Source organism: Ictalurus furcatus, chromosome 14 (genome assembly GCF_023375685.1).
Source record: "Ictalurus furcatus strain D&B chromosome 14, Billie_1.0, whole genome shotgun sequence".
In the NCBI taxonomy this organism is placed as follows: domain Eukaryota; kingdom Metazoa; phylum Chordata; class Actinopteri; order Siluriformes; family Ictaluridae; genus Ictalurus; species Ictalurus furcatus.
In genome coordinates this window covers 13383763-13519173 of record NC_071268.1, presented here as the reverse complement: position 1 = coordinate 13519173, position 135411 = coordinate 13383763, and the positions used below count along the sequence as shown (strand labels likewise).

The window sequence follows — 135411 nt, the reverse complement described above, 5'->3', positions numbered from 1 at the left end:
GTCTTTAAAATCGGTTAAGATTTTTTTAATCGTGTTGTGCACTCTAAAAACAAATGTTTTGGCTCAACAAAAATAATTAACGCGACAGTTTGCGTCAAATCTTTTTGAGTTGTGACAACTTCTAATGAAATTAAGTTCAACCAAGTTCAAACTATATTGAGTTAGACAAATGACCTTTTCCTCTACAATCAAATGTATTTTCAATTAACACTAAGTTAATATTTTGTAGAATAAACACACATCTTTAAGTTGATTACTCATAAAAATTAAGTTGATCCAACTAGTTTTTTTTCTTCACATTATTTAAAAGGAATTTAAGTGTTATGTACTTATTTACCATAATTATGAACACCATTTTTTTTAAGTTGACAGCCATTTAAAAATTAATTTGCTATTCTTCAATAGTTTATAGCTTTCATATTTTTGTTAATTTTATAGCGCTTATTAAATGAATTCATTCAACAACAATATTGTTAGACAATTAACTTTTTTTTATTTTGAACTGCAATATTTACATCTTGAAAACAAACAACAACAACAAATTAATTTTTCCCCACAAATTCCCTCTTTTTTTTACACTACCAGTTTTGGTGCCTCTTCAGTTGACTTAAAAATATAAAACTACAAAATCTGAATAAAATCTGATAAAATCTGGTGCTCTAAAACAAGTGGAATCTTCAGAAAATACTGTTCTTTAGACTCATTACTTCTGCACTGGCTTTCAGTTCATCAAGTTCAGGGAACAGCTTCTGAAACTCTTCAAATGTATATTTTAGTTCCTTGCAATAGCTCAAATTCAGAGCATATATTATGCCCATCAGCAAAGCACAGCACCTTGGGATATCCGTTCCTTGCAAGATTTTGGTTCCCTCGACCATGATGGTTGCTGTCTTGTGGTCAGATCCTGAGGTGGACCAGTCACTGATGATGGCAATTTTCATCATTTGCCCTATCAAATCCTGCCTCAGGCTTTTCTTTGTCCTTGTAAAGCAAAAGATAGATTGAAAGATAGATGAAAAGATAGATTAGCATGTTAGAGATAATGAATTGGATGATTACTGCTGACTTTTTAGACTGTCACTCTTACTGAATATAATGGAGCCATTATTTATTTTATTTTAACCCTTATACACACACATGCACATGCACCCAATTACTCAAATGGTCTAAATAGGTTGCATCAATAAGAAACACAAAAAATTTATTGCATCATAAAACACAATAATGGTAACATATGTCCATTTTTCTTTTATAACACAACTTAAATAGTATGTTCTATGACCAAATTGACCTGCTATAATAAATTAGATTTCTCAACAATTGCTCAACATGAGGTTAATCCAGGAAATTATCGAACATGGGTGTTGGGACAAGAACCAGTTAAGGCAAAGCAAAAGGTGTTTCTGTATATGGTGTGTATTGAGGGTTACATGCTTTACATCTTGATCCACATATACACAACAACATATAAGTCCTAAAAAGTGTTTTAAAAAAATGGAATGGCATTCCCCTGGAAGAGCAGCCCCAACCTGGACCTGGGTGCAAGGGCCTGTTCATCGCTGCTTGCAGCTTTATTTATATTTGAAATTAATTGACCATCAGTTTGTCAACATTTAGATATTTTTCCTCATCTTTTTTGAAGGTTTCATAGAATACTTGAACTCATTAAATTAGCCACAGCAGCCACTTGTCAAATTTTTCATGAGGCTTTTCCCATGCCATTGCTGTCAACATCTATTCATGCTGAATGGACCATTTTTATGATATCACTGACAGGGATTTGGCTATAATGTGGCGAGTGCAATATGCCTAAAACTTGTACTGACAGGAAGCAATGCAGGAGCAGGTTTCTGTCCTGTGTGTTTACTTTTCTTTTCAAGATGTTGAAATTACTTACAGCAAACTCCTTGAAAAGGTCCTCTTCCTTCTCTCCAAGGTACACGACAAAGCAGCGGATGGCTACTTCTCTGCGTACTTCAATTGTATTGTGCTAATTAAGAAAAAAAGGGGGAAAAAAATTATAAAGAGAAAGTACCTAAATGAATATAATATGAATGGGTGACTGTGAACAACTTGCATTTCTAACATAAGTCTAAATAATTATAATACCTCAAGGAGCATGTCTTTGATCTGCTTGAGTCTCACTCCTGTAGATCCTCCCCTTGCTGAGACTACATCCATCAGTTTCGGAGTACAAGGTCAAGTTTGGCCATAAAGGTAGATTCAAGGCCTACAGTGGTTATTCTCTTGAATTCTTAATTTATCTGTAGACCTCACAAACAGAATAATTAAATCTTGCAGACAATTAGCTATACCGCATTCATTTAAACTACAACATGTTTATATATATTAGGGATGTCACGAGAACCGATACTTCAGTACCAAGTTGGTACCGACATTCTTAAAACTTGACGGTATTTGTTTTTCTGCAGTAGAATAAGTACTGTTGGTAATGAAGGTACCGAGGCTGCACCTCTTCTGGAACTGATAGGGGCAGCAAATACACGTAAGTGTCGGTCCACAAGTGGTAAAGAAGAAGAATGCCTACAAGCACACGGGGAAAACTACTGAAGATGGTGGCAAGTTAAGCTCCGCCCCGACTCGTTGAGAGGAAAGGTGGTATGGAATGTGGAAATACTTAGCATTCAAGGTGGATGACAACAAACATATAATTGATGCTCTGAAGCCGGTGTGCAACCGATGCTATCATTCATTTCAAACAAAGCGAGGAAACACCTGGAATTTGGCAAAGCACCTGAAAGACGGTCCTATATTATGTCTGTTTGAGGCAGCTGGCATTGTGGCCGTGAAACCAGCTAACGTTACCATATATATATATATATATATATATATATACATATATATATATATATATATATATATATATATATACACACACACACACAAACATTAAGTTGTCTAACAATAGCAACCAAAATCCGGAATCATTAACAATACAAATATCATACCCAACATCTCTTTCTGCAGGTTTTATATACAGTATCTCACAAAAGTGAGTACACCCCTCACATTTTTGTAAATATTTGATAATATCTTTTAATGTGACAACACTGAAGGAATGGCACCTTGCTACAATGTAAAGTAGTGAGTGTATGGCTTGTGTAACAGTGTAAATTTGCTGTCCCCTCAAAATAACTTAACACACAGCCATTAATGTCTAAACCGCTGACAACAAAAGTGAGTACACCCCTAAGTGAAAATGTCCAAATTGGGCCCAAAGTGTCAATATTTTGTGTGGCCACCATTATTTTCCAGCGCTGCTTTAACCCTCTTGGGCATGGAGTTCACCAGAGCTTCACAGGTTGCCACTGGACTCCTCTTCCACTCCTCCATGATGACATCACGGTGCTGGTGGATGTTAGAGACCTTGTGCTCCTCCACCTTCCGTTTGAGGATGCCCCACAGATGCTCAATAGAGTTTAGGTCTGGAGACATGCTTGGACAGTCCATCACCTTCACCCTCAGCTTCTTTAGCAAGGCAGTGGTCATCTTGGAGGTGTGTTTGGGGTCGTTATCATGCTGGAATACTGCATACTGAACATGCTCTGCTTCAGTATGTCACAGTACATGTTGGCATTCATGGTTCCCTCAATGAACTGTAGCTCCCCAGTGCCGGCAGCACTCATGCAGCCCCAGACCATGACACTCCCACCACCATGCTTGACTGTAGGCAAGACACACTTGTCTTTGTACTCCTCACCTGGTTGCTGCCACACACACTTGACACCATCTGAACCAAATAAGTTTATCTTGGTATCATCAAACCACAGGACATGGTTCCAGTAATCCATGTCCTAAGTCTGCTTGTTTTCAGCAAACTGTTTGCGGGCTTTCTTGTGCATCATCTTTAGAAGAGGCTTCCTTCTGGGACGACAGCCATGCAGACCAATTTGATGCAGTGGTCTGAGCACTGACAGGCTGACCCCCCGACCCCTTCAACCTCTGCAATGCTGGCAGCACTCATACGTCTATTTCCCAAAGACAACCTCTGGATATGATGCTGAGCACGTGCACTCAACTTCTTTGGTCGACCATGGCGAGGCCTGTTCTGAGTGGAACCTGTCCTGTTAAACCGCTGTATGGTCTTGGCCACCATGCTGCAGCTCAGGGTCTTGGCAATCTTCTTATAGCCTAGACTATCTTTATGTAGAGCAACAATTCTTTTTTCAGATCCTCAGAGAGTTCTTTGCCATGAGGTGCATGTTGAACTTCCAGTGATTATGCTTGCACGTTACACAAACACTAATGCTAATTAATGCTAATGCTAACACTAATGCTTAATACAGGCATTACGCCTGGTTTATATTCGACGCATCCGCAATTGCGAGGGAGCGTGCAGCAAAAATGACGTCATCGCAGAGTGGTTGAGAGCGTTGAGTGCACAAGGCCTCAGTCCGCGTGCCGGTTTGAATGGCATTTTTTTGTAACTTGTCACGTGGTGCCGGATCCGGAAATAAATAACTTCGAGGCGACTCTTGTCGAAGGGTCCGATTGTACAGACATCTCTATGATCCATCTATGCGGGACCATAGAGATAGCCAGATGGCACAAGATTCATGGAAATGTTTTTAAAAATAGTGATTTCGATTTGCTTTGAACATACTGCTGAAAGAATAAAGCCAAAGCTGAAAGTTTTTTGGGGGTGAACCATGTTTTTATTCATCAGTATGTTCACAAATAAATACAGTCACTACACTACACCTTCAGACAGTGATTAAACCTCATTCTTTTGTCTTTATAGGCTACACAGAGACGTTTGCATTGATGGGTGAACATACAGAGTGATCATTCTGTAATAACTTTCTTTTGTCACTATACATAAAGAGACATTTACACTGATGGGTGAACATTGTCACCTGATTTTGTAAATGTGAGAAATGACATTTGCAGGAAGCTGCCACTTTTTGCTTACATCTACAGTAATTGCTAACATTTACAAAATGAGCCTACAATAAATAATAAGTCTATTTAATGAAAGTAAAGGTACATGTTTAATAAAAGTCTTAATGAAATGAATAAAATTAAAAAATTGAGATTGTTCAATTTAGTTTTATACATGTTCTCATTTTTATAGCTAGCCTATATTTTGTTGTAATGTGACAAGTCAAGGTTTACTGGGTTTTATATGATTCTTATATGACTCTTTGCTCTTTTTTCATGCTGTGGGTTTTAGTGAAGTTTACCGAAAACAAACAGTCAAAAACAAACACAACAATTCCTCCGCAGCATTCAGCAACTCCACGCAAGACGCCATGTTTGTAAGCGTTGCTATGGTTGTTCCGACAAACTACTTCTTCTCTCAGCTACTTCCTGTTGGTTTATAGGACGATTACTCAGAGTCGCCCCCTTTCGTTTCAAAGAATATTACAACAGTGAGCGTGTCAAGTATAAACGCCGAGCGCGTTTGAGGAGGTGCGCGCGCAGTCAGTGGAGGCTCGCGGTGCGGAGACAGACAGAAGCATAAACAAGGCTTTAGCTACATGAGGATGAAGTTGATGGTCCAGAAGCATCTGGAGCTTTTCTTTTAAGAAGTTTGTCCATATTATTTTGCACTACACACGCATCGTCACACGCTAATTATTAGGATAAAACACACGCATACGTTACGCAGACTGATGTTGACGTGCTGCTGACAGGTCAGCGAGGGGGGTCGAGGGGGAGGGAATGATTATTATTTTTATACATAATTTTTTATTATTATTGTTATGCATGTGTGTGTTTGTCTTATTATTTCCAGACATCAGATATTTTCATATATATATATATATATATATATATATATATATATATATATATATATATATATATATATATATATATATATATATATAAATGTTGTATACACATTTCAGCAATTTAGAAATGTTTGAAGGATTTTTACACAGCACCCCTGCTCTCATCAGATGGAATGGGAAACACTGCTTTAGACAGTGATGTACACATTTTAATTGCAGAAAGCTTTTAGCTTTCTTTAATAGTATTAATTTATTTTTAATAGTATATACCAAGTGGAATTTATTTAGGTGCACCTATGTAGCAAAATTGAATATCCTATAGGCCGTAAATTATCATTCACACAGACAACTGGCAACGATTTAGATTTAGATCAATTCAGTGACTGTAATAGAGTATTGTATTAATATATAACATGTCACTTTTTTTTCCAATAAAGATTTATTGAGAAGAAAAACAAACCAACTGACACACAGCAACAATCATTCACAGTTTTTTTCTTTTCATACTAACAAAGGAAAACAAAATTAAAAAGTACAAACACCGAAAACAAACCCACCCCCCGTATAACATGTCACTTTTTATCAACCTTCTTCATGGTTTTGATCAAAGGGCAGGATTTAGTTAAAGGCCCTACTTTGAGGCTTTAAGACTTGTAAGTTGCACACAGACTTTATCATTACAGAAGCAACCAATTCCTGCTGTCAGTCAAGACTGGCCGATTCGATGCTGCTACAACTGCTGATAAACTACGCCTGCAGTTTTCACTCTTAAACACTCTGCCTAACTGTACTGCAGCCTAAAATTTTAAGAATGTCAGATCATTGCTGGATTTAAAAAAAAATGCTGGATAAAAACTGAGCAAGCAATGCACTAGGCATCAGGACAACCTATTCATTTTCCCCCATAACAAAATATTTCTTTACAGTTTGAAAACAGAAAGGAAATAGTCAGTGTAAACAAACAGGCTTGTTTTCTGTTGTTGTGATGAGTGGTATGAGTGGCCAGACACTTCATATCTCATTCCTTCTATGAAATACTATATAGTCCAAAAAAACATGACTTTCTATGTAGGTAGAGTCATGATTTGTGATGTGTGAATGCTTGCATGTAAATAAATACACAATCAGATAAAAAAAAAAAAAATATATATATATATATATATATATATATATATATATATATATATATATATATATGCAACTGACAAACGGCAGTATACTGTATGGCAAGTTGGCATCAGTGAATTTACTTCTGCTTGCTGCAGTAGTAATGTTTAAAATGAGTAGAGGCCTACAACGTATTGTGAATATGTAATGTAAAAGCAGGTATCGGAGGTTAAGACATGTGTTCAATAAAAAAAAACACCTCTGGTTTGTTCTTAGGCTTAAAAGCTCAAATGCTTCATATAAGAGCTGTTTGTATAATAGGACTTTTTGGGGGATTCATGTTTTTTTTTTGTTTTTTTTTGTATCATGACAGGCACTTCCTGGGCAACAGCATTCAAAAAACTTCCTCTTCATTTTAATATGTCTGTAATACCAGTTCCCAATAACCAGTAATGCAAAACTACTTCAGACTGAAATACCTGCTTAATTAACAGATGTTTTTTTTACTAGTTTCAAAGTATTGCAGTAAAGTAACACAATAAAATGAACTGAAATTAAAAAGTAATAATTTTATAACAAACCAGCACATATTTTATTGATGAATGATTATTGCAGTTTATTATTAAGTATTTATTCTATGTACAGTAATGTATCATATGGAACCAGGGATCAGTACTAGCATTGCAGTTATGTTATTGGGTATTTATTTTACATAAAGTCACATGGAGACCATTTAAGTACTTTCATAATCAAATGTTGTAACCACAATGTTATTGTAATATGCAAATGTTTGATGTGGAAGTGGAAATGCAGGTTCTGGGAGAAGTTATTGAGATCTGAAAGCAGCCCTGTATTATTTTCATTTTTCAGAACAATTTTCATTATTTGTTCTGAATGACCAGTCCGATGACAGCGACATCTGGCAACAACTTAATTCCAAATTGTTTCTCTGAATCCATTGTATACGTCTCTGGGACTCAAAACTTAAAATAGTCTACCATCAAAACCATCATCTTCCCAAACGCAGCCAGTCAGAATCTCATTGATTATGAAAATTAAACTGCGATGGGTTTGCACCCCATCCTGGGTGTCCCCCGCCTTGTGCCCCAAGTTCCCTGGGATAGGCTCAAGGCTCCCCCGCAACCCTGTGTAGGATAAGCAGTAAGGAAAATGGATGGATGGAATTAAAAATTTTATATAAAAAATTGCACTCCGATATACTAAGTTATTTTATACCCAAACACTGGTGTGTGCCTGTGCTCAGCCTTTTTTGGTTATTTGCACAGTTTTGTGTAATCCAGCTGCTGGGATGGGTACATCTGAATGACACTGAAGACAGATGCAGGTGTGGCTGTCTCTCCTGCCCTCCTCCATCCCCAGCGGTAGAGTCACAGCAACCCAGCTGTTAAATTATCTCTGTCACTTATGCTACTATTTTCTGAATGAGCCGATAAGTAGTATTTACGCAACTCATTCTTACTGAGAGCAACACTCCAGATCCAGTACCAAAATAGGTTTTTTTTGGTTAACTAGAAATATATTTTTAGAAGAAGAAGAAGAAGCCTTTATTTGTCACATATACATTACAGCATAGTGAAATTATTTTTCTTCCCATATCCCAGCTTGTTAGGAAGTTGGGGTAAAAGCGCGGGGTCAGAGCACAGGGTCAGCCATGATACGGTACTCCGGAGCAGAGAGGGTTCCAACAGTGGCAGCTTGGCGGTGCTGGGGCTTGAACCCCTGACCTTCTGATCAGTAACCCAGAGCCTTAACTGTTGATTTCTTTATAGACAACAAATATTCTATATTCTATAACCTAGCTGTAACTATACAAATTGTTTGCAGAGATGGTTTTAGCTTAGCTAGGTACAGTATGCCTGCAAGTGTGCTAAAATGTAAAATTATCTCTGACCATGACAGAGCTAATAGGTTTGTTAGCTACCTTTAGCTTGCTAATGTTAAAAGTAAAGATTATAGATATACTACAGATGTACATGAATATATAGTATTGTAAATTATTTTAGAAACCCTGTGAGGTTATCTCATCTGTAGATAGCTGACTACATTAATGGAACATTATAATCATCTAACATGAGCAAACATGTCATGTAATCTCTGGAAACTACAGCTCCCAGAGTACAGCATGGCCTACAAACATGGCCACCGAGGACTACAATTCACAGCCATTACAGACACTCACAAGTTCACATTCACCCAACTAATAAGTGCACATACCTGGACTCTATTATGTACACACTCATATAAGCACCCTCATGGCACCTTTACTTTGTAAAGTATACGCTCTCTGTTGTCATACCAGTGGATACCAAACATTTGTTCATTGATTGTCTTTCTGGTTTCTGATCTCGTTTTTCCCGACTTTCTCTTGCCTGCCCTATTACAAGTTGATTGTTGATTGCCTGACCTTTGCCAGTGCTTTGACCTTTATTTTGGTTTATGTATTTGCCTTGATTGCTATTTTCATTAAAGCTCTGTATACCTGCACTTGTGTCCGTATCTGCAAACCTGACCGAATACATTGGTTACTCATGGATGCAGCAGGTAATTTCAATTGGCCCCAAGTGTTAATGGCACAGGGCCGGTCTGACTATGTTTACATGGACAGCAATAATCTAATTATTGACCTTATTAGAATAAGACAATATTGTGATTAAAGTGTTTACATGAGTTGCTTTTAGAATATTCCTTTCATGTTCCTGTTTTACATGTTATAGAACATAGTTCGATTAACGGCACACGTCATTACGTCCCCACGCCGTCCCATGTTCCCTCCAGAATTTCACATATCAACATACAGTTCGTCTTTGTTATGGTATCATATACTGTTTTGGGTGTTTCATTTATAATTTTACGAAAGCTTAAAGTGCAGTTAATTATTTGTCATGCTGCACGTGCAAATAAACAACTGCTTGAAGCCATGGGCTGCGTCAGAAACCGCATACTTATCTATATATTGTAGCTGATATACGTATATTTCTCCTACTATATAGCAGGTAAGTATGTGGTTTCGGACGCAGCCATGCTCTCTTGCTTGCCGTCAAATGGATGACCATTGCCGTGTGTGTACGTGTCCAGTCGAAAAATTGCAGTGAAAACTCCCACATGACGTTAATAGTGTGATTAAGGTGTGTACATGTCTGTAATACACGTCGATAATGAGACTAAAACAGGAATACTCCCCATGACTTAATTTGATTTGTGATTACTTCGAGTATGACTTCAGTCGGATTAAGATAAGCAATAATCGATGTTTACATGGTAGTTTCTTAATCAGAGTATTGTCTTAATTGGGTTAATATCGGATTATTGTTGTCCATGTAAATGTTCTGATTGTCAGCAGCAGAGTGACCTACTCACCACACAGATGGCACAGCTCCAAGCTGCCACATCAGTTCCACAAGCTCCATCAATGTCAACCCTTCTATCGGCTTCGTCGCTTATGACTCATACAGAAAAGTATTCTTGCAACCCAGCTGAGTTCAAAGGTTTCATGCTACAATGTTCACTCTACTTTGCAAGTCAAGAAGGGGTCCCAGAATGTACAAAGATTGCTCAATTAATCAATCTGATCAACAACAAAGTGCTATCCTGGGCCACGGCCATGTGGTTCCAAGGAGGCGAGCACATTACAGTTACCTCCTATGAACGCTTCCTGCAACTCTTCCAAACACTGTTTGACCATTCTCCTGAAGGCAAGGAGATTCCTCGCATGGAAGCGAGGGACCAAATGTGTTGATGATTTTGCACTCAGCTTTCGAACATTGGCAACAGGTAGCGGCTGGAATGAGCCAGAGCTTAAAGCTGCTTATCGCCAAAGGGCTCAACGCTGAGTTCCTCACTGAACTAGCATGCCGTGATGACCAACTATCCCTTGAGGCACTTATCAACATGTCCATTCTACTACAGTAGATACCCTACTTAGGAATAGAAGAATTGCAAAAATTTATGTCCATCCAGCTCCAGAGGTCCAGACCACAGAACCCATGCAGCTGGGCCAGATTGATGAACATTATGGAAGGCCAGAGGTGACGTCAAGAGAAATTATATTTCTAACGTGGCAGTCCCCAGCACCAAGTGGCACAGTGATAGGGTTAGCACCCACAAGTCCCACAGACCACCTGTGAGTGAGCATCTTTCATGTCTCACTCCAACAACATGAGTCCATCATGATTACTTTTCCACACAATTTTTGTACTGCCAGTTCATATGACACACTCAGGGAAGGTCTCTTATGTTACAGCATTAATCAACTCACGAGCAATTGGAAACTTCACTGACTGTACCCTTGCAGAAAAGCTCCAGCTGTCCTTGCAACCCCTGCAACTCTCCTTAAAGGTACAAGCTCTGGATGGAGGACCCATCAGAAGACGATCAGTCACCCACTGTATCGAGCCCATTACCCTCTGTGTCAGCACCAAGAGATCGTTTCTCTACTTGTTACCATCACCACCAAGTTGCCGGTGGTACTGGGCTTCCCATGGATGCAAACCCACAATCTACAGATTTCCTAGAATGAACAAGAAATTGTGCGCTGGTCAGCATACTGTCATGCCAAATGTCTCCATGTCCTCTCAGTCAATGTTGCCTCAACCACCATAGAAAGCCCATAACCCCAAGTCCATGTGGATATTTCTCCAGAGTACCAAAAAAGACAGCAAGGTGTTTAGTAAAACCAAGGCCACTGGACTCCCACCATATCGCACATCTGATTGTGCCATAGAACTGCTTGCATGAGCCACATCCCCTCGTCACCATATTTACTCATGATCTGCCAAATAAACCCAAGCTATGAAGGAATATATCAAAGAAGCCCTCAAACAGGGGTACTGTATATATGCCCCTCCACATCTCCAGCCTCTGCAGGTTTCTTCTTTGTGGAGAAAAAAGTACTGGCCTATGGCCATACATAGACTATCAAGGTTTAAATAAAGTCACCATTATGTATCATCATCCTCTGCCCTGGAAACAGCAGCCACACAACAGTTACAGGAGGCCAAAGTCCTACGCAGCGCATACAACCTGGTTTGTATCCATGAAGGGGATACGTCTATCTTCAGTGCCGGCAGTATTTCAATGCCTAATAAATGATGTCTTGTGGGACATGTTGGGAAAATTTGTCATTGCGTATATTGACAACATCCTGATATAGTCGACTGACCAAGCTACATACATCTAACACATAAAAAGGCTAGGCTCTTCAAACATCAACTTTATGTCAAGGGAGAAATGTATGAATTTCATGTGCACAAGGTGGCATTTCTGGGCTACAACGTTGGACCACAGGGGGTGCTCATGGCCTAGTACAAAGTTTCAACGATCACAAATTTGGCCAGCCCCCACCACAGTCAAAGAGCTGCAGTATTTTCTGGGCTTTGCCAACTTTTACCAAAAATTCATAAGAGGGTTTACCATCATAGCATATCCACTGACTGCCTTGCTGAAGGAGGGATGCAAACAGTTGCAGTGGACCCTGGCTGCTGAACAAGCCTTCACTAAACTCAAGGAAGTATTCACTTCAGCCCCAATACTGAAGCACCCAGATCCCTCCAAATCTTTTGTCGTGGAGGTAGATGCATCGGAAACGGGTGTCAGGGCAATTCTCTCACAGCAGTTTTGAGAAAGACCCAAGCTTGCTCCAGTGGCCTTCTTCTTGAAGAAGCTGACGAAATTATGACATAGGCAACAGAGAGCTCTTCACTGTTAAACTAGCCTTGGAGGAATGGTGGCATTGGTTAGAGGGAGCCATTTACCATCTACACAGATCATAACAACCGTACATCAAATCCAAGAGACTGAACTCATGTCAAGTGCGCTGGACCCTGTTCTTCACATTTTGACCCAAATATAATAATAATAATAATAATAATAATAATAATAATGCCCAACAAATAAGGTAAAATTGACCCAGTGTATGTTCTGGCTAATAGCCATTTTTAGAGTGTAATATTAAGCTGTGTCAGGATGTCGACACATCTAAAAATTAACTTCCCTTCACCACCAAACCACCAGTAAGATATAAAACAAAACTTATTCTTATGCTTCTTCCTTTTTCATGCTGTTGTGAGATTTTGCAAGGGCACTTTAAAACTCTCCAGATCATTTACTAGGCGAAATGTTAATGATCTAGAGTGTAGTGAGTTAATTATCTATCGAATGCCTGATACCCTGCAGCCTTGGGCACTGCTCTCTTTCATGATGAAAGTGATGTTGAATAGCAAGCTGTAAAGACAAGTAAAGAAAATGAAGTCACTAGTATCTGAGTTAAAAAGTGTTTGTTTTCCCAACAATAGCCCCTCTTAGATTATACATCAGGATCACCTTTTGAAAACTCACAGCTGGGTTTTGAAGCACTGACACAACATAGCCAGTAGTTTTAAAGTTAATATATGTACACGTCCTACTGGCACACTAATGTTGCCTTTGGCTTTTCACATATAGTACCCTGAGGCCTTTCAGCTAGTAATGTAAGTGAGAAAACCACAGGACCCAACAGAACTGATGTTTTCTAGTGCATTATGGTGATATACATTTTTATATCATTATTCAGATTTAGACTTTGGTTAATCTGAAAGTTAAGGATGTAGACAAGGAAAAAACTTATCCCTGATCAATTAAGATTTCAATTTCTAAGTCATACGTCCACTTCAAAACACAAACAAAAGGATTTTAATGAAAGTTCAACCAGTTTGGATTTTAACTGTGTGCTAGAACCACTGATTTGTTTGTGTTTTGGTATGGTGTTTGTGCCAGAGATCTCTGTTTATAGGAAACCCATTCAGCAGAGAGAGGAGAGGAACTGGTCTTTATTGGAGGCTAATGATCTCTCATGAGCATACCCACACCCTCACCCAGGAGGACCAGGCTAGTGACAGTATCACCACATACTATCACTCATATCTGTGGGGACAGTAAGGGGTCCAGTGCTGACTGAGAGGTGATAGTTGATAAGGCGCCGCTTCAACCATACCCTGCAAAGCAACATGGTGACATAAATACATGCTGTTTGTGTTTCTACATCCGCTGTTTGTGAGTAATTAGAACAATTTGCAGTCTCTGTAAATAGTTCAAATCACAGGGGACAGAAACTACAGCACAACGATTCTGCATCCCATGAGAAGAAGTAATTACGTTGAACATGGATGTTAAAGTTTAATAAAGAAGGCATTTCTGTATTTATACAGGAAGTATGGTTTTATATTGCAGTAAAGCAGTTGTAAGAGTTTGTTGTGAGGTCAGTATTAAATCTGACAATGTATGTTTGCTGGTTGGATGTATTTTGTATTACATAATATCATCCACAAGCCATGGGATTTTGGCATAATTATAGCAAGTATTAATTAAGTATTCATAGTCTGACAACCAGAATTAAATAATAATAACCATCGGGCCCTAGCTGCAATACTGAGTTTAGCTGGACTTTAGTTAGCAGTTAGCAGTTAATTCAACACCAGGGATTACAGTCTTGGATATTCCCCATGGTAAAGAATTGTTTCCTGCCGTCCTCCAGTACTGAATTCTGTTAGAAAAACAATAACATAATGAATATTAAGTAGTAATAATACTCGTTATTGTAATGAATTATTTTTCAGTGGCTTACAAACACAAACGTTCACATGCCAGTCATAGTTTAAGAACACTGTCGTGCAGTTTTCTCATATCAGAAGTTACAGAATGAGGAAATATGTGTGAGCCTCTGAAATCCTATACTTAAAAACTCCCTTCTCAGTCGACCAGTTTTGATGTTACAGAATTATCTTCATGTGATGCTTCCTTTGTTTACTACCATGTGCTTGTTGTTCTATTTGTTGTTCCAACGCTTTGCTCCTCTTGTTAAGTTGGGGCTCTATCTGATCTTTCTATAACTTTCTATATCTTACACTTATTGCTAATCTGTTGGCGAAAAATGAATCACAGCATTTTCACTGTCAGTTACATTCCATATCATGTTCATTAAGTATTCAACAATTTGAAGGTTAGACAATGAAGAGAATGTTCTCTTCTATTGAAAAAAACAGACAGATTGAACATTCTTGGAAGTTCCTATAACCATAGTTGTTATTTGGTAATAACAAAGATTTACAGATGAATGAAACCTGAAGAGAAGAACTGCATCAAAAAGTTAGTTAGCCTTTAATAAATGCATCATTATATTAGTGCTATCTGCAAAAAGACATAGATTCTTCATGGCTACTTAACAAGGACACAACTGTGATTTAACAGATAATTAATAGCTAAATATGCCAAAAGATGAAACATCACCTACTACATGATTGGGGTGGCGATATTGAAATTGTTCTCAGTTCTCTGATTCTGATGAAAATTTTAATAAATTTTAAGTGCAAGTCCTCATTGTTGGATTCTCTTCTAATGCTTAACTGTAGTAACAAAAGAGACACTGCCTTTTTTGTTTGTTTGTTTGTTTGTTTGTTTTACACAAAATAATTATTCTGTGATCTTTGAATATGAATAGCATTTGAGTGATCATGTCTGCTGAGTTGATGGGACTTTCTTGGAGTGTTTCCTGCAGTTATGTACAGTATGTGGGGTTATATAAGCAGTCAAAATGGGTCGTTTTGACCAGCAACAGTGGTAGTGGAACAGGAAGTGTTCTATGCTTCTAAACCACCGAAAAAAAAGCTGTGAACATAGCAGTGGTTTTCTGTCTTTGGGCTGCTATCTGCTCTGCAAAATCTAGATATAATCTGACTATGAAAAGGAGACCACAACAACTAACTGAACTCATTTTCGTGGTATACTACTCTCAGAAACTACCAGTAGATAAATCTGAAACATTCCAATAAACATTTAACATTGTTTAAAAACTCAGTCACTGAATTCCATTGTAAGTTCTTTTTGAAGAACCAGAAGTTATATAAAGAATGTGATTTGAAGGTAACTGTGATTTTAAAGTTAAAATCTGGATTTGATGTTATGTTAGCTCATCTGGATGAGAGGAAAGTTCAGGAATAATAATAATAAAAAGCATTAACAGCTCAGATAAATATGGTGGTACATAATTGCCCTGTTGATCATGTGCTGTGATCATAAGGGTGTTCTTGGTCATTCTTGTACCCTGGATGTTTGAGAACCCCATAGAGGAATGACAATTAATAACCCAGCTGACCACTTGACTTTACTAAAACATCAGATGCTATATGGATGAAATTACAAACACAGCACTGAAAAATAGGTCATTCCTGGTGCACTTTTAGGTGGTCTTTCAAAATAATGTGTTTTATTTTATTTTCTCAACATGCATATGGCCTAACTTCCGTTTTAGCTGTGAGAAAACCACAGACACTGTTCGGGGTAGAGTTGGAGTTAGAGAGAGAGAGAGTGTGTGAGAGAATGAGAGTGAGAGAGCGTGAGAGAGAAACAGAGAGAAAGAGAGCGAGAGAGAGAGTTGATTGTGGTGTGAGCTGTGTAGGCCTACTGAGGAGGCGGAACTAGTGTACTAGGCCATCAGAAGTGACTGCTGGTTCCCGATGGCTGCTCCTCCCAGTACCGTAAATTCAAAAACTTTATTCCTTTACCTCACTGTATATTACTGCCATCTCACAGTCTCCTAGACGGTCTGTGGCTGTGAGTTTTTGGTTTCCTTTTCTTTCTTGCTGTTTTAAATTGTTATTTTTTTTAGCGAACTTTTAAAACAGTATCAGGAACTCTGACTGTCTCGAGCTCGAGGCGGTGCGTCCTCACAGAAAGAGTTGTGCTCGCGCGAGGAAACTTTTTAACAGGACATATGAGGCTTCACCGCTCAGCTGGACTCAAACCGGCATCATGACACGGCATTCGTTAAGAATACTCCTCTCTGTGACTCTCATGAGATTGTGTCTTCTTAATCATGTAGGTATCTGTATTTATTTTTTAATAACGTTGGCGATATTTTTCGGGTAAAAGTTTGACCGTGTAGAACGATGGTTCAAGTCTCGAGCTGTGCACCTGTTCCGCCAGGTACAGCGCTAAATGAGTCTCGAGCTCCATCAGTGTTTATGGAAACCTTAAAGTTTCCAGACTTGTAAAAGTACTTGGGAAAGTATGCGCATTGCTATTTTTAAAGCACTAGTCTTTGATATTAAGGCTTTAAAACCACCAAATGTACATATTTTGTTCCTTTACTATGTATCTTTTGCATGTTGTCGTGCACATTTTCCCTTTTCTTGATACATTAAATGACGTTATAAAATGACAGACATCTGAATGGAAAGTGTGGTTTTAAAATAAACTTTTAAAAAAGGTCTGGATATGTTCACAATGAAAAGGCAAGGTCTATATCATGTACGACATAACAACATCTTGTAGCACATCATCTGGATGCATACATCAAAACCCTTATTGGATGGAACCAGAAGACAGTGTACGTAAAGTTCACAGAAGAGATATATTACCAGCATGTTAAAGATGTATGCTAGCCATTACCAAAAGACATTTTTCCAAATTCAGTATCCAACCCAAGGCTAAGACTGAAACTAAAGATGTCCTACCCCATACAGTGATAGGCTAAGCTAAAACGAGCTGTATAAAAGTGCTAGAGTGGATTATGTATTAGTATTGTTTATTATGTTGAACAGAAACATACACAATACATACTAAATCATAATAAACCAAAGAACTCATAGTGGTGTTAAAAGACAGTTTTCGTGTGAAGTAACCCAAATTCTGCAGTGCGCGTAAATGCAGCAGCTTCAGAAACCTAACTTATTAGCTTCTCTCCTAGCTGTAAGTTGATGACTCTAAAAGTTTTTTGGTCTTTGCTATGTATAGAACTTGTAAAACGCTGGGTTCGAGGCTTGTAAAGTGTTATGTGAAGTGGTCATGTCATTATAGGCCGCTGCTGAAGGTTACATAAATGCACTTCGAAATAAGGGAACTGAAACATTTTAATTCAGCGGTTGTGTTCCGATCCCTGACTTTGCAAACGACTGTATGATCATTTCACAGTAACACCAAATTGTTTTATAGAGGCCTTCCTGTTAAATGGTTGTTTTTAACCTAAATGTCTCTTTTGGTTGTTTAGACTCAGGCACTGAAGGGAATAGAGTTTGATAGAAAGTATTTTTTCTTAGGAAGAGCACACATAAAACTGTTTCCTATGGACAACAGGAAATGCTTTGAGATAAAAATAACTCGATCTTAAAGAAGCTAAAATTGTGATAAGATAAAATTGTTGATTGTATCGGGAACGTGTCTAACCGTTTTGTGGATCTGTGTGCAGATGATTGGTGTATGCTAGCAGTATTGTTTTGCAGGCCTGCTCAAAGTAAACCTTGAGTAATCATTGGATAACTTTATTCCAAAATTGTCAGCTAAAAGGATTTCATGTCATGTACTGTAGTTACTCTGAACAAGAATGTAATAAGAATGTTACTGAAGGAGAAGTTGGGAATAGGTCTCTCTCCTGACATTCATCATCAGAGCATTGATCTAACTAAGATACAGAAATTATATAGAACTGCACATATGTTTCTTTGCATTTTCTGTAAAATAGCAGTGGTCATACTTATGTCAAAAGTATGTATGTAAAGCAACGTAGTAAGTAGTACAAAGCAGTGGTAGCTTCAGCTATGGGTTCTGGGCTAGTGATCAGAACAGTTCAAATGTCAGGACGCTTAACTCTCATGCCTTCTTTTATTTTAGATAAAGGTGTCTTCTGAACGAAACATGTATTCTTGACTGAAGAGGTACACCTCAGCACTATTTTAAATTACAGGATGTCATTGCCTAAGGTTGAGGTTGCATTGCTTAATAGCAGTATTCAGGAAGAACAAACAGCAAAACTGTGACAATTCAGGAGAAAGAAGTGCCCTTCAGTGCACCTCTCTGAACAGGTGATTTGGGGTCACAGGGGTGTGTGATAAAATCTCAAGTCTCCTGCTTGATTGTTTGACATTTTGCTGGATAGAGACGCATGCACTGAGACTTGTAACCTAATAAATTTTTTATGTCAAAGTGTAAAAAGGCATTTGTGGGTGTAGTAAGTGGAAGTCTGCAAAACCTGTTGCCTTTGTTGGACTTTAATGGGTGACAGCTGAAGGGTGACAAATATCATTATGCTTTGTTTAATTGCTCTGTGAATATTCACTGAATTTGAACTCTGTTTTAATTGTAAACTATATATAATGAAAACACTTTTATTAATATAGCAAATGTAATATTGCTATTCCTTCCGCTGCAGGAAAATCATAATGTGGTATGTTGATTAATTTACATTTATGTTTATATTTTACATTAATTTACATGAGACAGTTCTCTGACTTTGGATATTGACCTGTCATCCTCATGAGGTCAAAGCAGATAACTTGAAAAAATGCTTCAAAGCAATATTTTGATGTAAAATGCCTCACATACACTAACTCTTATTTTTGCTAGAAAAATCAGATATACCCTCATAATTCCAAGCTCTCGCTTCACATTTACTTGGCAGACTTGCTATTTTGTTGGCTTGCTTGTCTACTTGGAATGCAAGTGCAAATCATCTTCAATCTTAAGAAGATACTGACAAGGCAATATTAGGAACAGGAGTGAGTACTGATACATCAGTAAACATGTAAGAAATAACTAATACAATAAGGTGTTTAAAAAGGATTACGTGCTTACTGGAACTGAGTGAATGACAGAATGAACAATACACTCTTACTGCTATTTCTAATTTAATAAAGTGTCAGTTCAGGTGCTAATTCAAAAGAAGGGGTCTAAAGTCTGTCTGGTGTGACCCGGCCTTCTGGATCAGATGCTAGGACTTAATAGCACATGCAGGAAGACCAGTCAGGGCCTAATTTCAGTTGTTAAGTCTTAATGCATTGTGAGTTTGATCTGTTACTGAAGGATGAAGTCAAAGCAGTCTTTCCATTTCCATATTGACATTTCCCTGGCCATAACAGTTACTCTGTAACCCATAATGTGGGCATTTGAAGCGTCAGTCAGAATGCTGCACTGCTTTGCATAATACCCTGTGAAAGGTTGTTTTACATGGAATCCGATGACAGTAATATAGGCAAATGAGTGCTTATGCTTATAGTTATCTTTAAATCAATGTGCATTCTCAGAAATGCATCAGGAGTAGATAGAGTCTTTGTATTATTATTTTTCATTGAAGCATACTGTAGTTACATTCACGGCTGGAGTCAGGGAACAGTCAGACAAGGTTATCACCGGCATATCAATAATCAGGGTCCAGATAGGAAAGAACAAGGAAATAAAGTACTAAATACCAGAGCTCAGCAATGCAGATTTACATATGCATGACGTCTCAAGGAACAGAGCAGAAGCATGAAGCGTAAAAAGGAGAGGTGAAACAAGGAACAGGCAAGGCTAACTTCAGATATGATTGTACAAGGCACAAAAGCAAGAAAAAAAAAGTCAAAAGATCAAGAAAAAAAATGTAACAGTTTAGACTTGATTTGGAATGTTTTTATTATGAATTATTATGAAGCTACACTTTTTCTCATTTGCATGATTATCTGATAGTATATCATTCCCACAGGGTTGTACCGACGAGTTTTCCACTTGTAACATGGAAATTTTCCCATTGGTAGAACAGCTGATGTGGTTAAAATGATGTGTTGCGCTTCCATTACAGATCATTATTGTTTTTAATGGATACAAGTTTGTTGCTTCTTGTTGATTCTTTGGGATTTGTATTAAAGGAAGTTTTTCACCCACAGTGCTGTGTTTTCAGTGCCAACACATTTCAGGTAGCTGGTTGAAACTTAGGACTCATTTCACTATTCACCTAATGTCTAATGTCTGGAAAATCAGTAACAATGCTGTTTACCGTAATTTGAGGAAGCTTATGAGTCGGGCCTCTTTATTTACATCTCTGTATGTGAATCCGACCATAGCTATTTTTATCCTATTTGCATATGCAAAAACATTTATGGCTATAGTAGTGCTTGTAGTGCTTAGTCTCTTTCTTTACTTACAGTTCCTGTATGTCTTATACATCTCCATGGGTTTGAGACCAAATCAGAATGACATTTTCACAGCTTTTGACAGCTGTCACACAATGCATGTCGTTATTTTAAAGGCAATACCATGATTTAAAAAATAAAAATAAAAAAAACTTTTAGATTAAAGAATCTGAATTCAAATTAATCTGATACATGTATTAGAAGCGACATTGCTTGGACAGAAAAGATAACGAGCAAAGAAAAATGCAAGAAAATCTTGCGAATCAGGAGTGACAAGTCTTGTGGTACAATGGTAGCAGATAGCATTTAATCCCTCATTGTCTGGGGCCCCAAAAATGTTCTTCTGAAAACATGTGAGCAGAGGACCATTGCAATATCTGTTAGAAGTTAAGTTCATTGATATAAAGAGGTTTTGGAGTTGTTTATACCCCAAACTTGATGGCTTTATACATCAATATACATAGTGACAAACAGCTCCAGAATGATCAGTGCTCTTTCATAAAGTTGATCAAAAAAGGATTATTAAAATTATGGTTAATTAGACAATTGCACACTGAAAGGATAAAATAAATATATCCTTTAATTAAAGTAAGTTTATTCTAAGAAAAGAAAATATAAAAAATATATGTTTTTCACAAATCCACATGTAACAGTTATTGGAATCCTTAGGAATTATAATGAACAAAATATGACTGAAGCATGTTTCCAGTTTTACTTGACACTTGTAGGTTCACCTGAGTGTCTCAAAAGTGGTCATCCATGGCTTCCTGTTTCACTGGAGTATAAATATAAGGTGAAGCAGTTAGTCCCTTTATCATCCGAAGAATAAATAAATGTAATATGGCAAAAGTATGACCTTCATAAACCAGGCAATGCCAAAAAATTAACTACTCATCTGAAAAATCTCACACCCACTGTTAGGACTTAAAATGTGCCTATAAGAGGATGTAAGTGTATTTTGCCCCACACACCATGATGAGAATGGTTAGAGAAAGAATGGTTAGAAAGGTGAAAATTACTCCAAGGATCACAGTTGGAGATTTGCAGAATATGGTAACATTTTGGGGTCACTACAGTAAGTCTCCAAATCTACAATTAGACAGCATAAACCCCATGCCAACAAACTTTCTGGAAGGTATGCGCATTTTCTTTCATCTAATCACAAGTGTTCCTGGAGTTTGCTGGACACTTCTGGAGTTTTGTAGTCAGATGAAACAAAAATTGAGTTTTTGACAACTTAGACTCAAGGTGGGTTTGGCATAAAAAAAGAAGGAAGGTTATACAACAAAGAATCTAATCCCCAGTGTTAAATTTGGTAGAGTATCTGTGAGGAACCTTGTTACGAATAACGGGCTGAAAGGCTGAGGTCATAGAAGAAGACATAGTTCCATGGAAGATCTGGAGAGATTCTGTATTGAGGAGTGATCTCAGATTGCTTGGTTTATTTTCCCTGATCTCATCATGTATTATATGACCAGACGCAATAGTTTTATTTTAGCAGACACAGGTTATCTAAAGTACTAAATACAGGCATGCCAATAATTGTGACATGTTTTGTTAAAATATACACTATTTAATTCATTTTAATTAAATTTAATTTTAACAGCTAGGTTTAATTTCTTCTTAAATGGAACAATAGATAATGTTACAAATGCACATTGAGATTATAGGGCTGCTAAGCCTTTATTGGGTGCTAGCTAAATGAAAGTTACAAAATGGAGCATCTGGGTATAGTTCAGGTACAGTTAATAATGTTATTCTAAGTACATTTATTAAACTGAATAAAAGTAATACAATTTTATAAATGTTCTGTGCTAGTTATAACTAGCTAGTATTATATAAGCCTAAAAAGACACGACAAAAACCGTTTTTTCTCCGTAGGAGATGAAACATTATATCGCAAAACGGTGTCACTGTAATCAAAAAAGGTTGCTAAAGTTACCACTCAAGCAAGAATTACAACAGCATATTTCTCTACATATGAAGCATTGGTGTACAAATGCCAGTCCGAGAAGACAGGTCCAGAATTCATCTAGCACTGTGTGTGTGCACTATATATACTGTACACTATATGGCCAAACGTTTGTGGACACCTGACTGTCACACCCATACAGTATGTGCTTGTTGAACATTCCAGATTTAGGTATGCATACGTATGCAAGGCATTGTGAATATGTTTTAGGTTTGGACTGGCTAAACAATGGTAACGAAAATGATATCAGTGTAAGTTTTCATTTATATTTGAGCCACCACTGTATTGAATGGTATACAGGTTTGACAGGTTCAGTATGTGCACTACTGGGAGTACTGCATGCTACTGAGAGACAAAAGCAGAGGAGTACATTCCTCCAGGAAGCTATTTGATTATCCATAAACAAAGTGGAGTAGAATGGCATGCCTTTGTTTTACCTGTATTGACTTCTTCCAGGAAGTTACACAGTAATGGGTGGTTTTGGGAATACTGTATGTGTCAGAGTCCTTGGTTGGAACCTGTTCCCTGTTTAGAATGTTTAACTTTGTGGAGATTAAAGACAGTTTAGCCATTGTTGACTAATTTTTAAGGAACTATATGATGTTCCCTCTCTCATCTTTCTGGTTGAGAATATTTGGCCAGACCACACAAAAATGCAGTGTGAGATTTACAGATGCATTTGTGTAGGCCAAACCATTCTGCTGTGGATTGAATGGTGAGACAGATTGGGAATGTGACTGTATTAATTACATCCACTTTACTAACAATTTAGTACCTTCCAAATTACTATTATTATTATTCCATCCATCCATCCATTTTCTGTACCGCTTATCCTTACTGGGTCGCAGGGAACCTGAGCCTATCCCAGGGAGCATAGGGCACAAGGCAGGGGACACCCTGGACGGGGTTATTATTATTATTATTAGTAGTAGTAGTAAAATGGCACTGTGTTACAGGTTAGTATTGCCACTTCTCAGCTCAAGGGTCAAAAGAGGAATCAACTATTATTATTTGCCACATTTAGGTTAAATTTGAACTGAAGGGTTCTTTGGTTGTCCCCCAGGGTAATCCCTAAATATTTTGTGTTTTTCTTAAAGAACCCTAAAGAACTGTTTCCATGTCAAAGAAGGCACAAAGAACACGTATCTATTTAAATAAGCCCTGAGGAACCTTTAAATGGAGTGTTGGCATAGGAATTAGTTAGCAGGTGCAAATCACCGTCATTCTACACATTTAGGCAGTTATTTTCTCATCTGACAGGACCAGCATTTGCAAAACAATGTAAGCGTTTACAACCTTGGTCAAGCAAATTTTAATATATGCTAGGATTCCATTTATGGTTATTATTTGTCCTTGTTGTGCATACCAAAATCCAATGATTGACAGATTTAATGATAAATAAGGAAATTGGCTTGAAACACAGTCAGAGTAATTTGCATTGATGCACACAAGTGACCACATGCCAAGAATTGAGGAAGTGGTTGTTCACTCACCTGGGTAATGTGTTATGCATTAACCATCCCAAATACAAAATCCTTCCCTTTTTTGTTATAACAGGTTAGAGGCAATATGGCAAAAAGTTCATACCAAGAAAGTAGTTTCACAATACACTAGTATTAATTTATATATAAAATGAATAACACAAGTGCTATTGGGATGAGCTGAAATGCTTGGGATGCTGTATACTTTTAATGTAACACCATGTTTTAACAAATATAAGTAGGGCTAACTTTTTTTTTGAAAAACAATGGTTTTAAAACTATTAGCAGTCTTAAGAGAATAACAGCACTGAGCCTCTGCCTTTACTGACATTACTAAGTTGATTAGTAATGTCAGTAGGTGGGGGTGTGTAAATAGAAGAGGAGGTTTGATCCTTCTTTGTGTAATAAATAGTCAATTAATTGCATGTAATTCATGTTCAACTACATATTTGTAATTTTGAAATTATACTGCTCTGGTGAAATGCAAAACAGTGTCTGTCTGAGCAATTAGATCCAGACCGCCAGCTATTTTTTAACCCGGCCCTCAATGTCAATTATACAGTAGACAATAGGCACATTTTTCTGATATTTTACTATTCCTACTATTAGATGGCACATGAATACAATACCAAGTGTATTGTCTGTAACATCACTGACAATGTACTATATGCGTAATCTCTAAGTAAAGTGTTTTAGTGTTCAAATAATATAATCTTTGTTGGTATTTTCCCCCTAACCATGCAAACTGTGCTAGCTAATCTGTCACGCAATCTGTCAGGCTAATAAAACTTCAAAAGGCCACATCGGGTTCCATTCCCATCGGCCAAGAACAGGACTCTGAGCCTACACTTGGTATAGGCTCACCCAAACTGGACAGTTGAAGGTTGGATAAACATACTGTAGCTGAACTCTCCAGTTTTAGTGAGACTGTGCCCACTGTAGCCTCAGATTCCTGTTTTTGGCTGACAGGAGTGGAACCTGAAGTGCCTTTCTGGTGTTGGAGCCCATTTATCTCAAGGTTTGCCATGTTGTGCCATACTGAGATGCTTTTCTGCTCATAATTTTTTACTGAAGCCTGTCAGCTGGAATCAGTCTGACCATTCTTCTCTGACCTATCTCATCAAAAAGATTTACTGGATGTTTTTCCACACTATTCTGTGTACTGTAAACTCAAGAGACTGTTATGTGTGCAAAATGTGTTACGTAACTGCTGATCACTTAGAGATGCAGAGATCACATGTATGCCTCATTCTGATGTTTGATGTAAACTGAAGCTCTTGACCTGTATCTGATTTTATGCACTGTGCTGCTGCCACATGATTGGCTCATTGGTTAATTGGATGAATGAGCAGGTTACAGGTGTTCCTATTAAAGTAGACAGTGAGTGTCCCAAGCAAGAACATTTCACAGTGTTAATTTAGCATACAGTTAATTAACAGCTAATTGTAATTTTAACAGCTAGTTTTAATTTCTTCTTAAATGGAACAATAGATAATTTTACAAATGTACATTCCCATTATGGGACTCCTAAGCCTTTCTATTCATTATTGTGTGCTAGCTAAATGAAAGTTACAAAATGGAGCATTTGGGTACGGTTCTGTTACAGTTAATAATGTTTCTCTAGTAACCACATTTATTATGCGGAATACAGTTAATAAAATTGTATAAATGTGCTGTGCTAGTTATAACTAGCTAGTATTATATAAGCATAAAAAGACAGTAGAAAAAAATCTTTTCCTAGAAGATGAAATGATATATCGCAAAACAGTGTCACTGTAATCAAAAGGTTGCTAAAGTTACCACTCAAGCAAGAAGTACGGCAGTATTTTTCTCCACATATGAAGCATTAGTGCACATATGTCGATCCGAGAACACAGGTCCAGAATTCATCTAGCATTTCATGTGTGCTTTCTTGCCTCAGTGTGCAACATGTCTTAAATAATTCTAAAGATAAACAAAGATGTTTCACTTTTGTGCAAATGACCACTTATGAAATTTTTGTCCATTGTCTATTTTATGTCTATTTTGACATTTTTATTTGTTAAAGAAATGTACATTTATCATATATTTTGAGCAGACCATCGAATTATTATTTTGTTATTGTTTAGTTTTTATCATGGAACAAACATTTTTCATCAACAAAATGAACACTGTAATTTTAAGCCTTGTGAGCTGATAAAAATCTAATAAATAGCTAACTCAAGCGAAGTACTGTGAGAACCAGTCCAGGGAACTAAACATAGGCCTACATAAAACAACACAGACATAGCATCATCAAAACAGAAAATCCAGTATATCTAGTATAGACTGAAATGCGATATCCCTCTAGCATGCCCTTCCTTGACTGCCTTTTAATACATGGCATTCTTTGGTAGAAACTGGAGGGTAATTTTTAACTTATAACCCTACATGGTTACTACATGTTATTAAAGAAATGTAAGATACACTCTGGACACTGATTGAAGTTCAATCTGTGTAGTTTGACAACATAGCGGTCACCCATGAGATTTTATTATCCATCTATCCATACATCCATCTATCCATTCATCCATTCATCCACCCATGTAATGTGTATGGATTTTATTTTTACAGCCAGTGCTGAAATTTGAGCCTCAGTAGAAAACTGTAAGCATTGTGTGCCCTTCTGCTGTCCCATCTCTTTCTCATAAGTTATAATTCTCAGAGAGGAAGGGTTTTTTAAAGCATATGAGATTAATCTTGTGTTTAATATTAAGTCTATAAGCAGAGAATGTTGTAACAATTGTAGGCATATGCCGTAGTCTTTATGAAAATGCTATATATAGACCAACATTATATGTGGTGAGTTCTGTGACCTTTATAAAGAATAGAGTACTGAGTTCGAGACAGGGCAGAGTAGTGGAAAAGGGTCAGGAGGGTTGGCAGCAATGCAAGGCTCTTTGAGAACAGTCGTTGTGGAAGTGGCAAGTGTGGTATTAATATGGTGCTCTTCCTGCTCTGTGTAGGCCAAGGCGACGCTACACATCCATTGTGTAGAGTCTGGACTCAATCTAATATTCAGTAAAAAAATCTTTAGTCTGATTGTTCTAATTTAAAAAAAAAAAAAAAAAAAAGACTAACCGAAGTGAGTGTGATAGTGGAATTTGTTTAATATTTACCAGTCTAGTAAATAGACCACTCATTGAGTGACTGTTGGCATGTTTGTAAAATGCCTTTCTATTCAATTTCCCATTAATGATTAAGGCCAAATAATAGGTGTCTGTTGTTTCTAACAATTAAGCTGTTATATGTTAGCATTAAAGATTCATCATGATTTTATTATATTATTTCTTAAACTTTTTATGTAGTTAGTTGTGGGTAACTGAACAGTGCCTCGTAGCAACTAAATTGGACCTGTTTTCTTAAACAGGATATTAAAAGAATTATGATTTTGGAATACTATGGTATCTTGGTAAGTTTAGTCGGTATTCATTTATTTTGCTATTTTGTTTGATTACAGTAATGATGTGATGTAAACTATATCAAATAAATTCTTTATGACTTCCAAAGCATCAACTGATATGGATTTAAACACGACTTAAATTTGGAAGCTGAATCTTTCTGTTAGACATGCTTGATAAAAAACAGAAAAGACAGAAAAGTCTTTGGATTATTCAGTCTCAAGTGGTCCAGTGCTGGTTGCTCAACCATTTTTAACTTTCCTAATTTTTTGGAGTGATTACCTCTATGTATTGTAATTGCAAAACCACTAAGGTCCCCCCCCACCCTTTTTTCTTTTAGTTGGTTTAACTACAACATCTTTGTGTAATTGCACACAACAAATTGTGGTTATACAGCTGTTTATGGAAACCTCAATATCTCGACTCAGGATGGTCCTAGCTCCTTGGAACAAAAACTGATCTCTAGAGCACATTACACGGTACACAAGGTATAGACATTTGCAAGGTGCATATATAAACATTTTGCACATTCGTGTTCTTTAGACTTAGAACTTAAGTTCAAATGTAATGCTCAAGATTGCTCACAGTTCCACTTTTATGGTCAGTTTAATGACAGTATAATGGGAAGGGTTCGAGTCTCAGTCTTAATATTTTCAGGGGGTACCTAGGTAAGTATAGTGTGCATGCAGAACATTTAAGATTTGAGACTTTTTTATGAGGGCGAAAAAATTTTGACCGAAATAAGTCCTCTATAATAGCATTCTTTTGTAAAAATGGTGAGTTTGAGATCAGAGGTAGGACAGTGGACCTCGAGGGTCAGATTTGAAGAACCAGTCTGATCTATCATGTTGGTACAGGCTTACAGTTGGTGTGTGTGAATAGATTTTATCCAAATATGGAAGTACAGTGTTCAGTTAGGTGTTTTACAAATGAATAGTGTCATAAACAGAGCTATGGTGTTGTTTCTCCTGTGATAAAATCAGTAACTTCTGCGCTGTAGTCACTTACTTATGTAAATAAAATAAAATAAAAAACTGGTGGTTTTGTAATGCCAATACATCAAGGTAATCACTCCAAAAAAATCTGGAACATTTTAAAATGGTCAAGCAACCAACTTTGCAGTTATTTGAGATGGAGTGACCCCTTTAGAAACACTTTGTTGTGATCACACAGATTTTTCTCTTTTTCTTTTGCCCTGTCATTATTTTTGTCATTTCTGCCCCATAACAAAAAAAGTCATGCTTGTGTGAGACACACTGCAGGACCATGATGTTGGCTTTAGTGTTGTTTAAAACACCTTGTTGCTTTCAACCAACCCATCCACTATGACTGGTCCTTGCTAAAAAAACATACAAGTTGTGGTTAAGAGATCACTGCTAAATCCACTTCAATATTGGCGTCACCAAATATACATTAAGGTTGCTCATGGGCATCCTTTTGAAGTTTAATTTAGATTGATTGGTTGGAATTTTTTTATTACAGAATTGTAGGTTAGGTTTTAAGGCTCTTGTTGCAAGAGTAATTTGGTTAGTGCAGAGGGTTTGCTATTTTGATTGGGTGCAAACCTAGTTTTTTTGTTTGCACCCTGTTGGTATTTTTGAGGTCACAAATAAATGTGCTGTGGTGAAGCAGGTGGAATCGCAGAAAAGCATATGGCATTCAAATTTGGCCAGTGCAGTCTGAGTTTCAAAGTTATTTTGGTCCACTTGTGGGCCTCCCACAAACCCCTCTAGAGCAGATGGAGATCTAGAATCCCTTTTCTTACACCCTGGTTTTGATTATCTAGATAAAGATATGGGGCTTTAGTTCTCCTGTAATGCGGCAATTTGTTTAAAAAAAAATCAGACATTGCAAAGATAGAGCTTTGAAGATAAACTCATCTTTCAAATCGATAAAGAGGTGATTGCTTGTAATTTGATCAGACGTAATCAGCACATATGCAGTTCCACTGTTAAAACCACAAAGTGAAAATGTGTTGTTTGTCATGTTTTGGAAACAAAATATTGTATCTAGCTTAAAATCTGTTTTTTGTAAGTCTAGACTGCACAATGTAGTCTATTACATCACTGCTAAGAAATCAACATAAAATATAGTGACAGATTTGTTGTACATTATGTACAACTGGTTATTTCAACTGAGTCTTTACATTAAATGTATAAATGATATCTTAATCGTAAGTGCTTACAAAAACATCATTGTGCTGTACTGCACAGACTTGGTTCTTGATTTGATTGCAGCTGTTTGTCTAACCACACCTCTTAATAATTTATTCATTCAAAACCATCCCTTTTGTTCCATTTGTGCTGCGCTGCATCAAATTTCTTATGAAATACCAAAATGATAAAACACTTTAAGTTTGCTTAAACTTGTGTGCCACAATCATAAAAGATAGAGATGTAAATGTTGACTGTTACTGTTACTAGGTGTTAAGGCTTTTCTCAGATGTTTTTTACTCATTGACCTTGGACTGATGGACACATTTTCAGCCTGATGGTTTAGTATTCTATTCATTCAGTGTTTCAGTGGATGGTGGGAATCAAATAGCAAATACTGACCTGTATGAGTTAGTTTCCCATAATCAGTAGTGCATTAATTTCTATACTCCTGCTGCATACTACAGTCCAAAACTAATGTGAGATGAAGCAATTTATATAATGTTAAACTGCGAAATTCAGGCCTCTGGGTAACATCCTGCAGTTTACATGTTGCGTTCTTATTTAAATGTCGAAATATTAAGTTCAGTCCAATTTAGTAAAGCTTAGTGCCTTTTGATTACACCCATTGGTGTTGTGAATCATTATGCTGACCTTTTGTTTTTCTTTGCCTCATCTCTCTTTCAGAGCATACTTCCAGCACAAGGGGAAGGTATAGGTAAGTAATTGCATAACCTTTTATTTCCTTCATATAAAATTGGATTTTTGATAAAAGAGGAGGAAGTTATTTTTTAAAGTTTCCTTTGAAGTCAAGCCAGTTTAACTACAGCTATCAGGCCAGTAAGATCAGTTTTGCAGTGTGAGACAGAAAGCTGTAGTCATCATCCAATGGAAAGTCGGCCAGCAAATAAGTGAGATGTATGTATGTCAGACAAACATCGTGGGAGACTATAAAAAAGTATTTTGTGGTGGAGCATCTTTGATCAGAAGGTAACCAAGACATTGATTATTCAGGCATACTTATCCTAAAGGTTTGATTGCAGTATTGTGCCTCTAGGAAAACATGAAGTAGAGGATATGATTAAACACTGTGGAATGTGGAGAAAGCAGATAACATACCTGGAGAGAAAATATTAGTCATGTTTAAAGCATTTTCCTGCTTCTTGATTCTCACGCCAGAGTAGCAGGCTGATGAAGCTCAACAGCGCCATCTACTGTCACAAAGCAATCATACGAGATGACCGTTTTCTAGCATATGCTTGTTCTAGAAAATATTTATTAAGAGCTACTTATTTTGTTTATGGGATTTTACGTATGCATAAAGACTGGTCAATGCAAGAAGATAACTTGTTTTTGTGTCTTTTCAATATTTAAGAATTTGAGTAAATATAGTAAATTGAGTAAATTGAATACATTTAATTTGAGATATAATTGAAGTAAATTGAATTTGAGAAATAAAAATATTTGAGACTGTCTTCAAGACTTCATCACATTCCTCACATGCTAAAAAATTCATATGATATATTGTGGCAAATTCAGCTGGTTGCACTCAATGGGTTGCCATTCAGCTGAAATGCATTATCTCAGTGTCATTGCTCACTCAAATAATTAGACATAACTGGTTGCGATGCACTGACTAATGAAAAATTCATTTTCATCACTAAACAGATAGAAATTTCACAAGATCACATTGTTAAATTCATATGATGCATCATGGTGAAATCAGCTAATTGCATGCAGTAGCTTCATATAAAAGGAGATTTAATAGGATGAACGAATTAATGTTTTACATAAGTTCTAACCCTAAGGCTGCTTAATTGCAAGTTAAATTGAGCACTTTTAAGGTCTAAAATGAAAAATGTAGAATTATATACATTTATAATTATAATTATATACATTATATAATAATGAATATAATTATATGTAATTGTATAATTCTGTTAATAAGAAATAAGTATCAAGTTACTGACATTACGGACACAATATGGCCAAATATTTTGTTTATAAAATAGTTCAGAAAGAAGCCACAGCTAGACAGAGAGTTCTTATTAGTAACGGTTTCAGTGTAACACATTATTGCTAGTTTTGGAATTGTACATAGTGAACACAGACAAGCGGAGTGATGCAGTGAAATGTCTCAGTCCAGTTATAATAAATATCAGCACTCTTGGAACGGGGCTTGTCCGATGAAATTTGTGGAACGAAACTTGCCGCAGTATAAAATACTGTATGTGAATATAAAATACTGTATAATTTTGGACAACTACAACTAATTGTCCAAGTTCTAAAAATGTGAAAATTTCTTTCTGTATTTCTCTATATTTCGGTATGTCTGTGTGCATGTAGGCCCATGCACTGTTCAGACACATTCATATTGTTCAGACAATGTTTGTTATTAAAATTATAGACATGAATAATTGACACATTTGTGTGTGTGTGTGTGTGTGTGTCTGTGTGGTTCACTGTGCCAGGTGCTGTTGCCAGCCTCACTGTCTCTAACAAAACCACATCATCTGTGTCTCTAACCTGGAATGAGCCACCTGGGAACAGGTCGTACTTTACAGTAAATTGGACTGGTGGCAGTGTGAATAACAGAAGTAACACTTCAAACATGTCTTACACTGTCACTGGTCTGACTGCTGGAGTGAACTACACATTCACTGTTACTGCAGTTGCTGCAGATGGAACTACAGGAACACCAACTCAAATCTCAGCATTCACAAGTAAGACTTGTACATGCAGATAATGTTATTCTGTAACACATTTAATAATTGAAATGATTTCTCTGCATATTGTATATTTTTGGAATCTACTGTATGTGAGCGTTGGTGTCTCCTAGCTGGTGCTGATTTGAACACTAGTTAAAATAGAAGCTTGTTTGAAGCTAAAAGATGCTTTGTGTAACTTTCTGTGTGAATTGGTGTTCAGTAACTATGACTGAATTGTTTGTTCTTGTACAGAGAAAATAACAAAGTCTGTTGTATTTAGTTTGTATTTGTGCAAAAAAGCCTATTAATATTGAAGTGGAGTGACAAAAATAGTGAATATCCATGAATCTGGGTTGTAAGAAATTGGAGAAGAAATCTAAGGCTGTGTGTCAGACATCCAACTGTGTCAGCAAATTTTGCAAGTCACACCCTATGCACAGCATGTTAGTGTATGACCACAAAAATAGTTTTATATGTGTGTGTGTATATATATATATATATATATATATATATATATATATATATATATATATATATATATTTGCTCGTACACACATACATCATGCATACAGTTGTGTCCAAACGTTCTTTAAATTGATATATTTTGTTTAAAGATCTTATTTTTTTCATTTAGTACTGCCCTTCAGAAGCTAAATACAGTATTTAATGTCTCCCAGAAGACAAAATAATAACAATTTACATAGATCATCCTGTTCAAAAGTTTACACCTCCTGCCTCTTAATGTATTGTGTTGCCTTCTTGAGCATCAGTGAATGTTTGCACCTTTTGTAATAGTTGTGTACGAGGCCCTCAGTCGCCCTCAGTCGTCCTCAGTGTGAAAAGATGGATCTCAACATCATATAGCCGCTTCTGAAAAGGGGTCAAATATGCAGAAGATGCTGGAAAAGCAAAGAATGTGCAGGACTTGGAGGATTTTTCTGAAGAACAGTGGACAGTTTAACTGCTCAGGACAAACAAGGGATTCATGAACAACTATCACAAAATATAATAACAGTCATGGATCATCCAGGTAACAACACACAATATTAAGAATAAAGGGTATGTAAACTTTTGAACGGGGTAATTTTGATAAATTCATCTATTATCTTGTCTTGTGGACTATATGTAAACATCTGTTAGGTGAAACAGCTTATTCAGGGTAGTACTAAATAAAAAACAACATGGGATTTTAATGATCCCTCTCATTTTGTTAAAAGTATTAAGATTTTGCAAGGGGGTATGTAAACTTTTGGGCACAACTGTGTGTGTGTGTGTGTGTGTAATATATATATATATATATATATATATATATATATATATATATATATATATGTATATATATATATATATATACATATGTATATATACATACATACAAACAAAATATTATTATTACATTGGCACAAAAATATGGCACAATATTTTTTAAACATAAGATGTCTTCTAAGTGATGCAATCTTGGCAAAGGGAGGTAGCACAAAGTATTGACTAAAGGGGTGACAATAATTGTTGCACACCTATATTTAATGAAGATATATATATATATATATATATATATATATATATATATATATATATATATATATATATAATCCTGTTTTGATTGGAATTGTTTGATATCCATGAGAGTTGAGTATTTTTGTGAATAAACAAAAGATCAAATGGTTAAACAATGAAGACAATTTTCACAGCCTTCTTTGCTCATATTTACCAAGGGTGCCAATATTAGTAGAGGGCACTCCCATCTCCCAAAACCATTCTGGTGGGTTGACTGGCTAATCTAAATTGCCCCTGTGTGTGAATGTCTGTGTTCCCCCTGATGGACTGGCATTCCATCTAGGGTGGTGTATTCCCATCTTGTATGCAATGTCCCCGGCATAAGCTTTGGATTCACCGCAACCCTGTCCAGGATAACATGCTCATTGAAGAAGAGTCGATCCATGGAATTTGTAATTAGCCGTTTGTTGTATGTAGATTAATATATTTTCCTAACACAATGGCCTCTAACCTGTACTCACAGAACCTGATGCTGCAAGTGACCTCATTGTAACTGAAATTACAACAAGCTCATTGCTTGTGAACTGGACTGAACCAATAGGAGAAAAATCTTTCTTTAAAGTACAGTGGAGTAATGACAGCGTCACTTTGAATTCGACAACCTCAGACAGGTTCTTTAACATTACTAATCTCAATCCTGGAGTCAATTACACCATCCTGATATCTGCTGTTGCTGCAGACAATATAACAGAAGGAGAAGCAGTTGGTCTTTCAGTCTATACAAGTATGTTTTAGAGAATCATGTTCTCATTTGATGACAAAAGGAATTTCTGAACAAAGTTAATGTTAATGAACCTCTTTTACCTTCACAGAGCCTGAGACTGTTAGCAGTCTCACAGTACTTAATGTTACAAACTCCTCTATATTACTGAACTGGACTGAGGCAATGGGCAAAATCTCCTATTATGTAATCCAATATGAGAATTTCAATACAACAATCAATAAGACTACTGAAATCACTGGGATTGACATAACTAATCTGGCTCCTGGAGTGCAGTACACATTCAAAGTGTTTGCAGTTGCTGCAGATAATAAAACAGAAGGAAATTACAGCTGCATTTCAGCCTACACAAGTAAGACGTAACTTAGAAATATTGACTGAATATCATAAGTAATTTGGTATTTGGACTGTATGGTGGTGCAGCAGGTAGCTTTGCATGATGTCCACAGTTCCATGCTGTGTTCAGGTTACTGTCTGTTTAGAGTTTCTATACATGTTCTCCATGTGCCTGTGTGGTTAATTTACTCCCAGAGCTTGATGTTATAAGAGATGTTATAAGTATTCCATTAGTAAGTTACTATTAAATGTTTGTTTCATGTAGACTAATATATTTTCCTAACACAATGGCCTCTAACCTGTACTCACAGAACCTGATACTGCAAGTGACCTCATTGTAACTGAAATTACAACAAGCTCATTGCTTGTGAACTGGACTGAACCAATAGGAGAAAAATCTTTCTTTAAAGTACAGTGGAGTAATGACAGCGTCACTTTGAATTCGACAACCTCAGGCAGTTTCTTTAACATTACTAATCTCAATCCTGGAGTCAATTACACCATCCTGATATCTGCTGTTGCTGCAGACAATATAACAGAAGGAGAAGCATTTGGTCTTTCAGTCTATACAAGTATGTTTTAGAGAATCGTGTTCTCATTTGATGACAAAAGGAATTTCTGAACAAAGTTAATGTTAATGAACCTCTTTTACCTTCACAGAGCCTGAGACTGTTAGCAGTCTCACAGTACTTAATGTTACAAACTCCTCTATATTACTGAACTGGACTGAGGCAATGGGCAAAATCTCCTATTATGTAATCCAATATGAGAATTTCAGTACAACAATCAATAAGACTACTGAAATCACTGGGATTGACATAACTAATCTGGCTCCTGGAGTGCAGTACACATTCAAAGTGTTTGCAGTTGCTGCAGATAATAAAACAGAAGGAAATTACAGCTGCATTTCAGCCTACACAAGTAAGACGTAACTTAGAAATATTGACTGAATATCATAAGTAATTTGGTATTTGGACTGTATGGTGGTGCAGCAGGTAGCTTTGCATGATGTCCACAGTTCCATGCTGTGTTCAGGTTACTGTCTGTTTAGAGTTTCTATACATGTTCTCCATGTGCCTGTGTGGTTAATTTACTCCCAGAGCTTGATGTTATAAGAGAGGTTATAAGTATTCCATTAGTAAGTTACTATTAAATGTTTGTTTCATGTAGACTAATATATTTTCCTAACACAATGGCCTCTAACCTGTACTCACAGAACCTGATGCAGCAAGTGACCTCATTGTAACTGAAATTACAACAAGCTCATTGCTTGTGAACTGGACTGAACCAATAGGAGAAAAATCTTTCTTTAAAGTACAGTGGAGTAATGACAGCGTCACTTTGAATTCGACAACCTCAGACAGGTTCTTTAACATTACTAATCTCAATCCTGGAGTCAATTACACCATCCTGATATCTGCTGTTGCTGCAGACAATATAACAGAAGGAGAAGCATTTGGTCTTTCAGTCTATACAAGTATGTTTTAGAGAATTGTGTTCTCATTTGATGACAAAAGGAATTTCTGAACAAAGTTAATGTTAATGAACCTCTTTTACCTTCACAGAGCCTGAGACTGTTAGCAGTCTCACAGTACTTAATGTTACAAACTCCTCTATATTACTGAACTGGACTGAGGCAATGGGCAAAATCTCCTATTATGTAATCCAATATGAGAATTTCAGTACAACAATCAATAAGACTACTGAAATCACTGGGATTGACATAACTAATCTGGCTCCTGGAGTGCAGTACACATTCAAAGTGTTTGCAGTTGCTGCAGATAATAAAACAGAAGGAAATTACAGCTGCATTTCAGCCTACACAAGTAAGACGTAACTTAGAAATATTGACTGAATATCATAAGTAATTTGGTATTTGGACTGTATGGTGGTGCAGCAGGTAGCTTTGCATGATGTCCACAGTTCCATGCTGTGTTCAGGTTACTGTCTGTTTAGAGTTTCTATACATGTTCTCCATGTGCCTGTGTGGTTAATTTACTCCCAGAGCTTGATGTTATAAGAGAGGTTATAAGTATTCCATTAGTAAGTTACTATTAAATGTTTGTTTCATGTAGACTAATATATTTTCCTAACACAATGGCCTCTAACCTGTACTCACAGAACCTGATGCAGCAAGTGACCTCATTGTAACTGAAATTACAACAAGCTCATTGCTTGTGAACTGGACTGAACCAATAGGAGAAAAATCTTTCTTTAAAGTACAGTGGAGTAATGACAGCGTCACTTTGAATTCGACAACCTCAGACAGGTTCTTTAACATTACTAATCTCAATCCTGGAGTCAATTACACCATCCTGATATCTGCTGTTGCTGCAGACAATATAACAGAAGGAGAAGCATTTGGTCTTTCAGTCTATACAAGTATGTTTTAGAGAATTGTGTTCTCATTTGATGACAAAAGGAATTTCTGAACAAAGTTAATGTTAATGAACCTCTTTTACCTTCACAGAGCCTGAGACTGTTAGCAGTCTCACAGTACTTAATGTTACAAACTCCTCTATATTACTGAACTGGACTGAGGCAATGGGCAAAATCTCCTATTATGTAATCCAATATGAGAATTTCAGTACAACAATCAATAAGACTACTGAAATCACTGGGATTGACATAACTAATCTGGCTCCTGGAGTGCAGTACACATTCAAAGTGTTTGCAGTTGCTGCAGATAATAAAACAGAAGGAAATTACAGCTGCATTTCAGCCTACACAAGTAAGACGTAACTTAGAAATATTGACTGAATATCATAAGTAATTTGGTATTTGGACTGTATGGTGGTGCAGCAGGTAGCTTTGCATGATGTCCACAGTTCCATGCTGTTTTCAGGTTACTGTCTGTTAAGAGTTTCTATACATATTCTCCATGTGCCTGTGTGGTTAATTTACTGCCAGAGCTTGATGTTATAAGAGATGTTATAAGTATTCCATTAGTAAGTTACTATTAAATGTTTGTTTCATGTAGACTAATATATTTTCCTAACACAATGGCCTCTAACCTGTACTCACAGAACCTGATGCTGCAAGTGACCTCATTGTAACTGAAATTACAACAAGCTCATTGCTTGTGAACTGGACTGAACCAATAGGAGAAAAATCTTTCTTTAAAGTACAGTGGAGTAATGACAGCGTCACTTTGAATTCGACAACCTCAGACAGGTTCTTTAACATTACTAATCTCAATCCTGGAGTCAATTATACCATCCTGATATCTGCTGTTGCTGCAGACAATATAACAGAAGGAGAAGCATTTGGTCTTTCAGTCTATACAAGTATGTTTTAGAGAATCGTGTTCTCATTTGATGACAAAAGGAATTTCTGAACAAAGTTAATGTTAATGAACCTCTTTTACCTTCACAGAGCCTGAGACTGTTACCATTCTCACAGTACTTAATGTTACAAACTCCTCTATATTACTGAACTGGACTGAGGCAATGGGCAAAATCTCCTATTATGTAATCCAATATGAGAATTTCAATACAACAATCAATAAGACTACTGAAATCACTGGGATTGACATAACTAATCTGGCTCCTGGAGTGCAGTACACATTCAAAGTGTTTGCAGTTGCTGCAGATAATAAAACAGAAGGAAATTACAGCTGCATTTCAGCCTACACAAGTAAGACGTAACTTAGAAATATTGACTGAATATCATAAGTAATTTGGTATTTGGACTGTATGGTGGTGCAGCAGGTAGCTTTGCATGATGTCCACAGTTCCATGCTGTGTTCAGGTTACTGTCTGTTTAGAGTTTCTATACATGTTCTCCATGTGCCTGTGTGGTTAATTTACTCCCAGAGCTTGATGTTATAAGAGATGTTATAAGTATTCCATTAGTAAGTTACTATGAAATGTTTGCTTCATGTAGATTAATATATTTTCCTAACACAATGGCCTCTAACCTGTACTCACAGAACCTGATGCTGCAAGTGACCTCAGTGTAACTGAAATTACAACAAGTTCATTGCTTGTGAACTGGACTGAACCAATAGGAGAAAAATCTTTCTTTAAAGTACAGTGGAGTAATGACAGCATCACGTTGAATTCAACAACCTCAAACAGGTTCTTTAACATAACTAATCTCAATCCTGGAGTCAATTACACCATCATGATATCTGCTGTTGCTGCAGACAATATAACAGAAGGAGAAGCAGTTGGTCTTTCAGTCTATACAAGTATGATTTAGAGAATCGTGTTCTCATTTGATGACAAAAGGAATTTCTGAACAAAGTTAATGTTAATGAACCTCTTTTACCTTCACAGAGCCTGAGACTGTTAGCAGTCTCACAGTACTTAATGTTACAACCTCCTCTATATTACTGAACTGGACTGAGGCAATGGGCAAAATCTCCCATTATGTAATCCAATATGAGAATTTCAGTATGACGATCAATAAGACTACTGAAATCACTGGGATTGACATAACTAATCTGACTCCTGGAGTGCAGTACACATTCAAAGTGTTTGCAGTTGCTGCAGATAATAAAACAGAAGGAAATTACAGCTGCATTTCAGCCTACACAAGTAAGACGTAACTTATAAATATTGACTGAATAGCATAAGTAATTTGGTATTAGGATTGTATGGTGGTGCAGCAGGTAGCTGTGCAAGGTGTTCACAGTTCAAGCCTGTGCTCAGGTTACTGTCTGTTTAGAGTTTCTGTACATGTTCTCCGTGTATCTTTGTGGTTATTTCCAGGTTTTTCTGTTTCCTCCCACTTCCCAAAAAGGTTTACTGTATTACATTCAGTAAGACTACTGAAACCACCATGATTAATACAACTACAGTAATCTGACTCCTGGAGTGTAGTACATGTGCAAAGTTTTGCAGATAATAAAACAGAAGGAAATTCCAGGGCAGTTTAATGTGAAAATATGACATTGCAAATAAGTATGCCATAGGTAATAGCATAGCATAACCAGAGCAGTGGGAGACAGGGATGGGTTGGTAGAAGCTGGGTAGAACTTTTTCCATTTCCATAGTTTTTAACATTACTGTACATTCATGCAGTTATCTAATCAGCCAATCGTGTGGCAGCAGCACAATGCAAAAATCATGCAGATACAGGTCAAGAGCTTCAGTTAATGTTACCATCACAATGAAGAAAAAGTGTGATCGCTTTGAATTTTGATCGTAGCATGGTTGTTGGTACCAGAATGGCTGATTTGAGTATTTCCAAAACTGCTGAACTCCTGGGAATTTCACACACAACAGTCTCCAAAGTTTACACAGAATGGGGTGACAAACTAAAAACATTGAGTGAGCACCAGTTCTGTTGGTGGAAAGGCCTCTGATATAAGAGGTCAGAGGAAAATGTTCAAAAATCTGACAGGAAGGTTATAGTAACTCAAATAATCATCCTTAACAACCTTGGTGAACAGAAAAGTATTTCATCATGCAAAAAAAATAATAAAACATGAAACCTTGAGGTGGATGGGCTTCAACAGCAGAATACCACACCAAGGTCCACTCCTGTGGGCTAAGAACAGGAATCTGAGGCTATCATGGGCACAGACTCACTGAAATTGAACAGTTGTAGACAAATATAAACACCTGTTATTTTTCCAGTCTTCAACTGTCCAGTTTTAGTGAGTCAGTTCTCCACTGATTTTCTCATCAACAAGGTTTTCCTGCCTGCAGACCCTCCACTCACAGGGTATATATATATATATATATATATCAATTTATTTATTTTTGTACCATTTTGTATAAACTCTAGCCAGATACTGTTGTGTGTGAAAAACCCCAGGAGATCAGCATTTTCTGAAATACTCAAACCAGCCCATCTGATACCGACATCCATGCCACAATCAAAGTCACAGAGATCACACTTTTCCCCATTCTGATGTTTGATGTGAACAAAACTGAAGCTCTTGACCTGTATCTGCATGATTTTATGCATTGTGCTGCTGCCACATGATTGGCTGATTGGATACTGGCATAAAAGAGCAGGTGTATATGTGTAATAATAATGTAATCAGTGAGTGTATATTTCTTTTCATACATTTATACCTACATATGTCAGAATGTATATCTGAGTTTTAAGTTGCCACACTGTTCCAGCAGTTATTGATAAGAGCTTTAAGGACTCTTTGTTTGTGTGTGTGTGTGTGTGTGAATTGCAGACCCAAATGCTGTCACCAATCTCACTGTCTCTAACAAAACTACATCATCTGTGTCTCTAACCTGGAATGAGCCACCTGGGAACAGGTCCTACTTTACAGTAAATTGGATTGGTGGCAGTGTGAATAACAGCAGTAACACTTCAAACACGTCTTACACTGTCACTGGTCTGACTGCTGGAGTGAACTACACATTCACTGTTACTGCAGTTGCTGCAGACGGACAAACTGCAGGAGCACCAACTCAAACCTCAATATGCACAAGTAAGTCCTGTACTTCACATTATTATTCAAAGTTTTAATATCAGAAGTGATTATCCAATGATTTTCTTCTATTTACACGTGAAATAAATGGATATAGAGTCAGTACAGAATGGTTGGAACCTATTCTGAACATTTAAAAACAAAAGCAAAACTGAAAAACACATGCAATGAGGGACAGTTAAACATATATGTATACTGTATAGTTTCATTGTCTTGCAGTGTTTTTTCAGACATGATTTTTTGTCTATCAAACTCTAATTTCAAATTTGTCAGCACACCACAATTAATATTTTGTGCAGGTTGGAGAAAACTTATAGAGTTCTTAGAAGGGTCACTATTTAGGGTTAGCACCCTGTTCAAGCTGTACCTCATGGAAAACATTTCAAGCTCCATTATATTCTTAATATTTTTTTTATATTCTTTATATTCTTAGGCCTGTCCTCTTCAATGCACACTGCTGCTTTTTTACATCATTCAAATTTTGAAGACTGAGATGGTCAATGAAAAATGTTAATTTTTTGTCCCTGGGTTGATTTAGAAAACACATATTTAAGGTCATTATAAGATCCTGAAAGATCCATCTACAACCTAAGCTTAACCTCATGGCCAAAGCAACCAGATTTTGGGCTAATATACCCTGGTGTTTACTGGCCCTGTTCAGAACTGGTATTATCCAGTAATGCTATGTGCAGTTCAGGCTGTGCAGTTTGTGGGTTGCTCTTAGGAAATGGCTTTATTGATGCAAACCTTCTGTTTGCTGTCGTGCAGGTGGTCTGTAAGAGTTGACCACAGGAATTAATGAAATGTTGTGGTTGTCCATGATTGTGGATGACAAAAGGGTTTTAAATGTGTACAGAGTTATGAAAAACTGAGGGAAATTAAGAAACAGAATTTTTTGAGGATGTCAGTCTGCACAATTTTTGCCTTTATTTAAATTCTTCTTTTAGATGTATCAGTAACTTTGTGAAAAAATTATATTATTTAAAAATGAAGTTTTTATGAGAATCATTTTTGTTAGAGGAAAGATTAGTAGCTTCACCACTTCTTATAATTAAAAGTGTCAATCACTGTAATGTTTACTTTATACAATAATTTTTTACCCATTTTCTTGAAAGGTGTCAATCATTCTGAAGTGGCATCTAAAATAACTGGTGTGGTCTGTTTGACATGTAACTCTTTGCCAGCAGTGTCTGGTCTTATCTGCAAAGGGTCAGTGTGGCTGCAGGTTTTTGTTCTCTCCAAGCAGGAGCTATACTTGATAGTCAATTAAAGGTTAAGATCAGCTGATTAAATAACTGGAATCAGATGTGTCTCCTGATTGGTTGGAATGAAGGCCAGCCAAACCAGACCTTTGCAGTTAAGAATGGATGCCCCTGACATAGACACAGTACTCAAAGTGATTGTCTCTGTATTCATATCTTTTTATATCTTTGTATATGCAGGGTTTAATTGTGAGTCCCCACAATGTGGATTTAGCAGTTATTGAACAGAGCTATACTCAGAATCCTACACTATATTTAGATACATCTATTTAAACAATGTGTGCATTTTACTAATACAATGATAGTCATAATAATATATAATTTGTATGTCTTTTATTTCAAAGATAGTAATCAACATATGTATGATTCACAGCACCAGATGTTGTCTCCAGTCTCACTGTCTCTAACAAAAGCACATCATCTGTGTCCCTAACTTGGAATGCGCCACCTCAGAGCAGGTTGTACTTTACAGTAAATTGGACTGGTGGCAGTGTGAATAACAGCAATAACACTTCAAATACGTCTTACACTGTCACTGGTCTGACTGCTGGAGTGAACTACACATTCACTGTTACTGCAGTTGCTGCAGATGGAACTACAGGAGCACCAACTCAAACCTCAGCATTCACAAGTAAGTCCTGTACTGCTGACATTTATGCATTTAAAAGAATGACACATTGTTGTAGGCCTGTTTAATCTTTTTTGGGGAAAACTTTGTCCTTTTTTCTGTTTCTGCCAAAACCGAACATGCCATTTCTTACCATTTGAAACAATTTTTAAGATATTACAATTATTATTGTCACAAATGATCAAATTTGTGTATGTGCATGTGTGGTGTGTGTGTGTGTGTGTGTGTGTGTGTGTGTGTGTGTGTGTGTGTGTGTGATTTGCAGACCCAAATGCTGTCACCAATCTCACTGTCTCTATCAAAACCACATCATCTGTGTCTCTAACCTGGAATGAGCCACCTGGGAACAAGTCCAACTTTACAGTAAATTGGACTGATGGCAGTGTGAATAACAGAAGTAACACTTCAAACATGTCTTACACTGTCACTGGTCTGACTGCTGGAGTGAACTACACATTCACTGTTACTGCAGTTGCTGCAGATGGACAAACTGCAGGAGCACCAACTCAAATCTCAGCATTCACAAGTAAATCCTGTACTGCTGATACAGACAACCTTATTCATTAGATTGATTAGATTGAATTTTAGATTAGATTGGACTGACTGAACACCTGAACCTGCTCAAAATACACTACTGTTGAAAATGAGTAATACATTTCTCTCTGTGTAATTATATATCACCGTGTCTCTGTATATGTTGGCCTTAGTAGTGTTTTAGTAATTATCAAATAGAGTTTTAATCATTCAGCATTTTATTCACCTGGATTTAGATGTATTTCTTGATACAATGACTACGTTCACATGCACATCAATATTCTGATCTTAATCAGAATTGTGCAATACTCTAAATAGTATTGATTCACGTAAACGCCACAATCTGATTGCCCAATTCAGATCAAGACAATATTCTGATGCCCCAAATTCTGATTTCCACCCCTGGAATATGCCTGTTTTAATCGGTAATTGGTTTCATGTAAACACCTTATTCAGAAAATCCACTGAAAGGAGATATATGCGCATGATCAGTCCTCAAGGAATTGTGGGTGCTAACAGATGCTTAGCTGTAGGCTAAGTATTTAGGAATGGCAACTCAGGCATACTTACAACAAACATGTATACAGGAATATTCTGATGCCTGTACGCATATAAACATTGCATTCAGAATATGGCTGCAAGCTGAAGATATAGACTTTTAAATGGAATTTGATGTGCATGTAACATAGTCAATGTTTAAGGTATTAAAATACATAGATGTCAATAATTAACACATTTGTGTGTGTGTGTGTGTGTATGATTTGCAGAGCCAAATGCTGTCACCAATCTCACTGTCTCTATCAAAACCACATCATCTGTGTCTCTAACCTGGAATGAGCCATCTGGGAGCAGGTTGTACTTTACAGTAAATTGGACTGATGGCAGTGTGAATAACAGCAGTAACACTTCAAACACGTCTTACACTGTCACTGGTCTGACTGCTGGAGTGAACTACACATTCACTGTTACTGCAGTTGCTGCAGATGGACAAACTGCAGGAGCGCCAACTCAAACCTCAGCCTTCACAAGTAAGTCCTGTGCTGCTGATACAGACAACCTTATTCATTAAACTGAATTTTTTATTAGATTGGACTGACAGAACACTTGAACCTGCCTAAATTACAGTACTGTTGAAAATGAGTAATGCATTTCTCTCTGTGTAATTATATCCCACTGTGTCTCTGTATATGTGGGCCTTAGTAGTGTTTTAGTAATTATCAAATAGAGTTTTAGTCATTCAGAGTTTTATACACCTGGATTTAGATGTATTTCTTGAAACAATGTGTAAGATATAAAAATATATAGACATCAATAATTAACATGTGTGTGTGTGTGTGTGATTTGCAGAGCCAAATGCTGTCAACAATCTCACTGTCTCTACCATAAATACATCATCTCTGTCTCTAACCTGGAATGAGCCACCTGGGAACAGGTCCTACTTTACAGTAAATTGGACTGATGGCAGTGTGAATAACAGCAGTAACACTTCAAACACGTCTTACACTGTCACTGGTCTGACTGCTGGAGTGAAGTACACATTCACTGTTACTGCATTTGCTGCAGATGGAACTACAGGAACACCAACTCAAACCTCAGCATTCACAAGTAAATCCTGTACTGCTGATAAAGACAACCTTATTCATAAGACTGAATTTTAGATTAGATTGGACTGACTGAACACCTGAACGTGCTCAAAATACACTACTGTTGAAAATGAGTAATACATTTCTCTCTGTGTAATTATATCTCACTGTGTCTCTGTATATGTGGGCCTTAGTAGTGTTTTAGAAATGATCAACCAGAGTTTTAATCCTTCAAAATTTTATACACATGGATTTAGATGCATTTGTTGAAGCAATGTTTAAGATATTAAAATATATGTATGTCAATAATTAACACATTTGTGTGTGTGTGTGTGTGTGTGTGTGATTTGCAGACCCAAATGCTGTCACCAATCTCACTGTCTCAAGCAAAACCACATCATCTGTGTCTCTAACCTGGAATGAGCCACCTGGGAACAGGTCCTACTTTACAGTAAATTGGACTGATGGCAGTGTGAATAACAGCATTAACACTTCAAACACGTTTTACACTGTCACTGATCTGACTGCTGGAGTGAAGTACACATTCACTGTTACTGCAGTTGCTGCAGATTCACAAACTACAGGAGCACCAACTCAAACCTCAATATGCACAAGTAAGTCCTGTGCTTCTGATAAAGACAACCTTATTGAATAGACTGATTAGATTGAATTTTAGATTAGATTGGACCAAATGAAGACTTGAACCTGCTGAAAATACAGTACTGTTCAACCTGAGTAATACATTTCTCTGTGTAATTATATCTCAGTGTGGCTCTGTATACAAGATAAGATGTACCTTTATTTATATGTGGGCTGTAGTTGTGTTTTAGTAGTTACAGTTTTGTCCAGAGTTTTAATAATTCAGAATTTGATACATCTGCATTTAGATGCATTTCTTGAAACAATGGTTGAGATATTAAAATATATAGATGTCAATATTTAACACATTTGTGTGTGTGTGTGTGTGTGTGTGTGTGTGTGTGATTTGCAGAGCCAAATACTGTCACCAATCTCACTGTCTATAACAAAACTACATCATCTGTGTCTCTAACCTGGAATGAGCCACCTGGGAACAGGTCCTACTTTACAGTAAACTGGACTGATGGCAGTGTGAATATCGGCAGTAACACTTCAAACACGTCTTACACTGTCACTGGTTTGACTGCTGGAATGAACTACACATTCACTGTTACTGCAGTTGCTGCAGATTCACAAACTGCAGGAGCACCAAATCAAACCTCAGCATTCACAAGTAAGTCCTGTACTGCTTATAAAGACAACCTTATTCATTAGACTGAATTTTTTATTATATTGGACTGACAGAACACTTGAACCTGCCTAAATTACAGTTGAAAATGAGTAATACATTTCTCCCTGTGTAATTATATCTCACTGTGACTCTGTATGTGTGGGCCTTAGTAGTGTTTTAGTAATTATCAAATAGAGTTTTAATCATTCAGAGTTTTATACACCTGGATTTAGATGTATTTCTTGAAACAATGTTTAAGATATTAAAATATATAGATGTAAATATTTAACACATTTGTGTGTGTGTGTGTGTGTGTGTGTGTGTGTGTGTGTGTGTGTGTGTGTGTGATTTGCAGAGCCAAATGCTGTCACCAATCTCACTGTCTCTAACAAAACTACATCATCTGTGTCTCTAACCTGGAATGAGCCACCAGGGAACAGGTCCTACTTTACAGTAAATTGGACTGGTGGCAGTGTGAATAACAGCAGTAACACTTCAAACACGTCTTACACTGTCACTGGTCTGACTGCTGGAGTGAACTACACATTCACTGTTACTGCAGTTGCTGCAGATGGCCAAACTGCAGGAGCACCAAATCAAACCTCAGTATGCACAAGTAAGTCCTATACGTATGATAAATGAGCTCTGCTTTCATGCATACATGAATATTAATAATATTAATGTATGTATTCATTAATTATTTAATTATTAGTTATTATTCATTAATATGCTGAAATAACTTTGGCACATTCCAGTTTGGTGGGTTGTAACATTTTCTTTGCACTCAGTTGCCATTTTTTCGCAGTCAGAAATGAACATTACTCATTTGTACTCCAGGCACCAAGCCCCCACCCCCCAATTATATTCTTATTGCCACGTGTAAAAACAATTATTATCAATAAGAATAACAATTATTACATATTCAATTAGAGACTATAAAGAACAGTTTATTAAATTAACTGAAATTTAATAACTATATACATATAACTGTATACAGAGTTACAAAGTAATTAACACCATTGTACTCTCTCTCTCTTGCTCATACACAGACACTATAGAAACTCTGTCTCGATGTCTTTATAAGCTGTTGACCAAGTATCAAGAACAATGAACTTTACTATTATTATTATTATTATTATTATTATTGTTGTTGTTGTTGTTGTTGTTGTTATTATTATTGTTCACTGAATGAATAATAAGTTTCACACACGAGCAGCTCCAGAAAGAAATGTGGAAATTAGCTAAAACAGTGACAGTATCATTGAATCAGAGAGTTGAACTCGAGAGTCAAATCGGTTCGATTCCTGAATGAATCATTCAGACTGGTTTTACCAACGGGATTCTCCATTCATTTAACTGAACCGGCTCAGACAAATGATTCACTCACAAACCGGACATCATTACAACACTTCTCTCATACACTCACTCGGGACAATTAAAGCAGATTTAAATGATTACATTAAATTTCTATCGATTCCTCACAGAAAGCTGTTGCAAGGCTTCAGAAAGCTTGAATATATACAACACTGGACTAGTTTTATCGTCGCTTGGTGCTTTTCGGTCCTTTTTGAAGCTCAATGCTCCATTACTGTTGCTCGATTGCGTGGAAAAACATACATTCTTGGAAATATTGTGTTCCAACTTCCGAGGAAAAACATCAGGGTGAATAACTGATAAGAGTTTCTATTTTATGTTAATTATAATAGCTTCATAAGGGCTAGCTTTAGAATCATAGCACAAAACAGGGACCATAAATCACCTTATGTTTTGGAAAAACTGGATGACTAGCTGTCTTCCCTGTCTTGCTCTCTCCTCTTTTTTATGTTTTTCTTCCTCTTTTGGTATCCCAGTTTTGTCTGCGCCATCTCTTGCCATCTACCTGATGCATCTAACGACTCACAACTGTGAAGTGCCGCGTTTCTGAATAAACTGTGAACGTCTTAAGGGGACACACACATGCATTTGGCACAGTCTGAGGACGTTCATTATAGCATGCTTCTTAATAGATTATTGTGCAAAGAGGCCATTTAAATACCAAAATCATACAGGAAAGTATGGGGCTCCGCTGGGCCCCCTGTCTGACCAGGGCCCTTAGAATCTCTTCACTCTGTTATGGCACCCCTGGTCAGGATCCAATACTGAATGAATAAAGTCCATACTTAAAATATCTGTTCCATTCTCTACAACTACTAACCAAATACAGCTCACTACATTAATTCATTTGTAATAATTAAGAAAAGAACGTTGTGAATTGTGAGATAGATGATGCATCATTACACAGAACACCATACAATTAATAGAATCAGCAAAATTTCCACAAAAATAAAAAAGTTATGGCTGAACAGTTTGGATTAAATATGAATCATGATTTTTCTGGCTTGGAATTGACTTCACAATTCTTTGATCAATATTGTATATATTGTATGATGTGGATATTTATTAAGTTGTTACATTACTGTAGCAGATCATGGTAACCAGATTTCCCAGCAGCTGTTTGGAAATGACTGTTTGTTAGCATTATACATTACTGATTTATTGGCATGTTTGTACTATAATAGCCTACATCCTGCGCAAAAATATTGCCTATGACATATAAAACTTTTATCATATTAGGTGCTAAGAGCACAGTGTGACCTGCCAAAGTTAAAAAGAAATCACAAACAAGTTTAGTAGTGGGTTAAATGACTAGTCATGGCAACTCTTAAACCACTTGTGTGTGAAAATTGGTCTTGATAAATGTGCTCCATGCATAATGCGTCACTGACCAGTTTTGCTTGAGATGGTGCCATGACTCAATCAACCCATTCATTTATTTTATATATTTTATCATTTGTTTAGTAATCAGGAATATGATATTCAGTACATAATATTAAACATTTGTTTATGATAAACGTGTTCAGCTCAGGGGTTCCTGAGTGGTGCAGCAGAAAAGTATTTGCCCTATTTGCCTTGTGAGTTTGATGCCACAGCTATCCGTGGCCAGGAGTCTAGGGAGCCACAGATGACAGATAGCATTTTCCTCTGAGTGTCTTACAGTGTCTCACCCCGTGATGCTACATAAACAGCAGTTCAGACAAATGTGGTTAGCTGGCTTCATGTGTCTCGGAGAAAGCATGTTAGCCTTCTCCCTCCCCAGTTGGTAGCTGGTATGCTAGGGGAAAACTTCGGTCACAGATTAGCTTTTTCGTCATTGCTTCTCTCTTGTTTATTCTGTAATGCATGTCTGCATGTGTAAGGGTCATGTGATATAATATCTATGATAATTAGTTACAGCAAATAAAGGTGAACAGTGGTTCTCAGTGGTTAAGGCAATGGAATACTGATTAGAAGGTTGTGAGTACCAATCCCAGCACTGACAAACTGCTGCTACTGGGCCCTTGAGCAAAGCCCTTAACTCTCGACTGCTGTGTTGCATAAATGAGATAAATGTAATGTCCTTTCACTTCAATAAGTCGCTCTTGATAAGGGCATCTGTCAAATGCCATTAATGGTTCTTTGTTTTATGCAGCGCTTACCTACAGTCAAGAGAAAAAATAAGCACACCCTATGGATTTTTTTTATTAGTTTTTTTTAACATATTTGGACAAGCAAACATTTGGTCCTCTTTGAAACAGTGCCTATTAATAAAATTGATGCACTCTATCAAATGACATAAAATTGACATTTTGTAGTAATTTTCACACTTTAAATGAACAAAAAAAAAGATCAGTCACATGGAAAAAGTAAGTACACCTCTACAGTTATCACACCTTCAAATCCATAAAATTAGAATCAGGTGTTCAAGATCGGGTACCAGTGATTAGAACCTGCTTAGGGAGTGCAGATGGAACCTGTCTTATTTATATCCCTCTCATATCTAGTGTCTGGTGTTCCCTTTGTTATTGTGTTGTGTGGTATTGGCCGTCCCAGCAAATTCATCCCAAGGGCAGATCGTCTGATCCAAAAAAAATGTCTCCACCAATACCACCATTTCATCACGGGATCTGCTGTTGCATTAAGTCTTGCAACTGTTGGCATCAAAGTGCATGCTTTTATAATCAGAAAGAGGTTGCACAAATTTGACCTGCATGGGAGGCGTGCCAGGAAAAAACCTTTGCAAGACTACAGTTTGCCAGTGAGCATATAGGCAAAGACCAGGCCTTGTTATGTTTGGGGTTGCTTCACTGCTTCAGGGACTGGACAGCTTGCATTCATTGATTCAACTATGAATTCTGCATCATATCAAAGAGTGCTTGAAGATAATGTGATGCAATCTGGCCAAAAGTTGAAGTTGGACCTTCAGCTTGGACCTTTTAACAGGATAATGATCCTAAGCACACTAGCAAATTCACCAAGGAATGTCTCAAAAAGAAGAACTGGAGGGCTATGTAATGGCCTCATCAAAGCCCAGCTTTGAATCCCATTGAAATGTGTTTGGGGGATTTGAAACGGGCACTAACTGCAAGAAAACCCTCAAACATCTTTCAACTGAAAGAATATTGCATGGAAGAGTGGTCAAAACTTCCAGCAGGCCTGGTGGACAATTATGCAAAACACCTACAAGAAGTTATTTCTGCTCAAGGGGGCAATGCTAACTTCTGAGGCCAAGGGTGTACTTACTTTTTCCACAGAAGAATCTCACCTCTGTTGATATTTCTGTTGAATAAACGGTTGAAAAAGAGAAGCTTCCTTGTGGTTTTGTTCAAGTATATCAATTTCATTAATAGACACTGTTTCAAAGATGATCAAATGTTTGCTTGTTCAAATTTGTCAAAAACAGAAATAATTTCCATCGGGTGTACTTATTTTTTCCACATGACTTTATATGGATGCTGTTCTTGAACTGCAATTTCTAGTGCAACTAAGTGTGTGTGTGTGTGTGTGTGTGTGTGTGTGTATGATCTGCAGAGCCAAATGCTGTCACCAGTCTCACTGTTTATAACAAAACTACATCATCTGTGTCTCTAACCTGGAATGAGCCACCTGGGAACAGGTTGTACTTTACAGTAAATTGGACTGGTGGCAGTGTGAATAACAGCAGTAACACTTCAAACACGTCTTACACTGTCACTGGTCTGACTGCTGGAGTGAACTACACATTCACTGTTACTGCAGTTGCTGCAGATGGACAAACTGCAGGAGCACCAAATCAAACTTCAGCATTCACAAGTAAATCCTGTACTGCTGATACAGACAACCTTATTCATTACATCTGAACCTACTGAAAAGTCTCAAAATGAGTACTACATTTCTCTATAATTAAAATTGTCTGTGTCTGTAAATGTGGGCATTAGATTTGGTTTAGCAATTATGTAGCAGAGGTTTAATGATTTAGAATTTTATACACCCTGACTTAGATACATTTCTTGAAAGAATGTTTGAGCTATTAAAATACAGATGTCAGTGATTACCGTGTGTGTGTGTGTGTGTGTGTGTGTGTGTGTGTATGATTTGCAGAGCCAAATGCTGTCACCAGTCTCACTGTCTATAACAAAACTACATCATCTGTGTCTCTAACCTGGAATGAGCCACCTGGGAACAGGTCGTACTTTACAGTAAACTGGACTGATGGCAGTGTGAATAACAGCAGTAACACTTCAAACACGTCTTACACTGTCGCTGGTCTGACTGCTGGAGTGAACTACACATTCACTGTTACTGCAGTTGCTGCAGATGGCCAAACTGCAGGAGCACCAAATCAAACCTCAGCATTCACAAGTAAGTCCTGTACTGCTGATAAAGACAACCATATTCATTACATCTGAACCTACTGAAAAGTCTCAAAATGAGTACTACATTTCTCTATAATTAAAATGATCTGTGTCTGTAGATGTGGGCATTAGATTTGATTTAGAAATTACGTAGCAGAGGTTTAATGATTTAGAATTTTATACACCCTGACTTAGATACATTTCTTGAAACAATGTTTGAGCTATTAAAATACAGATGTCAGTAATTACCGTGTGTGTGTGTGTGTGTGTGTGTGTGTGTGTGATTTGCAGAGCCAAATGCTGTCACCAATCTCACTGGTTCTAACACAACCACATCATCTGTGTCTCTAACCTGGAATGAGCCACCTGGGAACAGGTCCTACTTTACAGTAAATTGGACTGGTGGCAGTGTGAATAACAGCAGTAACACTTCAAACACGTCTTACACTGTCACTGGTCTGACTGCTGGAGTGAAGTACACATTCACTGTTACTGCAATTGCTGCAGATTCACAAACTGCAGGAGCACCAAATCAAACCTCAGCATTCACAAGTAAGTCCTGTACTGCTGTTAACATGTTTATTTATTTTTATGTATATATTAAGATGCAGCAAACTTTATATGTTCACAAAACTAACTTGTATAGACATCCTTGTCAGTATTTGTAATAAGTTTCCACATGCTTGTACAGCATCATTAATGTGAATCAGCATACTATGGAGAGAGCATGAGAGCGACTCTCTCTGTGCGATGTGCATTCAAAATAACAGCGTTGCTTAAGCTTAAGAATTACTGGATGATGATATCTGCAATTGTCTGAATATTTTTTATATTAAGTGACCTTTAACAGCGCTCTACATGAGAATGGTAAATGGGTAGGTCAAATCGTAAAAGCAGAATGCTAAGGCATGTGCATCTCTTTTTAAGTTCTGACCTGTCTCTTAAAGCTGTTAAACAAGAAAAAAAAATACTGCATGGGTATTCATGGACCAAAATGTTAGAGTGTCAGTTGGATTGGAGCCATGACAGAATTTAATGTAGCAACATTAAATACTTTTATTTTCTTCTGGAGTAAATTACATCTTCATAATATATGATGTTTCTGCAGACAATTAAACAAAGAGAATCAGTTGCTCTATAATGCTATACAAGTTTGGTTCAGACAATAAAGAGATGAAATTCTGAAATTCAGAGCCTGAGACTGTTAGAAATCTCTCAGTAGTTAATAAGATAAGATAAGATAATACTTTATTAATCCCCAGATGGAGAAATTAGGGTGTCACAGCAGCAGCAAAAAAAAAAGAAGGAAGCGATAAAACAGATAGTAAGGAGAACAATACAGGGATATATAAAGAGTATATACAAGATGTATAAATGTGTATAGACCTAAGCGCAAATTCTATATACATTATATATATATATATATATATATATATATATATATATATATATATATATATATATATATATATACACACACACAGTATTTCACAAAAGTGAGTATACCCCTCACATTTTTGTAAATATTTGGTTATATCTTTTCATGTGACAACACTGAAGAAATGATACTATGCTACAATGTAAAGTAGTGAGTGTACAGCTTGTGTAACAGTGTAAATTTGCTGTCCCCTCAAAATAACTCAACACACAGCCATTAATGTCTAAACCGCTGGCAACAAAAGTGAGTACACCCCTAAGTGAAAATATCCAAATTGGGCCCAATTAGCCATTTTCCCTCCTTGGTGTCAGGTGACTTGTTAGTGTTACAAGGTCTCAGGTGTGAATGGGGAGCAGGTGTGTTAAATTTGGTGTCATCGCTCTCATACTCCCTCATACTGATCACTGGAAGTTCAGCATGGCACCTTATGGCAAAGAACTCTCTGAGGATCTGAAAAAAAGAATTGTTGCTCTACATAAAGATGGCCTAGGCTATAAGAAGATTGCCAAGACCCTGACACTGAGCTGCAGCATGGTGGCCAAGACCATACAGCGGTTTAACAGGACAGGTTCCACTCAGAACAGGCCTCGCCATGGTCGACCAAAGAAGTTGAGTGCACGTGCTCAGCGTCATATCCAGGGGTTGTCTTTGAGAAATAGATGTATGAGTGTTGCCAGCATTGCTGCAGAGGTTGAAGGGGTGGGGGGTCAGCCTGTCAGTGGTCAGACCATACGCCGCACACTGCATCAAATTGGTCTGCATGGCTGTCGTCCCAGAAGGAAGCCTCTTCTAAAGATGATGCACAAGACAGCCCGCAAACAGTTTGCTGAAGACAAGCAGACTAAGGACATGGATTACTGGAACCATGTCCTGTGGTCTGATGAGACCCAGATAAACTTATTTGGTTCAGATGGTGTCAAGCATGTGTGGCGGCAAACAGGTGAGGAGTACAAAGACAAGTTTGTCTTGCCTACAGTCAAGCGTGGTGGTGGGAGTGTCATGGTCTGGGGCTGCATGAGTGCTGCCGGCACTGGGGAGCTACAGTTCATTGAGGGAACCATGATTGCCAATATGTACTGTGACATACTGAAGCAGAGCATGATCAGTATGCAGTATTCCAGCATGATAATGACCCCAAACACACCTCCAAGGCGACCACTGCCTTGCTAAAGAAGCTGAGGGTGAAGGTGATGGACTGGCCAAGCATGCCTCCAAACCTAAACCCTATTCAGCATCTGTGGGGCATCCTCAAACGGAAGGTGGAGGAGCACACGGTCTCTAACATCCACCAGCTCCGTGATGTCGTCATGAAGGAGTGGAAGAGGACTCCAGTGGCAACCTGTGAAGCCCTGGTGAACTCCATGCCCAAGAGGGTTAAGGCAGTGCTGGAAAATGATGGTGGGCACACAAAATATTGACACTTTGGGCCCAATTTGGACATTTTCACTTAGGGGTGTACTCACTTTTGTTGCCAGCGGTTTAGACATTAATGGCTGTGTGTTAAGTTATTTTGAGGGGACAGCAAATTTACACTGTTATACAAGCTGCACACTCACTACTTTACATTGTAGCAAAGTGTCATTTCTTCAGTGTTGTCACATGAAAAGATATAATCAAATATTTACAAAAATGTGAGGGGTGTACTCACTTTTGTGAGATACTGTAATATATACATATATGTATTATACACACACACACACGCACACACACATATATGAGCTAGGCATATATACAGTTAATGATGATAATGTTTCATAATGTTCCATCCTCTATATTGCTGGACTGGACTGAGCAAATAGGGAAAGTCTCCCATTATGTAAACAAAGTTGTTCTCACAGAGCTTGATGTTATAAGAGATGTTATAAGTATACCATTAGTAAGTTACTATTAAATGTTTGTTTCATGTAGATTAATATATTTTCCTAACACAATAGCCTCTAACCTGTACTCACAGAACCTGATGCTGCAAGTGACCTCAGTGTAACTGAAATTACACCAAGCTCATTGCTTGTGAACTGGACTGAACCAATAGGAGAAAGATCTTTCTTTAAAGTACAGTGGAGTAATGACAGCATCACTTTGAATTCAACAACCTCAAACAGGTTCTTTAACATTACTAATCTCAATCCTGGAGTCAGTTACACCATCCTGATATCTGCTGTTGCTGCAGACAATATAACAGAAGGAGAAGCAGTTGGTCTTTCAGTCTATACAAGTATGTTTTAGAGAATTGTGTTCTCATTTGATAACAAAATTCCAAACAATGTTTATTTTAATGGACCTCTTTTACCATCACAGAGCCTGAGACTGTTAGCAATCTCACAGTACTTAATGTTACAACCTTCTCTATATTACTGAACTGGACTGAGGCAATGGGCAAAATCTCCCATCATGTAATCCAGTATGAGAATTTCAGTACAACAATCAATAAGACTACTGAAATCACTGGGATTAACATAACTAATCTGACTCCTGGAGTGCAGTACACATTCAAAGTGTTTGCAGTTGCTGCAGATAATAAAACAGAAGGAAGTATTAGAACTGTATGGTGGTGCAGCAGGTAGATTTGTATGGTGTTCACAGTTCCAATCTGTGTTCAGGTTACCGTCTTTGTGGAGTTTCTATACGTGTTCTCCATGTATCTATGTGGTTATTTCCAGGTTTTTCTGTTTCCTCCCACTTCCCAAAAAGGTTTACTGTATTACATTCAGTAAACTACTGAAACCACCATGATTAACACAACTACAGAAATCTGACTCCTGGAGTGTAGTACATGTGCAAAGTTTTGCAGATAATAAAAGAGAAGGAAATTCCAGGGCAGTTTAATGTGAAAATATGACCTTGAAAATCACTTATGCCACAGGTAATAGCATAGCATTACCAGAGCAGTGGGAGACAGGGATGGGTTGGTAGAAGCTGGGTAGAATTTTTTCCATTTCCATTTCCATTCCATTTTTTTTTAGTTTCATATTCATGTATCTATAAAGTATTTCATTCCTTTTGTGCTTAGTGTGGATACAAATGCTCAGAGACCATTTTACCATTTTTTGGACATATAAAAATATTAAATAAATCTATTATTCAACATATTTTTAATCATACATTTTTTATATACTAGACAGTTGACTCTCTTTAAAAATTTGTAAAACCTTTATAAATTTTAGGGCTGTATGTGACATTTTCATTTGTCAGTCCCCATATCTAAACTCAATCCCTCTAGTCCACCTCCACTTAAAACACCAGTATTTCAAAAGTACTGTTCAGATTTAATCTGTCATAAGGTAGGAGGCTGAGACAGATGCAGTTGCAGTTGAGGCTAGATCAGGGTCAAAAACACAGGCTAGGTCAGATGTGGCGCAAACAAGATCCAGGGCTTTGGCAAAACACAAAAGTCAAGAAGCTAGCGATAGTCAAAAAAACAGAACAGCGAACGCAGGATGTCAAGGCTTCGTAAAGTCAGTTCCCAGAATAAAAACTGGCATTCTCAAAGGCACCAAATACAAAATATAAAACACCATATTACTTAAGAAAAATCAATAATTAAATATACTCACTGTCCGCTTTATTAGGATCACCTGTACATTCATCCAAGTATCTAATCAGCCATGCATGTGGCAGCAGCACAACGCAAAAAAATCATTTAGATCAGGTCAAGAGCTTCAGGTAATGTTCACATCAAACATCACAATGAAGAAAAAGTGTGATTGCTGTGAATTTGATCATAGCATGGTTGTTGGTACCTGAAGGGCTGGTTTGAGTATTTCCTAAACTTCTGAAATCCTGGGAATTTCACACACAACGTTCTCCAAAGTTTACACAGAATGGTGCAACATACAAAAAAAACATTGATTTAGCACCAATTCTGTGGGTAGAAAGGCCTCTGATACAAGCGGTCAGAGGAAAAACGCCAGATTGGTTCGAGCTGCTATGAAGGATATAATAAACTCATATAAACCATATAGTGCCTTCCTATACTGGAATATTTCCATTTCCAACTTCCTATACTTCTGGAATCATTACACATTGAGAGTCTCAGCTATTGAGGCATATAAAGCCACATTTGTTCTGCTGTTAAAGATAGTATTTGTCAGAGTTTTCATCTGTAACATGACTCTTCCCGTAGAGCCAGACATCGTCAGAAATCTCACAATCTCTGTCAGAACAACATCTGTATTTCTGGACTGGAATAAACCATTAGGAGAGAGCTCTTTCTTTAGAGTGCGATGGACAAACAGTAGTACAACTCCTGCAACTGATTTTAACATCACTGATCTAACCCCTGGAACAAATTACACATTTACAGTCTCAGCTGTTGCTGCTGATAATAAAACAGAAGGATCACTGGTTGGCCTTTCCACTTGTACAGGTAAGTTTCACAAGATTAAATGTGAGGGTGTTTAGACACTTTTGAGCATACATGTTGTAACCTCAAAGATACTGATAATATATAATAATAGGAAATTTGGGTATTTAGTAACATTCTTAACTAAATATCTCCTACATTCGGGCAGGCAAATAGTAAAAAATACATATAGATCAATTCAGGACTTTTTTTCCCCCCAGTGCAGCACAACACCTTCAGGCTGTTAATTTGGTTGGGTACAAGCCTTTTTTTTTTTTAAGTTTGCACTCAGCTGCTGTTTCCGTGATCAGAATTAAACACACACTCCATCACTTTCTAATTTTGAGTACCATTAAAATGATTTATAAAGTGTTCAATCTGACACTTTATTGTATAAAGGACTATATAAAAAAAATCTAAATCGAATCATATAGTATGGCACTTTACTGCATCCACAGTTTTTAAAAGGAAATAGAGGAGTTGATTGGATATCACAGCAGCACTAATTTATTTAATTAATTATAATTGAAATATTTGTATTCTTGTTAAATATTATTAACCTAGTAACTTAAGTATCTTATTCCTCAAGATGCAAGTCCTGTCTTTGACATAATCTGCAAAGGACCAAATCGCACTTCACCAGCTTTGCTGAACTTAACATGGACGAATCCTCCGGGCAACAACCAAGGATTTAACATCAGTCTCAATCAAACACCCAGTGTCTTTATTTTACCTTGTAGTCCTGTCTGTAACCACATTTTTTCTGAAAACCTCCAATACTTCAGCACTTACAGTGTGATTATTTCAACCCTTGGATGTGGTGAGAGTGGTACATGGGACTTTAAGTGCACAACAGGCATTACAGGCATGTAATTTAATTATTTTCATTTGCTGTATTGTGTTATCTAAAATGTCTTGTTAAGAGCTCATATAAACATGATTGATAAATTGCATAGCCATTGCTCTACCATTTTCTACACATGGTAGAAAATAATCAAGTGCATGTTTGTACTCTATCATTTAAGACCCATCAGTTCCCAGTAATCCAGGAGATGTAGCAATCATCGTCTCTCCAATAAGCCAGACTGTAGTAAAGCTACAATTCAATACTAGTCTTCTACATAGTACTAATGGACCAATTAAAGCCTATGGTGTTCTGCTCTCAACTGACCAGAAAAGTAGGACCTTTTTCCATTTTTATTATTTTTATATAGAAGGATGATACCTTGAACATTTGTTATAACAAGAATGTTTTGAATGTAATTTCAGGTAATAGCACCAGGAATGACCTAACAATGACCTATAGTGATTGGGTAAAAAAGAAGACCAAGACTTATCTCACTGTTTTAAAACTAAATGAAAATATAATTTCCAGAAGCAACATGATTACGATTGAAATTGGAAGTAACAATGTCTCAGATGTAATCAGTAATACAGATTATACAAACGGACCTCTGACTAATCAGGACTACAGGTAAAGCTGCAGAAAATTTGGAAGACAAATGAAATTTTAAAAGAGACAAATAAAAGTTTATTAAGTTTAATAAAGGTTTGAAGTAATAGTCACATTTACAGCTAATTATATTTTCTGTTTGCAGGATAGCCCTGGTTTTGTTCACCTACCTGGAAATCAACAGTGGACTTGTGGACATCCAACAATCAATCCTCTCTATAACGCCTTTTGCCAGCAGTATTGCACATCCATTGGAGCCTTCATGTAAATCAACTTACATTTATTACATTATCTTATACAATTTATATTATCCAACTTTATCAACCAAAAGTTTTATAACCCAAAGATTATAATTAAATGAAAGAAAAATTATTGTTTTGTGTACACAGCAAAATCACCAGTGTTGATTTAACACCCACAGTGATGAATTCACACCCTACAGTGTTTATATAAGTCCACTGGACTCAAATAAACACTCTGGGTGTTAATTCAACACTAGGGATTTTACTGTGTACCTTTGTTGTAATATTTTTATGTGATAAGCAAAAATACAAAGAAGCATTAAAGTCCCAAGAAACCTAGTGTAAAATATTAAACATTTTGCATGACCCCAGGCTTCAGTGTTATATTAAATATACTGCAAAGTATGAATAAAAGACCCACATTAAAATATGATAAAACTCAAACCAAAAATCACCTGAATTCACTGACCAGACTCAACTGTGAACTGTGAATGAGTATGATTAATTTAGATTAATCAGAGATTCCGGCCTGCTACATCAGTCCTGCTAAACTGCACGGAACAGACGACAGGGTAAAGGACAAAATAGAAAACAAGATACACCTCAATGTTTGTTACATTTTATCTTCTTGTACCTGCACACTGTGTAATTTAAGAAGAATTGTTTTGTGTTAATCAAAGATAATATTTTTTTTTACCAAGAAGCTTAGCTTAGTGTTTCTAGGTCCAAGGAAGTTTGCAATGTAAATTGGGAAATATTTGAACTGCTGCTGAGAGTTGATTTTTTTTGTTTTGTTTAGTTTTGGTTTTTTGATCTCTATACCAAGTGGCATGAGGTGGTCCCCTCTCAGCAGCATAGCTCTGTATGTTATTGTGTAAATTATGTTGTGTATAAGTCATTGGGAACACTCATTCTCATGATTATACTGTTTTTATGTAACAATACACAGCCTACAAAGTGCTTGTTGCTGCTGCTACAGAACTAGACTCTCTTGGCACAAGATATTCAGCACTGTTTATTACATTCGGAAACTTACTAAGTTAGTTAATGGTTGCTAGTTTGCTACTTGAAGAGACTGTTCATGAGAGAGACCATGGTTTTGATGAACACTGTGTGGGCATGACCAGTGATGTCATGTGATTGTTGAGCCCAAGATCAATATTAACCCTCTTAGACGGCAATCACACATTTATGTTCCATGGGATGTCTCTGTATATTGATAACTCTCTCACCTTCTATTCTAACTCTCTACAGCAAATACTATTCCAATTATTTTGGGGGTGCTGTTGCCTATCATTGTTATCTTGATCATCGCCATCATTGTCCTCGTCATACAGAAAAGGTGAGAGGCCATACAAATCTGGTAAAACCTTATACATGCACATGTTGTCAGTGTTCAGGGGGAACAAAGGGTGTGAGCATTATTCGGGTGTTTGTTTTGAGTGGAGGAAAAACATCATTGGAAAAAGCATCCCATGAGACACAATCCACTGTGCCTTGTATTTCTTTCTTGTTTTGCGCACCATGTTTGTCCTTGAGCCTTTGGGGAAAAAAAAGGTTTTTCATACCAACACAGTAAGTAAAAATGTAACTGAAGAATTAGAGCTATTTTAGGGCACTGTGGTTATTTTGTCCCTAACACAGCAAGGACATTGAACCTCACCAACTGAACCTGACAGCAATAATCATTCATACACTGTTTTTTTTTTATTAGCTTCACTGTCTTTTTTTTTTCTTTTTCTTAGACGAACAACAAAGGACTATTCAGATATTCCGATCAACAACCTAAGGTGAATTTTTTAGTTTGCTGTGTTTTGATATTTTCTTAATGTTATATAAAAGAATTATATGAGTGATCAATAATATATTGTTTCTCTCTTTCTTTACACAGAACAAAAATGTAAGTAATACTCCTTTAGCAGAAGTTTGTGTGAAGCTTTTATAAATCAATTCACGTCCGTCAGTGCCATGGTGTAATTGTTTCCACTGTTTTCTAATTTTCTAATTTGCAGTAGCATTCCTGTGAGGGTGGAGGATTTTGAGGCATATTTCAAAAAGCAGCAGTTGGATTCCAACTGTGGCTTTGCTGAACAGTATGAGGTGTGAAAAACGCTATAGATGCTATAAATGGAATTTTTTTTATCAAGTCAAAAATTTTGATATTTTAATTTAAAGAATAAACAACATTAATCTCTAATTTTGTAAAGGATATGTGCGTTTGTGGAAAAAGGTGCATTATTTTTTTTTTTTGTAGGATCTTAAGGTTGTTGGAACTGCTCAAACCAAGAATAGTGCCCTTGCCATGGAGAACAAGGGGAAGAATCGCTACAATAACGTACTACCTTGTAAGCATAGACCCTTAGTACCATGTAAATTATTACTTTTGTCAGTCCATACAGGATTTTGCAGAGTGTTTTTGTGATTGTTGCGGCCAAAAATGATTGATTTTGCTGCTGCTGCTTTTTTTTTCTTCAAAATTTGCAGTACAATTTATGGAGGTTTTTGTGCATTTTTTGCAAAAACTAATTGAATTGGCAAAAATGCAGTTGCATGGAATTGTTTTGCACTGCCTTTCGCAGTGATGTTTGTTGGTAAATGAGACCTTCTAGCTGTACTCATGTTCAACACACGTGAATCGAAGGGGGCTTTGGCTGGATGAGCATTGCGATGATGTCACATGAGACGTCTTGCCCAAATCTGTGGAAACTCTGCTGTAATTTTGAAAAATTGCAAGCTCCTGTGAATATTGCGGCGTTTCCTTGATTTTACGTTCATTTCTGCGACTGCAAAATCGCTAAATCCTGCAGGGACTGATTTATTACTATTAGTACTGCCAGCACTAGTAGATGTAGTAGATGTGTAAGGTTGCAAGAAGTACAGTAGGTGCAAACTAAAAAAGTTGCTAAAACATTTACCTGTTTGAGGTTGATGTGATTTTTTCAGGGTGTATTTGAATGTGTCTTACAAAAGATGTGAATTTTTTAACTATAATTTTTAGATGATTCTTCAAGAGTTAAATTATCAATACATGGCAGCCCATTTGATGACTACATCAACGCAAACTATATTTCAGTGAGTTGACATTCATTTCTTTGTGTTTAGGGCATTGTGGATAAATTTGGCTGTGCAAACTAGTAAATGTATACTTTTCAGCGAGTGTAAAGGGAATTAACCATGAACACTGAACATAGTGCAAATATTTATTTTTATTCTATTGTATTTTGTTATTGTTGTATATATTTTTTTTAACATTTACCAAAAAATCAGATGGATTGTCATTTATTTTATTGCTCTGTATCTTCCAAGCCATGTATTGATGTATGGAAGTTATCGAAGGATACATCTTTGTCTTGGCTGTGTGACGTCTAAAACGATATAAATTTATATATGAAATTTGTCTCTTCAGGGTTACAATTCTAAGAAGGAGTACATAGCAGCTCAAGGCCCACTACCAGCTACTGTGAACGAGTTCTGGAGAATGATCTGGGAAAAGAACACCCATAGCATAGTCATGCTGACCAAGTGCTATGAGCAAGGACGTGTGAGTTTAGTGCTTCACTATAAGGACCATTATTTTATCCAACAAAGTGATGAGTCCTCTTGGTGTTGTAGAGATGCAACAACTTAATACTATTTAAGTCCACTGTTAGGATACTCAATTTGTGCACTGTAATATCACTGTGATACTTGTAAGAAATTAGTTATATGGTTAGCAATACTATAACTGCAGAGCAGCTCAGTGTCGCAGTGAGTTACAAGGAAACTGCAGATTTGATGGTTTTAATCGGTTTTGATATGAGGGATCTTCATTTATTACTTGTGGTACACTTGAGTAAGGCTTTCAATTACGGCTGTTTAATGGATTGTCATCTTCTCTATTCCTTATCAAGCAGTAAGCTTATTGAAAATAGGCTGTAGGAACGTAATAATGAAATAAATAGGACGTAGAATTTTTTTGTTTACAATTCATGTTCTTTTATAGGTTAAATGTGAGAAATACTGGCCACCGGATAACAAGCTGTACAACAATATCCTTGTGACAACAACATCAGAAATTGAATTGGAAGACTGGACTATACGGGACTTCACTATCAAGAATGTGAGATCATTGTCCTTTATTAGGAACTGGGTTTCAGTTCAAAATAGTTGCTAATTTTACATAAATTTGCAATGACAATTAGGAAAAAGTGAGCCTGTGTTTCCATTTAGTACAAGGAGGAAATCAGGATATGTCTGTGTTACCAGATTACTAGAATCTTGGATTGGGGTTTTGGGCATTTTGCATACTCTGACCATCCACTTTATTAGGAACACAGAGCTGCACCTCCGTGCAGTTATCCAATTCATAAAATCATGCAGTAACCGGTCAAGAGCAGAATCGCTCTGACCACAGAGCAGAGGGGCTGGGATAAAGCAACATTTAGTCTGTAAAATCTAGTGAAGAGAGACAGTAAACTTGTTGCTTCACAATGTCCACAAGTGGCACTCTTCTAAATACTGTCGATGAGGTATTTAAAGGGCATTTTAAAAGGATGAGCTGAAGTAGTTGGGACCATTAACAGGCTTACTGTGTTGCGTCATGGTCATAAGGAGATTTAATAAGCAAGGAAACTAGCAACTATTTTCTTAACTTCACTAGTTTGAAGTAAAAACTTTTTTGTAAATAATTGCGTGTTTTTTCGTTTATTCCTGACTTTTCCACACAGGGTTTTTATGCACATTTTCAAAATTCACTTAGTAGAGAGGAATGGAGTCAGCTAACAGAAGTGTGTTCTTTGTAGGAAACACCTGCCATTTATTACTCATAGTCTTATGGAAGGAGTCATAGATTTGTTTTTTGCTTATCTTTAAGTATAGCAACGGCTAAGATTTAAAGATTGAGTATTCTCATAGGTGAAAACAGCGGAGACACGGAATGTTCGTCAATTCCATTTTACGGCCTGGCCTGATCATGGCGTGCCGGAGACCACAGAGGTGCTCATCAACTTCCGACACCTGGTCAGAGAGCACATGGACAGCTTCTCCCGCAACGCTCCTGCTGTGGTGCACTGCAGGTATGCTTCACACTCATCGAGTCTTTTATGGGAGGCTTTTCCAAAAGCATTTTCTCACTGACTGGTGTACAAAGTGAAAGCGCTGAACTGATTTCACACAAATTAATGAGATAAAGGAAACCTATTGAAGACAGAAAGTAAATTTAGGCATTTTGTGGTTGTAACTCTGCCTAAATATTATTCATTTATTCCAGTGCTGGTGTGGGGAGGACTGGGACTTTAATTGCCCTCGATCACCTGATCTTTCAGATTGAGAGGGAAAGCATAGTAGACATTTATGGAATTATCCATGACATGCGCATGCACAGGCCACTGATGGTTCAGACGGAGGTATGACAAAAAAGAGACTAATACCGTTTCAGTGCATATGTTTTTGAATAGTCGTAACCTACATTATATTATTTATATTTTATAATTTGTTGTTATCCATCCACAGGACCAGTACGTGTTCTTGAATCAGTGCGCTTCTGACATAATTAAATCAAGAATGGGCACCAATGTGGACCTAATTTACCAGAATGCAGCAGCATTCTCTATCTATGAGAATGTTCAAAGATGAAGAATGAAGGCATTAAGCAGAAATGGATTACAGGTGACGTTTAGCTTGGGGTCAGAACAGCAGGGAAATTTGGTAGGATTTTGTCAAATCTGCATGAGCCATTTCATTATTTAACTGAATGTCACAACAACATGGCGTTCGCTGACAAATATGTTTATCTAGTATGCTTTAATTTAAGTTAATATGCTTATTAATTTTTTTTTACTCTAGATTGTGAGACAAAATTGTACTTAGATAATATTCTTCATAAAATTGTTGCTCTGAAATTATGAAGAAATTTAAGAAATATATGTAAGATATATATTTGAAAATTTGCATAGTAATTACACATGGAGTACTGTGGACTTGTGGACTTGATTTTTTCTGTTTCAGTACTTCAACACTTTTAAATACTGTATAATTTTTATGCACATATTTGTGAACTCGGTAATGACACTGGACGTTTGGATTTTTTAATTTATATTAATTATATAATGTATGTCTTATGTCATGCCTTGTTGCTTTTGCCAATTGTAACATTGCAGAATGAGTTGTGCTCTGTTGCAGAAGATCAGTAGCTATGCAGATATGCTGGTCTTCCGAGACAGACAGCCGCAGTACAGGCATCATTCCAGGGGTCATTATGGCATTAAAGATCTATAGATAATTTCATTCGAAACCATACCAAAGATTTCTAATGTTCAGTAACACTTGATTTGAAAGTTTCATCAGGACTTATAATACATAACATATAATCACTGGATAACAAATTTATTGAATAATGTATGAGTGTATTTGAAGTATTCTTGGTGTAAGAGAAACATGCTAAAACACTGAATAATTTTAAGTTGTACATTTTTAAGTTTTAAGTTCTGTGCAATGACAGAAATCACTGCTTATTCTAAATGCAGTTTGACTTTTTCCATCTTCAGAACATTGAACGAACACTGTTCATGCTAGGGGAAAAAAAGTCTATATTGTTTGCAATTTTATAATGAGTCTTATTGAGCAGCTGTTAATTTCTTACTGACCTATTTCACTGTCCCACCAGTTACAATTGTGACCAAGAATTTTTTTAAAGTTAGTGAAAGCACCACTAACTTTTTAAAACCTTTTTTTAGAAAAGGAATGCTGTTTGTTTAATTGGGCAATCCAGGGAGTAAAATGCATATGCTGTAGCATCAGTAGCTTTGGATTCACATGTAAATGTACTGGGTGATTAATAAGCAATTATCATCTTTAAGTAATCTTATCTTTTGGCTCATCAAATTGAAAGGGAGGAGCAGAAGCATAAAACCTGGAGAGTAACATAAATTCTATCCAGGTCACGTAATTTGTACGTATTTGTATGTGAATAATTTTAAGTTGAAAGCAGTATGTGTGTTATGAAGTCATCATGCCTTCGAATAGTGTTGTCTTTTATCCAATGTGTAGAAAAAGCTTAGTTGGATTTCTAGGTTCGAAAGATCTCAGCTCTCCAACTCATGCCATAATTAGAGATATATCCGCTAGATATCCAAGCTTATTGGGAATCTATTTTTAGAATCAGACAGAATAATAATTTAGACCTCAATTTAGCTCAAAAGGTGTATTGTAAGGGTGTGAGTCAGAGGAATGATGGCTTATGTTGCACGTGAAAACAAATGTAAAAAAAACAAGAAGGGTTTTATGCCCACACACTGAAGTATGTTCAGAAAAAACACTGTGGGGTGCTTTAGTTGCTTGAAGGGAAAACTTATATATTTTGCTGTAGCATTTTGCTAGAGTTTCAGTCTACGGAGATACACAAAATTGTATTGATAATGATATACAAATGAATTAGCATAGTAAGTTATTTCTCTGTTACTGTAGGATCAAACATTAATGACTGATATTTTTTACAGGAATTGTAAGGGAAAGATACTGCAATGAAACAGTTAATATGTACATTTGTGTAAGTTATTTTTTCCTCAGCGCTGATATGCATTTGCATTTTTTAATTGTCTATATATATATTTCTTTTATAAGGCTCTGTTAACGAGTCTGTGAATGCTGTCTCTACTGTTAATCAGGCTTGTGCAATATTTAGTTATATATATATATATATATACAGTGAGGGAAAAAAGTATTTGATCCCCTGCTGATTTTGTACGTTTGCCCACTGACAAAGAAATGATCAGTCTATAATTTTAATGGTAGATTTATTTGAACAGTGAGAGACAGAATAACAACAAGAAAATCCAGAAAAACGCATGTCAAAAATGTTATAAATTGATTTGCATTTTAATGAGGGAAATAAGTATTTGACCCCCTCTCAATCAGAAAGATTTCTGGCTCCCAGGTGTCTTTTATACAGGTAACGAGCTGAGATTAGGAGCACACTCTTAAAGGGAGTGCTCCTAATCTCAGTTTGTTACCTGTATAAAAGACACCTGTCCACAGAAGCAATCAATCAGTCAAATTCCAAACTCTCCACCATGGCCAAGACCAAAGAGCTCTCCAAGGATGTCAGGGACAAGATTGTAGACCTACACAAGTCTGGAATGGGCTTGGACCATTGCCAAGCAGCTTGGTGAGAAGGTGACAACAGTTGGTGCGATTATTCGCAAATGGAAGAAAGACAAAAGAACTGTCAATCTCCCTCGGCCTGGGACTCCATGCAAGATCTCACCTCGTTGAGTTGCAACGATCATGAGAACAGTGAGAAATCAGCCCAGAACTACACAGGAGGATCTTGTCAATGATCTCAAGACAGCTGGGACCATAGTCACCAAGAAAACAATTGGTAACACACTACGCCATGAAGGACTGAAATCCTGCAGCACCCGCAAGGTCCGCTGCTCAAGAAAGCACATATACATGCCCGTCTGAAGTTTGCCAATGAACATCTGAATGATTCAGAGGACAACTGGGTGAAAGTGTTGTGGTCAGATGAGACCAAAATGGAGCTCTTTGACATCAACTCAACTCGCCGTGTTTGGAGGAGGAGGAATGCTGCCTATGACCCCAAGAACACCATCCCCACTGTCAAACATGGAGGTGGAAACATTATGCTTTGGGGGTGTTTTTCTGCTAAGGGGACAGGACAACTTCACCGCATCAAAGGGACGATGGACGGGGCCATGTACCGTCAAATCTTGGGTGAGAACCTCCTTCCCTCAGCCAGGGCATTGAAAATGGGTCGTGGATGGGTATTCCAGCATGACGATGACCCAAAACACACAGCCAAGGCAACAAAGGAGTGGCTCAAGAAGAAGCACATTAAGGTCCTGGAGTGGCCTAGCCAGTCTCCAGACCTTAATCCCATAGAAAATCTGTGGAGGGAGCTGAAGGTTCGAGTTGCCAAACGTCAGCCTCGAAACCTTAATGACTTGGAGAAGATCTGCAAAGAGGAGTGGGACAAAATCCCTCCTGAGATGTGTGCAAACCTGGTGGCCAACTACAAGAAACGTCTGACCTCTGTGATTGCCAACAAGGGTTTTGCCACCAAGTACTAAGTCATGTTTTGCAGAGGGGTCAAATACTTATTTCCCTCATTAAAATGCAAATCAATTTATAACATTTTTGACATGCGTTTTTCTGGATTTTCTTGTTGTTATTCTGTCTCTCACTGTTCAAATAAATCTACCATTAAAATTATAGAATGATCATTTCTTTGTCAGTGGGCAAACGTACAAAATCAGCAGGGGATCAAATACTTTTTTCCCTCACTGTATATATATATATATATATATATATATATATATATATATATATATATATATATTTCCATGTCAATGTAGCTTTCTAGTAGATGTATATTTTTTAAATCATTTCAGAGATTTATTAAATTAAAGAAATTAAAGATGTTTAGTTTTGCAACGCAGATTTCTATTATTCACGTAGAAACATTGTAATTATGTGTAATCTAAGTCATACTTTTTTTTCTGGCAAAGATATTTTGATTATTGATATCTGTAATTAAAACAAGTTTACAGTAAATATGTGGTAAACATGTAAGATTGTGTCTTGAAAAATGCTTATAAAAAAATACAGAAATATGATGTTGCCTCAGCTTATTTAAATAAATATAACAGAATTTTCCAAGTCGTTCCTAAAAAGTGGTTCTGATGAGGTTTTTTCTTTCATTCATTTAGTGCCAATTAATTAACAAGGGTCATTTCTGTTCACAGTTGTACATTATATGTATGAACTAGGCTTGCTCTAGTTTTGTTATATTAGACATGTGAAGTTAAAATTGTAAGTGCAAAATTGTTCCCTCTTATATTGGGCGATTCCAGAGCTTGTAGTCATGGATGAAAAATGGGGTGGGGGGGACCTGTTTGGACTGGGGAAAGGAAACTGGGTTAATAAATCGCATGTGCCCTGTATGGACTGGGGAGAAGAAAACCAGGTTAATAAAGTGTCATGTGCCTTGCAAAGATAATTGGGACAGAGAAGATATGCTGTGGCTGTTTTTATCGCTGAATCATAATATATAATGGGCACTATAGACAGAGCAATGAGAATAGTGGAAAAGAATTGTGATACATTGTTGCCACTATACTCTACTTTTAAAATGCTTGATAATCTGGCAGGAAAGGAAAACATATATTAATTAGTGCAGTGTTTTCTTTTGTTCATTCATAATCAAAATCTACAATTAATTATCCCATCGACAGAGCCTCATAACATTTTGACTTGGTAAATCATACAATCCATAGGCCTAAACATGTACCACATATAGATGGGTGAAGAATTAAAAGAAATCCTTAAAAATGAGTGGAGAAACATAATGAGTGCAGGTACTTCCAGCCAGGTGTAGTTCATAAAACAATTAAGCAGTTAAAGTCCTAACATGCTCTGTGGCATGTATAAAAATGCTGAGCAGGCCAAGCTGTTTTCCTTCCGTTTGGTTCAACATGGCAAGAGAAAAAGAACTCTGAATAGAGTTAATTATTAAAGCGCTGCAAGTGCCTCAGTCACAAAAACTGCTGTACTGGTTAGTATTTATATAGGGACAATGACTAAAGTGACAATTGAATTTAGATCAGTATAGTGTTGGAAACTGGTTGAAAAGGCACATTCAGTTACCCTGATGTTTGATGCATAAGGAAAAACAGAAGGGTGACGGTTTTCAGATGACTGACAATGTCAATGCAGTATGTGATCTGACAGGAATAGTCTGTTGACAGCTGCGTACAGAGTGATAATAATAATAATAATAATAATAATAATAATAATAATAATATTATAGGATGGCAGCGCATAAACAACAACAACAAAAAAAGATCAGTGGTAGAAAAACCACAGGCATTCGTCTACAGAGATATAGAGAAAGAGAATTTGAAATGAGTCATCCTTTACTATATATTTGGCAAGTGGGTGAATGGGTGTGACATACACCAAGAATAATACAGGTCTATATGCTTGACTCTTACATTAAACTGACAGTTATGAAACCCCTGATTAAAAATCCTGACCTTAACCCCTGTCGGCTGTCCAACAATAGGCTATCATCAAACCTGCCCTTTATTTCCAAGAGCCTAGAAAATGTTGTACAGATTTTACTTTAAGAATACTCGGGTTTTTTCACGCGGTATCACGTGATTCGTCACGTGTGATCATGGCTCTAGGGTTAGGGTTAGCAAAAAGTTTATATGCATACTTAAAAAAATAAATATACATACTAGATTTTTAAGTATGCGTGCCAAAATTTAAATATAAATACTTAAAAATCAGTTTGCAAAATAAATACAGATGTGGCCTTAAGAATGCGCATTTATCACGCGGTATCACGCGATTCGTCACGTGTGATCACGCTGTATACTGCAGGCACGGTTTTAAATTAATTTGTTGTGCTTCACACAATAACCACCAGGGGGCGCATGGAACAACATACTGTTGAACACAGTACAATAAAAATGAAATGTGTGGTTGAATGGTTCACATGAAAATATTATGTTTCTCATCAAAACTTATGATGAACCTAATTTAAACAAGTTTCTAATTACAAGATTGTGTAAAATATAAAGTGAGTGTAAGTTATGTGTGCTAGGATAGTGCTGTGGTAACATACAGGTTTGCTATACCCATGATGGGGGTTCGAGTCTCAGCTCAACTGACTGTTTTTTAAATAAGTGAGGGTTTTTTTCACTGTAGAAAGTTCATAGAGGTAACACTGAATGAATTCCATGTGAACAACACTGACTGGAGGCCCATGCCAATTAGAAAGATTCAAGTGATGGACTATTAGCAAGTTATTGTAATTCATCATATAATTCCAACAATTATTAAGGTTTTTTTCACTACTTAGCGGTCTTTTTATTTCAAGGATCTAATAAATTGCATATATAAAAGTGTCATGTTTGTGATTTTTAGGTTATTCGTCATTTAGTACAGCTTTTGACCATCAAATCAAAACAGACTTGTGATTTGATGGCATAATGCTTATTTATTTAGAAACAGAAGTAACTAAATACAAAAATGCTACTTTATATTTTAACTCCGATAGCGTGCTTTCAGTTTATGGACGCCCCATTTATGTTTTTGATGAGCTGCTGAGATATTCAAGACAACTATATGATATATTTTTGAATTTAATATATAAAATTGTTTTATTCACAAGTGTCATGTTTGTGATTTTTATTCATTATGTAGAATATTTAGATCAAGCAATGTCTGGAAATAGGTGCATTTGTATAGCCTACCGTTTAATTTTCCAGTTTAACTTTTATTTAACTGTAGATCAAAAAATAAACGAATGCTTTGTAACATTATTTTACAATGACATGAATTTTTATTTAAAGTTAGTGAAAGTACCACTAACTTTTTAAAACCTTTTTTTAGAAAAGGAATGCCGTTTGTTTAATTGGGCAATCCAGGGAGTAAAATGCATATGCTGTAGCTTCAATTTTTGGATTCACATGCAAATGTACTGGGCGATTAATAAGCAATTATTATCTTTAAGTAATCTTATCTTTTGGCTCATCAAATTGAAAGGGAGGAGCCGAAGCATAAAACTTGAAGAGTCATATAAATTATATCCAGGTCAAATAATTTGTACGTATTTGCAGTCTATGACATCGCAATGGAGGCGAAAGCATTTTACTCAAAGAGAAGCACTGTATTGGGGGGGACTGCCGAAAAAGTTGCAGGATTCAACCTCTTCAAAGATACAAAGAATTTCTTTGTTGCCAAACCCAATACTACATAAGCCCTAAGCGGCCATGTATTAATATTATTTTTCTTTGTCTTTATCCTTCCCGTAGCGAGTGTCCCGCAACTTGTATACATGGTATAATTTTTGGGTATTAAAAGAGTATCTTAGAGAGGCAGAGTCTCTCAGAAGTAACGATGGGCAGAGGTTCACCAATCTTTTTGGAGACGTGTTGCTGCCATCAAATTGAATATTACCTAATTTTTCCCTTAAAATTGTACATTTCCTCAGTTTAAACATGTAATATGTTTTCTGCGTTCTATAAAATATGAATAAAATATGGGTTTATGAGATTTGCAAATCATTGCATTCTTTTTTTATTGATATTTTATACATCTTTTATATGTTGATGCTGACAGTTGTCTTTCTCATTTTAAAAAAAATGATTTCTATTTAAATTTTGGCATGCATACTTATTTTTTATGGGGAAGCTCTACTTCTTTCATGGCTGCTAAAAACGTGGAGAACAGTACTGTTAACTGCATGTTTTATTAAATGCATATCTTCACACTGATATCATGGAAATGTGATTAAAACTATTTCATTGCACATGTTTCTGTTCCAAGGGTTTCATCCAAAAACTAGTTATTGGTTGGGTTCATAGGTCAAACCTTAGATGTTTACTATTCCTTATATGTCACTTTGAGCATCAAAATCATGCTGAAAGAATTCAATCATCTACGTATTTGTCCTGGTCAGAGACTCACAAGTCAGACTTTTAGCTAAACTATTAAGTGTTATGTTTTCAAGAGGTGGGAGAAAACTGGAGAACCTGTAGAAATCCCACACAGGCCCAGGAGGTACCGTGAAACTCTGCAAAAGTGACTACAGTTCAGCATTGAACCAACAACCTATGGAACATGAAGTAATAACACTACCATTATGTCAACTCACCACTGCAGCTGGAGCAAGTTAACGTTTAACTAGCTTACTGTATGGTTAAATTAACTAAGCAATGTTTTAAGTATGCATGCCAAAATTTAAATATACATACTTATGTAAATTTTATATTTATACTTATGTATATACATACATACTTTTAAACATAGGTACTTAAAAATCAGTTGGCAAATTAAATACTGTAGCACAGCACATAGAAATCATATTCATGAAATTTATCAGTCAGGATTTAGGCCTCTTCACAGCACTGAGAAAGCGCTCATTAAAGTAGTAAATTACCTACTACTTGCCTCTTGTCATATCACAGCAAACCAGTGACTACATTTCCCATCCTGCACTGCGGACTACAAACATGGCCGCCATGGACCGCAATTCCCAGAACACTCACCTTCATGCCAATCACGCACTCCTGCATCCAATTTACACTCACAATCACACCACACATATAAGAGACTGTTCAAACACTTATCTTTTGTGAAGTATACGTTAAGATACATTTTGTTTCTGATGTTACCAAGCCTTGATACCTTGTTTGTTCATTCTGGTTTTGGCTTTGTTCTTGTTTTCGGCCTCATCTTTTTGCCTTGCCTTGTTTGGACTGTTTCCCTGATCACCTATACTCTGCCTGTCTTTGTTTATTGATTTCTGCCTGATCCTTTGGACTTGTATTCTTGTATTAAACTACCTAACCTGCACTTGCTTCCGTCTCAGCCTACATTACATGACCGAATACTTTGTCGATAACATGGAAGCAGCAGGAAAGAGAAGGAGACATCATGCCAAGGTGATAAGGAACACCCAACCAAGACTCAACTCTATCAGGCTTCCTCAGTGGGTTGCCATGGATCCCCCAGAGCCTTATGATGGATTTTTCGGCTACCCTTAGTGTTTTCTGTTTGACTGGCAATTAAATTTTTTGATCCTGACGCACCCCAAGCCTGACCAGAGGCAGTGTCTTGGGTTCATACTCTCCTGGCTCGTTGGCCAAGCCCGCCAGTGGGTGAGCATCTGGCCCATACAGAATCCAAGGGTCTTCACAATATAACTCAGTTTGTGGGTCTACTGATAAAGGAGTTTGGGAGTCCAGAGTACAAACCCCCACCTGGATGAGCTTTTGGGGAGGGCAAGTCTCATGAATCAACCTGCGAGGCCATTCACCACCTACTACAAGATGACCTCCTCCCCAGAGCTCCAGTTGGAGGTCAACATGACGACCTCCTCTCCAGAGCCCCAACTTGAGACCCATGAGGTGGTCTCACCTGCAGAGCTCCAGCTGGAGGTCAACGTGGTGACCTCACCTCCAGAGCTCCAGCTGGAGGTCAACGTGGTGACCTCATCTCCAGAGCTCCAGCCTGAGATCAACGAAGCGACCTCCCAAGCCAAGTTCCCGTCCGAGGTCGAAGAGGCGGCCTCCCAAGCCACGTTCCCGTCCAAGGTCGAAGAGGCGGCCTCCCAAGCCACGTTAACGTCCGAGGTCGATGAGGTGGCCTCCGAAGCCACGTTAACGTCCGAGGTCGTCGAGGCGGGGCAGCCTCCCAAGCCACGTTCCCATCCAAGGTCGAAGAGGCGGCCTCCCAAGCCACGTTAATGTCCGAGGTCGATGAGGTGGCCTCCGAAGCCACGTTAACGTCCGAGGTCAAAGAGGCGGCCTCCCAAGCCACGTTAACGTCCGAGGTTGATGAGGTGGCCTCCCAAGCCACGTTAACGTCCGAGGTCGACGAGGCGGCCTCCCAAGCCACATTAACGTCCGAGGTTGACGAGGTGGCCTCTCATGCCAAGTTTCTGTCCGAGGTTGACAAGGCTGTACATACTGACACATGCTGACACAGCCAACCAAGTTCAGCCTGCAAAGTCGCTGGAGAATGCCGCTCAGCTTCTCTACATGACTGAGGATGCCGCTCAGCATCCCTATACAGCTGAGGATGCCACTCAGCCTCCCTGTTCAGCTGAGAAAGTTTCTCCGCCTCCCCGTGCAGCCAAGAGCTCCAGTTTGCTTCCCTACTCTGCCGTGGATGCCACTACGCCAGGGATCTATATAGACGTCGCTCCATTTTCCCATGCGGCTGAGGACGTCGCTCTGCCTTCCTGCTCAGCTGAGGAAGTCGCTCCACACTCAAGAAAGGCTGATGAGACGGCCCACCAAGTCAAGCCCCAGTCTAAAGCTGACGTCACAACTTCCCAAACCTGGGTCTCGCCTAATGACCCCGGCAAACCAGCCCCAGCCTCATGGCTGCTCCTTGGCTCCTTGAGAAACCTGCTACTTGTTGGACAATGCCTGCATTGGAACCTGAGGGGCTGTGTGAACATTTTGCTTGCATCCAATTTACACTCACAATCACACCACACATATAGGAAACCATTCAAACACTTATCTTTTGCAAAGTATACATTAAGTTACATTTTGTTTCTGCCGTTACCAAACCTTGATACCTTGTTTGTTGATTCTGGTTTTGGCTTTGTTCTTGTTTTCAACCTCGTCTTTTTGCCTTGGCTTGTTTGGATTGTTTGCCTGATTGCCTGACCTCTGCCTGTCTTCGGTTATTGATTTCTGCCTGATCCTTTGGACTTGAACTTCTTGTATTAAACTACCTAACCTGCACTTGCTTCCGTCTTGGCCTACATTACATGACACCTCTGATCAGGGTTGTGTCTCCTTGTTTGTGTTGCTTGACCTTAGTGCAGCTTTTGACACCACTGATCATATTATTCTCCTTGATCGACTAGAAAATGTTGTTGGAGTTAAGGGAATGGCTCTCTCCTGGCTCATGTCTTATTTGACTTATCGTTATCAGTTTGTAGACGTGAATGGTAACTTCTCTATGCATACTAAGGTAAAGTTTGGTGTTTCACAGGATTCTGTTTTAGGCCCACTGCTTTTTTCTCTGCATATGCTACTTCTGGGTCAACTTATTTATAAACATGGTATTAGCTTCCGCTGTAATGCTGATGACACACCATTGTATGTTTCAGCAAAGCCAGATGAGAGACACCAGCTTAATAAAGTTATGGAATGTGTGAAGGACATTAGACACTGGATGCTTAGTAACTTCCTTCAACTTAATTTCGACAAGACAAAAGTATTGTACTAAGATACATCATATTCAGAAATAAAAGACCTTGGTGTGATTATTGACACCAGTTTCTCAATTGAAACTCATATAGATAATACTACTAGGATATTTTTTTTTTATCTGAGAAATATTACTAAGATGAGAAATATAATGTCACTGCATGATACAGAAAAACTAGCTCATGCTTTTGTTACTCCTAGCTTGGATTATTGTAACACCTTGCTGTCTGGATGTAGGTGCATGAACAAGCTCCGATTAGTCCAGAATGCAGCAGCCAGAGTTCTTACTAGAACCAGACGATATGACCCCTATCGTATCCACACTGTAAATACTACTATTGACCTATAAAGCACTGAAAGGTCTCATGCTACAGTACCTGAACAAACTTCTGATCCGCCTATTATTATGCTCAGATTAAAAGGTACAGGCTCCCCCCTCCTTACCTTCTTGCTCTCCCTTTTAGTTATGCTGTCATAGCTGGTCTTGCTGGAGTCCCTGTTTTGCACACAATGGGCACAATGTACATTTTCTTTAACCATAACATGACAAGAGCATGTGGTCTCCATAGAAATGACTCTGATGCTCATAATCATAAGTTGCTCAAAAGTTTCTGTTTACATAATTGCACTTTTTGATTATAGAGTATACAATTATAGACAAGAAGTAATTTATATTCTTACTATCCTGTGTCACCTAGAGGAGCATGGTCTCCCCTTTGAGTCTGATTCCTTTGAAGGTTTCTACCTTGTGTCTTGGAGTTTTTCATTGCCACCATCACCTCTGGCTTTCTCATTAGGGATAAATAAATAATTTACACCCGGAATTTATATATTTCTGAATTGAATTGAATTGATGGGAGGTATCTCATCCAGGATGATCCCACCTCTATCCAAGGGTGGTTAAATGGTTTGGTGAGGATAAAGATGATGTAAATCATTTGCTATGGCCTTCAGACCCACCAGATTTCAACCCAACTAAATAGCAAAATAGCAATACCAAAGGAAGATTTTGGAGTGATTTCTTAGATAGTGCACTCTTTGGGAATAATGGTGCTCATCTTTCCGGTACAGTTTCCGAGACTTGTAGAATCTACACCAAGGTGCGTTTAAGCTGTTCTGATAACTCATGGTGCCCCAACACCTTACTAAGACACTTTACTTGGTCTTTTTTCCTTTAAATTGTCACATGCCGATACATATAGCATTTTTACTATACAAAGCAAAGGGTGCAACCTAACTAATACCAAACCTAAACTGTCAGTGTGATGATAAATCAAATAAAATGCATCCATCACAAGGCTAATAAATATTGGTATTATGTATAGTGATTACATTTTCTTGACATTCGGGCAGGTCCACTACACATGTACAGAATATCTTCAACTTTCCAGCTTAAAAAAAAAAAAAAAAAAACCTTGATGGGAATGGTTGCATGTAGTTTGACATTGTAAATGTAGAGGGCATCCTAGGCAGCTGCTTGTATTGTCTACATCAGGGATTCTCAAACTTTTTCAGCCAGGGACCCTTTCAAGTGGAAATTGAATGACACTGAACCCCTCAGCACAAATTTATAAACATAATACAACTATTCAAATATTAGGCTCATTATTTAAATGTGTACAATAATATTTGCCTCTTTTTTAGAAGCATAGATCATTTTTATTGCTGAAATTTCTACACACACATTAGATCCAAGTTAACATTATTCATAGGGTTACTTATTTTTGAGTAATTAAGGTTTGGATTAAACAGACTCAATTTAAGGGACCACTCCAACAGGTTAATAACTATAAGAACTCAATAATTAAATATAATAACTTTGATAATAATAGGTTATGATTTCCACCAGCATAACAAAATAATAATAAAAAAAGACCCTCTAGTTATGCTTCACAGACCTCTTGCTCCACTTCAAAGACCAATGATTTATGTCAAGGACTGGCCAGTGTAAATCAGAATTGAGCATTTAGAGTGAATAAGGCCAAAGGGGCTCAAATATTTTTTTTATGGCTGCTGTACTTTCATCACCAGGTTGGAGAGACACAAATCTGATTTTCTGCCTTAATGTGACACAGATCTGAATTTATAAGGAGTGTGTGGACATATATTCTAATCTTTTCAAATCAAACTTGAGCCATGTGGTAATAGATTGGCTACTTGTCTGATATTTGGCCATGCAACATGAAGGAGAACAATCAGATTGGAATTCATGTGGCTTTTCCTCAACGCACATGCACATATCACTGTTGCCATCATCATCCAGTTTCAGCTGTGAATATTCAGTGGAAGGAAGGAGAAATTCATGGTTTACTTGATATTAGCTAAAATGGACGAAAGCTACAACAAAATAGTGTTCCAAACAATTGACCAAGAAATCGATGTGCTCATGTGCAGATATGTGTTCAGATTAAAGACAGATATGTGTCAATTGCGGTCATAAACGTGAACTGTCAAGATTCAATCTGAATAAAAAACAAACAATTTTTTTTTAAAAACCTAATGTGATTATAACATAAATCTGTTTTTAAGGGATCCGTTTTTTGCGTTCACACTGTTCACACATGGAAAAAAAAAAACCCAGCTCTGTGAAACATTTACATAAGTTTTGGGTCTCTTCAGCAATAAACCTAATGTGAACGTGACCTAAATCTGATTTTAAAAGATCTGATTTTTACATTCATACTGCTCATACACAGGAAGAAAAAACCCCCCAGCTCTGTGACACATCTACATCAGTTTTGGGTCTCTTCAGCAATAAACCTAATGTGAATGTAACCTAAATCTGATTTTAAAAGAGACGATTTTTTACGTCAACACTGTTCACACAGAAAAAAAACCCTGATGAGTGATGCACTATTTTGGGTCATTGCAGCAAAAAACCTAATGTGAACCTGATCTAAATCTGATTTTAAAAGATCAGATTTTTACATTCACACTGTTCACACATACAGTAGGCATAACAGAGGAGAACGTCGTTAAGCGATCCGAAGTGAATCCAGATCCGCTTGGAGTCCAGTCCGAGTTTACCTTGAACCCGTGTGATTGGACCCGTAGCGCTTTGCTGACTCCGATGGCATTTCCTGTGTTCTCTGTGTAACAGCTGTGTGCGGCGGCAGCTGGATGCATCATTCCTGAACCGCTACATAGCTGCCTAACTTCACAACGCCTCCGTAATCGTCTTTCTCTATCTCTCTCCACGGAAAGCACAACGTTGTGTGTGTTTTGTTTTTGAACGCTGTGGATCGGTTTTATTCAGCTCAAATCTAGTCGTCAAGGGCGGGTGTGTTGTCGGTTGGCCACTTTTTTTTTTGGAGGACATCGCGGTTGTAGATGATCTCATATTTTAAACCGCCAGTGTTTACTTAAGACTAGCATTGTATTTGCTGGTTTGTTGAACGCTTGAATTCGAGATCCTCTTTACAGGATAGAGCCGTTTAGATTGAATGACGTGTGACAAGACGTTTTGTTAGTCTTCCAAACACTAGATAACTACAACTAGTTGTCTAGCTAACGTGTCAGTGACGGTAAATAAAGCGAAGTGTGCTCTCTCTCTCTCTCTCTCTCTCTCTCTCACTCTCTCTCTCTCTCTCTCACTCACTCACTCGACGACGGCGTGATGTGGGATGATGGAGTCTTTTGGGTATCATGTTAGCTAGTTTGCTAGCCTGCTAGCTCCGTTTCCATTTACAAGGGGCGAAGTTACAACACCAACATTGACGACACGGAAAAGGTAAGCTTAATCTTCAAGACATTTCGTGTGTAAAAAAACCGAGTAGATATCCATGCTAACGTTCAGACCCGAATTAAACTGTCATTTGGACGCATTTTAGGCAACAGTTGTGCCGTTTTCATGGACGGTTTATTTTTATATATATATATATATATATATTTTAAAGCAGCACTGGCCATCTCACATCGAAGGTGTTTACATTTAAACTCGGAAACGACTCGTATGTTTGTCATCTGCTTCTTAAAAGTGTTGTATTTGTTTTTCAGAGCAGTAACATTAGAGCTGTCAGTAGTATTAGGTCATGGTTTGGTTCTAAGACTGCTGCAGCCACGTTTCTGTCCGTCTGTCTGTCTGTCTCGGAAAGGCTCGATCAGAAATGTATCATTAAATCATCTCTATTTTGCAGTCGGATTTGTGAAAGAAAAAAAAAGGCTCCCGTTATCAGTCCGACAGTTCATTATCTCAAACTGGGACAAGTATTTATTTATTATTGTACTATATATCCTCAGTCCACCTCTGCAACAACACACTGGTTAGACTACGCCTAAGTTTAATTCTTTCATTTGGTGTGAAAAGGAGGACAGAGTAGATTTCAGTGCACATGAAAATCTGTATGTGTGGTGTATACAAAACTACATCACATCAAAGCTGTGTAAATATATCCTAAGCTGTGTGTGTGTGTGTGTGTGTGCTCTTTAGCTTCTTGTTTACTGATTGTGCCATGCCCTGATGACCTCAAAGTCAAAGTCATTCAGTCATTCATTAATAGGCTAGGTTTTTTTTAGTTAAACAGGATCTTTAGTGGAAGTGTATTGGGAAAGTGGTGCATCATATTTGAATCTCTCATCCTTGCTGTCAAAGCAGATTTGCTCAGTTCTTTTTCTTTATTCTTTCTCTCCAATCACCACCTCAATTCTCCTACACGCGCATGTGAGCTTAGCAGATGCCTCAAGTAGCAATGTACAGGTCTCCATGTTTTTGATACGATTCAGGTAATCTGGGTATCCTTGAGTTTCTTGTGACGTCACCCCGTATGATCGCTGCCATTTTGAGGACCTGATAGTGGGCTGACTACATGAGTGTTCTCTGTGCTTCATTAAGCAATGAAGTAATAGACGAATGCAATGGGCTACATACAGTGCATCTTCAACAAGCAGCAGTGCAGAGGATCGTCCCTGTCCCTGCCGTCCTGCTTCACAGCTATGTTGGCTAGCTAGCTGCGTTATGGGACAAAAGGGACATTTAATTCTTGCTATAATTATTCTTAGTTATTGCTAAAATTGATCTCCACCAACTGTCCCTGTAATGGTGACAAAGGGGTTTTTCTCCTTCTGATGAAACACTCTAGGATCATTTGCCCACAGGTAGCTTTTGTGCTCTTAAATGCTTTGAGGCAGTCTGTAGAATAGGGAAAGGGGTTGTGTAATATATATATATATATATATATATATATATATATATTATTTATATATATATTATTTATATATATATATATATTATTTATATATATATTATATATATATATATATATATATATATTATATATATTATATATATATCTTGATTAGGAAAACACAAAACTGGTTTTCTGCCTGTTTGCATGGGATCAGCAGTTTGGTAGAAAGTACATCCGGGTTGTTGGGAAGTACATCCGGGTTGTTGGGAAGTACATCCAGGTTGTTGGGAAGTACATCTGGGTTGTTGGGAAGTATGTTTGGGTTGTTGGGATGTACATACGGGTTGTTGGGAAGTACATACGGATCTCGGTCTTGTTTTAAGTAATGTTTATTCTCTTCTGAAGTAAGGCATGTCATTTTAGCCAAAAATTCGGTCCCAAATATGGCACCCGCAACAGAAAAATCATGTGACTGACATGCTGATACAGTAACCAAGCAAACTTTTGAAAAGTCTGTGGGCAAGTGCAAGATATGTGACATGTTGATCAGCATTAGAAGCATTTGCAGAATAAGAGCATTAAAACATTAAATCCCGTTCACAACTTCAGCCTAGTAATTGCCCAGTGCCAATTCTCAATATCAGATTGGTGCATTCATAGTATTTGTATCTTTGAAGAACAGTTGATTGGTCATATCAGGAAGTAAAGTATTTGCTGAGTGATTACAGCAGGTTTCTTCCTTTACTCAGTTGTGTAACCATACAATTATAACTACTTTTTATTAGATCACTGGAAAACCTGGTTCTAAGACCTGTATCTGATTTTTGCTTCAGTAAGCTCTACCAGCAAACTAGCTGGGATTGCATTTATTTTCACTTGATTTATTTTGTAACACTTCTGAGCACATTTGTTGTTAAAAAGCAGCTGTACAGAAATCCGGATTCATATTTAGATCCTTAATGCACAAGTCAAAGGTCACATTGGCAAGAGAATCTCTGATAAGGCATGAGGAAGAAACTGTGAGAGGAACCAAATACAAAAGGGGAACTCATGCTTTTCTGGGTGACACGAAATAGAGAGATTATAAATCATTATAGTATACAGGTGTACTGAACATTAATGTTAAGCAGTGTATTGAAACAATGCTTAGTGTGGGAATAAGAGTCCTGGGATGAGCACAGGACAGTTTTCATGATTACAGCAGTAGTTCTTAGAATGTAAACACTTGGTATTTCCAGCCCACCATTACCTAAATTCTGTAGAACTGACTTGCTTTGCTAAATACTGTACACACCAATGTCATACCCTTCACCATGCTGTAATATTTTCATACATCCTCAAGTCTGATTCTCTTGAAAGATTGTCATAAGACGGTGCATCAGTTTGTCCCGTCATTGCGTAACACAAGCTGATGGGAAATATGACCTTTCATTTTCCACTCATGTTATAAGTCTATTGAGATTTTGACCTCTTTAGACTATCATCATTCCTTTTTTGCGCATTTTCCGTCGCAGAAATTCAGCAATAATCGGAGTACCAGCTCAATTCATTCAACCGAAACATGGGACTGGGCAGCACTACTTTCCTGGTGGAAGTTTCATAATAAAGAATTGGTGGAGTTATTTATCATTTATATTTACTACAGTAATTTAGTGTTTGATCTGAGATGTAGGCTAACTATCATACCGAAGTCCAGGTACTGTGAAGTTAGTCAAATGTGTTGTGTATATTTTAAGAATGTAGTGCATGCTGCTTGATTTTTGCGAGCTTCCTAAAGTTGACGGTTTATAAAATCATTTAGTTTTGTATTGTCGGTATGTTTGGTGAAAGCATTTAAGATGTTAATTATTAAGCATTGCTAAGTAAGTAGGAACAAAATGCCTTAATACATGGTGTTCTTGCACTGCTATGAGTCTCTCTGGAATGGCAAAAGTCTAAAAATGAATTTAAAGTCAGTGCTGTTAGGTTGGATTTGGTGCAAGTTTTTTCTGCTCAGATTGAGACCTCAGCCTTAGGCTGTGCTTGAAGGTATAAGGACTTGCTCCTTGTAACCAAAAGATGAATTTGCACGGGGAAGGGCTGAGCAGCACGAGTGACGTTACAAAACTGGCACGCTGTAATGTCAACGTCAAAGTGACGTTGCTTGTGATACTTTTACCAGAAAATCTTGCAAATCGCTAAAAGCGGCATACTGATGCTTTAAAGTCTATTTTTTCTATTATTATTATTGTTGCTCTTTCTAAATCGGTACATTTGCAAAGTTTTTGAGATTGCTCCTTTTCATTCTAAATAAATATACTACAACATTTTTTTTATTTGACTGTTTATAGGTTGGTTACTTTTAAAAAGTTGACTTGGTTTGAGTCATGGTTTTGAATGAAGGTAGAGCGTTAATGTTTTAAGGTGTATTTTTAGGTTGCTGTTTTGTGGGTGAAGGCGAAGGCTGCTAAACCGCTTTACTGGAGTGTGACAGCTGACAGGAGCTCTCTGTCCATCTCTCTGAGTGCTGCTTGCTACAAATGGTGCTTTTCTCATCTCATTAAACCAATCCAGCCTAGTGCACAGTGTTAAATCGACACTCGGCTGAAGCTTTTTCTATGGTGTAATCCTTGCTCATAGTGCCACTCTGCCTTTTCCAAATTTAAACTCTAGTTCTGTAACAGTAATCATGCTGAGAATCTTCACACTTTCAGAGAAAATACGAGGCAGTAGCTCAGCAGACGTTGTAACACCCTGTTACTCTAAACTAGGGATTAGGACAGCACTGTAAATTACTTCTTAATGTTTAGGTTTGGCCTCCACTATTAGTTATGAAAGACTTCAGCAAGTGTGAGCAGTGTGCCCATTGCATCATTATTAAACCAGGATGGATTTGAACTAATCACTAGCGTTCCTTGAGAGTGAATCATCTGAAACTTATTGTCCGGTTGCTACTAATAAGCCAATTATCTAACGTGGTTATCATTTTTATGCTGTTTATATGGTTGAACTTGAAGCAAAGCCATTGGAATAAACACGCGCACATACATCTATACTGTTGCAGTTTAGTTAAGATCAGTTTAGACTGGATCACAGTGTTCTACACTCTCTCAGATTGGTGTGGTCTTGTCATCTTTGTGAGAATAGATGACGTTAAGAGGCAAGTAATGAAATGCCCGAGCAACTGCCTTCACTGTCACTGAGGTCCATCGCCAATCTGCTTCCCTCACCTTCTCTTATTCACTGCCTACTGAAACCAGGAAGAGAAGGCGTTTGAGTTTCTGCCTTATGCTGAGATTTAAAATAGATTATATAGTGAATCAACAACCAGCAGTTAGTTTAGTGCCTGAATAAAGCCAGATAGAATAAACCAATAGTGTGTGCTATAACTATAATGTACAATAAAATATAAGTATAATAATAATAAAACACAAATTTTTCATCTTAACATGATTTCCTATAGTTGTGGGTTTGAATCCCATGTCCGCCCTGTGTGCACGGAGTTAGTATGTCCTCCCGGTGCTTTCGTTGGTTTCCTCTGGGTACTCCAGTTTCCTCTCGCAGTCCAATGACATGCGTTGTAGGCTGATTGGCATTTCTACTTTGTCCATAGTGTGTGAATGTTTGTGTGATTGTGCCCTGTGATATGTTGGCAGAGTGTCTCCGCGCCTTGTGCCCCGAGTTCCCAGGTGTAGGCTCCAGGCTCCCCACGTCTGTGTAGGACAAGTGGTACAGAAAATGTAAGCTCAGTGATAAGCTCATGCATTGGTTTGAATAGACTGGTGGTTTGCTAAATGGCAAACTTAAATGAAAATAAAAAGACGTCTGAATAATCATCCAGAAATTAGATTTAAGGTTAGGTTTTCAGATTTGTTTAATAAGGATGCCAAAAATATCAAGAAATAAGGTCCATGTGGAATGGAAAGGGAACACCGTGAGAACTTTGAGCATTTTTTTTTCCACTTTAAGCACATCAGTGCAATTAAAACTTGTTTATGTGTGAGTAGGAGGATAAAATGGGTCATGCTGTGTGTGCGGGTGCTGTGTGTGTGGGGGGGGGGGGGGGGGTCATGTGTGTGCGTGCTTGCTTGTGTGTGTGTGTGTGTGTGTGTGTGTACCTACATGTGAGTCTGTCTTCACACGATGTGTTTGTGTATAAGAAACATTATTTTCCTGAGAAAATATTTGTATAGGCAAAAATGAAAGTAAATAAGGGCCTTGTTTATCCTGCATCACGCTGCCTTTCTTTTACAGGCTGCATGCTATAAGAGTATTCCTAATCCTGTCTAAATAAAAAACATTCAAGATTTTTTAACTAGGAACATTGTGTGCATTAGGTTGTTTCTCTTAAAGTTTGTCCTGGTCATGGTGTGGGCCTGTAGCTTTGGGAAGCAGGAGAACGCCCTGCCCTAATTTCCCGCTGCTCTGTGTGCAGTACAGTCTCGGGACTGTGTGTGTGTGTGTGTGTGTGTGTGTGTGTGTGTGTGTGTGCGCTGCAGTAATGCAGTGTGCGCACTATTCCACGTCACCAAGACTCAAACAAAAAGATGTGACATGAAGTCCCCTATAAAAACCTCTACTGATAAGATTCCAGCTTTGAAGCCTGATCATGAATATTTTTTGCTAAGGTGTTAAACAGTGTAAAATCAGTTCAATGTGAAATACATGAAGCAAAGCAAATTTTAAATGGTAAATGATTCCAGTGTAGGTAAAGAGTAATGGAAGCTAGTTTGAGTAAATGAGTGGAAAATACTCCATGCCTGTTCTAAAGTAATACTAAATTATTGACCTTGAAAGGTTTTCTGACATTTATGATGTTTGTGTTTCTCAGAATCAGTTCCAGTTAACGGAGGGGTGAGGAGGGCCTGTTGAATTCCCTTTTTTCAGTTCTTTCTTTTGCTTGCATGTTCTCAGATGTGAAGGAGGTTGCAGTCATTTTGTATTTTAGTTTCTTACTGTATTTTAGACAAAAAATAAGTTCATTAGCTAGCCAACCGGGCAAGTGGAAGCTCCAGTGTGCTGCCCAGCCCCATGTTCATTCATATATATATATATATATATATATATATATATATATATATATATATATATATATATATATATATATTATAGATTCTGTGGGCATTATCTGAGGTCTGAGCTGGTTTGTTCAGCTTGGCCAGAGACTGAACCTCAGCATGAATGTGGAATCCCTCAGAGATTAAGATTTGTAGAGCTGTAATTTGTCCCACTGGACCTGTCAAAGTACAAACACTCAATACGTTTACATGGACAACAATAATCCGATATTAACCCGATTAAGATGATACTCTGATTAAGAAACTAGCATGTGAACAGTGATTATTGCTGACCTTAATCCAGCTAAAGTCATACTCGAAGTAAACACAAATTGAATTAAGACATGTGGAGTATTCCTGTTTTAGTCGCATTATTGAAGTGCATTACAGACATGTTCACACCTTAATCACACTATTAACCGTGTGTGGGAGTTTTCACCGCATTTTGCTACAGGACACGTACACACACGGCAGTGCTCAACCATTTGACAGCAAACAAGATAGCACGTCTGCGTCTGAAACCGCGTACTTAGCTGCTGGGTAAATGCGTGGTTTCGGAAGCAGCCTATGGCTTCAAGCAGTCGTCTATTTGCATGTATAGCATGACAAATAATTAACTGCACTTGAAGCTTTCGTAAAATTAAAAATGAAACACCCAAAACTGTATATGGTACCATAACAAAGACCAACTGTATGTCGATACGTGAAATTCTGGAGGGAACATCGGACGGCGTGGAGTGGGGATGTAATGACGTGTGGCGTTAATCGATCTCTTTTCTAGAACATGTAAAACAGGACCATGAAAGGAATATTCTAAAAGTGACTCATGTAAACACCTTAATCACAACATTTTCTTATTCAGAATAAGGTCAATAATTATATTACTGCTGTCCATGTAAATGTAGTCATAGTCGCTGTGTGCTACGGTAAGAGACTAGAGAATATTCAAATCCCAACCATTATTCAATTATAGCTGACACATTAGACAATGGAAATGTGACATTCTTTCCCCTTGGTTGCCTTTATTCAAAACTGGCCTTGTCTGTATCGGGGGGGGGGGTTTAGTCACTTAACCATTTCCGTTAGTAGTTTGTCAGAAATTTGTCTTTGATTGGCTTAAGATCATGTGTAGGTTTGTTGGAGTTGCTATTTCTAGGGCTGACTCCTTCCGATATTTGATGTCATCACATTTTCCCAGAAGACAAAATCTCAGTGTGTATATATATATATATATATATATATATATATATATATATATATATATATATATATATATATATATGTGTATATAAAACCCCAATAATAGTAACATAGTTATTTATAGTGATCATCAGCAGTACTGCTGAGTGGTTGCAGACCCAGGGCTTTGATTTACTGCAGTGTCCTCAGCCCAAGCACCTGCTGCTGATTTGCTGCATTAAGATATATAAAACCATCACCTCTAGAAAGCAGACAAAGCTCCCTAATGTTCTTCCACTTGAAATTAGGCACAGTAATCAAGGAGCTCTTGGTGCCTAATGGCTGTGTAGTGGGGCCTGGACTCAAGGCTGCTCATTAGTAGAAAGGGTCCTCTAACAGTAACACACACACACACACACACACACACACACACACAAACACACACACACACAAAGACAGACATACAAATAACAGCCTGTCTTTAGCTGATCCAGTGGTCACATACAGGGTAGATGGGACTGCTCTAACCTGGGTTGAAAAAGGTTCCAGTTCTCCCGGGCCTTCCCAGGTTGTATTGACCTTGGAAACGAGCACACACTGTGTAAACAAACCATTCTAGCCCTCTCTAGGGGCACGCCTCTCTACTGTTGGCAAGGAGAGAGAGAGAGAGAGAGAGTGAGTGAGTGTGTGTGTGTGTGTGTGTGTGTGTGTGTGTGTGTGTGTGTGTTTATAAAATAACTTCCCACGCCTAGACGTGGAGATCAGGAGGGTCAGATTTACTTTTCAGCGGAGTTGAAGAGCTAAATTCAGCATCCAGCATTTCACCAAACATTAATGAGTGTTTTTGCTTCAGTTTTCACTTTTCTGCCTGATTTTAAAGAATAGTACAGCATCAAATCTTTGTTACTTCTACTTAACATAATCCTCATAATCTCCGTATGAAGTTCTGCCCTGCTATCTCTTGTTCTAAACTTCAGCTCAGCTGCTCATTTTTAACGTCTATCAGATTTTTGACTGACAGTGATCAACAGCTTATCCTTGATATATCATTTTCCTTTATTTATCCTACTTCTGTTTTAAAAATAAATAAAAATAAAGAAAGCTGGTCCTAATTTTACGAGAATGGGTTACCCGTTGAGCTTTAACACCTCTTCATCCTTATGTCTTCTTGGAGCTTTTTAGTAAAGTGCATTTTCATTAAGCTTTTTTGTAATGATGTTTATTGTATTAGGGTTTCACAGTGGAATTAGTGCAGGGTGCTCTTGTGCTTTTCTTTGCCTGTGCTCGTCTCCACAGGCTGAAGTACATGGCTCGGGGTCACGGTGTCATTCAGGTGAGTATATTGACTCGTGCCACGGTGCTGTTGAATTCTTGAATCTGATTGGTCAGGAGGCGCTGATTAATTTCCTATAACAGCAGCTCTGACAATAGTACCATCTGCAAGGCAAATCACAGGTTGATATTAAAGTACTTGTTCGAACACATTATCGTTTCTATAGTAACCGTACATTCACAGAGACTTGTATGGTGAAAATGCCACACAATCTAATCCTAATAATAAACGGTTTAAAATGTGTAATTTAACAAAGGACAAGCTCTAAGGAGATTATTTGTTTAACATTATTGGGAGGAGTCTCCGGTGTCCGCCACAGGAAAGTCTTCAGGACAGAGGAATTTCCACGTTCCAGTTTTGTGTTTTTTGTCTTAACTTATAGAAACGGAAAAAATAGACATGTGGAACATAATATAACAGGAGCTAACTTGCCTCACAGATGTTTTACAGCAGAGGTTCTCAACCTTTTGTAACCAAAGTCCCCCCAGGCCTCCCCTGTCATGTGATATGCCCCCCCCCCCCATTTTGGAGGAGACCATGATTATCTATCTATCTATCTATCTATAATTTTGATAGATAGAGAGAGAGAGAGATTTTTTTTGTTTGTGTTTTTGTACTTCTTCAAATTACCTTTCATAACTTTTATGATTTTTAAAAAATAACTTTTATGACTTTTATAAAACTATATAACGGACAGGTATAGAACATGAATGATCAAAAGTGTTTCTGAACACTATAACTACTTTGAACAAGAGAACTAGGCTGTAATAACGTGTACTATTTTACATGTAAATGCATTCCATTCGTCTAAAAACATTCGCATACGAATTATTCAAATTGGGACAAAGGGCGTGTCTTGTTAGCCATGACATTGTTAAATCTCCAGCTCTCAGCCTCTCACTGAATAGAGCAGACGCAGAGAGAGGAACGCAAGACCTCGTGCTTGCAGGGCAGTACTGGAGACATTTGGAAAGTTGATAAGATTTGTCCAAAAAGTCGCTAGATTTGTCGCTAGGGTCTTTTTTTTTTTTTTTTTTGGCAAAAAAGTTGCTAAAAGGGTCTGAAAAGTTGGCAACACTGGTCTGCACTGACAGCTAGATAAAAGGCAAGCTAAACTCTGCCTCTTCCCAGCAAAAAGAAAATACAGAGGGAGAGGGAACATGGGGTTTTTCATTCACGGACATTATATTTCAAAAGCAATAAAATACACCATGTACCCAAATGATGCCCTGTCTGTGTTTTTTGTTTTTCTTGAAAACAATTTGCATCAACCTTGGGATAGTAAAAGTATCTCAGTTTTCCATCAGGCCATCCGAACAATGATTACTATGATAACAATGACACTACGTGCTTGTGTTTTATTCCTTACGGGAAAAGTGATTTCAGTCCATTATGCAGTGCCTCTAATAGCTCACAAACTTGTATTGTTAGGCTACTCTGACCAGGTATCTCTTTTACTTAAGAATTTGAATGCACTATGTGTTTGCATAAGGTGTGTTTTATTAGGCTTTTTATTTTAAGGAATAGTCAGTGAATTTGGTGTTAACTGCAGTTATCATTTTCATGTTTATTATTACAAAATGACCCACAGCACATATTTCACCTCCTGCCAGTGTTCTCTCATTCCCTGAATGTTAGTATAATGATGGCAGATTTGTCCTGAGTGGTTGGCTGCTGTTGGTGCACAGTGTGTTTATTTTTTTCTTCCTATGAGCAGATATTGACTGCTGCCAGAATGTGAGGAGATCTTCACCAAACATTATAAAAAAGGACTAAAAATGCATAAAAAGTGCAGGTGTGGGTGTGTAAACATTTGCATGAATCAGATCCTGTTGCTGTAAAGTCAGTGTTTCCTCCCTTTCCAAATAACTCACAAAATTTCAGCGTCCGCATCTTCCTTTAAGGAGAATCTTTGGCCTGCTAAACTTGAGTGAGCCTGTGTCAGGTCCAGGAGATGCTTTACATATAAAATCCTATACAAATAAGACTAGACTTTCTAGACTTTCCTGTCTGCTGAGCAGCAATTCTTAGAGACCTGTTAACCTTTTTATTTGTTTTCAAGAACAGAAGACCCAATACCATACTGACCAGCTGATAGAACGCAGTCTGGGTAAGGTGTCATTCACCTTCCTCACAATAAAGTCTTAAATGTAGAAAGGAGTAAGAGAGAGTTGACAAATTTTACGAGTTTCTTGTGATGTCCTAAGGACTGGTCTCATGTCTAACATTACCTTTAGTTGCAGGTGGTTTTGAATCCACTTTTGTGATGCTAATGATTTGTTTTAACTTGGACTAAATCCTTTACTCCAACAGTTCTTAACCTTTTTTGCGAGTGCGACCCAATTTTAAGAATGTTTCACGATTACCCTCCCCCGCAACCTCTGCAGACTACACACTCTGCAGGATGGGAGGGCTTTGAGAGAGGATGCGAGGTGGTCCAGTCATGGCTCAGTAGGGCTGAGGAAAAGACGCAAACTTATCTTCAACCATGAGTCTGACTCCATGAGAATGACCTATAGACCATGAGCCTATACTTGTTCTTCGGGTTCAGCAGCGCTGAAAAACCAGCATCACAGAGAAAGGTCAATGCGAATGGGAGAGGTTCTCAGTGTTTGGTTTGCATGGATATCCAAAAATCTGCCAGTGGCTTCTCTGTGAACCTCTGTTTTACAATCGTTTTCACACGACCCTCCTGCTAACGCTTTGGACTGCCAGTTTACGAATCCCTGCTTTACTCGTATTCAGGCTGTGTGGCTGTTTGCTTCCACTGCTTTTACCCACTGTTTTTTTTTTTGTTTTGTTTTTTTGGGCAGAGCATAAGAGTGTTTGCCATATTATCTGGAAATCACAACTTCAAATCCCATCAACACGACAGCCATCTTCAACCAGGAAACCAAGACAGCAAAACTGGCCATGCTGTCTGGGTGAGAGTGAGGTTATTTTCTCTCTCTCTTTCTCCTTCTCTCTCTCCCCTGCCAATCACTGTGACACTAGCCAGTTGTAGGCTCATGTATGCAGAAGAGGGTAGGTGGCGCACTCCCTCGAGTGTGTTATGCTGTCCTATAACCTGAGCAGCAGTTCAAAAAGACAAGGTGGTTACACATGTCTTGGGAGGTAGCCATGAATCTGCTAGACCTGGATCCTCTCTGATTGTTAGCTGTCAACAGCTAGGTAGTGGGAGGGAATTGAAAAATTGATAAATTTCAAATACAGTTTTTTTTCAGGTGACCCATTTCTTTGGTGGTTGTTGTAGGGCAACAGGCAGAATTCATAATTTTGCAGGCATACCCACAAACTGGTAATAATAATGATTATTAAAGTAAAGTAAATTCTTATATAGACACTGCTGATTACTTACACTCTCTCTTAATGTGCCATTACTTAGGTGACTCGTGTTCACCTCACTAATTTAGGTTAGCTGTACTCAATTGTTGTCATGCTTCCTTTGAGAAATGGTGGGCTTTTTAAAGACTCAGACACAGACCAGTCTCATCGTTAAGCTTGTTGAATGGGAGATTCGCCTCTGCCAATAGACTAAATAAAAGGGGCAGGCCAACAGAGTGCAGGTTTCCATTCACTGCATTTATCTGCTATCAGTTGGAAACATGTTGACACTCCGTATAAGGAATCGATTCTCCAGAGTGAGGTTTGTGTACATAGCCTGGTGTTCTAAGGAGTGGCAGATGTTGCTGCTAATCATTGACTGACTATGCAAACATGATTTACAGTCTGTTTATTGTGGACAATTAAATTTCCATAAGTGTGGTAAAGTGTTATAATTGTGCCCAGCAAGTATATGTATCTTTCCAAAAGGATAATGAGAGATCTCAGTGTCTGCTCATGTGTTCATTCTTCATTTATTGTGCTTAAATACAGCGACAGAACTTTCACAGCTGTATCTGGAAAGCAAATATGCAAGATCTCTTATCTCCTGAATTAAAGAGCTATGCTTCATTAGGGAGTGTGCCTCTATGTTGTGATGGACTGACTCATTAGTAATGAACGTTTCTGAACATGTCCACTTTCAGAAATATGTACTTGCTCCGATTTCTTTTGCTTGAAGTGCTGGTTGAAAGAAGCACTCTCACATCATTAATAGGTGTGAAAGTGTGTTCTTGTACGTGGTTGGTCAGGCACACTTCCCAAGAGGAAGCAGAACTGATGGAATAGATCAGAGTGAAAAATGGAGCAGGACATAAAAGACACTTTTACACCAGAGCTGAATGGTTTACAGCTGCCGCCTCGGACTCATGAGCTGAGTTAGAGTTTTCTTTTTCCATTTTGTATGCTGCTCAATCAAAATAGAATATTTACATGAAATCTTATTAACCTATTGAATGGTATTTCTAAAGATAACTATATGGAAGCCACCAGGCAAAAAACACACACAAAAATGTATCTCCAGACATAAGTTTGATACTGTTGGATATGTTTAAAGACTCTAAATGCAACTACTATGCAGACATCACTCATTAATGTATTTAAATCAGTTTTGAGGAAGACATATAGGCTGTAGGAAACCTGATAGTCTTTGTACGGTTTAATAAGATGAGCTGCTTGCTTCATTCATTCATTCATTCATTCATTCAGGCAGCACCTCATATGTCCTCACTGCACATTTTACCATCCATCCATCCATTTTTCCACATCGCTTATCATGCGGTCACAGGGAGCCTGGAGCCTATTCCAGGGAACGCTGGGCACAAGGTTGGGGACACCTGTGGGTGGAGTGCCAACCGATTACAGGGCACAATTGCACACCCATTCACACACTACAGACAGTTTGGAAATGCCAATCAGCCTATAACTACAACCAGAGTTCCTGGAGGAATCCCCCGAAGCATAGGGAGAACATGCAAGCTCCTCCACACAGAATGGAGGCAGGATTTGAACCCCCAATCCTGGAGGTCCGAGGCAAACATGCTAACCTCTAAGCCACTGCGCATTTTATTTTCATTCTTATTTTCTTTTTGTCATTCTAAACTGAGAGACAGACTTGTTCTGTCTGAATCCTGCATGGCAATGTTTTGCTGTATGCTGGTGACTGTGTATAACTTTTAGCAACCAACCTGAGTGCTGTCGGGGGAGGGGGATGGTTCACCAGAGTCCAAAGCCAAAGCATATTGATTATCTTTGAATCAGTGGTGGCAGGACAAATATAACATTATATCACTGGGAAAGGGCAGTAAAGATCAAAAGCCTGAAACACTGCATTTTATTTGAACCCTACAGACCAGACTGGCCATGTTTAAAGGGCGGTTAATGCCGCCATTCCTGTCCTTTCTGTATTCTTTGAGGGCAGAATGAGCTGGCTTCAGTCACTGCTTTACCTACATTTTGTAGCTCCTCTTTCTGAAGTAGTACTAGTGGAACAATGCTTTTATGCACTAACCCATCTTAATCCTCTATACCATGAATTCCTCATGCAAAAGAGCAAAAAGCAACATTGTACAGTAGTTGTGTGTGAATTGTTGAGAGAGTTGGGACTGGAAACGGTTGCAGATGTTTTTACTCTCATGAAGTTCTCTTGACAAAAAAAAAAAAAAGATGATACATTTCAGGACAACTAATATGATAACTTCGGGTAAAGCCAGTTTTAGACCAGAAGTGATGCGACAACCACAGGATGTCACACCCACTCTGGGATGCTAAAGCGGGTACTGTTCTTGGGTGGAGCATTCATTTCAGTGTTGTCATTTACTTATTTAGTAAATATAACATGCACATCTGTATAGACCATCAGATTATTATTATTATTATTATTATTATTATTAACATACATTGCCACTGTTAAGTTTTTTTCCCCACTCATTAACTGTGACAGTCCAAACTTTAACATAGTTTGAATGTTAACTGATTCCTGTACTGTTTGAGTTCTCCTATACATGTATACTCACTGTCGGGTGTCTCCTTAAAGAGGTTAGGTTCCATGTTGAGCCTGGTTCCTCTTAATGTTTCTTCCTCATGCTCTATCACAGTTTTTCCTTGACAGTGTTGCCTCTGATTTTGCTGAGTAGGGATTAAATCTACATCCAGATTTCTGTCAAACGGCCGTTTAAAATCAATATACAAATTTTATTTAAGTGAATTAAAATAGTCATGATGACCCCATTTCCTAAGATGGTTAACCAAATATCCATTCATAAACAGTTTCTGATCTGAATATTAAAATTAGGCACAAGGGACATCCCTCATTTATGCTTGTCATGCTGTTCGGATTAAAATATGCGCTGCAGAAGTTAGTATACAGTCATGTGGAAAAAATGGAAATTGGCTTTTTTGACATATTTGGACAAGCAAACATTTGGTCGTCTTTGAAACAGTGCATTTTAATAAAATTGATACACGCTATCAAATGACATAAAATTGACATTATGTAGTAATTTTCACAATTTAAATGAACAAAAAACAGATCAGCCACATGGAAAAAGTAAGTACACCTCTGCATTTATCACACCTACAAATCCATGATATTCTAATCCGGTGTTGAAGATTGGGTGCCAGTGATTAGAACCTGCTTAGGGAGTGCAGGTGGAACCTGTCTTATTTATACTCCTTGCATATCTAGTGTATGGTGTTCCGTTTGTTATTGAGGTGTGTGAGGTCATCATGCCAAGATCTAAAGAGTTCTGTAAGGCCTTCAGAAAAAAGGTTGTGGATGCCTATGAGTCTGGCAAGGGATTTAAAAAGATCCCCAAATTATTTGAAGTACATCATTCCACTGTAAGAAAAATAAGATGATTTTGTTGTTTAAAATCTGCACCATTTGTAGTTACAAATGGTGCAGATTTTAAACAACTACCAATTTGTCCAGGACTGGCTGTCCCAGCAAATTCAGCCCAAGAGCAGACCGTCTGGTGCAAGAACCCCAAAATTTCAACACAGGATCTGCTAGTAAGTCTTGCAACTGTTGATGTCAGTACATGCTTCTACAATCAGAAAGAGATTGCACAAATTTGACCTGCATGGGTGGCATGCCAGGAAAAAGCTTTGCAAGACTACAGTTTGCCAATGAGCATATAGGCTAAGACCAGGCCTTTTGGAATTATGTGCTCTAGACAGACGAATCAAACATAGAGTTGTTTGGCCACAGTAACAGCAGACATGTTTGGTGCAGACAAAAGACAGCTTTTCAAGAGAAGCACCTCATACCAACTGTGAAGCACTGTGGTGGAAATGTTATGGTTTGGGGTTACTTCTCTGCCTCAGGGACTGGAGAGCTTGCATTCATTGATTCTGCTATGAATTCTGCATCATATCAGAGAGTGCTTGAAGATCACTGAACTTGAAGTTGAACCAAAAGTGGACCTTTCACCAGGATAATGATCCTAAGCACACCAAATCCACCAAGGAATGACTCAAAGAGAAGAAATGCAGGGTTGTGGAATGGCCTCGTCAAAGCCCAGATTTGAATCCCATTGAAATGTTGTGTGGGGATTAGAAACGGGCAGAATGTGCAAGAAAACCCTCAAACATCTTGCAGCTGAAAGAATATTGCATGGAAGAGTGGTCAAAAATTCCATCAGGCCTGATGGACAATTATGCAAAACGCATACAAGAAGTTATTTCTGCTAAAGGAGGCAATGCTAACTTCTGAGACCAAGGGTGTACTTACTTTTTCCACAGAAAAATATCACATCTATTGATATTTCTGTTGAGTAACTGATTGAAAAAGCAATTTTTTTCCTTGTGGTTTTGTTCATGTATATAAACTTAGGCACTGTTCCAAAGATGATCAAATGTTTGCTTATTCAAATTAGTCAAAAAACCCAACAATTTCCATGGGGTGTACTTATTTTTTCACATGACTGTATATAGTTAATATAAATAAATGAGCTAAGACTCTTCCTGAACACCCATTCTTCTTTATAGTATTAATCCAGTCTCCTGCTTCATGCCTGCACTCTGTCTCAGGCATTGTGTATCTTTTTGAATTTGCATTTTAGAATAAAGGCCATAGAAGAATTTCATTTGCATTCATGTGCAGTTCAGATGAAATAGGATATAGGTAATCTGCTAATCATAAATTTGCTCAGGTGTAGCCTTGCATTGATGCTAATGCAATTTCTGCTACTGGTTCATACTGGGCGAGCCATTTGTCCATTCTTCATACTACTATTTCAGCAAGACAAAAGACTTGATATAGCATTTCCGTCTCCTTTCCATAGCACCTTTTCTTATTTGACGGATTCGAGTTTCTCTATTTTAGGCTCTCATTCTATGATTGCACACATTCATGAGGGAAACAGAAGTACTTAATATTCACTCGAGATGAAGGAGTTTGAGAAAGTATTGAGTGTCTGCATGATTAGTCACTTCTTGTTTAAAAAAATCTGTCTTGTCTTCACTTGCTTTGGCCTGCCTGAAGCATTAAAGCAAAAATCCACCCTGAATGACTTGCATATTAATCTTTAGAATTAACATTTGATCTTCAGTGTGGGCCAAGATTTATTTTGTAATAGATTTCTAAGTTGCGTTTTTGTTGTTGTTTAAAAGTCTTTTAATCAACATGATGTTGGTCTACTTTCATGTTAGTTAACAGTTTCATACACTCCTGGGCAAAAAAGTGGGCCAAGCCGAAATGCTAAAATATTAAGCTTTTAATGGTCTTAACAACAAATCCTTGGTCCGAAAAAATGAGCAAGAATTAAACAAATGCATTCCTGAGACTTCCTGTGCCACCATTTGCTCGTTTACTTTGCTGCTGTGAAGTGTTTGGGGAAAAGCTAGAAACAAGGAAATTCACTTATAGTCTTCATGTACACAAAGGTAAATATTTAAAGAAACCAAAGGGAAAAGCATCCCATACTAAGTTACTTTATCTATTTGTTTCATTCATGCTGATTTCCTGGCCAATGGTTTGTAGTTAAGATCATTAAACGCTTAATATTTTGCCATTTTGAGCTTGGCCCATTTTTATTTTTTTATTTTTTTTGCCCAGGAGAGCACATTACCCACAGTGCCATTCGATAGCGCTGATAGTGGTGCCAGTGGGATTTAGCTCTCTACCTAAATAGAGCGATGCAGCAGTGCTTTAGTCCTTTAGTCTGTCCAGGTGTCTCACCTCCTCATCTGAAAACTCTGCTCAAACAGATCAGGTTACAAAGCTTTAGGTTTCATGCTAATACCACCATCTACACCATTGTGTTTGTCATTTCGTTGATCACTAAATAGCCGAGCCGAGTCTCTGCTGTAAAGCAGCACAACTTCATGTGCATTGCATTCTGGACCTTTGAGTTCAGTGTTTGCTGTCTCCAGTACTTCTACATTGACCTTCTCATTAAAGTGACACTGAACATCACTGGAAAATGGTAAGTGAAAAAAGAAGCTCTTGTTTTGTTTTGTTTTTTCTTTGTAAGAGCAAAATCGTACCGTTATCCATTATGTCCGAGATTGTTGATTTTTGCTGTAACTGCACTAGCAGTGTCATGCTGGGCATCTATCAGCACGGATATCCTCTAATTTCTCAAAGGAATGATGAAAATACAGCACCAACCAACAAATTAGCACCAGAATTGTTAAGCTCATCACAAATATTTCAATATAAGCATTTTTTGGTGTGTTTCTGGGTGGATTCTTCCTTTAAGGTTAATGTGAATTATGATGAGTGTTCATAACCTGCTGACAAAAATTAAGAGGTAAAGGTGCACCGTGAAATATTTATGCATTACTTGGAGAAATCTCTGTTCTGGAAGATTGTTCATAAAAGTAACATGCTGTGAGTATTTAGTGCCTGATTAGTGTCTAGTTCAGGGTCCTGTTATCTACTGTAGTTAACTATTAAACCAGGCTTTGTTTTGGTCTTCTCGGGTTTCTCAAACTCCGGGCATGTTTACCTTTTGAGTGGTTGTGTAACTTGGGTAAATATGGGTTAGTATACAAAAACAAATGCACACTCGTATTTCCACTTAATCTGACAAGGATATCTGTGCTGAGCAGCCGGAGCTAGCTGTGATCCCTGTGAGATCTTCCTTTACAAAAGCACCCTTAAGCAAGTTACAGAAATGAGATGGCTATCTATGTTATGTACAATTGAGTACGTAACACATGACTAATATTACAACTGACTGAATCCAAAAGCTTTTCAGAGAATTCACAAAGGTGTTAAAGGTGGTTTTAATGACACAGTGTACTTACAACATATAATTTTATAAGAGATTAGTTATTTCACATCTAGAAAGAGAAATACCAACTTTTGATATGATATTTGGATTTTTTTCAGAAGTGCAAGGAGACATACTTAAATTAATCATCATTTGAAACATTTGCTATCATAAATGAAACACTGGCTATCAACTGAAGACAATCAGTACGTTTACATGGACAACAATAATCCGATATTAACTTGATTAAGACAATACTCTGATTAAGAAACTAGCATGCAAACAGCGATTTTTTTTTATTATTATTATTTAAAAAAAAAAAAAATTTTATTACCATAATTCGAATAAAGTCATACTCGAAGTAAACACAAATCGAATTAAGACAAGTGGAGTATTAGTATTCCTGTTTTAGTTGCATTATCAAAGTGCATTACAGACATGTACACACCTTAATCAAACTAACGTCGTGTGGGAGTTTTCACCACATAATGAATTTTCACACGTAATGACGTGTGACGTTAATCGATGTCTGTTCTATAACATGTAAAACAGGAACAGGAAAGGAATATTCTAAAAGCGACTCATGTAAACACCTTAATTACAGTATTGCTGTCCATGTAAACGTAGTCATTGTTTAGCTACTGAGGTTATGGCTTCACCAAAACTGGACAGTTGAAGACTGGAAAAGCATTCTGTGGTCTCTTTTTTTTATATTTATTTATTTTATTATTATTATATTCAATTTATTTAATTTTTTTTTTTTTTAAATCTGTGTCCACTGTAGCATCAGATTACTGTATATGGTTTATGGCAGTGGAACTCAATGTGGGGGCGCACGGTGGCTTAGTTGTTAGCACGTTTGCCTCACACCTCCAGGGTCGGGGGTTCGATTCCCACCGTGGCCCTGTGTGTGCGGAGTTTGCATGTTTTCCCCATGCTGCGGGGGTTTCCTCCAGGTACTCCGGTTTCCTCCCCCAGTCCAAAGATATGCATGGTAGGTTGGTTGGCATATCCAGAGTGGATGTAGTGTTTGAACGGGTGTGTGAGTGTGTATGTGATTGTGCCCTGCGATGAATTGGCACGCTGGATGTACCCCGCCTTGTGCCCGATGCTCCCTGGGATAGGCTCCAGGTTTCCCCGTGACCCTGAAAAGGATAAAGCGGTATGGAGGATGGATGGATGGATGGAACTCAATGTGGCTTTCTGCTGTTGTAGCCCATTTTGCCTCAAGGTTCGACATGTTGTGTTCTTGGATGCTTTTCTCCTCACCATGGTTGTAAACAGTGGTTATTTGTGTGTATCGTTCCTCTCAGCTCAAATCAGCCTGTCTATTCTTCTCTGACTTCTCTTGTCAACCAACCAGGCAGTTCCACCTGCAGAACTGCCGCTCACTGGACCTATTGTGTTTCACACCATTCTGTGCAAACTCTAGAGACTATTGTATGTGAAAATCTATGGAGATTATCAGTTTCTGAAATACTCAAACCAGCCTGGTGAAAGTTACCGAGATGACACTTTTTCTCAGATTCTGATGTTTAATGTGAACATTTAATTGAAGCTCTTGTCCTGTACATTGCATGATTTTAGGTTGTGTGCTGATGCAGCATGTTTGGCTGATTTTGTATAATTTCATGACTGAGCAGATGTAAAGGTCTTCCTATTAAAGTGGCCGGTTAGATGTGTACCAGATACAAAGAAGAAAAGTATGAAACAATGTGATATTCATGAGATTGTAATGGAGCTATGTGGTTTTTAGTGTTCTGTCTTATGTCTCTGTTAAGTCCTCCCCACTTACAGGTATTAGTTGTTTGGACACTTGTACAAAGACACATGCTTCTTTAATTCAGACTAAAGAAGCATTCATAAGAAGACATTTGATGCCCCCAAAATGCCCAATCATTCTTTGATGACCTCTAAAAAACGTAGAAAGCCCCGGAAAACCCTTTTTTTTTTATTTATTTATTTATTTTTTATAAACAATAGTAAGCATTATAAGTAAGGTTCACACTTTTTAAAGGCTAATCTCCTGTTGTATTTCTATTTTGATATTATTTTCATTAATATCAGGGCATTTCTTGAATATGATTAGTAGCTAGTTTTACCCAGTTAATTTCTAACAATGTGTAAAGGCTCTGACAGCTTTGTCCTTGGTTTTCTGTTTGCTATTTAACTTAAAGGTCACTGGCTATAACTCTATGAATCTTTGACTGAGCTTGAGCTTGACTTTCACGTGATTTGTATTCTGTTTGGCTTCAGTTCATATTGCACATACTCGATACTTAAGTGGTCTTGTGTACACTCGGAATAGAAAGGGCTGGTTGCGTAGGGCATCTTACAAGGCTTGGGTGTGGAATGTCCACCATGGCATTGCCTGGAGCAGCTGACCAGTCTGCAGATTCAATGTGATCAATGGGCTTTAATCCATGAAGGGAAATTTAAGCCAGTTAGTGAAGCCTGAGGTCAACATGGCCATGCTTTAATCTCAAACAGGAAGTTGGCTTCCTGTAGACACTCCCTGTGCTGTCTGCCAGCTTTAGCAGGCACTGGGTTTGAGCTGTATTTATTATCTTAAAGAGGATTTGATATTAATGTACATCTCCAGTGGATGTTCCAGTGAGGCCAGTGGCAGTTTGATGTGGTTTAAAGTTGCTATGGGATCAGATTGCCATATTAAGGGACTGCTGCAGCTGCAAGGTTGATATTTGAATACATTTAAGAGTATATATCACACACATCTCCCATCCTTTGTTGTGTTACTTTGCGACAATTTATTTGCTCATTACTAATAATTAGGGCCTCATCATTGCTGATACTGATATAGTGCACATGTCCGATACCATGCTCATTTACTCATCCGTAGAAAAATGCTCCGATATCAACATCCAATACCGCACGATACTATGTGACGTCTTGACTTGCACTCCCCTTTATCTTATACCCATTACTATATTGTGTGTATACTCTGTTTATTGTTTGTTATGCACAATCTTCAGCGCTGCCACATCTCATTTCACTGCATTTTTATACCGCGTACGAATGAATGCACATTTGACAAATAAATCTTTGAATCTTGACCTAAGCTTAGTGTATGTTGCCACTAATGAACAAATAACACAATATGACAGTGACCTAGGTGTATTTCATAATTAATTATTGCAATCAAAGCAAATAAATATATATGGTGTGTCTACAAAAAGAGTCAAAAATGCATTTCATCTCAAGAAGCCTGGAGTCTATCTCTATCCCAGTGAACTCTGGGCACAAGGCGAGGGACTCCATGGACTGGGTTCAGGCCACAATCTCACACGCGTTCACACACTACAGACAATTTGGAAATACCAGTCGGCCTACAACACATCTTTGGACTGGAGGGGGAAACCCCCGAATTACAGAGGGAACATACAAGCTCCACGCACGCAGGGCAGAACCGGGATTCAAACCCGGAGCCCTAGAGGTGCGAGGCAAATGCTCTAACCACTAAGCCACTGTTCCCCCTGCTTAGAAAGTATATCATAAAATACGTTGTGTATATTCATCTGATGTGTTATGTAAGCCTGAACAAATTTTGTTCTGTGATGAACTTGAATTTTTGAGACTCGCTCCAGTTAAATTGATTAACGTGATATGATTGCCACTTAATCAATTAATATAATGATTTAAACACATTTATGTTTATGTGCAGCTGTTAGAAGCATTATTTGGAGACATTTCAGACTTTCTCAGTTTCTCAGTCAGAACCAAGACAGCTGTTAGTATCAGGATAACCGTATCCTGATAACCCGAGCGCAATCTCGGCATTGGCTTTGTTAAAAGATAACTGAGTAAACATATCATCTGCTAGGATGAAGCTGTTTTGTTCCCCCCCCATGAGATCTCTGTTAGTGGAGTTTGTGTTAATGGTTTATGTCACTGTTGAGGGGTCACTAGAGGACAAGTGCCTGCCTAGTGGTGACCACTGACCTGTCAGTGCTGTATTTCATCTCTAACATTTATTTACCAGGTCATGGAAAAAGATTACTCAACTGTGTCTGTGCAGAGGAATGAAAGGTTAGATGAGCACATGGCTGCCAGCGAGTGCTACTACATTACATGCTAGCAGCATTATTAATATTAATCTTTATTATTTATGCACACATATAAACATATTAACTTGTCACAAATATTACTGAGTAGATTTTGTCTGAGATAAATATTCTCTGATACGAACTACAGTTCTGCTGGCTTTGCTTTTAATAACGAAACAGTAGATATGTGTATGAGACACACACAACTCCAGCTTGCATTTTGTAGGGCAGCAGCAGCACGGCTGGGAAATGTCTTTCTACGTAACATTGCTTTGTTAGTTTTGACATATTTGCATGATGTATTTGTTTAGTCTGGTCGTTTTTTTTTTTTTTTTTTTTTCCACTGCCCTTCTACTAACAGCCTTTTAATCGTCTTAGCAAATGAGATGTTGAGCCAATCAAATCGCTGTTGTCCGTCTTGTACCCTCCTCCGGCAGTGATATTGACCTGCAGTTGGTCTGGCAGGCTGCCAGTCAGTATGTGTGCAGTCAGAGCTGCAGTGCCAGAAAAAGCGAGAGAGAAACAGAGTGGGGTTTTGTAACACTGCACCTGAAAGACTTGCAGGCTCACACACGCACCTCCTCAGACTCTCACTGCAGTAGGAGGGCTATTTTTAGCACACATCCAAGAGCAGAAATGAGATTTGGACTAACTTCACTCCCATGCTCGACACTGCATCATATAAACATCTTGATCATCATCATAGTAAAGAAAGGAAACCAAAACCAATTGGATAAATATGAGACAGAAATGTTATTAAAAGGAACAGTCAGTGTGATTAGTCAGATGTGTGTTTTTCCTTATTATTATTTTCGGTTTTAGTCATATTCCTTTCCATATTTGTTTGTGTATTTAATTGTGTAATTGCTAAATGACGTTTTAGTACTAGCAGTGACACATTCCAGGGGTGGACAAAGGATAAATTCATTAGCTAGAACAGTGTGCTGTTCAGTCCCATGTTTTGTTGTTCAGAATCCTAACTGAGCGGACAAAATATATGTTAGTTAATGTAATGTAATAATATATGGCGAGCTAGTTAGCTAGCTAATTGCAGTAACACAGACTAAGGGAAATGAATGACTATGTGAATTCCCGGTGTTTTATGCTCTCGAGACATGTCAAATTCAATACATATAATCCGTTTCTCTGCAGACCGACAGCCTGGCGGGCGAGATGAAGGAGGAGAACCTGTTCCGTCGGCGTTTCTCTCTGTGTCCCGCAGCCACCACTCCACCCAAAATAGATCCACGTGGTCTCGGCCGGAACCTGTCGTACGGAGGAGACAATGATGTGGACCCGATCAGCCCAGGTACATGCCACTCAGCGACAGTGCTGCACATTGTGTTTTAGTAAGTGTGTGTAAGGGAATACTGTTGCTATGGGTATCATTGTGTAATTTCCAGTCGGTACCTTTGTTTTGATTGGGAGCTTAGACCATTGATCTTATTAGCTCATGTTAATCATAACGAGTTCTGGACAATGCTACAGCCATCCGTGACCAGGAGTCAAGGGAGCAAAATTGGCCTCGCTCTCTGCGACATTAGCCAGTCGTGGGCATCCGTGAGCTCATGTGTGTAAAAGAGGGTGGACGGAGCTTTCCTCAGAGTGTGTTATGCTGCTCGGTGACGCAGCATTACAGATGGTATTAGGTTTCACTCTTGTGGTCACATATTACAGTGTAGATTTGTTAGGATAAGCTGTCTGATGCTAAAACCGTCACCTTAAGGGGAAAAAGTAGTGACGTGTTTCAATTTCTTTCATAGGGTATTAGGCGAAGGAAAAACTGACATAAAGTACAGATAGTAATTAAAAGCCAGGATTAACAAAATAATTGAATTTTATGTCCCTAATTTGCCCATCACACTGTATGTGAAATCACTGCTGCTGCAGTTGAAATGTGGCCTGATTCTAAATATTACCTATAATCCGTATTTTTGTGTTGTAAAATGTACATCATTTGTATTTATCTTTGCCTCGTCCACACTGAATGCATGAAGCGTAAGTGCTTGCTCAGGTGGGTGTGTGTATGTGCGTGTGTGTGTACATGTGTACGTGTTCCGCAGGCAGTGAGTCGGAGAAGAATGGTTTGCCTTTACCGAGAGATGAGGTCAGCCCAGGCCAGTCTCCCAGCAGTGCTGTGAGTCACCTTTCCTTCTTCCCATCAGTTAAAATGTGTCTGAAAATATTTCCACCCATTCACTGCTTTTTTTTTTTCTCTTTTCTTTTTTCTTTATAAATATTATTAGCCTTACTTCTTGTTGTTGTGTTGCATTGCTGTTAATGAAGGATGATGGTTACTTAAATGACTGGTTATTTAGTCATGTAATTGTGTTTGTTTAGGCACCTCAGTGGCAAGGCTAAAGCTCAGTTAGTTGCAACAAATCAGGTTTAGCTCGTTGTTGAGGTGCTGATTTGCCAAAAATTCAATAACTGGTAGATGTGAGGTATGACGCGAGTATCATTGTCGTTGTCAAAAAAAAGTGGCTGAGCAAATCTGCCCCTATAGAGCCAACATTGCCTCCAGTCCCTGCATATTAAAATAGATGAGACACTGTGGATATGGTAAGATTAAAAAGCAGTATTTATAAACATATCTGCGTAAGTGAAGCATAGAGCTAAAACAGGTTCTAGCATTGAAGCACAGCTTCCTCTAGTTAAGAAGCTAATTTTGGGCTATAGAGGCAGTCATCCTCCTCTTCTCACTCTCTGAGCTTCAGCTGACATCCACAGCTGACTGCACAGACCTGCTGAATTTAGCTGCCTGCAGTTGTGTGGTCAGATTGAAAGGAAAATGCTGTTGTTAAAGATGGCTTCTCTTTCAGGCTAACATAATTACTGGGCTGGTGAGTCTAAACATAGAGGTAAGTGGTAGTGGTACAGTAGACCCATGGTGGCCTGTGGTGGTAGATGTGTATGACCTTATTTCTCTTTTTGCTTGCTCTGTCTCTGATACACTCACTTCAATTCTGCTTCAATCTTGTCTCCCTACTTCTCTTGTGTAGTCAGAATCAAAGATGTTCATAGGTTTGGAGAAGGAGAGCTCTTCACCCACTGAAAAGTTGGCCAGAAAGGAATCTCTAAAGGTAGAATGTATTTCCTGGCTTTTTTTTTATCATTACTTTATGGTGGCTTTCTTAAAGGCAAAGTCAAACCTGAAGCACATTATATTGAAATTATACTGGGATTGCTGATTCTGTTGCTGTTCAGACAAACAAAAGTGCAAGGACTTATTTGCTCACTCAACATTTTCCAGCAATGTTCAGTGTCCCCTTAAATAGAAATCCAATGTAGCTATACAGCACAGTTATAGCAGAGATTCAGATAAGTTAATTAGTGATCTGCGAGATGACGAGCAGGATGGCGTCCATTTAAAGCAGAGTATACAGATGAGGAAGTGATGGAACTTCCTTTAATGTTTTTACACCACAAACTTGCTCACTTGCGAGTTCTAAAACATGACCCACTGTGTCCAGTCTTCTCTGTAATAGGCCAGTGTGACAGCAGGTTTTTATACCAATCAAGCATGAACTCGCCACAAATCGTTTGTTTGAGCATCAGGTGTTAAATCAGGTGTGCGTTGGATTGGTTAGAATTTAAGCCTGCAGATACCACTGGACAGCCCTGACAGAAAGGACTGACTTCTAGAGATGTTCTAGAGATTTCAGAGCACCATGTCTGTATCTCTGACACCCCCTAGTGGTGTTGTAGCAAACACGCTTTTGTTGTGTGTGTGTGTGTGGAGGGAAATGTTTTGTTTTGTTTTGTTTTGTTTTATATCATTTACATTTGGCTCACTTCATGGTCTTTAATTTTTCTCTCCAGGTTCAAAAAAAGAATTACCGTCAGGAAAAGAAGAGGGCAGCCAAAGAATTATTCAGTGCTCTAAAGGACCCCAGTGTGGTCATAATTTCTAACTGGTTAAAGGTATAGAAACCTTTCTCACTGATTCAGTTTTTGTTTAATAAGGTTTCCAGATAAATGGCTTTATACAGATATATCTGTGTGTCTGTTAGATCCGGGGAACACTGAAGAGCTGGACAAAGCTGTGGTGCGCTCTGAAGCCTGGGGTTCTCCTGATCTATAAAACCCCAAGCTCTGAGCACTGGGTGGGGACTATCATACTAAATGCGTGCAAACTGATTGAACGGCCCTCGAAGAAAGATGGTTTCTGCTTCAAACTTTACCACCCCTTAGAGAAGTCCATCTGGGCCATGAAGGTTAGACATGGTTGTCTTAATCTTTTGATTTATAAACCCAATTTCTTTGTTTTAATGCATGTCACTCTTGCATGCTGATCCTGAAACTTTAAATACAATACTGTCATTTAAATAAAATAAATTGTCTCTACATGCCTCATTAAATGTGATGGTTTTATTGGTGTGCTAATTGGAAGGCAGTTAATTAACTGGTTGATTTATTTAATCCCAGGGCCCTAAAGGAGAGACAGTCGGCTCCATCACACAGCCTCTTCCTAGCAGTTATCTGATTTTTCGCGCTGCATCTGAATCTGATGGTGAGTACATTTGCATGTGTATGTAACTATGTTCTGTGCCAAAAACTATAGTTTTGAACCTGAAAATTAGTTTGGAACCTTTTGCCATATATCTAATATGACAATATCATCCATTCCAAGTTCTATGTATGTCAAAGTCTGTTAAAAGTATCATGTTGTGTTTGCTCAGTGTTTAGCATGTGACACGTGTGTGCCCTCACCAAGACACATGCTTTATGTCTGACATACCTTGCACCTGCTTCTGCGTTTGTCAGTTTCTGCTGTTGCACTTCCCAAAAATAGTTTATGCTCAAGTGTCACCTTTTCTTCGTCATGTGGAGGCTGTAGCTTTTCTTAGAAGTCAGTTGAGAAATGTTGGGCAGTACGGTTCCTCTAGATTTGTTTCTGAAGGATATTACGAACAAAAACTTTTTGTTCATGCAAGCTTCGTAACTTTCGCTATCCCCTTTTGTTTTTGTCTTTTTTTTTTAATGCACAAAGTTCTCATATACATCAAGTGGCATTGCTGAAGGTATCACAGGAATTGTGCATAGCATTTGATAAAAATTCTAGCTAGATTTTCCTTGTACGTGTTGTGTGCCCACATACCCTATAGTAATTAATTATATCTCTCAAAGGGAGTCTCTTTAATCAGATCCCAGTTGTGAACATTAAAAATTAAAAAAACAATGAAAAAAAAAAATCGAATGCTGGCTGAGTAATTTACACCATTATGCCTGGCTGCCAGTTCAACATGACTTGGCTAGAAAGTGAAAATAATAACAAGGATTGTATAAAATGTCTTAACATTTGCCGGATAGCCTACAAAGCCATTATAACACTCTTGAGCATTTGAAGTAAAATAATGTGAATTAACATTGTTTCAAGAAGTTCAGGACATAACATTATTCAACTCTTTACAGAAATGTAGCTACAGGCCCTCACTGAAACTCTTATTCATGCCAAAGTCATGTGACATGACTAGGTTAGTGAAGCTAACTAGATTGTCTGTGTTATACCAGAAAAAGTCTGATTTACATTGAAAGTGCCTTAAAAAAAACATCACTGTATAAACCCTGGTAGCAGAGAATTGGTTTCCTAATCCTACATAGCTACATGGTTTATCTAAACTTGATAAATAATTAAACAGTATGTTGGGTTTGGTATGGTTAGACTTGACCTTGTCTCTCATATACACAGGCCGATGCTGGATGGATGCGTTGGAGTTAGCACTCAGCTGTTCCAGCCTGTATAAGCTGACTGCTAAGAGCTGCAGGGACGGAGACCTGAGCAGCTCCTCTGAATCGTCCCATATACTCCAGCTCCTGCAGTCTACTGCCCTTAGTGAGCAGGAACTGCTACAGTGAGTGATCGATTCTCTCTCTCTCTCTCTCTCTCTCTCTCTCTCTCTCTCTCTCACACACACACACTCACTCACTCACACACACACACACACACACACACACACACACACACACACACACACACACACAAAGAGCAACCCCAAGCCATCCAATACACTTGTCTCTTTTTTCTGGACCAAGTTCTTTACTTGACTGACATTCTCAGTGGATCCTCCATTTCTACAATAGGTTTAGAATAACCCTGTATCCACACCGGACACGTCTATTCAAGACCTGTTTAATCACTCCGGCCTAGTTTGAAAGCTCCTACATTAGGTTGTCTAAGTCTACAGGAAGTCCCACCAGCAACCACACCTGCCTTTCAGCCAACTGAGCAAACCCTTCTCTTTACTGTTGACACTAGTTGCTCATTACCTCGTTAGTTTCTTGTATAAATGTCCCTCAGTTTGTACCACACACCTTGCTTTAAGAACAAGAGCTCACATTGCTAAATCTTGTTTGCTGTCAAGCCTTCACTACTAAGCTTCTTTGTCCATAGGAGTCTGTAAGCTGTTATTACAAAACATGACCTGAACAGTGGGACAGTGAACAACCAGTAGACCCATATTAGTGTTTATTGTGTTTCCTTTGCAGAATCATAACATGGGTTTAAATAAAATGGACAAGGTAGGAAAAGTGTGCTTACAGGTGCATCTCAAAAAATGTGAATATCGTGGAAAAGTTCATTTCTTTCTGTAATTTATTTCAAAAAGTAGAACTTTTATATATTCTAGATTCATTACACATAAAGTGAAATACTTCAAGCCTTTTTATGTTTTAATCTTGTTGATTATGGCTTCTAGTTCATGGAAATCAAAAATCCAATAACTCAAAATATTAGAATAAAGAATTTATAATACAGAAATGTCGACCTGAGAAGAGCTAATTAACTCAAAACACCTGCAAAGGTTTCCTGAGGCTTTAATCTCTCAGTCTGGTTCAGTACACACAACCACAATTATGGGGAAGATGAAAGTAAATTTTGCATTTAATTTGGAAATCAAGGTCCCAGAGTGTGGAGGAAGAGTGGAGAGGCACAGAATCCATGTTGCTTGAAGTCCAGTGTGAAATTTCCACAGTCAGTGATGATTTGGGGTGCCATGTCATCCGCTGGTGTTGGTCCACTGTGTTTTCTGAAGTCGAGAGTCAATGCAGCATTTACCAGGAGATTTTAGAGGACTTCATGCTTCCATCTGCTGACAAGTTTTATGGAGATGCTGATTTCCTTTTCCAGCAGGACTTGGCACCTGCCTGCAGTGCCAAAACTACTAGTTACTGGTTTGCTGATCATGGTATTACTGTGCTTCATTGGCCAGCCAACTTGCCTGACCTGAACCCCATAGAGAATCTATGAGACACCAGGCCCAACAATACAGACGAGCTGAAGGCCGCTCTGAAAGCAACCTGGGCTTCCAGAACACCTCAGCAGTGCCACAGGCTGATTGCCTCCATGCCACGCCACATTGATGCAATGATTTGTGCTAAAGAATTAAAGCCCCAACCAAGTACTGAGTGCATAAATTAACATACTTTTCAGGAGGTTGACATTTCTGTATTATGAATTCTTTAGTTAATTAGTTACAGTTAGATTTATATAGCACTTTTTCTAGATGCTCTTTACGTAGTATGGGGGAATCTCTTCAACCACCACTAGCAATGCGACGGCAGCCATAGTGCGCCAGAACGCCCACCACACACCACCTTTATTCAAATATTTTCAGATACTGGATTGAGGTGTAAGCCATAATCATCAATATTAAAACAAAAAAGGCTTGAAATATTTCACTTTATGAAAGTTCCACTTTTTTAATTAAATTATGGGGGGGAAAAAAGTACTTTTCCACAATATTCTAATTTTTTTTAGATGCACCTGTATGTGATTTCAGTGGATTTCCTTCTTGTCTTACTTCCCGAGTGGGGGTAAAAAGTCTAAAACAAGGGCAGTGTCACGTATGTAGTGGAATTCGATGCCTCACAGACGTGCCTGTGATGTGCTGGGTGTGGATCGGAAGCTAAAAACGGGAATCATGATGCGGTATTTGACGTGATGCATCTGGTATGAATTGGCCTTTAGTGTATTGTGCAATATACTCTTCATCATGCTGTCAGTCATATTGCAAGTGGTGGTATGAACTGTGTCCTAACAAACCATGACCAAGAAGTTAGTTGACATGTGCCTTATTTTCACAAGTCTGTTGAAATGCTTGTCTGGAAGTGATGCCATGTTGGCTTAATGTGAGCCTTTAAAGTCTTTTAGTTTGCTCAGGTCAAAAAGTGCCACTGTAAACTTATACGATTCATCACTCAAACCATTTTAAACCAGTTCTTTAAAGCTTTATTACGATATTTTAGTTGTGCTGTTCTGTACATTCCAATTATTAATGAATTAAACAGAACTATTATCTTATGTGCACTGCTTCTGTGTCCCAAATCCTGACTCTTTAACTGCCAGTTGAGACGTACTGCGTTAAAGTAAGTCATAGAATATACCTCCATTATCTCTTAGAAACTAGATTTAATTCTGTTCACAAAATAAGAAAAGTGGAACAGTTTCTAAAGCAGTTACTTGATATCTCTAAGGCAGAAAATATTAGGGGCAGGTGTCATATTCACATTATTTATCTACAGTAATGCATATTTCAATGAAAGTACCACATACAGATAATAAAATCTGTGTGTGTGTGTGTGTGTGTGTGTGTGTGTGTGTGTGTGTGTGTGTTATTAATGCTCACAATATGCCCTAAGCCACTGGTGCCCTTCAGCTAGCAGCCCAAACATCTGTACTCCGCCTCTTTCCCCACCTTTACCCAAATGGCCTGTGGTCATTTTAGTACTTTCGCAGCCATGATACACTTCCCGGCCAATCAGATATGCTTTATTGGGTCATGTGACACACGCCAAGCAGGAAGCAACAAGGAAAATATGAAGTCAGTACCACCCCAAGAGAGCCGTCATCAGAGAGACAGACAGACACGCACACACTGCAAGCGAGCCTGTATGGCAGGAAAAACAGCTCGTGAGAAGCAGATTTTATTGAATGGTTGTCTGTTTAAGAGGAAAAAACAGTTAAATGTTAACAACAGTCCATTAGCCATTTTTTTCTGTTTTGTTTTTTTGTACTTTAGCTGTCTGTAAGGTAAGAGAAGTGGTTACTGTTTATGGTGCCTAATTGCCTTTTTTATGATTATTTTTTATTTTTTTTGACACTAAGTCTCATTATCTGTTTGTCCTGCTTGACAGTCATGCTACTTTTTTGCTCCTTTATCAGTCTAATATTTGTGTGTGTGTGTGTGTGTGTGTGTGTGTGTGTGTGCTGGACAAAGAGTGCGATGAGATGGTCTCTCACCGTCTGTCTGAGCCAGTGCTAACTCAACAAAAGACTTTTCTGGTTATTGCTAATGGTTGGATTCGAGGCATTTAGCCTCTATTAACAGTCAGTTTTCACATTTTCTAGGCAGATTTCATAACGCATTCCTGTATTGGGGTCAAGAAGTATTCAGTAGTTTCATGTTCATCTCTTCTGGTGGTGTCTGTGTCATGGTTATGTCCAGCTTTGTGTGACCACTGGGGGATGCCAGACATCACGTCTGTCTTGTGACATCACTGGTATTCTAGGTGACCTTGACATTGCTCATGAAGGTGAAGAATGATGTGATTGCTTAGGAAACTGGGCTGACCAGGACTGTGTTGTAATAGTAGTAGTGGACCTTGATAGATGGCAGTTAAATAAAGCAACTGTCAAAAGACAGACATGTGACATTTTGACCTACATAACTGCAGATACTTGTGTATGCAGACAGTGTAGGTTTCTATTGGGCTGTGGTATTACTAATATTCATTCACTGGTTCATTTAAGTACATGATTGCTTTGTCTGTACTGGTTGAAATGTTTGTAATTCTGTGTGTATGTAATTGCAATAAGCAGATGACACCACAACATTATGGTAATGAGAAAATCATATCGTAGGTTGCTTGCTCTATAAATTGCAGCATCTGCTAAGGGGTCAAAAACGTTGTGTCTGACTAAATCGTTTAGATTTATAAAGGTGGCTGAATAGCAGCTTCTTTTTCTTTCAGGTTGAATGACTCCATGCTTGAAAACAACCAGATGGAGAATGAATCTGAAAGAGAGGCCCATGAGGACTCAGATAACGCAGCCAATGAAAACGGTGGGAGATTAACTGAGGAGAGCGATATGGACCAATCAGATGACCTTTTGCCCTGCCTCCAAGCAACACTGTATCTTGAACAAGGCCATGAGGATATGGGAGAGGTGAGGACTAATTTAAAACTGTCACCAAGTAGTTGTACAGTACAACACATTGTGTGCCAGTAATACCAGTGCCAATATTGGGTTCTTACCTGACAATAGAGTGACACAGTTCATGGGTAACATTAAGGCAGAGCAGTAAATGATGTGCTGCTCCTGTAGGCTGGTGAAGCATCTCAGGTGGAGACGGTGTCGGATGAGAATAAAGGGTTAATCTGGACGTTGCTGAAGCAGCTGAGGCCTGGCATGGACCTGTCCAAAGTAGTGTTGCCTACCTTCATCCTGGAGGCACGCTCCTTCCTGGACAAACTGTCTGACTATTATTACCATGCCAACCTGCTGTCCCAGTGAGTCTTTAGTCCTCTGTCTCTAAACTCTCTGTCCTCTTGCTTCTAGATATGGTATAACCGTATTTATTTAGGATTAGGGCCATGGATTAAATGATCATAACAGTAATCATGGTTGCTATAATCATAAACCTGGACTGCTATTCTTATGTTTGTTGTTCTGGGTTATAGGGCAGTCACAGAGGAAAGCCCATACTGCAGGATGAAACAAGTCTTACGCTGGTACTTGTCAGGCTTTTACAAAAAACCTAAGGTAAGGTAATTTGGACCTATTTCTCGAGAATATTCTCATGAAATATTCCTGTTTTTACTCTTTACATTTAAATGCAGGAAAGTACTGATACAGCATAAGCACTGATAACACTGATTATCTAGCTCAGATATTTTTACTCACTTCAATGCCTGTTTCTTGTACCTGTTTGTGATGTTATGCACTTTCCTTATTTAAGACCCTGCATGTAAATGATTGATCACATGATCAGTGTGTGTGTGTTTGTTTGATTGATTGATTGTTTTCCAGGGTCTGAAAAAGCCATACAACCCTATTCTCGGGGAAACATTCCGTTGCTGTTGGCTGCACCCTCTGACTGACAGTTGTACCTTTTACATATCCGAGCAGGTGAGACTTCACCTTCACCAACCACCGCAGTGAAAATATTTGGTTTCAACTTTCAGGAGCACAGATCTTTTAATGTCTAACACTTCATCCATATACAGGTATCTCATCACCCTCCTATCTCGGCTTTCTATGTGAGCAATAAGAAGGACGGCTTCATCATCAGTGGTAGCATCCTGGCCAAGTCCAAATTCTATGGTAGAGTTACTACAGCATAACTATTGTGAATGTGAAATAACAGCGCAAACAAAAAAGTTGGGCAGTAATAATAATTGTGAATAATTTTTTCCCTCTCCAGGGAACTCTTTGTCAGCAATACTGGATGGGAAGGCCAGACTATTGTTTCTAACCCGAGATGAGGAATATGTCATTACAATGCCATACGCTCACTGTAAAGGTACTGATATTATTAACTCTTTGAATTCCTTACCAGACGGCTCAGTTTTCTTAAGGTTAGAATGTTCTACAAATTTGACTGCTTTTTCTAGGCATTCTGTATGGTACAATGTCTCTGGAGCTCGGAGGAAAGATCACCATTGAGTGTGAAAAAACAAACTATTCTTCTGAACTTGAATTCAAATTGAAGGTACCAAATACTCCTTTCGTGGCTTCATAAAATTTCCTCGTTTGTTCAAGCTGAGCTCTGGATTGATCTCTCTCTCTCTCTCACCTTTTGTCATCAGCCTTTCCTCGGCAGCTCATGTAATGTTAACCAGGTTTATGGAAAGATCCGTTTGGGAGAGGATGTATTGGCCACGGTGGAAGGACACTGGGTATGAATATAAACTCCAGATACACTTTCGCACATAACGAATAGGAATGTTCATCCTTGTCTACGATGATAAAGTGCAGTTCTTCATCAAGTGATACCATGTTTACAACTTAAGCAGTTTTAGCTGGAATAAGCAATCTTCTCCTGATGCTTGAAGTGTGTAATAAATGTCTTTTGGCAGGATGGTGAGGTGCTTCTCTGCGAGAAGAAGACTGGCCTCCAGGAGGTGCTGTGGAACCCCACACCTGACATACGCAGTCAGCGGCTGAAGAGGCAGGTGGTGAAGTTTGATCAGCAGGGACCTTTTGAGTCGGAACGGTACGATTTTGCTTACAAGAATAACATCGCATGCTGTATTTAAGTGTCCCACTGACATGCAGAGTTTAAACATTTCTTTCCAATTCATAGTCCCATTCTTACTTCTGCAGACTTATTGAAGTTCCATTAAGTGTTTTTTTTTTTTTTTGGTTAATATTGATAAGAATAATTTATTACATTCCACTCAAGTAAAACTTATTTAAAAGTCCCTTAAGTAGCCATCTGAATCACTACTCATGTAGTAATAATAATAATAATAATAATAATAATGCTGTAGCATCTAATGAAATCTTGAAGTCAAGCATTATTTCATACACATGATCAGATTTACACTTTTTCATTTTAGACCACTCAGTTAGGCAGAATCCAAAAATTGCTTCCTTCCCTACATGTACTCACTACATAGGGTATAAAGTAGTGGTGTCCTAGAATCTGTATAGTACGCTTAATGCCCAGTAGAATATTATTGGTGATTTCAGCCACATAACCCTAGCAGAAATAACAGTGTAAAAGTACATTTTGTCATTACAAATGTACAAAATAGCAAGAGTAAAAAGTACATTTTATTTTAAAACGTACAGAAATGTAAAGGAATGATGCAGAATATTATTACCCACCTCTTGTCGAATATGTGCACGTGTGAAAGTTGAGATATGTGAAGGCACATGTTGCAGCAAGTTTGCTTTTGTTTTAGGTTATGGCAGCATGTGACCAGTGCCATTAATGCCAAGGACCAGAACAAAGCTACACAGGAAAAGTTTGTTCTAGAGGAAGCACAGAGGCAGGAGGCACGGCAAAGAGGAGACCGGCCCTGGAACCCACACCTTTTCACTCTGAACCCCATCACCAATGAGTGGAACTACAAACACATAGAGTATGTACCCATCAGTCTATTCAACACACAAGGCCACTGCTTTGAACACCAATAAAAATAAAACTCTGCATTCTGTAATCACTGATTAAAAGAAGTAGAACATATACAACATACAGTGCATCCGGAAAGTATTCACAGCGCTTCACTTTTTCCACATTTTATGTTACAGCCTTATTCCAAAATGGATTAAATTCATTATTTTCCTCAAAATTCTACAAACAATACCCCATAATGACAATGTGAAAGAAGTTTGTTTGAAATTTTTGCAAATTTATTAAAAATAAAAAACAAAAAAAGCACATGTACATAAGTATTCACAGCCTTTGCCATGACACTCAAAATTGTGCTCAGGTGCATCCTGTTTCCACTGATCATCCTTGAGATGTTTCTACAACTTGATTGGAGTCCACCTGTGGTAAATTCAGTTGATTGGACATGATTTGGAAAGGCACACACCTGTCTACATAAGGTCCCACAGTTAACAATGCATGTCAGAGCACAAACCAAGCCATGAAGTCCAAGGAATTGTCTGTAGACCTCAGAGACAGGATTGTATCAAGGCACAGATCTGGGGAAGGGTACAGAAACATTTCTGCAGCATTGAAGGTCCCATTGGCACAGTGGCCTCCATCACCGTAAATGGAAGAAGTTTGGAACCAGCGGGACTCTTCCTAGAGCTGGCCGCCTGGCCAAACTGAGCGATCGGGGGAGAAGGGCCTTAGTCAGGGAGGTGACCAAAAACGTGATGGTCACTCTGACAGAGCTCCAGCGTGTCTCTGTGGAGAGAGGAGAACCTTCCAGAAGAACAACCATCTCTGCAGAACTCCAACAATCAGGCCTGAATGGTAAAGTGGCCAGACGGAAGCCACTCCTCAGTAAAAGGCACATGACAGCCTGTCTGGAGTTTGCCAAAAGGTACCTGAAGGACTCTCAGACCAAGACCAAGACAAAGATTGAACTCTTTGGCCTGAATGGCAAGCGTCATGTCTGGAGGAAACCAGGCACCAGTCATCACCTGGCCAATACCATCCCTACAGTGAAACATGGTGGTGGCAGCATCATGCTGTGGGGATGTTTTTCAACTATTCAGGATGGAGGGAAAGATGAATGCAGCAATGTACAGAGACATCCTTGATAAAAACCTGCTCCAGAGCGCTCTGGACCTCAGACTGGGGCGAAGGTTCATCTTCCAACAGGACAACGACCCTAAGCACACAGACAAGATAACAAAGGAGTGGCTACAGGACAACTCTGTGAATGTCCTTGAGTGGTTCAGCCAGAGCCCAGACTTGAACCCGAAAATGGCTGTGCACTGATGCTCCCCATCCAACCTGATGGAGCTTGAGAGGTCCTGCAAAGAAGAATGGGACAAACTGCCCAAAAATAGGTGTGCCAAGCTTGTAGCATCATACTCAAAAAAGACTTGAGGCTGTAATTGGTGCCAACGGTACTTCAGCAATGTATTGAGCAAAGGCTGTGAATACTTATGTACATGTGATTTTTTTTTTTTGTTTGTTTTTTCATTTTTAATAAATTTGCAAAGATTTCAAACAAACTTCTTTCACGTTGTCATTATGGGGTATTGTTTGTAGAATTTTGAGGAAAATAATGAATTTAATCCATTTTGGAATAAGGCTGTAACATAGCAAAATGTGGAAAAAGTGAAGCGCTGTGAATACTTTCTGGATGCACTGTATATATAACATATATATTCTGTATTATGTCCTATGTTTCTGTTCTTCCTCTCAGCACTAAAGCGTGGGATCCTGACTGTTGCCTGGTTCAGTTTGAGAAAGACTGCATCATCCAGACCAAAGAAAAGCCCCGGCGTCAGCACAACGGCTTCACCTACAGCCAGAACTGGAGCAGCCAGCAGAAGGTCAGATGGGCTTTATGCATTTGAGAACTTGCTCAAAAAACTCATTCTTCTACTTTGAGCTTGTCTTCATACATCCTTTTGAGTGTGTGTTTTTGTCTATGTGTAGGCCCAGGTTCATGGAAAGCACAGGAAGTCAAGCAGCCAGCCGTCCAGCTGTAGTCAGAACACAGAAAGCAGCAGCAGCACACCAGAGCCGACACACGAATCCTCCGACAATGAAGGCAAGGCCAACACATCATTATATATCAATTATATATCAATTATAAAGATGTATAATACAGTAGTAGTAGTAGTAGTAGTAGTAGAATATGAACCCATTAGAGCTTCACTATTTTGTGTGTTTAGGTTTTGGCAGCCAGTGTGCCAGGTGCAGTAAGGGAATGAAGGACCTTGCACAAGTAGAGGCCTCTATAGCATCCATACAGAAATCACAGCAGGACATTCAGAGGTGAGTATCATGGATATGGGCTTGGTAAATCATCAAGCTTATGGTTTATGTAGGACAGTTGTTCAAAAATATTTCCTTTCAAAAAAATAAACCTCTTAAAGGGTCAGTTTGTGGCCCCCTCCTCATTTGTAAGTCACTTTGGATAAAAGCGTCTGCTAAATGAATAAGTGTAATAAATGTATGCTCCCATCTCTATAATAATCATGATAGCATTCAGAAAATAATCAGTTTGTAATATTACAGTAGGTGTTTAAAAAAAAAAAAAGCAAACAAATTGACCACTCCTTTAAAACATCTGATCACCTTTTCATGCATTCAGGCAATAAAATGTTTTTCTGCTTGACCTAGACTAACAATTCCTGTCTCTGTCTCTCTGTCTTCGGTGTGTTCAGAAATCTGAGTGTGTTGAGTCGTGAGCTGATGCGACGGGCGGAGCAGAGTGTGCATCTGAGCGTCCGTCACTGCCTCGTTCTGTGCCTCCTGCTGCTCTTCCAACTCCTCATCAACTATGTCTTCAGCTGAGAGACCATCATCTAGTTGCCCTGAGACCATCACATCACAACTGTTGCCTAGCAATAAACACAGTAATAAACTCCCAACACTACACAGCTCTTGAGGGTCCCACTGACTGTAGCTCCAGGCACTCAGCACTTCAGAAATACGGAGCACGAGACTCTTTTTAACCAATGAAAGATGGAGGGAAAAGTGTACCGTTGCAGTGCCGCTCTTGCTGACGGATGTGTAACTTTTTATTGTCTTCATTTCATTTTTTAATTTTATTTTTCACTTTTGTTGTTGTGTTTGACACGTCCAGGCTCCACGGGCAGCTGTGGTGTGAGAGTGTGAGGGTGCGAATGATTGTGAGCGGCACATGTGTGATGTTTAGTCTGTTTCCCCGCTCCATTTAAGTTGTTGGGCCTTAATGCTGAAGCCAAATAGAAAAGTCAAAACAAAAGAATAGTCTATAGAAGAACATCCATCAGTGCAGTTCTGCGTGCTTTTGTGTTAATGTCCGATCAAACGATATGACTCCACATAAAATAATGATTTTTTACCAAAACAGTATTCCTCAGTTGTTAACTTGTGTTTACATGTTTGTTTCTGTACCCTACGCTTAAAAAATGCACTGTTGCCAAACGATAAATTGTACGGATGAAGGAATGAATAAATGATGCACGTCCTCATGAAACTAGAATGAACAATCAGCCGTAGGCCAGAATACAGATCCGTGAGGATGGTGGAGCGTTTGGGTTGGTTGTTGACTCATATTGGCCTTGAATTTCATTGCAGTCTTTTATAAGGAATATGATGAGGGTTCTGCGATCAAGTATGTATATATTTGTTTGGAACACGATGCCATTTTAAATGAAATCGAGAATGTATTTATTAGATTCTTCCTTTTTTGGTAATCATGCTATTTTAAAAAAAAATATATGCATCACACTCATTCAGGTTTTCTGGGAGCAATATGGTCATTGTTCTTCCGCAAAAAGTGTGGAACGGTGAGACAGGGATATACAGTAGACGGCCAGCTGTTCTCTCGTCTGCCTGTGTTGTACATACACCAGATAAACTGTAGAGCCCTGTTGTGATTTGACTTGGAGCACACAAATTTTCCATTGTAGCTGATGCAAGTTTAGCACGCTTCTTCAAAAAGTCATCATAAGGCTCCATAAATGTAGGAGTGGAGAGGCAGATGGCTATAAATGCTTGTTTGTTTTTTGTTTTTTGTTTTTTTTTACATTCTACAGCAGTCTGTTAAACTGTTCTAAATTGAGAAAAAAAATACCAATAGTTCACCGAATGTCAATACTTATTACATATTTCAGCACTACAGTAAACTTTTCAACTTTGACTGGCTTCAACTTTGTCTTTTCTACAGCTTTGATTTTGAGCGTAGCTTCTTTTCTTTCATCACCACAAGAGGGCAGTGCTGCTCTGAGATGTAACTCTTTTTACCAGAGGCCAAAATTGTATGAATAGCAAGGTATTATGAGTTATGTCTGTGTGGGGTTGGGGATAATAAGTGCAAATCCCCTCAGACAAGGAAAATAATGCACTGCATGTGATAAGTCATGACAAGTTCCCACCCTCCTGTGTGGTTCCTTCCTGAACATAACCAAAGACATACATACTGGACTTAAAGCAAAGAGCCCTTAGGAGCTATAATTAGCCTAGAAAACTACAGTAGAAGGTGGTTATGTGGTTTTTTTTACCTGCATTACACTAGACTTTGCAGACAGGTGTGTCCAGGTTGGTGAATAAGAGGACGGCTTACGTGTAATGTTTAATGTTTTCATCACTGGTTACTTATTTGTCTGTGAGTAAGATTATATGCTGTTTAATCTAACCAAACACTCACCAAAAAACTGTCACCCAAGGGATGTTATTTCAGTCCCTTTGATTGTTTTCTGATCAAACAGTTGTGTGTTCAAGATTTAGTGAGATCTCTTGGATATCTCTCAGGCTTTTAATGATTTGGGTAGATTTACTGTGAAAGCCTGTATACTTTAATTAAGGAATAAAACACATCAGGGCATGCTGTTTTTGGAAAATACAATGAGGTAGTGTGAAGTGTAACAACCCTAAAATGGATTATTTTCCTATAACAGCAGATCCAGAAAAGTTCAGATCTTCTCACACAACAGCACAAAATGTTTTATTTATTAAAGGTCAACACATCACGCTTCTTATGCATTTATAGTAACAGATAATATTGTGGAAAACATCCGAGAGAGAAATTAATTCCTGTTATCACTTGTGTTATAGCAGCTACAAGCAACTGGTCCCTCGTCAGCCTCTCTCTCTTTTTTATTATATATATATATATATAAGTGCATTCATTTAAACTTGTGATTAGCCTTACACCCAGCACTACTGTCAGAGCTGCTGTTACAGAAAATGAACCAATTCTTTCATATTAGGCCTTAAGGTCCTTTTTTGTACCGTTAAGCATTTATCTACTATTCTAACTGCATTTTCCCCCCTGACAGGCTAATTTAAATTTTGGGGGTTGTTTTTTTTTTGTTTTTTGTTTTTTTTTGTGAACCCATTCATTCCTATTACCTTTTTCAGTACACTTTTTGAAGAGTACTAACGTTCGTGAGGCCTTCATAAGTTTTGTAGAATCTTTTGTAAAAGGTAATGTCAGAATGATATTACAGGTTTTTTGACATTAGAAATTAAAATTATTTTTTAATGCTTACCTTGCATATATTATATACTGTATATATCAATTCCAGTTTCACTCACTCGGCTGCCCTATGGCTTTTTGAATAAGTGAAATTGTAGAAGGTATACACAGAGCTTCATAACAGTATTCATTACCACATTCAGCTCACATATGTGATGAACTTCAATACAGTTACATTTTATTTGTATAGTGCTTTTAACAATGGTAATTGTCACAAATCAGCTTTACATAAGTATATAAAGTCAGGATCTATTAAAGATCGTTTTCTAAATTGTTTCCTAATGAGCAAGCTAGAGGTGACGGTGGCAAGGGAAAAACTCCATGAGATGATCTGAGGAAGAAACTTTGAGAGGAACCAGACTCAAAAGGGAACCCATCCTCATCAGGATAACAACAAATTGTGCAATTATAAATAATTCCCTTCAATAGCCGTGTACTACATGGTCAACAAGTGTGATTGTGTAACCAGGAAATTCATTATAGTTTTCACATGAAGTCTACTTTGTTGACTGATGGACACTTGAGTGCAGAACCATTTCCTAAAGCTATCATCGCAACTGTAGTCCTAGCCATCGTAGCAAAACTGTTCATATCAAATCCAAAGCCATTTTCATGGTTTTTAAGTGGTACCATCTTCAGTAATCTCATTGAACTTTAGACTGTCCATGTGGGGCCATCCTCAGCAACAGTGAGTGATTTCCAAGTGATGAGAACTCCAAACAGAAGTTGGACATCAGGATGGATCGGGCAGGTCCGGATGGCAGAGGGGGTCAAGTTCACTGGTATCTCAGGATTAGCATGCATTACATCAAAAGTCTGCATTACATTATAAAATACTTATGCAATGCTTACAGATGTATTAGGACCAATCTGAGTTACCCCAAAACCTTGGGGTCTTGCTCCATTTTTAAAATAACGCATTGTCTGACATTGGAGCTACCCCTGTCCTTTAGGCTTTATTTGTTTGGATTTCTTACTTGACTACCTGTATATTTGCTCATATTGTACTAAATTCCACACACTGGCCTTTCATGGCGCCTCACACAGTGCTCTGTGTTCAATGTGTTTTGATCCTCCTTCTTTCCAGAGCCACAGTGGCAATAAGCCCAGGCCTACAGCGTCCATGTCTGACTGTGGGCGCGCACACACTGGTGCTTTGTGTTTTGGACGCTTGCGGGGGCTGCCGGAAGTGCTGTGGAACCTCAGGGCCAAATTAGGCCACATGTGTGCTTGGACGTCACACAAAAGAATTCCTCCCTCCCACTGCTCTGTGTGCTTTTTTTTATTCAGGGAATCATGTGCACCACTATTTTTTGTTTGTGAAATGTATGGGCCTACTGTATATACGGTACAAAATCCATTATTAATAGATTATTTCCACCTTTACTGAAGTTTTATGTTTGGAATCCATAATTCATAGCTGTTCTTATGTAATTAAAGCTTATAGATAACCTGAAGGCATTATTCATGTATGAACAGATGTAAGTTAACATTCATTCATTGACTCACACTGTAGGTGCTTCCTTTGTGTGTGGGGAAGTGCACCCTGCACTGCTGAGTGTCCGGTAGACCAGAAGCTCATCTGTGGGTGTTCGGATGATGTCATGCCCTTAGGCTGGGATCCATGCGTAAGGGTCAGGGGTTAAGCCTGTTCTCTGATGTGCTATGCAGCCACACTAATGTGCATACACTGATATGCTTCCTCCATATTTCTCCAACATGACTCCAGCCTTCATGGCTGAACAGGACTTTTGTTTTCCTGCTCTCATACATTTCCAGAGTTTGGGAACTTTTTCAGTGTTGCTATGCAGCCTGACATTAAATAGAAGTTAGCAGGATATGTTGACTCACTCTTGGAGAGAGGATGACTTCAGCTCAGTGAAATAGACTGGAAATCAAAATGTTTACTGCATTGTTGTTGTTGTTTTTTTTTGAATGGTGGAACATGTTTTGCGTTTACACCAGTGTTATTTTATGAAAAGGGTCCATAAAATATTACATGGTCACATGCCAGTATATTTTAAAAGTAAGATTAAAGCTGAGCGCAAATGTTTATTATCCCTCTTGGTGCCTGTGTGTAAATGAACACCCATTACAGTATTGTCTAAATATTAAATTAACTGATCCTAAGCCAGCAAGTATTTTATTGGCAGGCTCAAAAGTTCACATCCTTGTTGATACGCTCCAGCAAATTTATTTGATGTCTAACATCTAATGATTTAAGACAGTGAACATGTTTACTTTGTTACTTATTTAAAAGAGGAGTCAACACTTTAACTTCCAAGCAGTAAAATCAATGGGAAGAGTGAGGAAACCAAGACCAACAGCAGAAAACACTGTCCTGTCTACAGGTCCAGAGAAAGGTATGAAAAGGTATCAAAGTGTTTACGAACACCGTTATGAATGGTGAAAACACAGACACCGAGATTCTACCACAAAGTGGATGAAAAATAACTTCAAAACCTGCAAAAATACAGTGTGAACAGTGTGTGATCACATGTTAAAAACAATAATTAATGTCAGAAACTCGAATGTTAATAATACATCAGCGCAAATCATGAGAAATCGCATTCACTACATGGGAAGTGTGTAAAAATCATGTGCAAAGTTTACTTGAATCAGGTGATTATTAACATGTGGCTTCTTTTTAAGGACAAGTAAGTAAGGATGTGTGTCTTTTCTTTAGTTTTCTTCCGGTTCATTTTGCTTTTTTTTGTTTGTTTGTTTTCTCAAATTTAGAAGCTATCCACATGAAAAATTTTAATTTTACTATGGAAAATGTTGTAGAATTTCTGTAGTAAATACTATAGTGATTTAGAAAACTAACTGTAGTAAAGATAATGTAGTATATTGCAGTGATATGGCGTAATTTATTGTGATAATTCTACTTTACTGTTACTGTAATAGATACTACATTACTGTAGTAAATATTCTACTGTACTATATGGTACTACAATACGTGTGACAACCTTCACAGCACAGGTAAATGTTGTAAATCTTTGTAGTACATTATAATGAACACTAGAACACAGTGTAATATCCAGTAGTATTCTATACATAGTAACTCCAATATTTAAAACACTGTTTATCAATTCACTATTGTCATTTCTACTGTATGCTGTAGCATATGTTAACAAAGTGTAGTAAAGACTATAATATACTACAGTATACCACAATCTACTACAGTTTACTGTAGTAAATTCTAACATTTTTCATGTGGGTAAATTTAAATGTTGCTTAGTCAGGAATGCTTGCTGTATTCTCTGGAACCCTTGCTGTTTAATCCTTATGTTAGGCTTTCTTTGAGGAAGTGAGTTGCGTGTCATCACCTTCACCTCTTATTATCTGTAAGCCATTGAGAGCAGACTGAGGTGTGTCAGAATGAACAGGGTTTGGTTCCTTGTGCGGATGTTTACCCAGTAATTACAGCTATTCTGAAGTCTTTTCAAGCACCGCTCTGAGAGACGTGAGAGAGACATGCCTAGACATGCAGGACTAGACCAGAGTTCTCTCTCTCATACACACACACACACACACTCACCCTCTCTCTCTCTCGCTCTCTCTCACAGCAAACAAGAGCCACTGTTTCAGTCCTACTCACTCATTACACTTTCAGCATGTCTACAGAGACAGAAGAATTAATGTACTGTGTATAATAGCAGACACATTTGCTAGGTGCTGGCTTGGTTACAGTCAGTCTAAACCTTGACTGGCGCGAGCAGCCATGCAATTTAATGTGATAATAAATAATGTTCATATTCCTTACAGTGGCATTGCTTGTCCTAATGTTCTACAGTATTCAAATTGTGGACTTAGATTTGCTTGGACTTGAGCTCATGAGACTTTGAGATTTTGACTCGAAAGCTTTAACTGAATTTCGCCTGCCCCGATGTGTAAATAATCTGTATCAAAAATTGTTTCGTAAACATGATGTAATTCAAATTATATTGCTTAAGCCCACTGCAGTTCATGAAGGTAACCTGTGTATTTCCATTCAATTTTATTTATACAGCACATAGACATTCTCACAAAGTCATTTTAAAGAAATCCGGATTTAGATTTAGATCCATAATAATCAAGCCATAGATGATATTGTCAAGATAAACTCTGAGACGACATGAAGAAGAAACCTTGAGTGGAATCAAGACTCAGGAAAACAAATTTTGCATTAAATTAGAACGCGTAACTCCGAATTTCTGACCCCAACTAGGAAAAACAAAGACAATTCGGAATTCCTACATAGAAAGTCGGGAAAGTCTCCTTAAACCCAAGCACATGATGTCAAATTAACATGGCTGCTCATAGTATCATTGATAATGTAGCACTTATTTACTTGTAAATGTTACTTGTAAGTTATACTCGATGTATCAGCATCAGCTCAATCAACACACATCAACATATATTAGATTGACTAATATACACTGACTATACAGTTCACTAATTTGAGGAGGTAAATATACATCACTCATCAGAGTTAGCTGGCTAACAAAAGACAAACATGTAAACACTGAGTAAAATCTCAATAAAATCGGAATGCTATGATTTGCAAATCTCATAAACCCATATGTTATTCACAATAGAACATAGAACACATATCAAATGTTTAAACTGAGGAAATGTACCATTTTAAGGAAAAAATAAGGTAATTTTGAATTTGATGGCCGCAACACATCAACACAATAAAGTTGGGTCAGTGGTAACAAAAGGCTGGATAAGGAAGTGTTACTAAAAAGAAACAGCTGGAGGTTAATTGGTAACAGGTCAGTAACATGATTTGGTATAAAAAGAGTATCTTAGAGAGGCAGAGTCTCTCAGAAGTATAGATGGGCAGAGGTTCACCAATCTGCAAAAAACTGTGTCTACAATTTGTGGAACAATTTCAGAATAATGTTCCTCAGTGTAAAATTGCAAAGACAATGAATATCTCATCATCTACAGTACATAATATCATCAAAAGCTTCATAGCATCTGGAGAAATCTCTGTGTGCAAGGGACAAGGGTGAAAATCAATATTGCATGTCTGTGATCTTCAGGCCCTCAGGCGGCACTGTATTAAAACAGGCATGATTCTGTAATGGAAATCACTGCATGGGCTCAGAAACACCTCCAGAACTCATTGTCTGTGAACACAGTTCGTCGTGCCATCCACAAATGCTGGTTAAATCTCTATCATGCAAAGAAGAAGCCATATGTGAACATGATCCAGAAACGCCGCCGTCTTCTCTGGGCCAAAGCTCATTTAAAATGGACTGAGGCAAAGTGGAAAACTGTTCTGTGGTCAGACAAATCAAAATTTGAAATGGAAACCATGGACGCCGCGTCCTCTAAACTAAAGAGGACTAAAGAGCAGAGGGACCATCCGGCTTTTTAGTGCTAAGTTCAAAAGCCAGCATCTTTGATGGTATGGGGTGCATCAGTGCCTATGGAATGGTCGGCTTGCACATCTGGAAAGGCACCATCAATGCTGAAAGGTATATACAGGTTTTACAGCAACATCTGCTTCTATCCTGATTCTATCCCATCTATATTTCTGAGAGACTCTGCCTCTATAAGATACTCTTTTTATACCCAATCATCTTACTGACCTGTTGCCCATTAACCTAATTAGTTGCAAATTAGTTATGACATGGTAATGTCATAAGTGACTTCTTTAATGTTAATAAAATTATGTCAATTATGACATTACTATGATTACTGTTATTAAAACCATGCCACCTTATAATTATAAATAGTTATAAAACATCATTTTTATTTATTTTGGCAATTTGGTGGTGTCAGGATATTGAGTCACCAGTACATTCTTTTTGTAATATATTCTAAGTAAATGTAAGCTTATTAATATTTAGGATAAAACTTTATTCATGGTTATTTATGGTTCAGGAGCACTGTGTCATTCATAAAGTTGAAACAAAATCTACACCAGTTATTAATGTTATCAAGTATTAAGTATTAAGGAATTACACTTGTCTCTGCAATACACAGTATCTCAGAGGATAAAGTGTTAATCAAGACTAACTTGGTCCTTAACAACCCCATGAGCAGTCTGTAAAGAGAGCCACTTGCATGACGAAGTGCTCTAATTACAGCTGCACTTTACTGCTTGGGTTTGCATGTGTTACTTGGTTTATATGCCCTCTTCTGCGTGATAAAGTCATAGTGAAGTGTGTCTGTTTGGTTTGCTATAACACCTGCATCTGCGTTGTCTCACTTCCTCATCTCAAATCTGACACACGTCTCCTGTAATGAGTGAGACTGGCTCCAGAGTTGGCAGAGTCTGTCAGCTCACTTCAAAGCAGCCCTCGGGGTGAAAGAGGGGCCAAAACACAGCAGCGGCTCACACATCTACACTCTGCACTCGTCTGTGTGTCCGCCCACACTCGGCACACTGCTCCGACCCGTCTCAATGGCAGTGTGTGCGAGCTGCAAGGCCAAGCGTGACTAGAGCTGTGGTGTGCTTGTCAGGTCTTGTTATAGAGCACACTTCTTTATACACGGAGAGGCATGAACACTACCCAGATACACACACATATACACAGCCACAGCCCACACCTAGGGCTTAAACAGAAACATGACACATCTGTCCTGGTTTCAACCTGGAAACTCTATTTCACTGTACGTTTTATAATGGACATTCTGGAAATGCACAGAGATATTATTTTCATCACACAGGTTTAGTTAGCAGTGTGAATTGTCCAGTCAGATATTTATTTTGTGTGTTGAGGCCAGCTATTAGCAATGTGATCTTTGTTAAAAAGTATGACAAGCAAGAATTGAAAAACATCCGGCTCCATGTGATGTCCAGCTCAATACTCGACACCACACAGTCAGTACGTTTACATGGACAACAATAATCTGATATTAACCCGATTAAGACAATACTCTGATTAAGAAACTAGCATATAAACAGCGATTTCTGATTACCTTAATCCGACTAAAGTCATACTCGAAGTAAACACAAATCGAATTAAGACATGTGGAGTATTCCTATTTTAGTCGCATTATCGAAGTGCACTATAGACATGTACACACCTTAATCACACTATTAACGTCGTGTGGGAGTTTTCACCGCAGTTTGTGATAGGACACATTCACCTGCTATATAGTAGGCAAGATACATGTATTTCGGCTACTATACAGTAGGTAAATGTGTGGTTTCATATGCAGCCCATTGCTTCAAGTAGTCGGCTATTTGCACGTATTGCATGACAAATAATTAACTGCACTTGAAGCTTAAAATAAAAAATGAAACACCCAAAACTGTATACGGTACCATAACAAAGACGAACTGTATGTTGATGCGTGAAATTCTGGGAGGAACGTCGGACGGCGTGGCGCGGTGACGTAATGACGTGTGACCTTAATCGATCTATGTTCTATAACATGTAAAATTGGGAACATGAAAGGAATATTCTAAAATCAACTCATGTAAACACCTTAATCAGAATATTGTCTTATTCAGAATAAGGTCAATAATTAAATTATTGCTGTCCATTTAATGTAATCAGTTTTATATCACAGTGGGTCGGAATTTGTTGATAATTGTTATATTCTAATCTTAATAATAAATGAGTAAAAATAAATTCTTCAACAAAGAAAAACATATCATTGTTGATATGGTCGATACATTTATTTAACATTAATGGAAGGAGTCTCCAGTCTCAACAAATTTTCCATCATGGTTCAAATCTTTACTGAGGACTTTCTCTAACATGAGAAGTTGCATTTTATACTTATTATTTTCACGAGGACAAAAACAAGAGGCTGGTGAAGGAGCAACTAGTTAATGCTTTTAAAAACATAAGGGATAACAGGAAATCGCTTGTTTTGTGGATGTTCTACAACATTAATTGTAACTATAAATGGTTTTAAAAAATATGATATTCTTAAATTAATGTAAAAAAATAATGTAATCATTGGAACATGCTGTTATAGGAAAATAATCAAGTTTGAGGTTGTAACAGTAACTTGAGTAAACTTGTTGAATTTAATGTTGTGCTAATAAAATCTAATGTTTCTTCATATTTTCAGTGTACTCAAAAGATAAAAAATGAAAAGAAAAACCAAGCTAAATGTGATATTTGGGTCAGTATATGCTTGGATTCACAAAAAACAGATTTGACCGCATTTTTTAATCCTAGTCAATTTGCTGGACTTTACCCTGCCATCAGAAAAAATCAGTCTGACATTTTCACTTCATGAAACACAATTTCCTTTAAGCTAGATTTCTCTTCCTGTCTTTTTTCTGCTCTCCACCCATGTTGTGTCTGCCAGCAGTTGCTGTCATGACCAGCTGTCGTGGGCCTGATAAATGAGACCTTCCTTTGGAATGGCAGCACAGCTGAGAGGTCTTCTGTGGACATGGATGTATATAAATATACATGTGTGTCTGTGTGCACATGTATGACTGTTTGTATGAGCAGAATGAGAGAGAGGGGGGAGGGGGGATATCCACTGCATGTGGAATTACAGTAGATATCTGAGTGGAACAAAAAATAGGGGCAATGAGAAAGAATAGATTGATCCTGAACGCTGTATCTCTGACAGCGGTTTAGAGACCAGATCTTGGCACATGGAGAGAATGTTAAGTGTGTGCACTGAGAAAGCATTCTAGGAAAAGGATGTTCACCATAGAGTGGTTCTCTGTACTCAGGCCACCACTGCCTAGCACAGTTTTGCATTTTAACTGCAATCTGAACAATCTGACTAATGTCTAGGTCCCTTCAGAAAGAGAAAATTGTAATAGCAAATGTCATTACCTTATATGTATTGTATGATAAAGGTAACACTATACAGTCAGCTCTAGCATTATGAAATAGATTTACTTAAGAACTTATTTAAGATGAATGAATGTTCTTATGAAAATGATTTTTGTTGAAAGGTAATTCATTTCTGTAGTTTGAGTGAAAAATTTTAGATCTCATCCACTTTTGCTCATTTTTGCCCATTCTCTTGGAGACTGCAGGTACTTATGAAGTTAACTGTAACTTGGAATAGGGAAATTATCTTAAATACATAGTCTTATATTACACATATGTAATTTTTTAAATACTATATGTTGCCTGTAATAAACCTTTGTAATGAAATATCTCATACTTTATGATAAATGAAAATGATGCATAATGTCTTCTATAGAAATTATGTCAAGACCAGGAGTATCAAGATATTGTTTTATTTTTACATTGTGACAGTAAATCAAAATCTAACTGAATCACTGTGCATAAAGGTACCCACCCATAATTACAACAATAACTGGGATTCTTTCCGCTTTTATACAAGTTTAAGCTGTGTAATGACTTGACTGTGGTTACACAGCATTCATTGTGTCACCGTTTAGCTGGAAATGGACTAAAGCAGGCCACACTGTGCCTGTATTATCTGACTTATATGTGAAGTTCCCGAATGCATTTCCTGCCATTCACAGTCATGCATACTTATTAATACATTTCTGCACATCTGCATATATAAACATGTACACATACTATATTGTAGTTAATACTATGTACTAAATCAAATAAAAATTGTATTAATAGTGCTCAAAATATCTGTATCTCTATCTGTCTTTAAACTGTAAGTGAGCTTTAATTTTTTTATTTTTTTATTTATTTTAAATGTGGACCCTACCACTATGCCCTAAACAAATTGCAAAACACTGAAAAAAAAAGAGCTGCTGAAGGAAGAAGTCATTTTTGTTCACAAATTATAACAACGAATAGCAATTTGTAGAACATAATTTTATTCAACTCCCCAACCACATGCAACTTTCAGGCAGGCTTTCTATCTTCTGTCTACTATGACTGAATATAAGCAAGCTAACTATGTTTCATTGCAATGATGTATTTCCCCAAATCAGAGAAATCAGTTGTTTATAACTTACAGCAAAACACATGTTTAATGATATTTGATCACACTTACTTTATTTTTTGGGTTTGTTATATTCCAGAAAAAACTGTACTTACTGTGCTGCAGCGAGTCAAAATGGCATTTCATTATAAAATGTAGAAAAACGTGTGCAATGAGCATACAAATTAATATAAAAAAAATAATAAAAAATAACAAATAAATAAATAAATAAATAAAAAGATTATTTTTGGAGATTATTTGTTTTTGGTTTTTTTTTTATGTACTGTGCATAGTATGTGGTCTGCATGGGCTACATGGAACATTGTTAACTTGTTTCCCATGCAAAAATCCATCTGCCTTGTCTAATGCCTGAACTTTCTGGGCTAGGTCTTTTTGTGTGGGTTTTGAATTGTAGTTGGCATGGAACTTTTTGCTGAAACCTGGCAAACCTGCCAGCATGCTTCACAGTCATGCATTTCATGCTCTGTATAAGTAAAAACATTGCAGTTATGTGACTTTTTGTTTCATCCTGTGCTATCCCAGTTCCAAAGCATATACGTAGTCCCAATGTGAAGCTTTCCTATAAAAATAAATAATATAACACTGTCTATTAGTATCTGTATTTGTATAGAACACACTATGTGTTCAATCCGGATAACATTTTTGTATTTGGTTACATCCTTACCAAATAGTATAGAGTAGGCAATAGATTTGAATACAGCTCTGTATTCATTAAAATGATTGGTTCAGATTTAGAAGAACTGTGTGGAATCTTTCCCACCTTCTCCCACTCAGTTCCTATCAGTCTTGCTTTGAAGAGTGTGTTTGGATTATTCTGTTGTGCTCCATTGCTGTCTGTCCATCTCTCTAACAGTCCCTCTGGATTCTACATGGGCTCAGACTGTAGCGGCCAACCTTTGAACATGGCTCCAGTAACTCAAGGATAGTGTGACACACCCATTCTTACACACATATACACATGAGACATGCACAAAAACCTCTGGCCCAGCAAACAAAGATTTAGAGCAAGCCTAAGAGAACCAAAATAGGGCAGAGTCATCCTCTGTGAAAGAGCTCTCTGTGCAAGTGGTCCGTAATCATGTAAAGGGTTGCATTTGTCTCCATTAGCCCCAGTTAAGGCATAAATGGGCTTTCAAAAAAAAAAAAAAAAAAATGCAGGAGGGAACTCATTTTCTTTGCTTTCTGTGAGCTTGTAAAGAGCTGGTGCATATGGTTCCCATGCAAACACTTGTATTGTGTTACACTTTTATGAAAAAGCTAGCCACCAGGGGAGTACCAGTGTCCACAATAACCTGTGATCTTATCTGCGTTGCTGAATACTGCTGCTGACCCAATTACAGTCGTATATATACAGCCCCAACACAGATGGCCTTTCATAGGACATGTCTGAACTTTTATGAATTAGGATATCCACTGTAGCCGTATTATAGTTCTGACTTCCGCACCCTGCCTCTTAATCATTTGACTGTAGCAGAGTAAAAAAAAAAAGGATTGGCCATTGTGTCTACAATACAATGGGCTACATCCTCAGTGACTGGATCCTTACACCTACGCTTCCAAAATCATTAAGGCCAGCGGCTGTTGAACAGGGACCTTGTAAATCTAAGCTTCCTGGGAAAGATACTGCAGCAGAGCACAGGTGCAGGAGCTTCACTGCCAAAGTGTTGCTAGGAATGAGATGGATAAGAAATGAGGGGTCTTTCCTTCATGCCTGAGTGTGTATGTGTGTGAGAACATAAATGATATGAGCTTGTTCTTTAAAAAAGAATTCAAACAAATGGCAGTAATGGAGTTGGATTTAGTAAGTTGTAGGAAACGGTATGAACACAAATCCCACCCTGAAACTAAACTTATCTTTGGTAAATTTTCATAATTTTTTTTGTAAAATAAATACGCAGAATTTCCTATAATGCTACACTTTCAGAAATAAAGGTTCTAAACCGTACTTTTCCTTGTTACTGGTATCATCAGAGGTGCCTCTTTTGTATCTAGAGTATATATCTTTATACATAATGGGACCTTAAATGCCACTGATTTACTGTACTTCACATGCACCTTCCCTGGTAATAGATACAAATTAAAGGAAGGAAAGATGCACAATGAATGGTACCACCACAGCAACAAGGAAAAGTCCAGACTGGAACCTTGATTTCTGAGCATGTATTGCTTTTGTCGAGCTCATTTCCTCCCCTGAGGTATTAGTGGCAATCCTATAATCACTGTACCATGTGCCACAATCTGGACCAGATTTTTTTGAATGATCAGCCTGTATTTAATGATTAACTAATTTAGCAATTACTTCCTTCCATCACCCTCCCCACGTGGTGGAACACTGATGCGTTTTTGCTGAATTAATTGCCTGTGAGATGGATGCTGTTAGAATGATTTGTGCTTAAGGGACAGGAGGTCAACAGTAACTCCTGTTGGGGACTTTCCACTTGAAGGCTTTTCTCGCAGACACAGCCAGCCTGTGAAAGATATCAGCATGTGACCCTATCAGCATGTGACTGTTCAGCTGCACACACACAACATGAGAAGCTTTTTAATAGCAGGAAACTTAGTTCAAATACATTTGTAATAGTTTTGAAGGTTTTATTGTTCCAAAGCATACTGTGCCACAGGAAATTAATGGGACATCTTGTCAAGCTTGTATATTTAGATTTTCAGGGTGCATAGTTCAGGGGGTTTTGGGGATCTGGTTCCCCTAATTATGACTTTAACCCTCTTAAAGAAAGTGGTTGACTTGCTCCTTTTCACCCCATGTTTCTTAGGTGCTTTATCATTTGAAACAATTGTATCTGAAGAATTTAAAAAAAAAAAAAAAAAAAAAAAAAAAGAGCCTATAAATGAGAGTAAATTGAGTTTGGAGGCCCAATAACCCCACCTCTTCCTCATTAAAAACTCTGGAAATGAGTCCAGCTGGTGGTTATTGCAGACATTTATTTCAGATTTTGTGGCTCTATCTGTGGTCATATTAGTTTTTCTTTGTACACACCATATTTATACCTCAATATTTGGTGTAGCACTATTACATACTTGCCTCACAGACACAAGTAAATATTTGTGTAAAGCATCCTCAGCTATTTTCATTTTCTTTCTTCCTCTGGTGCTCTGTTCTCTGATGAAGCCATGGCAAGATAAATGCATCTGTCAATCCTTCATTTCAGCCATGGGTGTATTTTTTAAAAACATTTTATTACACTTTTCAGGTGTCTAGTTTCAAAATGCTTTGAAGTGATCAACTATAGAGATCTTTTTCGAATGACATCACGCTCATCACGTCTCTGTCCATACCTCTCCATCTGTCTCTGTATGATGAGCAGACAGGAACAGGGATAGACAAAGCAGACAGTGAACAACTCTGTCAGCTAACATTGACCCACAGACTGCTAA

The 135411-nt window shown here is 37.9% G+C and overlaps 3 protein-coding genes across 5 annotated transcripts; all 3 read left to right on the top strand.

Annotated features, from left to right (window-relative positions):
* The first annotated feature begins 16182 nt into the window (after positions 1–16182).
* On the top strand, positions 16183–33003 carry LOC128617801 (poly(3-hydroxybutyrate) depolymerase-like). Its single transcript, XM_053640940.1, has 3 exons — positions 16183–16730; positions 30507–30537; positions 32291–33003. Exons 1-3 carry the CDS (start codon positions 16665–16667, stop codon positions 32563–32565), a joined length of 372 nt encoding a protein of 123 aa, XP_053496915.1. The 5' UTR covers positions 16183–16664; the 3' UTR covers positions 32566–33003.
* A 3407-nt stretch (positions 33004–36410) lies between these two features.
* On the top strand, positions 36411–67689 carry ptprja (protein tyrosine phosphatase receptor type Ja; the record flags this gene model as incomplete). Its single annotated transcript, XM_053642013.1, has 34 exons — positions 36411–36618; positions 36707–36967; positions 37263–37523; positions 37612–37872; positions 38168–38428; positions 38517–38777; positions 39058–39333; positions 39422–39682; positions 41284–41544; positions 43180–43437; positions 43700–43960; positions 44736–44996; positions 45316–45573; positions 45905–46165; positions 46543–46803; positions 47156–47416; positions 51688–51948; positions 55868–56143; positions 58052–58294; positions 58860–59135; positions 59296–59448; positions 59540–59744; positions 59869–59987; positions 61220–61307; positions 61711–61755; positions 61857–61865; positions 61978–62065; positions 62220–62310; positions 62964–63037; positions 63372–63506; positions 63948–64064; positions 64859–65019; positions 65214–65349; positions 65456–67689. Coding segments are annotated over 34 exons (6732 nt in total), but the record flags the coding sequence as incomplete, so codon positions are not given.
* A 12079-nt stretch (positions 67690–79768) lies between these two features.
* Positions 79769–120819, top strand: osbpl5 (oxysterol binding protein-like 5). 3 transcript variants are annotated; one of them, XM_053641223.1, is made up of 24 exons: positions 79769–80434; positions 92192–92302; positions 104698–104854; positions 105609–105682; positions 106368–106406; positions 106548–106628; positions 107368–107469; positions 107559–107762; positions 107974–108058; positions 109238–109400; positions 113518–113713; positions 113873–114057; positions 114229–114310; positions 114578–114676; positions 114775–114871; positions 114972–115070; positions 115162–115259; positions 115357–115446; positions 115627–115763; positions 116458–116637; positions 118387–118516; positions 118623–118737; positions 118862–118964; positions 119357–120819. In XM_053641223.1, exons 3-24 carry the CDS (start codon positions 104719–104721, stop codon positions 119484–119486), a joined length of 2625 nt encoding a protein of 874 aa, XP_053497198.1. In that variant the 5' UTR covers positions 79769–80434; positions 92192–92302; positions 104698–104718; the 3' UTR covers positions 119487–120819. The 3 variants fall into 3 exon arrangements, with proteins under 3 accessions (XP_053497198.1, XP_053497197.1, XP_053497199.1); XM_053641222.1 differs by lacking the exon at positions 92192–92302; XM_053641224.1 differs by lacking the exons at positions 92192–92302; positions 106368–106406 and having other exon boundaries at positions 79770–80434.
* Positions 120820–135411: the final 14592 nt, after the last annotated feature.

Bases quoted from the DNA above. Each gene is read 5' to 3' on its own strand.
- LOC128617801 (XM_053640940.1), top strand. From the start codon at position 16,665: ATGACACGGCATTCGTTAAGAATACTCCTCTCTGTGACTCTCATGAGA. The intron at 16,731-30,506 runs GTAGGTATCTGT...TCTCTCTTTCAG, and splicing joins GATTGTGTCTTCTTAATCAT to AGCATACTTCCAGCACAAGG. The intron at 30,538-32,290 runs GTAAGTAATTGC...TCACTGTGCCAG, and splicing joins AGCACAAGGGGAAGGTATAG to GTGCTGTTGCCAGCCTCACT.
- osbpl5 (XM_053641222.1), top strand. From the start codon at position 104,719: ATGAAGGAGGAGAACCTGTTCCGTCGGCGTTTCTCTCTGTGTCCCGCA. The intron at 105,683-106,367 runs GTGAGTCACCTT...CTTCTCTTTCAG, and splicing joins GCCAGTCTCCCAGCAGTGCT to GCTAACATAATTACTGGGCT. The intron at 115,764-116,457 runs GTACGATTTTGC...CTTTTGTTTTAG, and splicing joins GGACCTTTTGAGTCGGAACG to GTTATGGCAGCATGTGACCA.